Consider the following 144,179-nt stretch of genomic DNA (forward strand, 5'->3'; position numbering starts at 1 on the left):
TGTTCCCCACAATAGTGTCTCACCCCTCCACTTGGGCAAAGGTATTGTCTGCATAGTAGGTCCCATCAGGCACATTAGTGAAGGAGATGCTCCCGCCCCCTGGGCAAATGGAAGTTTTCAGTGCTGGGAAAGGGATATAAAAGGGTTTTAATCGATTGTGCAGTCAGACCTGCAGAAACAGGTTGTCACAAAGGGAATAGTTTTAAAGTGCATTTGGTATTCGGTAGTTTTACAGACAAACACAAACCAGGAAAATAGGAATAGCTTGGAGATGTCATGGTTATGGGGTAGGTTGTGCTTTAGACCCCTTTATTCCCTCTTGAGTGCACCTGCCAGGTGACAGCCTTAGCTTCCTCCATCTCTCTCAATGGATGGAACCCCTTGGTTCCACCTCTCCAGGATCTCTGGGTGGCAGCCCAACTGTTTCTCTATCCTTGTAACATAACTGGCCCATTTAGTACCTGTAAACTCTTTTCCCCCAGAGGCTTGTGATCAGCTGCTAATTAAGTGACTCAAGCAGCTTCTTCAAAACAAAGCATGCTTTATTCATCAAAGGTACACAGCAAGCACTAAGAAAGGATAAGATGAGAAAAGGCCTGGTTCTTACCTACTCTTAGGCTAGGTCTATACTGGCAATTGAACGACAAAACTTTTGTCTTTCAGAGGTGTTTAACCCCCCCCCCCCCCCCGAAAGACAAACGATTTGCCGCGACAAATGCCAGTGTGAACAGTGAACGGTGTGTTGTCGGCAGGAGAGTGCTCCCACTGACAACGCAAACGCTGCTCATTGGGGGTGGAAGTTTTTTGTCGGCAGGAGAGCTGACAAACACCGGCTACACTGCACAACTTTTAGCGGCACAGCCATGTTGCTAAAAGCTGTGTAGTGTAGACATAGTTTTACTGACACTTTATTCTTTCCTTCCTAGTGTTGGATAAGTTCCACTAAGCCAGAGCCTCCCTTCCAGCCCCGCCATACTGCTGGTTCTCAGCCAGTGGAATGCATACCGCTGGGGGTACACAGAGGTCTTCCAGGGGATACCTCAACTCATCTAGATATTTGCCTAGTTTTACAACAGGCTACATTAAAAAGCACTAGCAAAGTCAGTACAAACTAAAATTTCATAGACAGTGACTTGTTTATACTGCTCTATATACTGTACACTGAAATGTAAGTACAATATTTATATTCTAATTGATTTATTTTATAATTCTATGGTAAAATGAGAAAGGAAGCAATGTTTCAGTAATAGTGTGCTGTGACACTTTTTTGTATTTTTATGTCTGATTTTGTAAACAAGTAGTTTTTAAGTGAGGTGAAATTTGGGGTATGCAAGACAAATCAGACTCCTGAAAGGGGTACAGTAGTCTGGAAAGGGTGAAAGCCACTGCTCTGCAGCATCCTCTATGCCAGGCTCTGTCAGATTCTTCTCCAGCTGCTGCTGCCCACTTTGCACCCTTCCCCCTAGGCAGGGATCTTTAAGGTTTTAATATCACTTTTGATCCTAAGTTCAAGCCTGGGAAGAATAAATCTTGCTAGCTTAGTTGGAGCCAGGCAGGTGCGTAGTCTCTCAGTTAATAGCTTCCCAACTGTTTCCTCAAACACCATTAGTATCAGGGGTACTGGAACAGGGGGTGTCCATGGTCCCTCCATGGCTGCGTGAGGGGGTGGCACGGGGCCACGGTGGGCCCCCCCTTTTAGGGAGTTTCTGCCATTCCTGCTTTGTAGTCTCTGTGATATTCTTATCTTTGCCATTGTTCCATTTCCTTTCGGCTTCCCTCTGCCAACAGCCTCCTTTGATTTAACTCTATGCACACAGGCAGAATAATATCACAAGTGCCTCAGTGCTTGTCTACACTGGCACTTTACAGCGCTGCAACTTTCTCGCTCAGGGGTGTGAAAAAACACCCTGAGTGCAGCAAGTTTCAGCGCTGTAAAGCACCAGTGTAGACAAATGCACCAGTGCTGGGAGCTGCACCCCTCGTGAAGGTGGGTTTTTTTAGAGCACTGGGAGAGCGCTCTGCGGCGACTACACAAGCCATGTTAAAGCGCTGCCGCGGCAGCGCTTTAAAGTTGCCAGTGTAGACTAGCCCTCAGTTAACTTGGCTGATATCTATCAAAAATACTACAGATATTTTCCTTATCGCCACTCAAACATTGCTTTGTTAGATGTGTTCAGAGTGAAAGTGGATAGATAGACTCCATTTCTACTGAGACTTGGGGGTGGACTTTATTTTCATAAAATAAAACATGAAGACAAAGACAGCCTTACAATGAGACACGTAGCCTGAGAACATAACAGACACAGTAGATTTTTGCAAACTTATCCACAGGTACCAAACCAAGGCAAACATGTATTATTTAATGCCTTGTAAAAGAAGCAGAATGCTTTTAGCAACATTAAATGCTGCAGTAGTAATTGAGTCTCTGCCATGTGATTTAGTACAGGATGCCAAATTTCATTACATCTCTCCATGCTGCCATTAAACTCTGTAAATTAATCTCTCACTTGACAGTTAATTCCAGCTACTCCCAAATGCTCCCTTCAAAAGATCTCCAGAACCATTGAATAATTTTTGAATCTATAAGAAAAGGACATTCCATTAATATGAACATACAGCAACATTAAATTTAAAGAGATACCAGTCACTGCTCCATGTACTCCTACGTTAATAGTTATTAAAACACCTACACAGAAACACTAGGACCCAGATCCACAAAGGGACTTAGGCACCTTGACAATCACTGGAATCTTTAACCTTGGGTAAAGCACCTAGACTATAGGGATACAATGCATGGGGGGAGAGAGGTGATGGACAGTGGGATTCACAAAGGCTTATGGGAGATGCTGATGAAATGGGTTTTGCCTAAACCATGTCCCTCTTACAGAGTTGGGTCTCTATCTATGCTTGAAATCCACAGCCAGGAACCCTGAATTAGAGTCAGGGGCCTAAGCCAGTCTTGTTTGCCTAAAAGCAGCTGGGCGGGGATGGGGGGGGGGAGAACAGGATGAGGAGGAACCAGCTTCCCTTATAACCTCTGGCCTAGTAGTAGGGAACTCCCACGAGATATGGGAGACCCAGTTCAACTCCCCCTCATCTGCCTGATGAGCAGGGATTTGAACAGAGGTCTCCTGCCTCTCAGGGGAGAGCCCTAACTACGGGGCTAAAGAGTGTAAGGGAGCTTTTGCTGTCATTCTTGCTCCTGCAGTTGTGTGTGACATTAGGTATGTTCTGAGCATGCCTGCTGGATTGGGCCCAGAGGTGAGATATGCAGAACACCTGGTTTGAGGATCATGCTGGGGCACAGGTATGAGCTAGGCATCCAGGTGCCTGCCCAAGGCAGCAGTGTGCGTGCCCAGGGGCAGCAACTTAGGCACCTAGGGGATTTTTACAGCAAAAATATAGGTGCCAAGTAAGTTTAGGTGCCTATAAGCAGAGGCTCCAGGGACAGGAGAAGGGTCATTGCCCCTTCCTGCTTTAGAGAACCTGAACTTGGTGGGGGCGTAAACTGCGGGAGAGACAAGGAGCCCCTGACCAGAGTGAGGTGGTGTAAGGAACCCCTTCCCTGCTGGCATGACGGAGGGGTGGTGGGGCCAAATTTGTGTGATTGGCGTTGCAACTGGGTGCGTGGCCTCCCTCCATTTTGGAGTCCTTCTGTTGCCCCTGCCTGCAGGGTTAGGCAGCAGCGGAGTGGGGGGTGGTGGTGGTGTTGTGAATTGCAGTAGCACCTAAATCTGGGGTTTAGGTGCCTTAGTATCTCTTGTGGATCTGGGCCTAGGTGCCCTGATAATAAGGGCTTATCTTCATTATGGGAGAGATCGATGCTGCTGCAATCGAGGCAGTGGGTGCCGATTTAGCAGGTCTAGTGAAGACCCACTAAATGGATAGCAGAGCGCGCTCCGGTCAACCCCAGTACTCCACCTCTCCGAGAAGAGTAAGGGAAGTCGACCGGAGAGCGTCTCCTGTCGATACAGCGCAGTGAAGACACTGGGGTAAGTAGACCTAAACTATGTCGACTCCAGCTACGTTATTCACATAGCTGGAGTAGCGTAACTTAGGTCGACTTACCCCAGTAGTGAAGATATGCCCTCACTTACGCCCAGGTCCTTAAAGGTATTTAAGCACCTAACTTGCACTGAAATTAATGGGAGTTAGGTTCCTAAATACCATTGAGGATCTGGGTCTAAGCACCCACAAGCCTTTTTAACAAAATCTTATCTATATAACAAACTCAGCACACCAGCGTGAGAAAACAGATCCTTTCCATCCCTTACTGTATCAGGAACTTTCCTTCAACGGTCTCCAAAAATCTCTATCAAATAATGGCTTTTGAAACATGCTGAAAGTCATCAAATCTGGGCTATTTCAGTGCATGTTCCATAATCCCAGGACCCTTACAAAGAGCCTCCTCTTAAGGAGGGTTCAGCTCAAATGCTTCTAATTACCCCCGCTGTGGCAGTATGTCATGGGGAGGGCGGGGGGAAGAGGCGATCACTCAAATAGGTAGATTCCAAACTTCATTGGTCACATGCCCTCATGAAGGTGTTGGTTATTCCCCCAGCCTATGCATGTATACCCCTCGGATCACCTATCCCCAAGCACCTGTCATCTAAACCTGCTCTGCATGAATATGTGAACAAACCAAGGTTCCAGGAGATGCTGTATATACTCTGAACAGTGATTAGGTGGGCTCTTTAAAATTCACCCGTTCTTATCCCCCTTTTATGAAATCTCCAAATGAGATTCATTTCTCAAGCTCTTTTTATGCTATATCTTTTTCTTCCCATGCACATTATTCTTTCAGTTTGCACACAGCTCTTCCACCCATGTTTGAAATTTATTATTATTTTTGTCTTACCAACATAGTTCTGGGAAGAGGGTTTGCTAGTTGACTGTGGCACCAGAGCCAGGTGGTGGAGGCCAAAATTACTGTCTGTCTCTTGCTCTTACAAAGACAGAACTATTATTTAGTTCGTCTTTTTTAATTTTTTTCGCCAGAGTGGTGAATTTTAAAAGAATAACTGTAATATGGCTAATGAAAATTTCCCCTAAGTCATATGTGCACTGATGTGATATAGCAAATATTAGTTCTATGTATAACTGTGTAAGTGTTTATAGGGTATACATCAGTGGTGCCCATCTTTAGTGGTTTTTTTTAAAAAGTATTTCATGTTAAGAAGTCTGAATTTCAGTATATTTCATTTGGGAACAGCTGATATTTAAAAGAAAAATCAAATCTCTCAAATGACCGACCCACAGCCATCAAGTTATGCATATACCATAGTTAATTTCTGTAGTTACATATGAGTTATCCTATTTTTCCCCACTTCTTCCCTCCTGTTAGTTGTGGTTTCACATTTAATTGTAAACTCTTCAGAGCAAGGACTATGTCTTCCTGTGAGTTTGTCCAGAACTTAGCATGATGGGGTTTCAGTTCTGATTGGTGTGCTACCACAATCCTAATAATAAATATATTAATAGGACCATGCGTTGGGGTATTTGCGCTGTGTGCTAACTGGCCGTACCTTTGACATGCCCATTATCTCTCTCTCTTCTCCTGTGGAGACCAATCACACAAGTCACATTGATGGGGAGAACTGGGATGCACAGTTCCCTTGGTGGTCACTCAGATATTTGCTCATCAGCGTAGTAGGAACACACAGCATTAATGTAGGCTTTTGATACTAATCATGACTGGGCCTCTGCTGTATATTTAAAGTTATTGTAACATTTATACAAACAAAAATAGTACAATTGCAAGAGTCCCTGCCTTCTGTGTGTATGGATCTAAGCATAGTACTGCTACTTCTGCTTCTGTGGAACAGTGTTAAAATTCTGTCTATGGGATGATGCCACCTATTGGATAGTCTTAGAATTAATAAGATGAAGCAGTTCAAAGAAAAACAATTCTGATATGCATGAGGAGTTTTAATAAATCTGCCCATGTTTACATCTATTTTATATAAACCAGTTGCTAGAAGAAAGTTTCTGTTGGGACATTCTGAATTTCGGTGTACTGCTACAAAAATGAAAGGATGTTGCTAGAAAAAGCAGTTGGGAAAAGAGAGCTTGGATCCTCTGCCACACAACTGGAAAGGGAAAATGAAGAATAGGAAAAAAAAAAAAGAAAATGAGAACTACAGGCAGGGCTTAAAATAAGAAGTTTTCACTTTGCGGCACTTTAAACTAATCTCTTGAATTGCCCTTAGCAACCTAAACTGAAACTTTAAAAGGTTTCTGCTTTGGAAAATGTACTTTGAGATTCTCTGAGAGCACACTGTTAAAAATGAAATGCCCTTTCAATGGCTTTTCCAGCAGTGAAACACCTCCCACGTTTGATCTGATTTTGGTGAAACTTTAGAAGGAGCAATATAACTACTTGATCATATGGCAAAAACTAAAAATACCACTTTATTCTTTACTTTGATTAAATGTATTCTAGTAATATTTGCATACAAAAAACCAGCACAATAACAGTTATTAAATATTTGAGTCATGACACTATAAAGACTTACAAACTTTGGAATTCTGGCATAGAAACACTTCATCAGAATCATAAGTGTAGAGCTGGAACAGAATGGTGACAATTAAAAAAAAATCCACTAAGGTTTGGTCCTGCTCCCATTGAGAGTCAATGATAAAACTCCCATTGACTTTAATGGCACAGGATTAAGCCCTGAATCCTAGACACCTTCCTAACAAATAGTTCCCCTGGCCTGAACAGGACAGCTCATGTGAGTACGGTGAGCAGGATTTGGTCCTAGATCAGTTCAGAGTAACTGGGAGATCATACAGTATAGAAAAGCAGGCAGTATCTTTCCAGATTTTAATTTAAAAATATAAAATATTCAGCACTTCAAAAACTTACTAGTGGCTCTTCATTTGCAAAGGAAACTACTCATTACTTGGGGAATATTTACTAAACATATACAAAGAATGGTTCTCCCGCAGCTGCAGTAATTATCATTCTACTTTCTTGTCCCTGACTAAATGTCTACAACATCTGGCAACAGAAATCATTTTGTTTATTTTTAACAACCCACTTCCAGATTACTGGACTAAATTTGGACGTGAAGGAAGCAGGTGCAGCTCCAACATGTGTTGACTTGCACCAATTGGTCTGCTGAGATTAAAAGCTAACACTATAGGAGGGGAAAAAAAACAAAACATTATAACTACTAGTGAAGTTATACAATCATTTTACATTTGCGTTACCATAAATTAATATAACAATGACAAGTGAATGAGAAACTTTGAACTAGTTATATCTACAGTGATACAAAACTTGAGGATTAATCAAAACCTCAAACTGGAAGTCAATTTATCACATCTCTTGCGTTGAAAGAACAATCAACTATTTTAAACGTTGTGGAACAGATAGTGTAAAGCAGAGTAGCTTCATGGACTTCAAAGAAACTCACTTACTCAATTCCAGTGATGCTATCCTAAGTTTATCCCCACTGAAAATCCTGCCGTGTTCTAAATACCCCTTTGCTTTGCTAATACTCTCCCAGAAACTTGAAAAAGTAAAACTGGCCTGTCTGTTCATAGTTCAAGGTAGACTTTTTTGAATGTTTAACTTCTGTAGCATGCCAGCAATTACAAGACTTTTAGACCCTATTTGCTGACAGGACACTGATGAAAGTAATATTTAGTTTTATATGTACTGAAACTGTGAGAAGCAATTAACTTTAATGAGACTTTTTTCTTTTAATCTGCGACTGATTAACATTAGCATGATTACTATGAACCACATGCAGATGTGTTGCACTGTTCTTGCCATTATGTCAACAGTCCTTAAGATTGGGTCATATCTGATTTCAAACTCATTCTATCTCTTGGCATCTTCTGTATGAAATCTCCTTCATTTTAAATATGTGCTCCTTCCTCTGTGTCTGAAATATGTTATCAATCGTTGCCCTACTGGGCCACTCTTACATGTTTGATTTACATCCTCGACCTCAGCTTGCCGACAAGGGGTTTATTAACACAAAATTCTGCCCACCATGATGGTCTCTCCAGCACCTTGCTGCCTTGAAGGACTATTGTCCACAGATTTTTATACAGCTGCAAAAGAAGAAAAATGTAGATTAACATAAGCAGAAAATCATTTAAATTTCACAAAAGTTTAAACAATTCAAATAAAACCAACTGAAATGGAATTGCAACTGTATTTCTAGGAATACAGAACAAGCACAAGGAATAAGCACAAAATAAAGTGCATAATTACATGAAAGCAAGAACAAAACACATTTGAGATCAGATCTTCAGCTGGGGTAAACTGGACTAGCCCCGTTGACTTAGTTGAGTGAGGCTGATTTGTGCCACCTAAGGATCTGCCCTTTTAACTTTTTAACTGCTATAAAACAATCATGAAGCAAAAGAAAAACAGTGAAAACTCTAGAGTTCTTGATTTCTACTTAATTTTCCTGGTGATTTTTTTTTAAATTCCATCTTTATTTCAGTTATCTCAACAAGCACAGTTCATAGAGGAAAGATGAAATGAAGCTGTGTTTGTCGGAATGTCCATGCCTCTGGAAGTTATAGCTGAAAATACTCTGTTTTTACCCTTCTTTCTATATGTTTTTGGCAAGTTACAGAATTTTTCTCCCAGATGTGAACACTTCTGTTTGAGCATCAGAAATTCCTCTCCCATCAGCACATTGTTAATTCATCAGTCTTTCCCAACTTATTTTATACAGCCCAGCTAAAAGCATTAAATGGGAAATAAATTCTGCAAAAGGCCACTTTAATAGTGTAGATCTGTTGAGCACTAGTCAGGTTACACCTTTTGCTATTTGGAAATATTTCACAGTTAATTTAAACTTTTTAATACCATCCTAGAAAAATGGGAGGAGGTGAGGGAGACCAGATTCTCACCTGGTGTCAATCACAATAGCTTCAATGACTTCAGTGGTGCTACACAAATTTACACTAGCTGAGGCTTTGGTCCTACATGTATGAAAATCAGATCACTGATTTAGGTGCCCAAATAGGAATTTGAGTACCTAAAAGCAGACATGCAAGTGTGAAATTTTGACCACGCAATTGCTGACACTTTTTTTTAAACCAAATTGGTTTGAGGCTCAGTTAATTAATGTTTGTAAAATTCTTTGAGATCCTCCCAATAATGGTGTAAAGCACAGTGGTGGCGGTGTTTATCATTATTTCTGGTCTGTAAGTGTATCTGTTACTTTGCAAGCTAAGGGCTGTCTCAATCCATCACAAGACACTTCCGGACATCATGTTATATACTCTCATTGAATAAATGTGATTCTCTCATGACACACTTTCTGTTAATATCATTCTTGCGGGGTATTGAAAACTGTAGAAATTACAAGCTGTCGCCTTCAAATCCTAAGGGATTTCTTGGTCCTGTTTGCAGGCTAGGGAGCTCTGAGCATGGAGTCTGGATCCTCTGCTGTCAGTCTGCCAAGAGCCAGCCTAGAGAAAGGTGGGGTGAGTTGTGCATCTTTGGCATCTATACCACACACCAATTTCGGCAGCATGTAGTGTATGTGTAGCTACATGCTGCAGTTTAAAGCAGGCTGCGGCCACACTTCGGTATATAGCTACATGTGTCAGTGAAAGGCTCTGGCAGGAAGGAGGCAGCAGGGAAAGGATGAGTGTTTTCCCTGTTGCGTCCCCCACTGCCAGAGACTTTCCCTGCTGGAGTCTTTCCCTGTGGCAGGGAAGGGCTCCAGTGGCAGGGAGTTGCTGGGGCCTTTTCCTGCTGCTGGAGTCTTTGCCTACGGAGGGATGCAACAAGACTCCACGCTGACAGATGCATGGCATGAGTGAGCAGAGAGCATGTAGTGTATGTACTCTGGGTACATTCCTACACCCTTCCCGCATGCTTTTACTTGTTTACTCCATGTCTCACAGTCTATACTGCTATTTCTGTCTGTGCTAGGAGGGCTATGCATGTACGTACACTACACATTGCTGAAAGAATCCTGCAGTGTAGACGTACCCTTAGGGAGCAGCCCCACATTGTGTCTGTTTTTGGTTCTTGTGTGTTAAGGTTCTGGGTTTTAAGAAATAAAGTAGTGTTAGATCTTTCTGGAAGGTTGCAATGTAATTTCTCTGTTTTTAGGCCGTGACCATAACAATTCTTAATTGGAACAAGTTTTAATTTCACTTTGCTCTCATATTAGACATTTTCATTAAAAATCGGGAAAAAAGGGTAAATTACATTCACAGATAACACTAAAATGAGGGTGTTGTGAGCACCAGTGAGGTCAGAGTAATCATTCCTAGAAAGGTTAGAAATATGGGCAAGGAATAAAAACACAAGATTCAAACTGGTAAAGTGAAAGCTATTACATCTGCTGAGACAATAATTTGAAATAGCAACAGAACTAAACAGAAACAACAACCTAGGATGAAAATCTAGCTCCATTACAATCAATCGGAGTTTTGCTATTGACTTCAAAGGGGCCAGAATTTTACTCTTAGGGTGATAATGGATGGCAAATTAGACTATGCTGGGCAAAGTGATAGAGAAGTAAAAAAGACCAGTCCACTTTCGGGGTCTATGTGCATAGGTACAGCATCATGGAACAAGAAGACAGTAACAGAGAACCAGACTCAATGAGTTTGGGAATCAGAAGGGCTGGAAAAGTTAGAAGGATGTTGGAGGCCCTCCAAATATTAAAATATCTAGAAAAGAGATCTTATGGGATGTACAGTAGCTTCTTCAATCCAGGGTATGCACAGATTTCTACCAAAGCAATACATTCTGAACAGTAGCATGTGACTTCCCCATATACTGGAGCATATTCTCAGCTAGTCCAAATTGTCATAGCCCCATTGAAGTCAAAGAAGCTATGATAATTTATCCAGTTACATAAATGCCTTTTTAATTATTAGCTTTACAAACACAGGAAGGCTTCTCTTTACCTCTCCATCAGCTCTGCCAATGGGTGAGTTCAGAATGAAGTCAGGAGGTGCAATGACATCCACCAAGGCAACTGCATCATCTTTCAACTGTTTAAAAACAAAAAGCATAAATTTGGCAGCTCTTCTAGATTTCTATGGTTACCTACGAACAACAAAGCAGTGCTGGAAGCCACCAGCCAATCCACTATCAATACACTCTCTATTCACACTATTTTTGTCTTTCTTCCAGAGCAATTAAAAAAAAAAAAAAAAGACCCAACTCGGTATTTTAGAAGTTTTCCATGCTTTCCTTAAAAGCATTAAATTTTATTTTCATCTAGGCAGTACTGTGTATGTCTATACAAACTGATTAACACACAGCTCATTCATTAACATACAATTTCCAGATTCTTCTTCTTTACAATTCATATTTTGCCTGGTCAAAATGTGTGCTAGCTTGAAAAGCTACGGGTTGAGAAAAAAATAACACAGATAATATTTATGAGCAGAGATGATAATGAAATAAATAGAATGGCATTGCTGCTCTCAAGTGTTTTATTGGCCTCCCATATCATCCAATAAACACATTACTTCAGATGAAATCCAGAGCATCTTCTTCCAAGAATTTCCCCTCAAAATATGAAATATTACTTTCTTTGAGCTCTTGTAGAATACTCAGGATTTGATCCAATGCTACTAGCCTTCCCTTTTTTAAACAGGCTATTCAACTGCAAATAGGATAGCATCCTGGTAATCTCTTGAAGTGCAGAGTAAGTGGTATGTCTTTCTTCCGTTACTGGCATGTTGTGTTGCTGTCTATCCACACCAAAATGATGTTAGAGACTTACCTTGGAACAAAGCTCCAGAATAGCATGCTGTATGAATCTACCAGGCTGTTCACCTGAAACATATCCACCTGCAAATATAGTTACAATGAAATTAAATGGTGAAGTTAGGATTATGTTGATACACCTCTACCCCGATATAACGCTGTCCTCGGGAGCCAAAAAATCTTACCGCATTATAGGTGAAACCACATTATATCGAACTTGCTTTGATCCACCGGAGTGCGCAGCCCCGCCCCTCCCCCCGGAGCACTGCTTTACTGCATTATATCCGAATTCGTGTTATATTGGGGTAGAGGTGTATATTCCTTTTACCAATGGCATGGTTTTATAAATCTCTTCAGTATTTATGAAGGTGAAATATAGCCTCCTGTGAGAGTTGTGATGACTTTCTCACTCAAGAGGCAGACTTTAAAAACTCGCCACCAGGAGCCTTTTACATGTGTAAGTCACAAGGCTTGTCCACGGCCCCACGGTGTGTGAATCAGAGCATGCATTAGCATGCTGCGCTGTAACTGCCCCGGGTGGACACTGTGGGCATGAACTAAAAGGTTCCTAGTTCACATTAACATAGTCCTATTTGAAAGAGAACTATGTTAATGCAAACTAAGTACCTTTTAGTTTGCACCAGCAGTGTCCACATGGGACAGTTACAGCACAGCATGCTAGTGTAGACAAAGCCGCACTTGCAGTATGGCTAGATATCACCCCTCCCGCAGGGGCTGGATCTCACAGAGGTGTATAAGTTCACTACAGCCCTTGTGCTAACAGAGCTGAGGCTTTTAGGTTAGCTAACAGAGGCTGACTCTTCTAGATCCAGAGCTGAATCCCTGCTTCTGACAGCCTACCCAGTAATGTTGCATTACACAGGCAATAACTAAATGTTCTATCATATACTCCAGTCAAGATTCTCTCTCTCCCTGCCAAAGTGCAATGCACTGTATAGAAAAAATGAAGGTTACAATTAGGGCTTTTAAAAAAGTGATCCCCGCTGAAGATAGATTTGATCTCACCTTGGTAGAGCACGGCCATGTGTTTACTTAAAGACCACAGTCCATACAGAGCACTAAGATGCTTTAGCACAGGCTGGAGTGTAGATGGTGTGTCGGGATCATGAGTGTATTCGTGATACCTTTGTAAGACTGTTTCCTCGATGAAAGCGATGGCTAACGAACGACAGTAGTATACCTTAAGAAATAGAAAAGGATTAAATAACATGTTGACAAACAAAACACAAAAGGGCCAGATCCTCAGCTGCTATAAAATGGCATGGCAACATTGAAGTTAATGGAGTTATGCCGATTTACACCAGTTGACAATCCCCCTGAAGTTTTAACGAATAAACAAGACTCTCTGGGAAGTGTGCGCCTAGGCAAGTGCTTTCAAATTGTGCATTTCAAATGTCTGTTTGGCTAGGGACAATTTTAGGTTTTTCAGAAAGGCAATGGACATATCTACCGCAACTGGAAATAAGGTTCCTAATTCTCCACCACCTCCCAACTTGGACAGTCACTTCTACCTGTCCAAAGTCAGGGCAAAACTGATGTATAATATGCAACCGTTCTGATCTGGCAGCATTTCGCACCCACTTTGTACAGATGTAAATGACTACAGAAGGTGGAAGACAGTTGAGAATCAGGTCCAAGGTCTTGTTAATGCCCATTGAGCCCTAATAGAAAATGCTATAGAAATTAATATGAATGATACCAGTAGGGTTCTATAGAAATTATTCTAAAATCTATAGTACTGAATAGAGACTGCTCTTCTTTTTATACATATTTTTTAAACCATCTTATGGAATTCTATAGCAGGGATAGAATTTTCTACTAAATTATAGGAAAAGGAAGGGTCTGATCCTATAAACATTATCGGACCTAGTGCTTACTAGTCCCCATTGACTCTAATGTTGTTTGAAAGAATGAGACAACTAACCCTTTGCTCTTACCCTATTAGCAAGGTAAAAAAAAATCACTACCTCTTACAATATTTTTAATACACGGGATAAAAATATAGGGACTGAGTATTTCCACAGGAAGATTTGGTAGCCTTTACATATCCAATTGAACTGGAATACCATTTAAATTTGAAACAGGTTGTTATATGAATGAATATGTATTTGAGAGCTGAATAGGAAGCTGTTTGTGTTATAACAGTTTTACACTGCTCTCAATTGTTTCCTACAGGCATTAATTTTGTATTATTCAACTTGTTGGATTTGTTCTATGTTCAGTAAATCACAGTTGGTTGGGTTTCTTTTAAATCACTGCCATAGACAGGATATTTAAAAAAACAAAATCCTATTCCAAATAATTCCACTCTCTTTGTATAGTTCTTCAATAGCACCCTTGATCAGTGTCACAACCAGAGATAAGTTTGAACAACAAAATCCACATCTGAACACCCATAAAACTTTGGGAGGGGAGAGAGATTTTTTCACCCTCAATGGTTGGACCTGAATTTAAATCAGAATTTCGTGATTAGACCAATTCTCTAGTCACGATCAAATGTCTCTCAATATCCCTGTTGGAGCCCTGTGAATGAGTTCCCTCCTCCCCCCACTTCTTCCTACTTTATAAACCCAGTCTTGTAGTCCTGCATTTTTCCCATTAACCTTGTGGCTGAGAACAAATGGACAGGACTCCCTTCTGAGCCCGTTAATCCTGTTCAGCCAGCATGAGACATCACAGATGAGTGATACAAAGCATTCCCTCCCCTGTCTTCAGTGAACTCTCAACTCACAATAGCCCAGGGATAGGCGAGGAATCTGCCCCAGATCTCCTGCAGCATGACTGAACACTACATCATTTCTCTACCAAGAGGTTGACAGAAAGTGCTTCTTCACGCCCTAGTGTTTTTAAATCAAATCTACAAAGGTCTCCCAGCATGCTAATCATTTTCAGATGTATTTAAGGCACATTATTTACAAGAAAAATCCTCCCCTGTGCTGCACAAGCATTGTAGGGAGGGAAGAGAGCCTAATGAATACAAGGAAGAAGTAGGGCAGGGTACCTCTATATTGCTCAGCTTCATAACACACTTGGCTATGCACCACATTCCTAAAGGGGCGTAGTCATTGGGTAATGGGCCGTACCAGATGGAATCATAGTTGTATTTATGCTGCCGTCAGTAGTAAGTGCCAGACAGGGGACATGTTGTTCACAATCTGATACTGACCCAGCAAAGTAGACATTTCTTTCTTATTCTAAGCTGTTGCTCTGATGAAGGCTCTGATGGTGGTTACTTCTACCATAGCTTTTGCAAAGTCCCAACCAGCAGAGCTATCCTGGGTGGTGGAAGCCTGGGTGAAGCCAGGTCTTCTCTACTTGGATACAGAGTTGAGTGTTTCTTGTTGCAAGTTTTCAATGTAGTTTGCAGGTAAGGTCGGTAAGATTGGCTGCCTCCAGAGCAGCAGATCCCCCTCAGGAGTGACAAATGCCAAGAATTCTGTGCTTTGGGTTCCAGCCAGTTTTGCTCACTGAGGATAGAGATGGATGGGGAAGTGCTGCAAGCTGTGATTTGGAGCCATGCCCTCCTTGGCTGTTAAAATCTTGTTAGGGGACAGTGGATCCACTCGTAGTATGACTGTCAATGTTTCCTTTTCACTTTCCAATACTGTCAGTCTGGTATCTGTCATGAGGGTTCTGCATTTGAATTATAGACATTAGAGATGGAAAAGACCTATTAGGTCATCTAGTCCATCTACCTGCCAGAACAGGATTCTTTCCTACAGTATGTATTTGGCCACAAGCGCAGCATAATAAGCAGATGTAGATGTACTAATTAGGAGCGGTAGTGGATTTAATAGTAGTAGATATAATCTTCAAAAGAGTTAATAATTAAGATTAATTTGAATTTATTACACAACTATGTCTGCACGGTTCTGAAGGAAACTATGTTTTGAAAGATTTTACTGATCATAGTTGTCCTCCTTTAATACAACGCACATGGATGGGAATACATTTTTATTAGTTACTATGATTTGCTGCTTTATGAATGACAGAAGGATAAAGCAAACAAGATCTGGCAAACTTGGAGGAAAATAGACAGTAAATAAGATAGGACTCTGAATAAATTGTTACCTGACTGTTGTTTCTTGCTTCAAAATCACTACTCCCAGACTGTTTCTCGTGGCTCAATTTCAGGACACTTTCTCGGAGCAGGTAACAAACCAGCCATTTATATGCAGCTAATGGAACTGCAAGACAGAAGAAATTTTCCATATGGTAAAGAGAGGAAAACTGAAATATTGCATGTTGGTGCTCCCATTACTAGTAATCACAAACAGAACTGACTTTATTCTAAACTCATGTTATTTGGGATGGATACTGGATTCCTCTTAGAGACTTACATAAATCAATTAAAATCTCCTGCAGCCATTGCATCAAAAATATTCAACCAAACAGTGTTGGGCAGTGTTATTCCTTGGACAAGAACCTTTGAGGAACACCTAAGCACTGCAGGAAGTGATTCTATTCTCTCTGAGCCGACGCTTAACCAAGGGGAACCTGTGTTGCTGGAGATGTTGGAGTAGATTCTCCCTTGTGGCCAAATTCTGCTAATTGCAGGGCAGAGGGAAAGTTGTCAGGGAGCCAGTTGTGAACCTTTTCCTCTACAACCTGACCCTAGCATAAGGAGCTGCTCTAACTTATCCCACTGATGTAAGGTTCCTGAATGGACCTTATCCCTGAATGCCCTGCCAGTGGAGGGCAGGCATAGCAAAGCTCCACTCTGCCATGACCCTTCCCTGCTTTCAGCCTTCACCATCCTTCCTCCCACATCCTGGAGGTGGGTGTGGGCAGCTTTCACAGGAGGAGCTATGCCACCTCCACCAGCTTGTGACCACTGGAGAGTTGCCCTTTGCTAGGGGAATGCTCTGCTGGCAACCCACTGCCACAAAACAGCAACTTTGAAGTGCCTGACTGGGGCAAAGTTGCCAAGAGAATCCTGACCATAGTCTTTGAAATAAGAACAAACAAGGTCTTGGCCACATACATTCATTAAATGTCCCATGACACTTTTCACAAGAATGGGTTGTTTCCTGTAACAGAGTCAAATTCTCAGTTTATTATTTATATTCTGCCTCCCTACTGGTTCAATCATGTAAGGTATTTTCTCTTCCTCTTCTAAAGCTCAATCCTGAAAGGTACTGTGTATCTCCTTGCATTGAGGATAGCCAACACCTTGTGGATTGAGCCCTCAAAAGTTGTGGCGTGACGGTATATGCCATTAAACTGTTACCATGTTCCACCCATATGTGGCTGTATTTAAGTGGCAAGTGAAGTAACCACTGCAGATCAGCTTGTTAAATTTTTAAAGCACTCTGGGATTATTAGGGAAGCAGGTATTACAGAGTACATACGGGCATGTTTAGTGTTAAGAAAAAGAAGACTGAGGGGGCACTTTATAACCATCTTCAAATATATTACGGACTATTATAAAGAGGATGGTGATCAATTATTCTCCATGTCCAGTGAAGGTAGGACAAGAAGTAATGTGCTTAATCTGTAGCAAGGGAGATTTAGGTTAGGTATCAGGACACACTTTCTAACTATATAAGGATAGTTAAGTACTGGAATAAGTTACTAAGGGAGGTAGTGGAATCCCTGTCATTGGAGGCTTTTAAGAACAGGTTAGAAATACACCTGTTAGGAATGGTGTAGGTACACTTGGTCCTACCTCAGTATGGGGACGACTACTAGATAACCTCTCAAGGTCCCTTCCAGTTCTACATCTCTATGATTCTTGGGCCTAGTCTACACTAGGCGGGGGGATCGATCTAAAATACGCAACTTCAGCTACGAGAATAGCGTAGCTGAAGTTGACGTATCTTAGGTCGACTTACCTCGCGTCCTCACAGCGCGGGGTCGACTGCTGCCGCTCCCCCATCGACTCCGCTTCCACCTCTTGCCGCGGTGGAGTACAGGAGTCGACGGCAGAGCGATCGGGGATCGATTTATCGCATCTACACTAGACGTGATAAATCGATCCCCGATAGATGGATCACTACCCGCCGATCCAGCGGGTAGTGTAGACATACCCTTGGCTAAATCCTGGTGGCCTAAATCCTAGTCAGAGACTTAGTCCAGTGCTATTAAATTACTTCTAATAGAAAATTAATACAGATGAACAGATTTAGTTTTTTTTCCAACTGTGATTTGGCTGCTTTGGTAGGTATTAATTGAGGAGACAGAAATGTGCTTAGTTATTAGTTTGTGCTGTCCAGCATGTCAGAAGCTTGAGATTTACCACAAAGACAAAACAAACAATCATTTCAGCAAGTCTTTCTTCTAAGCCTTTGCATTTTGAAGCTAGTCAGATGTTAAGTTTTTGTCATAACTATTGAGGCATTATCTCACTTGGAGCTCTGCATCATTACCGAGACTTCAGTAATCCCAGCATTTCTTCATTCAATTAGCTGAGCACTGAAGCAGTTATTTTGGATTCCAGGAAACAAGCAGATTGCCTGTTAATGACATCTATAAATTATGGTTAAATTTCTGCCCACAATAAGTTCTCAGTTTCATAGACTCACTTTTGTCTTAAATCCTCATATAGATCGAATTCCCTCTAATTTCCCCCTAGGGGCCAATTCGGGTAAATAGCAGCAATAAGATCGTGGGAATGGCATGTACTGTCTTTCTTAATTTGATTATACCAGAGAAAACTCAGACAAATGCTGAAGCTCTTTTCTCGCTGTTTCTCCATTTTTTCCAACCAAACCAAAGACAATTACTACACAGTGACATACTTTGTCTGTGCATATTGTACTATTCAAAATGTTGCCCTGCTCTCCACTGTTCTAACTCACATGCACTTTCCCTATAAAGCTATTTCAAGGCCGTAATCTAATTACATCAAACGGAGATCTGGCCCATATAAGAGTCCCTGGCCTTGTCTACACTACACCGTTTTGTCAACAAAAGTCAGTTTCATAGACAAAACAGTGGAGGTGTACACACAACAATGTTCCTCCCACCAATTTAACTCTCCTGCTACACCAACAGAATAAAACCACCTCGACGAGCGACATAGAGCTTTTTGCGACAAAGTTACAGCAACACAGTGTCAGTGTAGACACTGCACTTGTTTGTTACCCTAAGTGGCTTCTGGGAGGTGTCCCACAATGCCCATCATGACCACTCTGGTAAGCAGTTTCTACTCTGCAAAGATACTCAGGCATGCGCTCCTCCCACTTTACTGAATTTTTGAAATTCCACTTCTTGTTTGCTCAGAGTGGACAGCTCACATCGCATCTTCCCAGTTGACCATGCTGGCTTTCCGCAGCAAATAGGCTCCCATGTGGAGTACAATGGAAGTTGCTGGATCTGTTGGGTCTGTTTGGAGAGGAGGATGTGTAGCCGTAGCTCCAATCCAGCCATAGGAACGTTGACACCTATGAGCAGATTGCTCGTGGCATGGATGAAAAGGGACACGTAGCAGTGCCATGCTAAGATAAGGGAGCTAAGGCAGGCATACCAGAAGGCACGGGAGGCCAACTGTTGCTCTGGTGTGGCACCAAAAACATGCTGCTTCTACAAGGAGCTGCACACCATCCTCAGCAGTGACCCCCACCTCCCCCGCCAAGAGCCCCATGGATACTTTGGGGGGACTGGAGGCAGCAGCCAGCGGAGTCAGCCCTGAGGAGGATGTGGGACAGGCGACAGGCTCATCCGATGGCGTGGCAAGCCAGGATCTCTTTGACTCCGGAGTGGTCTAGCCAGTCCCAGCAGTCCGGCTCTGGTGTGCCTGAAGCAGGAGATGGGAGCTCTGATGAGTACTCATTTTACTTTGATAGTGCATGGTTGCATAAGGTAGAGGTGTCTTTTATTTTGCTACATGGTGCATGTGGGAGAAGGGATTGAAATTAACAACCCTAGGTACTGTTTGCATCTGCTTCACATTTCCCTGTGCAGCTATGCAGGGGAGGTCTTGCAAAACAGTTTGTTAATGCACACTGGGATCTCCTGGGAATCCTCCATAGAGATAAAACGGTTACTCATCTTCTTGTAATTGTTGTTCTTCGAGATATGTTGTTCACGTCCATTCCAATCAGGTGTGTGCGCGCACCGTGTGCATGGTCGTCAGAAACTTTTTCCCTTAGCAGCTCCTGTCAGGTCGGCTGGGGAGCCCCCCTTCAGTTCTTTCTTACTGTTGGAACCGTCTCGCTTGCCTTGCAAAGTACTCCCTTAGCTTAGTATCTAGTTCTCTTTTTTCAGAATAGTGTTACTAGGCGCTTGTAGTGATCCCCTTCTGAAACCACCCAAATCCTTTGTCCCATCTTGCGCACACACCCTCGGGTCAAACTCACCATGATTAGCGCTCTGGCCGTGCTTGCCAAGGAAAAGTGAGAAAGAGGCGTATGTAACTTTTATGCTTTTCTGATTTAAGACTATGAGTGAAATCACAATACTGACTCTGTGTATTGTTTCTTTTGCTTCTGCAGATGTGCCCTTGAGGGCCAGCTCCTACACACCGGTGGAGCGCCTCTGTCAGATAAGGAGGTGAATGAGGAAAAGTAAGGGCAGCTCTCATTTTGTAGTCCTTGGGCTGTAGGGTGGGTATGAGCTCTGCACAGAGTTCAAGGAAGGTGGCTTTACACATATGAAAGTTCTGCAGCCACTGCACGTCATCCTATATCTGCATTACAATCTGATCCCACCACTCAGTGCTTGTTTCCTGAGCCCAGTAGCGACAATCCACCGTGTGCAGCTGCTCCGTGAATACCAACATCAATCTTGAATTGTTTCTTTCCATGGCACACAACAGCTCATGAAATACTGCAGGATCAGCAGTTTATAACACTTATCACTAGACTGGTGAGCAGTGCAGGATCCATGCTTTCAGGCAGAGATGGCAGGTGCAAAGTTTACAGGGGCAGTTGAAAAATGGCCTGAAATGCAGTTGGAAGACCTTGGAATTTTGGAATGGAGAAAACTCCCAGAACTCTTAGCAGGAGAAGGTGATGGTTTGCACAGTGGGATAGCTTTTCACAGTGCACTGCTCTCTCTGTCGGTGCAAGAAGCATTGTATGAACATGCACAGGCGATGTAATTACAGCAGTTTATGATAATCGATGTAACTTAAGTCTACTTAACTCTGTAGTGTAGACATGGCCTCTCTTAAAAACAATACAATAGCGGAGGACAACTACCAACAAATACAACTTTAGAGGAACAAAAATAACACTTTACTTGAAGAATACATGCAAGCCAATATTGCATGAAACCATTCTGTCTAGTAATTTTATGCTAGAATTCAGTTTGCACGTTTTGTGCCAATGAGACATATTAAGAAATGAAAATTTGGTCCCTTGTAAATTGCAATGTGCATCACCCAACATAAATAAATAGTAAAATGCAATTTGACGGAGAATATGTTATAAGAAGTGATGGTTGAACTGAAAAAAGCACTGGATCAGGTGAGAATTCAAATGTTCAGCGGTCAGCTTATCAGATCTAGAGCTGGATGAATAATACAGAAAACTTTGTACATTTTTGTATAGGATCTTTAAATTTTTGAAAAATACCAACTCTATAAGTTGGCTGAAAAACAGCAAATATTTTTGCCAAAAAAAAAAAATCATCAAAAATTTGAAAATTTTAAACCAGCTCTGTCTGATTCCCTTTGCTGTCTAGAAAGCAGGCTGAAAGGATGCAGCACTTCTCACGGCCACCCAGATCACAGGTAGCACAAGAACAGCACCTGTTTTTAGTGTGTTTGCTTTGGAATGAAACCAAAAGGTGAAGAGCTGTGCAAAAGTAGGAATAAAAACACCCAACCGATCAAGTTAATTCACATTTTAATCTGAATTAGTTTACCCTCCTAGTTCTCTTGCAGTCAAGGCTCTACACATATCATAATAAATACCAGAGGAAAAACATTGCTTATTAGGGATCATAGAATCATAGGGTTAGAAGAACATAAGAATGGCCATACTGGGTCAGACCAAAGGTCCATCCAGCCCAGTATCCTGACTACTGACAGTGGCCAATGCCAGGTGCCCCAGAGGGAGTGAACCTAACAGGTAATGATCAAGTGATCTTTCTCCTGCCATCCATCTCCACCCTCTGACAAACAGAGGCTAGGGACACCATTCCTTACCCATCCTGGCTAATAGCCATTAATGGACTTAACTTCCATGAATTTATCGAGTTCTCTTTTAAACCCTGTTTATAGTCCTAGCCTTCACAACCTCCTCAGGCAAGGAGTTCCACAGGTTGACTGTGCACTGTGTGAAGAAGAACTTCCTTTTATTTGTTTTAAACCTGTTGCCCATTAGTTTCATTTGGTGGCCCTTAGTTCTTATATTATGGGAACAAGTAAATAACTTTTCCTTATTCACTTTCTCCACACCACTCATGATTTTATATACTTCTATCATATCCCCCCTTAGTCTCCTCTTTTCCAAGCTGAAAAGTCCTAGCCTCTTTAATCTCTCCTCATATGGGACCCGTTCCAAACCCCTAATCATTTTAGTTGCCCTTCTCTGAACTTTTTCTAATGCCAATATATCTTTTTTGAGATGAAGAGACCACATCTGTATGCAGTATTCAAGATGTGGGCGTACCATGGATTTGTATAAGGGCAATAAGATATTCTCCGTCTTATTCTCTATCCCTTTTTTAATGATTCCTAACATCCTGTTTGCTTTTTTGACTGTCGCTGCACACTGCGTGGACCTCTTCAGAGAACTATCCATGATGACTCCAAGATCTCTTTCCTGATTAGTTGTAGCTAAATTAGCCCCCATCATATTGTATGTACAGTTGGGGTTATTTTTTCCAATGTGCATTACTTTACATTTATCCACGTTAAATTTCATTTGCCATTTTGTTGCCCAATCACTTAGTTTTGTGAGATCTTTTTGAAGTTCATCACAGTCTGCTTTGGTCTTAACTATCTTGAGCAGTTTAGTATCATCTGAAAACTTTGCCACCTCGCTGTTTACCCCTTTCTCCAGATCATTTATGAATAAGTTGAATAGGATTGGTCCTAGAACCGGCCCTTGGGGAACACCACTAGTTACCCCTCTCCATTCTGAAAATTTACCATGTATTCCTACCCTTTGTTCCCGGTCTTTTAACCAGTTCTCAATCCATGAAAGGATCTTCCCTCTTATCCCATGACAACTTAATTTACGTAACAGCCTTTGGTGAGGGACCTTGTCAAAGGCTTTCTGGAAATCTAAGTACACTATGTCCACTGGATCCCCCTTGTCCACATGTTTGTTGACCCCGTCAAAGAACTCTAATAGATTAGTAAGACACGATTTCCCTTTACAGAAACCATGTTGACTTTTGCCCAACAATTTATGTTCTTCTATGTGTCTGACAATTTTATTCTTTACTATTGTTTCAACTAATTTGCCCAGTACTGATGTTAAACTTACCGGTCTGTAATTGCCGGAATCACCTCTAGAGCCCTTTTTAAATATTGGCGTTACATTAGCTATCTTCCAGTCACTGGGTACAGAAGCTGATTTAAAGGACAGGTTACAAACCATAGTTAATAGTTCTGCAATTTCACATTTGAGTTATTTCAGAACTCTTGGGTGAATGTCATCTGGTCCCGGTGACTTGTTACTCTTAAGTTTATCAATTAATTCCAAAACCTCCTCTAGTGACACTTCCATCTGTGACAATTCCTCAGATTTGTCACCTACAAAAGACAGCTCAGGTTTGGGAATCTCCCTAACATCCTCAGCCGTGAAGACTGAAGCGAAGAATTTATTTAGTTTCTCCACAATGACTTTATCGTCTTTAAGTGCTCCGTTTGTATCTTGATCGTCCAGGGACCCCACTAGTTGTTTAGCAGGCTTCCTGCTTCTGATGTACTTAAAAACATTTTGCTAATACCTTTTGAGTTTTTGGCTAGCTGTTCTTCAAACTCCTTTTTGGCTTTTCTTATTACATTTTTACACTTAATTTGGCAGTGTTTATGCTCCTTTCTATTTACCTCACTAAGATTTGACTTCCACTTTTTAAAAGATGCCTTTTTATCTCTCACTGCTTCTTTTACATGGATGTTAAGCCAAGGTGGCTCTTTTTCAGTTCTTTTACTGTACATTTAAGTTGGGCCTCTATTATGGTGTCTTTGAAAAGCGTCCATGCAGCTTGCAGGGATTTCACTCTAGTCACTGTGCCTTTTAATTTCTATTTAACTAACCTCCTCATTTTTGCATAGTTTCCCTTTCTGAAATTAAATGCCACAGTGTTGGGCTGTTGAGGTGTTCTTCCCACCACAGGGATGTTAAATGTTATTATATTATGGTCACTATTTCCAAGCAGTCCTGTTATAGTTACCTCTTGGACCAGATCCTGCGCTCCAATCAGGACTAAATCGAGTGTTGCCTCTCCCCTTGTGGGTTCCTGTACCAGCTGCTCTAAGAAGCAGTCATTTAAAGTATCGAGAAATTTTGTCTCTGCATTTCATCCTGAGGTGACATGTACCCAGTCAATATGGGGATAACTGAAATCCCCCATTATTATTGAGTTCTTAATTTTGATAGCCCCTCTAATCTCCCTTAGCATTTCATTGTCACTATCACTGTCCTGGTCAGGTGGTCGATAATAGATTCCTACTGTTATATTCTTATTAGAGCATGGAATTACTATCCCTAGAGATTCTATGGAAGATGTGGACCACAAGGGTCATCTAGTCTAACCCCCTGCCAAGATGCAGGACGTTGTGTCTAAAAGGATATGCCGTAGTTTGAGCTCCCTTGAATACTGTGAGTTTGGAAGCATCACTCAATCTCTAATGCTTATAGGTAAGCTGTCTGCTTACAAAAGATGGTGGAAAAACACAGAGCGGACAAAGAGAGAGAAGAAAAATCAGCTGCCTGGGGGGGAAGGGACAGAGTGAAAATAATTATTTGTATTGAGAAAACAGAAAATGGCTACCTGAGGAGTCCATGCAATCTTCAACACTAGAGGCTGTGAATTTCTGGCCAAGAATATGATTGCAGTCTTCCAAAAAGTTTACTGATCCAAGAGGGGATGCAATAGGAGCTTTATCTGGAATACCAATGATGAATTGATTTGTTACAAAGTCGATGTCAGAATATTTTGAGGTAAAACACTATCCTAGGGCTAGGTTTACTCTTTTTTGATAGGCCAGGTGCAGAAATGCCAAAATATTTAGCTTATTACTGCCTAGTGGGGATTCAGCCGAATGAGGAGAGGTGAATAAGTGCTGAGGAGCTGACCTGGCTGGTTGCAAGCTCCCAGTGGAGCGGAGATTGTAGATTCAATACCCATGAATGGGTTTTCCACACCTGGAAGATGTTGGCCAGAATCTGTGCCAGCAATTTGTCCAGTGATCTTTTATCCAGAAAACAACAAAATGCTATCATTATAATTATTCAGTTAGGCTAAACATTCTGCAACCTGTACTCTCAGTGCCTAGCACCATAGTTCATTTGGAATGACTGACACGGATTCAGATGCTATTTAACGCGTATAAGGGTGATAGGAGATAGACTGCCTTTATATTATTTTTCAAGGACCACACAGCCCCCTCCCCCCGGTGCAGAAAGCTTCCAATGACTTCCAGTGGATTTGGGAGTTTGAATCCCTAGCAGATAGAGCATCAAGCCCTACATTACTTTTTATCATGTTAATTTTTCAAAACTACCTACTTACAACATGGAAAACAACTAGTTACGATGAGGTCCAGATACTGTGGAGATTGATGCAACAGAAATATAGAGAGAGGGAGATCAAGACATTTGTTTATGAAGGTACCTAGCACATTATTTATGATCTACAAATAATGATTACATAAATAAATTCTGTCAGTATGAAATTATCTCCTAGTCTTGTTACCAAATCACCACTAAATCTAAAACAAGATATAGTACGGCATGCTAACCTTGGTGTTTAGCATTCACCCAGCTCAGTAAGTAGTTGCTGGTTTGCTGAAGCAGAACATTATTGTCTCCTTCATAGGTGCAGTTTGGGTCATTGTCATTTCGAATATCACCTAGACGATTCACTTTTAAAAGAAAAGTCACAAATTTTAATACATAATGTTACTCAATCATTATACAAATATAGGTCAAAAGAACTTGGAAACAATTATTCTGTGAGTAAAAAAAAAATAAAAAATCGGAATTGGTTTCCAATACAATATAATTATTCTTACCAACAGATGATGCTGAAAAGTTACCCTTTGTTTACAAAACTAAATACATAGGGGCACATTTTCAGAAGCATGACATCCATTTTATGAGGGCAATCTGCATGTGCAAAATCTGCATCTGTATTTCTCCTCCAAATGAACTGCAAGGGCAGTCTGGATAGTTGTAACTGCCTGATTGCCAGTGCAAATATTCCACTTTGCACCTGAAATTCATTTTGTGGGTGCAGATTTTGCATGTGCCAACTGGATCTGTGTGACACTCCGTACCTCAAAGTAGCATCCTGGAACCCCCATCTTCACCACTGTGAAATGATTATGATATGTTTTGTACAAAGAATGCCTTGTGAAGTATCATTTAAAAAGTTTTGCTCTGTTGAACATTAACATCCTGTTGAATTATATGTGCTATCATTGTATGTGAAGTTATGAAATACTGCTCTGTATGTGTTACTGAAATATGTTGTGAAGTGGGGAATGTCCACAGCTAGCCTTTCAGTAGCAACAAAGGAGCAACTATCATTGGCTAGACAGGCGTTGATATCCCATCAAGAAGAATCCACTCTTCCAGAGGCTTCTCAGAGAGGGCAGGTATGCAACGAGGGTTACCTAACCCCCACCTCACAGCAAGTATCTTTCTAGCAGTTGGAAGAAAGTATAAAAGGGGAACAGTGACATCATCACTTGGCCTCTCTCCTCCCCCATCTCAACACCTGGGAGAGCATCTGGAAGACAAAGAGTTTGAACCGGGGAGACTGGTCCCAGGCTGGGAAGGGAATCTAGCCTGTGTATTAAGGACTGTGAGCTGCCTGTAACATGTATTAGGGTGAGAAGAGCTATTTGATTCAGATCTTGCTTAGGCCATGTCTACACTTACAAACTTACAGTGACACCACGGTACTGATATAGCTGTGCGGCTGAAAGAGCATGCGTGTAGCTGCGTTATGCCAACAGGAGAGAGCTCTCCTGTCGACATAATAAAACCAGCTCAATGGACGGCGGTAGCTGTTGGTGGGAGAGGGTCTCCCGCTGACATAGCGCTGTGCACACGAGCGCTTATGCCAGCAAAACGTATGTCACTCAAGGGGATGTTTTTTCCCACACCTGATGGACAAAAGTTTTGCCAACGTAAGTGCTAATGAAGACATGGCCGTAGTCTGTTAAAGTTAGAATTTAGACTGTGTTTCTATTTTTATTTCTTATGTAACCAACTTTGATCTCTATGTCTGCTACTTATATCATTTAAAATCTATCATTCTGTAGTTAATAAATCTGTTTTATATTTTACCTAAAACTGTGTGGTTTTAGTTAAAATGCCTGGGAAATCTCAGCTCAGGTTTAAAAGGACTGTTGCACGTCCCTTTGCTGGAGTGACAAACTAATTAATGAACTTGCACTGTCCAAGGGAGGCTTGAGCAGTGAAAGATGGTATATTTCTGGGGTGACTGCTGAGTGTGAGTCTCCACATGCTGATGGCTGAGTGATGATAGCACCTGGAGGGGTTGGCTGTTTGTCACTGGCATAGCATTGTGAGAGACAGCCCAGGCTGGAGGATTAAGGGGGCACAGCGGTCCGACAGCTCCAGGTTGTACCCTGGGGACACCATCACAATCTGTAAAAAGGAAGATGGGGCCAAAGCCCTTTTGAAAACTTACTGCCACTGATGCATACATCTGTACACAACAAAAACTGTGATAGAAATGTGTGCAAACAATCTTAACTGACTGTATCTATTCAGGAGTTTGTAACTTACTGGCCAGGTAACCATGTCCTCCACAAGCTTCTCGACATTCCTGGGCTGCTTGCTGGGCAGTCCAGGAGGCCAGTGGTTTACCACCAGTAGACAAGGCATGAATCTCACGTCCAATTTCAGCCTTTGTAAAAAATAAGCTAATGGTAAATGTTTTTTTAAACAAAACAAGTTCAAGAGTACACACAAAAAGCTAAGGGTGAAATTCATCCATGTGACTGCCACAGTCTTGACCAAGACCAGGGATTGAACCAGGTATTAAAAGCCTGAATACCTCTTGAACGAAAAAGAGCCAGGCTCTCTAGCTGTGAGCTGTAAACAGACCCACATCCTCTATGGACTGGTCACAAAAGGAGACACATAATACACACCAACCGGGGTGCAAGACCTATACACCATTTAACTTGACCTGCACAAAACCCGAGGGTTTAAGTGAGACTGAAGTGATAAACAGTCACTGTGCAGACCTTGACACGGGGTGAATTCCACCTTAAGTTATTACAAAAATAATTCTATTTACAAAAAGACAATAAAAAAAACTATATAGTGCACTGATGCTGGTCAGAGTCAAGCCCTATACAGGTGCAGAGAGATAAAAATTATTTCCTTTACAGAGATTGCCAACAAATTCATTGTACTGCTCATTTAACCCACATTTCATAAATGTTAATATTTTACAGTTAAATTATTTTCAAATGTATTAACTTGAATTGCAAACTTGAGCCTGACTCTGAAAAGATATTGTTCTGGCTTATGACAGAAACTCTGTCATGTATCTCATGCAATGTCAATTTCAGTTGACCAAAACTGAATCTTCATTAAGACAATGCAGAGAGACAAGGTGGATGAGGTAATATCTTTTATTTGACCAACTTCTGTTGGTGAAAGAGACAAGCTTTTGATCTTACACAGAGCTCTTCTTCAGGTCTGGGAAAGGTATTCTATGTGTCACAACTAAATACAAGATGGAACAGATTGTTTAGTATAAGTAGTGCATATTGCAAGAGCCCATTGAAGGTGCAGTGACCAGTAATTACTTAGGCCCCTTTTCAAGAAGAAACATCTCTGTTTTGGAAAGAACTTGAATGTATGCTTAAATCCCATTGAAGTCATCAGAACATAAACCCATGACCAAAGTTAACTGCTTTCCTGGCCTTTAACACTAATGTTTCTCCCCCCTCTTCTCCTCATTTCTGAGACACTTGTGTATACAGGCCCTTGGTTTAACAATTGGAAGTTTACTGCATTGAAAACCCGAGTTGCAATTAAAAGGATATGTATAAACATCTCACCTGTCTTGGACTCTTATCCTTCATCAGAAGACCTATGTGAAATTCTATGAAGTTCATGAACAAAGACTTGGCGAAATGGTCTAAGGCATATGTAGCTGCCAGATAGGGAAGCAGGCGCCATTGCTGGAATGAAAATTAAATCTGTGTGAGGGAAGGTTGATATATACATATTATTAGGGGCTTTTCCAAGGATACTCAAAACCCCTATGGTATATTTTTTCAGTTTCTAGAAAACTACCATATTTCAACTTCAATCTTCTAATTATTAAGCATCTGCCCTCCCACCCCCAATACCCTATTCAAATACAGACTATATTGTTTGTGGTTATGTTCAATTAGTAATTAGAGCTGGATGGGAAACAATTTTCCTGTCCCACAAACATTTGAGATTTCAAAAAAAAATTCCCATCCCAAATCAGAACAAGTCAACTTTTCATAAACCAAAAATCCCCCCCATCTCTCCCCCCCCTCCCCCCCCGCAAAGAAGAAGAATTTGGATCAATTGAAACATTTCAATAATTTTGAAATGTTTTTATTTGGTTTTTGGCTTTTTCCTCCCACAATTAGTTTAAATGAAAAGTCATTTTGAACCAGAAGACTGGAGTTTTTCATTTCAAACATAATTTTTGACAATTTAAAAACTTCTTTGGATTGAGAAATTTGTTGAAATTAACCCTCTCCAGTGAACAGTTATGGTTTTGACAAATTGGCATTTTTCAATGAAAAATGTTTCATTGAAAAATTCCCAACTAGCTATTTTTGCAATGGCTCTTTAAATCAGTAAAGTAAATGAACCTTCTTCACAGGGATGCTCATGGTGAAACCATCCAAGTTCATGGTTCCTATTAATTTTTGATAAACATCAGATTAAACCAGCACATTGGTTCAATGAAATTCTTTGGGTGCAGAGACCATCTTTTTATCCTGTGTTTGTACAGCTTCTGACGTGGGGTACAGCAATACAAATAATTATTTCTATATTTTCAAAGGTTAATAAAGAAAAAAGGCTAAAGTAATGCACACAAACATGCTAACCAACTGTGCATTGATAAAACCAATGGTAAGGTGGAGGGTATTCTTCTTATTGTTTTCTTTAATACCCACAATGTTGTAGACAATGTTTACACGCAAACACCCTACCCCAATCTTTCAATTGAAGATGACAAGCCAAATCAAAAGGAGAGAAAGAGAAATATAATCAAAAGAGGTACAGTTGTTATATAAATTATGCACTTCTTGGTTTGTTAAATAATTTACACTTCAATGGTATTTGACTGCTCCTAACTTATCTATGATTAGTTTGCCTGTTTCTTGACAGCCTCAAGGAAGAAGTGGGTCTTGAGGATGATCTAGTACAGCCCTTATGGGTCAGTTGAAGGAAGGTGTTCCATGGATAGGGGACAACATGGAAGTAGGTGCAACATTGGTTGTGGGAGATGTGGAAAAGAGGGTAGTCAGGGACTATGGAAGAAATGAAATGTGAGACAAAAGCAAATAAATAGAGAGGGGCAGAGCTGTGAGGACCTTGAAGGTCAAGATAAGAATCTTGAATTTGATGCAGTGGAGTAGTAAAAGCCAGGAGAAGGATTCAGCAGATGGGGTGACATGTTCAGAACAACAGGTGAGGAAGATGATCTTAGCAGCTGCACTGGGAATAGACTGGAAGATGATGTCAATATAGGGCAGACCAACACAAAAGAAAGCATGATGAAAGTTGATATGGACCCAGAGTTTCTGAAAAGTAATAAACTTCCTCCCACCAATGTCAGAAAAGTGCTTCTAAGAACTCAACAATATATTGGGGTTTCAGTATTCCAGGGTCTGATTCTTATTTACATAAAGCCAATTTACACCTCTCTGGCAGTGAAAGGTGTGTGCTTTAAGGCCTCTTTACATTGCCAGAGTGATGTAAAGGGGCCTAAGGGCTTGTCTACAATTACAGTGCTGCAGCAGCTAGTGCTTAGTGAAGATTCAACCAATGCTGGGAGAGATTCTTCAGTTGGCCTAGGTACTCGATCTCCCTGAGAGACAGTAGCTATCGCGGTGGGAGAAGCCCTCCCAATGACATAGCTCTGTCTACAGTGGGGGGTTAGGTGAGTATAACTATGTGGTCAGGGGTGTGCCTATCCGTTGGTAGTGTAGACCACGTCTTACTGAGAATCAAGCCTTCAGAACTCTATAGGGCCAGACATTCAGCTGGTGTAAACTAGTATAACTTCATTGCTTTCAATGCAGCTATGCGGATTTGCATGTGCTGAGGATCTTGCTTTATATTTGAATACATTCCCTAGATTTGAATGAAATGCCACATTGTAGATTTAGTTAGTACCTGCATTTGGTATTCCAGGACTGGTATTTCTTCATCTGTTGGTCCAAACTGACGGCGTGTGGCTGAGAAGCGAATGGCTATTGATAAGGCAAGCTTTAAATTAACCACAGACATGCCTATGATCATAACTCTACCACTGGACAAAGCCCCAAGAGAAGCGCCAAAACGTTGCTTGAGATCCTGAGGGAATAAAAGACACACTAAATGGGCAGGTTCAGCCATGCCATAGCTTCATAATTGCACTACCTGCAACATCAGAATCCTGGTAGTTATGCCAAATGTTATACTTTCAAGGAGTTAGCACCCATTGACTTTAATGGCAAATGCATGGCTAAAACCCCATTCAGCTCTGAAAATATAAGGGAGCAGTTAATAGATTTGAAAAAAAAAATACAAACAATTCCTTCATAGTATATTTGATGACTGGATTCATTGCACATACAGTTCATTTCATACCTTAAATGAGCTAACGTATACTCCCTCAGCTGTGACATCTCCAGTTCTGTTCAATACGTTTTCTTTAGGTATCTTGACATTGTGAAACATAGCAAATCTGTTCAAGTAAATAAATATATTAACAATAAAATAGGAAAATTCATCACAACATAGCTTGGGTATATGCCCCAACAGACTGCCATAATGAATTAATGGCTGCATGAAGATTTCATGCACGTCAGTGAACTAAAAATAATATCACAACACAGGTATTTTTAGGGTCAGATTCTGCCACAGAGAGGACGATGCCTGTGAGAATACAGGTCTCCACATAAAAAGGTTCTATGAAACGCAACCTGGGTAAGTTTACTGTTACTCTTTTTTTTTTATGTTAAATTTGTTTTGGTTTTTGGAAATAAATATTATGCCTTCAGGAAAGACCCTCACTGACTGCACCTGTATTTTCTTTCTGCTGAGTCATTCGACCAGGTAACATTTAAAATATCATGACCTGTGATTATGTTTAAAAGAAAGAGATTTTGCAGATAGAAAAGCAATGAGAGGAAGGACTGTCTTATGGTTAAGACACTAGAGATGGACTTATGCAAGCGATTTCACTCTGTGCCTCAGTTTCCCATCTACGTACAAATGGGGACAATGAAACCTTTGTCTACCGTGTCTATTTTGAATCAGATTCTTACACTCATATTCAAGTCAAATCATGTGTTACTCCACAAATAATACCATTGAACTGAATGGCTCACTCATGACGTAAAATACTGCTCAATATAAATAAGGAAATCAGAATCTGGTTCTGAGTTTGTAAATTCTTTGGGGCAGGGACGGTCTATTACTATGTGTTTGTACAATCCCTAGCACAACAGGGCCCTGAATTTGATCAAATATCTAACATCAACAAGAACAATGTAGAATCAACACAGTGAAAGGGAACTGAAAAAGGCATTATTTGTACAGGAGCTCCAGCTATGATTTTTGCTCGCTGATGCGATGTAGCATCTTAAAAAGAAATGAGTAGGAGAATCTTTTCTTAAGTTCTGACACCCAACGTAATATTGATAGAAGCTGCATAAACAGGACACATATTTTTCAGAGAATCGTGTACTAGTCATTTTCAGCCAAATAGACAGTAAGGGCTGGCATGGTATCATAACACCAGCTCCATTTCTGAATATCTCAGCATCTAATATTGCTTGAAAATCTGTATTAATAATCAAAGCAAATTCCTCCTGCTTGCCAATACAGGCAAATATATTTAATAGCATGCGAGAGAGCCAGATCTTTCACATCAATAAATTATATAAGCTTTGCAATGCTACATGTACTTTAAAAATATGAGTAATTTCCAAGGAAACATATCTGCATATTGTATTAATTCTGCTTCAGAGATACAAGGCATTTTTTGACTGAGCAATATATACTCATACAAATGGTTGAAATGTGCAGTCTAACTGAGCATCAGATTCTTGAACCCTTACTCTGCATATAGACCCACTGATTTTGGTGGGACTACTCACAGAGTAAGGTACTACTCCATGAGAGTGAGGGTTGTATTTACAGAAATCCATCTTGGACAATGGTTTTGGATCCTCTACAAAAAAGGTGGGTTTTTTTTTTTTTTAAAGATAAAAGATCTTTTGGTTTATATGCAACTCTCTACTCTCTCCACCCCTGAAATAAAACCATCAAAGCTAAAAAAATTCCCCAGCAGCCTGTCCCTGCCTAATATTTGTTAGTGACAAAGTGTACAGGCTAGGTACAACTACAGCATGCCTGTGATACTAGGGCTTCCTCTTGTAAACACTTACTGGGGGCATGTAATGCTTATTACTACTGGGAGCTGTCGTATTGAAGTGAATGACAATACTCCCAGTAGTAATTTCAGTGGAGAAGACTGTAACCTACCTCACGCACCCACACAGGTTCTTAATACCCTTACTTCCCTATATGGGCTACCTGCATTCCTTGTGCAAGCACAAGAGGGAGGGCAGGTTCTAGAGGCCAACAGCTAGTTTCCACTCACAGAGGTGGGCAAGGAGTTGGCAAAGCATAAGTAAAACCATCTGAGATAGCTGAGCCAATGTCAGGGATGGACTCATCCAGTCCAGCTTCTCTCTCTCTAAAAAAAATGGGGGACAGGGTGAGCAAAAGACTTATCACAGTCTGTTCTCTATTTGTTGTTGATTCTAGAAGGAAGCTCCACCCCTGATTAAGATTTGCTTCCGACATCATTACCTGTGGAGAGGTAGGAGAAGGACTAGAGGCAGCAGTTGCTACCTGGAGAGAGATGCCTCAGGCAGCAAGTGATTTAAAAAGTGATGGTCAATAAACTATTATCTCAAACCATGCTTTGAAGCCAAGGATAATTCCATGTGCTTGCATCACTTCTCCATTCATAAATCTGATATACTCAGCTAAATCTCACTACTAGGGAACTTTCTATTAGTTCAATCTTAATTGGAAGCCTGATATGCATTCAGTCACACAACCCTTTTAAAATCCAGCCTCAATATTAAAAGTTTAGTAAACAGAGCCAATCTGATTTGTGTTAAATTAGCATATGGGTACAATTCTGCAAATACCTATGCATGCTAATAATTTTACTTATGTAAGTAGCTCCATTTATTTCAGTACGACTATACACTTGTATAAAGCTACTCATGTGAATATTCTGAACCTTTAATACACAATTTCAAGTCCAGCGAGTCTCTTCTATAACACCATACTGAAGATATATTCTCATTAAATAGCTATACAAGTTACCCAAATATTCTCACCTACTAATTCTAAGAAGGAAGAAAAGAATTAACAAAGTAAGTTGCTTGTTGTTGTAGTGAGCGCTCTTAACGGGCCAGCTATAAAAACAAAATGCCAGACATACAGAGTATTGTTTGATCATCTCTATACTGCATAAAAGATTATCCAGAATGACCTTGATGGAAAAAAAAAACCATACTATCACATTTCTTATAACTAGTGAACCAGAAAATTAAATTACACTCGCTTAACAGTAACTGATCTTCTTGGTATTACACTTTATGGGTTACATATTTGCTGCTTTTTCCTCAGCTAATGTCTAAATAAATCCATACAGCAAATGGCAAAACCTTTAAAAAGCTTGAATAACTGGGCAGAAAGATAAGTTACAAATCCACTGACAACTACCATGAGTGAAGAAGTGAGATTTACTGTTTATGAACACTAATGATGAAAATAAAAGCAGACGCATGTAGGACCCTGGATTTGGATGGGCTTATGAAACTACAGCCAGTTCTCCAAGAGCTTTTATGCTTTTAAAATCTTTTTTTTTTTATAGTTAACCATACACACCAATTGGAAGGTGATGTTGGAACATACTAAAAATAAATAAGATTTCATAAAGTTATAGATCACATTTTGAATGTCTATTCACTCAGAAAACATAGTACATAGACACAGACCAGATCTGTCAACAAGTTTAGGGGAAAATCCATTTAAATGAATGGAAGAGCTACTTGTGTAACTGTACAGACATTCATGGGAATGTCAAGCACATAAGAGCTTATGCAATGGGCAAGGTACATGTATGTACTGGTGACATTGGAATCCACCTTTCCTATGGCCTCCATTGTAGAGCAGTTAGTGTCATCAGGGTTTGACTCATTTTGTGTTCTGACAGACGGCTCTTATCTGTAAATATACATTGTTGGGATAATTCCATCGGGGTCTGCCTCCAGTTGTGTGTTCTTGGCCATGGATAAGTTGACAAGTTCATAGATTTTAAGACCAGAAGGGACCACTAGATTGAGTCTGACCTCCTGTATAACACAACAGGCCATCGAATATTACCCCATTTAACTGCCGTAGTGAGCCCAACTTGTGCTTGGCTAATGCAGATCTTCCATAAAGGCATCCCATCTTGATTTAGACTTCCGCCATTTCCCCTGGTAGTTTGTTCCAGTGGTTAATCACCGGCACTGTTAAAAAACTGTGCCTTACTTCTTGCTGTGTTAAACATTGGACTGCATCGCAACAAAGTAATGAATGTACTGCTCTCCAAACTTATTTCACCCATCACCATTCAGCAGCCATTATCATTGCATTCTTGCATGCACAATCCTACTTGAGAAGGGCAGTCACATCCCCATAGTAGTCTCTATGTCAGGGATCTAGGGTTAACAGTGTCCCAGTGCTGCTGCCCTGCTAATCAGTGTCCCACATACAATATTTTACAAATAATATACACAGAAAATGTTTTAAATCTAGTACTCTGAGGTTTTCCACCATCCACCTCCATTCATCACTGATGCATAACTGGGCTACGCGTATTCCTGCCTGGAACAGTTAGGCAGGGTGAAGTCACAATCCCACAGCAGTCTCTCTGTCAGGTCTTTCGCCAGTGGTGCAGAGAACATTTCAAGCAAAGTTAATCTCTTTTCCCTTAAATCATGCTACAATCATTAATCTGGAGCGCAGTAACACGGATAAAAGTGAGCAGCTGGAAAAGCAGCATATTCCCTTTGCCAGTACTAAAGTAATAAGCTGTTACCTGCAGTGCAGATGGCAAGACTGTGCTTTTGGGGAATTTCAAACCCACTCAGATCTCTTTTGATGGCCAACTTCTGTTTTTGACTATCTTGAGAATGTTGAAGTGACAATCCCTTTAATCTTCCTACCCAGATGTAGCCAGCAGGGGGATGGGATTGGAAGCTTGGGGATCAAGTGATGGTTACAGGGCACAATGATCAAATAATGTTAGAGGCAGAGTAGACCAAGGGCAGAATGGGGGCATAGAGGGATGGTGAAAAGCCTGCAGAAGACAGAAAGACCAGTCACACATTTCAGAATCTGGAAGCTCACAAAGGGATGAGGTTGAAGAGAAGGAAGGGTGCCGGGAAGCTGGGGAAAAGTTTTTAAAGCAGCATTTTAGGCCATATTGCCACAGTCAAAAGTAGAACCTTGCATCGCTAACAGTAACAGACAGTAGCTATGTTAATACACCCACCTCATTTTATAGCAGCTATAACTGTGCCGGCACTTCATGGAAGAGACAGAAAGACAGAGACCTCCGCCTCACTATGCTTACAGTAAGGCCCAATCCTGCAATGAGCTCTGTGTGGGTGGACCCTTGCATCTGCAGAGAGCCACAATGGTTCCGGTGAGACTGTGCAGAAAGAGGCTGTGGGGAGCTCACTGCAGGGCTGGGGCCTTAATTTTAGATGTGCCAAAACGAGCGGGAGTGACAAATTGCAGAGAGGGAATGGGGCGGGGAAGGATGAGGACTATGATCACAGCTTAGGCTGTGCATTCCAGGAGGTTCTGTTTAAGATTTTTGTTATTTTTTAAATATAAAATAAGAATTTAGAGAGAAGATGGAGAACATTAATAATTCACATTGCACAGCAACTAGTTAGACTTAAATGGAGACTTTAAAATATACAGGACACGCACTGTGTGTGAGTCAGGGTTATTAGGAGAACGGCAGCTTTGGCACTGCCTGACTTGGGCGTGCTCAAATTTGTAAAACTTCACATAGACTGTTTTTAATTTGTTTAACATGTTAATATATTTCAGTCTGTTTGCTTTATGACTGTAATTACTGTGAGCAGCCAGTCAGAGTCAGTGCAAACTCATGTTGTTTCACAAGACATCATAGATTTAGATTCTAAGCTTTTTGGGGTGGGGCCTGTCTTTTTGGTCTGTGTTTGTGAGGTGCCGAGGTCCATGACTGGGGCTCCCAGGGGCTACCGCAATACAACTAATAAATAAATAATAATGTATTTAAAAGGGGCCTACGAAGGATGTGAGGTTGTGTGACAGCTGCCATCTTGGCCGACACACGGAGTTGAATGGGCGACCTCCAAAACTAAAAGCATGAGCTGCTACAACTTAAATGGAAGAGCAAAGTCTTCCTAGTGTAACAGATTCACAGAGGGGAGCTATAACACACAATCACCAGGCAAAAAGCAAGAAATGGTGATCCGACGTGCCAAACCCGCGAAAAAACACAGAGATTAGGCTTTTTTTTGGCTTAATTGGCTTGTGAGTTGCTTGTTGGCTAGTTTTTGGCTTGTAGCTTGTTTGCAGCTTGTTGCTTCTTTTTTTTTTTGATTGGCTCCTGGCAAGGGGGAGCAAGTAGGGCAAGCGGGGGAGAGAGTTGGGGGTGCCCAGCGGGCCCACCACAGTCCCAGACTGCACGCTGGGGGATCTAGTCACATAGAATGTCGGGGTTGTTAGGGATTGGTTTGTTTTGGCCTTGTTTTGAAATGGGATTAGCTTGATTTTTGGCTTACTGTGAAAGTCGGGGTGCTTATTTACCACATGAAAGTTGGCAACTGTGATGGTGACCCACCCTCCTGGGATTGTTTTTTTTTTTTTTAATTGGTAGTATCAGGAACATTGAGTCTGCCCTGCCATGATTTTTCTAGAGAACCTCCTGAATATCTCAGAGCATGTTGTATATGGTGAGAGCTCACACCTCAGTGAAGTGGATATTGGCTTAGTGGATGTTGACTCATTAACATACTGTATTTTTCCAAAGTTTTAGTCTGTTATTGAAATGAAATAGGTGGTAATAACCCCCGCCTCCCCTCCCAAAATCCAACCAAACCTATACGTTTCTGAAAGGGTACTAAACACAGTTTGCCCTTGGTCACAGCTGAACTTGTACTGGGTTCAGTCGCAATCATTTGCTGATGTACATTTTCAGGAATCAGCAATTTTGCTACTGTAGAAAAAGCCATAGAGCCTTCCAGGCAGACAAAATCTGAATTTCTAAGGTGAAAAAACAGCAGAGAAAAAAGAAATACACGCTGCCCTACGACCCCCCACCCCCAAATTCTCTCCTCCCAAACCCCTCCTTTTACACCTTTTTATATATATTACAGAGAAGCAAAAAAAGGTCACAAGCTGTGACGATTTGGGAATCCGTCTGTACAATTTATGAATTCTGTGTGACATTATGAACTCTATGTATCTTGACCTAGCTGCAAACTCCATTTTGAAGCTGCAGCCTTTTGCCTTCTCTATGGTCTGTTTGCCTCCCAGTTGGGTTGAAATTCTAAAGGCTGGCAACAAAAGGTAACTGACTTTAAATGTTCGCCCACTGAAATGTAATAGCTTTGAACAATAGATAGGCTCCCAACTGCAGAGAGTATGAAGAGTCACCATTGTGCCCACAGGCTAGGCAGCTGGACAGCAGGTTCCAGTTCTCAGAAGGGAATGCCAGACAGAAAGTCTGCAGCCTGACAGTGTACCCAGGGCCCCCAGGATGGTGGCAATTTCTGAACTCTGTTCAGGCCCTGGCAGCTTAAAGCATTCAGGGACCCAGAAGTTTGGATTCTCCCCATAGCAATCTGGTGGGTGACCAGAAAGGAGGCACCTGACTGGATCTATATCACAAGCCCAGTTATTTTTTAAACTATCTCCATTTACAGAATGCAGCAAAGCCTCACACCCCTCCTGCTAGTAACAGGCAGATACTTTTACACTACTTCAAACAGTAAGGCATGACTGAGGCTCTGGCGCAGTTACACCCTCTGGTGGCTGCATTATGTTACTGAATGAGAAAGATGAATAACTTGAGAGGAAAGAATGTAAAGCCTGCAATGCGCAGAATGGTTTTTTTTTAAATACTACACTGTAATTTGTATGCACTAAATGTTGTGTAAATGGTAGACAAGAAAAGAGATTAAAAAAATAGGCCTGGATTTTTTTTTTAATGGGTGCCTAAAGTTAGGCTCCTAGGGAGAGGTTTTCAAAAGCCATGTGCCCCTAGATCGTGAGGTGTTCATATACTAAAGGGATGGGGGTCTATATGAGTTTGTTAGACAGACAGACAGATAGAGTAGTCCATTCAATGACTTTCAATGGGACTTGTGCTCCTAGAGCCCTTAGGTGCTTTTGAAAACCCAACCCCTGATAAAAATATTAGGGTCTACATTACCAGGAAACCAAACTTCAGCCAAGCAACCCAATCGAGTCGTAGTTTTCAAAACCAGAAGGGACCATTATGTATCTAGTCTGACCTCCTTAACACAGGCCATAGAATTTCACCCCGTAATTTTTGCAATTTCTCCCCCCACACCAGTCCTTAATAGGTGCCTAAATATGTACAAGTATTTAGGAGCCTAAATGTAGGCACTCGTTTTTGAAAATCCTGGCATTAGCCCCTTCTATTTTAGTAGCAAAACTCAAGAACAGAATGTAAAATTGCAACATCACTTTCCTTATGGGCCTGCTTCTGATCTTGCTTCCAACAGTCTTACATCAGTGTAACTCCACTGAATTCCATGGGGGATTTACGGAAATGAGATCAGAATCAGGCCTTTTGCGTGTGCAGTCTTATAGCTGGCAACATCTATTAAACATACTAAAGTTTTAAGTAATTGCGTATTGGGGTGAAACGTGCCCCATTCTCATCTCCACACACAATGGAAACTACAGCATACAAGAACTTCCCTTAAGTAGTCTTTTGCTTTCTAAGGATCATATTGTGGCATATAACTATTGCTCTGAGTAGGAGGTGATGTACCACCCTAAGGGGAGTCAGGGAGGACTCTCTCCTTATGAAGCCTGGTATACCGGGACTGCACAGCATGCACCCGCATCACTGAGAATACTACAGCCTGCCTACTCTGCAAGCTGGTATAGGAAGGCCAGGTCACATCCTCCGCACTCCCTTTGGGGCTTCATGTGCTTCTGGGAAGCAGTTCATCCAGTCCCCTGACTACCCGGGCTGCATTTGTGAGAGACCTTTGTGCTAGCTCTGCAAGATGTGTGGGCAGGCAGTGGGATAGTGGGGAGGTTCGGTTCTTGTGAACCCTCATCTCCCATCCCCACACATCCGAATAAAGGCAGCCATTACTGATGTGACATGATGTATTCAATTTACAACATTTGGGAGCGTTAGGAATACATTTACCCTTGTTGGTACCTGGGATGCACACTACAACCCCCTGCAGCAGTGGGGCAGCTTAATCTCCTGGAGATGGTCAGCATTCACCCTCCTTTGTGGTTTCCACATCTGGAAAGCAGTTTAATTTATGGTTGAGGCACCAAAGGAACCCATATACCGGAGGCTGCTAAGCAGATGCCCTGAATCTGCTACCCTGGCCATACCTATTCCCTCAGCTGGATTCTGTGTAGAGACAGCAGCTTCCAAGCTCTCTAGCAGAGTTTGATATGCTGGTGCCTTACTCTACCATGACCTTCATCCCAACAGCTTTTCTGTCACTGTGGGTTCATGCTGTCAGATGAATGAATGCAGGGCTGAGTATATCATCCTATTGTTTCCTTGTGCTCCTGGTCACAGGGTGGCTGGACATTTTAGTAGGAGATGGGCCCAGCACCACCTTTGACATAGCCTGCTCTCCTACCTAGGTGGGGAGAATGAGGCGGGTCCGGTGACCACCAACCCTGGGATAGATAAGGCAGATGCTTGGAAAGAGACTTCAGGGAACTCTGAAACACTGGGAAGCTGCTGCTTTGAGAGCAGAAAGACCTACCCTCAAGGAGGAGGAGCTGTGCCCAGCTGCAGACTAGGTGAGGTTTTAAATTTTGAGTTATTTTGTGTTTGAAGGATGTTGCTGCCTATCCAGAAAGAAATGAATTAGGGGAATATAAAGGAACCAGCTGGAAGAAGCCAGCCTGAATCTAATCACAGCCCCTGGGGAGAGGGCTGTGGGATCCCCTGACCAGAGGAAAGGGTTTGGGCCTGAAGGGCCAACAGAAATGGTATAAAAACTTCATAAATCAGACGCTCCGGGAGGGGAATTGTATTTTATACCTCTGGACTGTGTGGGGTTTTTGAGGAGCCCTGAAAGAAGGGGAAACCAAGGCAGGGTGCCTCAGAGCCACAAGGAGAAACTCGGGAGGCAGACAACCCCATTATACTCTCCCATTTGTCTGCCTGTATCTACCTGTTGTCTCGTTTTATACGTAAGCTCTTTGGGGCCGGGATTGTCTCTTTGTTCTGTGTTTGTACAGCACCTAGCACAATGGAGTCCTAGGCCATCACTCTGGCTCCTAGAAACTGCCATTATACAAATGATACCTAATAAAAAATAACTTATACCCATTAGCCTGAGAGACGGGAAAGCAAACTGAAAGAGTGGTTAGAATACCCACAATTATTTTAAATTAGCAGATGTCCTAACCAACGTGGGGACTTTCCCCTGACATCTACACCGCATGTTGTGTGCTATTTCTTTTCTACAATGTACTGCATGGACTTCCAATCTAAATGTACTATGTGCATTTTATCTCAAAGTACTGGTTACTGCCCATACACTTAAACTGTGTAATGAAAAAATGTCTTCTAAAGTCCTGTGCCCCATAGACAAATATCTATAAAAGAATCTATTGTTTCAGCAGTGATGCGCACACACACACACACACACACACACACACACACACACCCCTGCCAGATCAAATCCTTTCTGTATTTGTGGATCTGTACTTAAAAACTTGTGGCACCTTACAGACTAACACATTTATTAGAGCATAAGCTTTCGTGGGCTACAGCCCACTTCTTCGGATGCATATAGAATGGAACATATATTGAGGAGATATATATACACACATACAGAGAGCATGAACAGGTGGGAGTTGTCTTACCAACTCTGAGAGGCCAATTAAGTAAGAGAAAAAAAAACTTTTGAAGTGATAATCAAGATAGCCCAGTACAGACAGTTTGAAAGAAGTGTGAGAATACTTACAAGGGCAGATAGACTCCATTCAGTTTATTTAGACCCATGCAACAATGCCACCTCCTGGATGGTAGCTTGTGGTGCATACACAATAATACATTTCAAAAATCAAGTGGAATCATTAGAAAAAAGTCTTGTGCAAAGAAAAAAGGAAAACAAAAAAGGGTTCAAAATAACTGTCTGACTTAATGCTGGTTGTTGCTATTAGGGGGAAATCTACCTGAATTTCCCATTGTATTTCTTCTCCCTGCATCCACTCAAATGGTCAGCCTTATGGGACTTTCCTTGAGGGCAATGATGCCTGGACAGAGGTCTATTACTGAAACTGTGAGTACTGGCAAACAGGCTGGGAGAAAATGAAATCATTCATCCATAGCTGCTTAAAATTTCAGATTTTTTTGTCTGACAAGTTAGCTTGGTTGTCCCAATTTTGAGGTTGTGGCCTCATTCTCTCACGTAACTTAAAATGAAATTATTATTGGTGGTGGGATATTTGCCTGCTTCGTTTTGGACTGTTGTGCTGGTATTTCTCATCTTTATTCTCTTGTTTTTAATGAGTCTGACTCTCACTTCATTTTATATGGTTAGTATTGTCCTTGCTTCAGGGCAAGATTAACTCTCCTGTGGGCCCGGAGCTATTAGATTTTGTGCTGCCCCCCCTCCCCCCCCCAAAGACCTGTATACAAGTCTTTTTCCTAATTTAAAACAAAATTATCACAATTATGGCATCGAGGATATTAACGCTGTACTAAACTTGCCTTTTAATTAACATAAAGCCGTTCTGTGGTTACATTTCAGTCTTCAAACATGTAGAATATAGTTAAGTTAATTCAAAACAGCCTACTTCTTACCTTAGAACAGCAGTTATATTCGTTTCTTTCTGGGAGGGAGTTTGGGTGCAGGAGGGGGCTCCAGACTGGGGCAGAGTGTTGGGGTGCAGGAGAGGGTGAAGGGTGCGGGCTCTGGGAGGGAGTTTGGTGCAGGCGGGGACTATGATCTGGGGCAGGGGATTGGGGTGTAGGAGGGGGTGCGAGGTGCAGGCTTCGGCCGGGAGGCGCTTACCACAGGCGGCTCCCGGCCGGCAGCGCAGCAGGGCTCAGGCAGGCTGCCTGCCTGTCATAACTCCATGCTGCTCCCAGAAGCGGCCGGCACGTCTCTGAGGTGTCTCCGTGTGCTGCCCACGGCCACAAGCACTGTCCCTGCAGCTCCCGTTGGCTGGTTCCTGCCTGCCGCCCCCATCCCCAGGGGCCGCAGAGATGTGCCAGTAGCCGGCCGCTTCTCGGAGCGGCATGGGGCCACGGTATGCAGGCAGCCTGCCAGAGCCCTGCTGCGCCGCTGGACTTTTAGCGGCCCGGAGATCACGATCGACTGGCAGAGGCTCCAGGATCGCGATCGACGGGTTGGTGACCACTGAATTGTATATAATTATGGATTTATTTTTGTGAGGCTGCAGCCGCTAAAGCCCCTGCATTAATCCAGCCATGCCTTGCTTTGTTCTGAGTTAAAATGCCACTGCCACTAGTGGTCTGAGACTATGTAGTCACTTATTTCACACTGAAATAAACATTTTCATCTCTAAATGTTGTTATGATAGTCTCTATAAGGGCTGAAATCTAGATTTCAGCATTACTCTAGTCCTCCTCCACCAAAGCTGCCTGCTGTTGTTCTGAGTGCTCAGTCAGTGTGACTGTGTCCACCAATGTGTGTGTTCCTAGTTCTCCCTCCTCAACAGCCTGATGGGCTGAAAAGCGTCTACCACTAGGCCACTAACTCATATCTGCTTCAAGCCCAGGAGTGTTCCTTACTGAATAGATATGCTTTGGCTCATTTTGATTACGTTTGCTGTGAAAAACCCACATTCTACTTCTGTAGAGCAAGCAGATAATGTCAGAAGAGCAAAGCAAAGTATCCAGAAAGGTATCCAGTCGCAGGCTGGAAGATTCTGTTGTGGGTGGGTCAGCTTTTGTGGCCTGCATCATGCGGGAGGTCAGACTAGATGACCATATTGGTCCCTTCTGACCTTAAAGTCTATGAGTCTATGAGGTGAGCGAGTGGCTAAAAGCTGTGTTAAAGTGTATATGCAACACTAGCTGTGGATTTTTTGGTATTTAAATGTAATTGTAGGGGTTAATCATGCCTTTCCCTATTAATTCAATACCTATGTAAAGTGACATAGCAGGTTGCCATAATGGGCCAATTGTTTTCTTTAATCACTAGGCCACTAAAGGAAGGAAAAGCACTAAAACAATGTGAATGGTGTTGTGCTGTAGCCTGGTGAATCTGGCATCCATCCATCTGCTCAATGGAAGCTTCAGCATGTAGATCTGATTTTTCTCATCTTCTGTCCCTAATGATCTAGAAATGTTCATCCCTTCAGATTTGCCATCCCTAAGGATACGTTTTCTGATATATGGGCCACGATGGTCTTTCATTACTGCAAGTCTCTTTCTAGCTGTTATAAATAATGATTAAGTCCTTCACGAAATACAAGAAGCCCACAAATTTTCTGGTTGCCATCTGCACTTAACTCAGATTACATCAGCCCTGGCTCAGTTTCTGCAATATGTTCTTTTTGTGTGACGTTGTGTGAGAGGGTGTACTGACTCTCCGGACTACATGGAAGGAAATCTATTTGGCCAACAGTCCTCTGTGTCAAGCTGATGTTTGGAAGAAAACCTTACCACCTTACCTGCTAATCAAGGGGAGTTTATCCAGGAATCACAGAGGCTAAACAAGATGGTGAATTTGATTGGGGGGCTTGGTTAACCCTATATATTGGCTAACTATAGGCTTGCTCACCTTGCTTAGGTGTGCCCTGGGGGCTCAGAAACTAGCAAGACAGTTAACAAGTAAGGATTCCTCCTCAGAGAGCTGGGGAAGATAATTTGCCATTACATGTGGCTATTTGTTTTGTTCATTAGAATTGCTGCTGTGTAAGTACAGAGTATATGATTTATTAGAACACCTGGATGTTCACAGAATATGAACGGTGCTATGTACAAAACAGAAGCTAGAGAATGAAAAATAAATCGGTATTAAAATAGAGAATACTAATATTGAAGGGTCTTCAGTTTATATTTTGTAAATAACAAAATATCTTTACAGTAAGTACTTGCCTCAACAGAAACATGGAACAGACTTAGCACTTTTGCACCATTTCTTTATAAGTAGCAATATAAGTACAGTGATTTTCTTTATTCAAATGTTATTCACTTACCCATTATCCAAACCATTCTGCCCAAGTTTCTTTCCTATGTCACCTACCATCACCCCTGGCATAGGAAGCAGTGTTTTTGTATCTCGAATCTATGTGGAAATTAAATGAAACAACATTTTAGTCATGAGAAAACTAAAGCTCTTGGTGGACTCCTTTCAAACAGTGAAAAGTACTCCCAAACTATTTTGTTATTAGCATTTTAAAAAAAACAAACTCACTATTTTTCCAAATACAGGTAAATAGAATCCAATCTTGGATATAGTTTCTGCTTGACGCACTCTTCCGTCCATGATACTATAAATTCAATAATGAAAGCGACTTGGAAATCTTTCACTTTCTTTGATAACATGCTACTAATTACACTATCATGCTCCAAATGTGCATCTATATAGAAGAATCTTCTTATCACAATTAGCATGAAAACCTTCTTTTGGTCTATGTGGACAGAAACAGGAATCAACAAAACTGATTAACTTTATGTACTAATTGTATCCTGCCTTTCTCAGGGATATATGACATGTTCCATCTGGTCAGCAACCCAGTTCATTTAAATATGTGTAGCTTTGCCACTGCTTCTGCAAGTTTTCTACTGAATATGGCTCCAATCCTGCAAGCTGATCTCTATGGTTGAAACCCTGCTTCCATGCAGATTGGCTTGTGGGTTTAGGACAAATACTGGTACCTGAAAGAGAGGGCTTGAAAAGTTGGCTCACCCATTTCAAGGAGGAAGCTTTCCCAGGAGACCGTGATCAATTTTTGCAGAGTCCATGCTTTCATTTAAAAATAAAATTTGGTAGCCCTTAAGACTACACAAGTAACTCTCCAAATGTGCCCAGTGTGTGAGCTAATGCAGTGCCCATAGGTTTAGGCCATTCATTTGTAATCATTTTGTTTTTCCAAACAACCTTCTTTATACATTAAAAAACCCAGTAAACATATAAAAATCCTAATTTTTCATGTTTAATGCCCAGAAGTTCCTTTACATTGACTTTTTTATGACTAACCCCCAGAAGGTCCACCTCCACCCCCAAGTATCATCTTTTCCTGGTTTAGGCTTGCCCTTTTCTCTTCCCTCTGTTGTGGTCACACAAGGACCAAAAGGCACTACCAGGTACAGCAGGCTTGCGCTACAAGATGACATCCATGGCCAGCCAGTAGGGAACATCCCACGATGGATGTTAGAATCATAGAACTGGAAGGGACCTAGAGAGGTCATCCAGTCCAGTCCCCTGCACTCAAGGCAGGACTAAGTATTATCTAGACCATCCCTGATAGGTGTTTGTCCAACCTGCTCTTAAAAATCCCCAATAATGGAGATTCCAAATCTCCCTAGGTAATTTATTCTGGTGCTTAACCACTCTGACAGTTAGGAAGTTTTTCCTAATGTCCAACCTAAGCCGCCCTTGCTGCAATTTAAGCCCATTGCTTCTTGTCCTATCCTCAGAGGTTAAGAAGAACAATTTTTCTCCCTCCTCTTTGTAACAACCTTTTATGTACTTGAAAAGTGTTTTCATGTCCCCTCTCGGTCTTCTCTTCGCCAGACTAAACAAACCCAATTTTTTCAATCTTCCCTCATAGGTCACGTTTTCTAGACCTTTAATCATTTTTGTTGCTCTTCTCTGGACTTTCTCCAATTTGTCCACATCTTTCCTGAAATGTGGTGCCCAGAACTGGACACAATACTCCAGTTGAGGCCTAATCAGCGCAGAGTACAGCGGAAGAATTACTTCTCGTGTCTTGCTTACAATGCTCCTGCTAATACATCCCAGAATGATGTTTGCTTTTTTTGCAACAGCGTTGCACTGTTGACTTATATTTAGCTTGTGATCCACTATGACCCCCACATCCCTTTCTGCAGTACTCCTTTCTAGGCAGTCATTTCCCATTTTGTATGCGTGCAACTGATTGTTCCTTCCTAAGTGGAGTACTTTGCTTTTGTCCTTATTGAATTTCATCCTATTTACTTCAGACCATTTCTCCAGTTTGTCCAGATCATTTTGAATTTTAATCCTATCCTCCAAAGCACTTGCAACCCCTCCCAGCTTAGTATCATCCACAAACTTTATACGTTTATAAGACCCAGAACCGATCCCTGCGGGACCCCACTCATTATGCCCTTCCAGCATGACTGTGAACCAATGATTACTACTCTCTGGGAAAGATTTTCCAACCAGTTTTGCACCCACCTTATTGTAGCTCCATCTATTGTTGCAAGACAATGTTTTCCAAAATATCATGTTTCACAAATAGGTGAAAGGACACATGACCTTTCTGTTTTCGATCAGGCCATGTTTACTGTCATCTAGGGCTTACATTCCAAATGCAAGGGTAACCCACTGGTCAGTGTGTGCTAGGCAACCCTTTCTGTGCCCAAATCACAGATAATGTGAGTCTGATACAGCCCCCAGTTACGGAGCCTGATTCTTTAGCGCAAGCTGTAGAAAACTCGCTCTCTGAGCTTTGTAGGTCCCTGATTCAATCCCATTGTCGTCCAAGATGACGTAAGCAGCTGGGATTTGAGCAGTTTGTGGCATTCTGCATACACATTTCAGTTGGCATTATATGCTCAGGTTCTACCTTGCCATAATCTAGCAGTGGCCTGGCACAGTCTAATAGTATGTCACAGTTGGAAAGCCAGTGTTTGCCTTTCGTTTCACTTGCAATACATGTTGCCACTTGAAATGTCACAACTCTATCCATAAATTCCATTTTTTGCTTCATACATGTAATGTTCAAAAAACAATTCAAAAAATCTAAACCCAGTTCATTCATCCCAGAAATCTGACATTTCAAAAAATGATGCTAGAATTAATTACCATGTTTTTAGCCCCTTTGCAAGATCCACAGAAGTCAATGCAGATGAAGTGTGCAAGCAATGAGGATCCTCATTAGAAAATGGGACCTGATCTAATGTTCACTGAAAACAATGGGAGTGTTTCCACTGTTTGGCTTTGGACATGCATTACATCCAACATATACTCTCAATTATTCTCATTGTATTTATTATTATATATTCGTCCAGTTTGTGTTAGGCACTTTCCAAACACTTAGGGACATTTTCTGCTCTGAGGAGCTCCTGATCTAAAGTATTTCACACTTTGTAGTCTATTTCAAACTGCACATGTGATGCAATAATATGGAGGTTCATCTGTATTTTCTAGTTATAGCAATTTGCTACTATTAATTCGACTGTATTCTTGCCTCAAAAGCACAGTGATCAAATAAATACTGAAGTTTGGTAGAAAATGTTAAAGACATTTTTACAGAAATGGTTTAGCAGACATAATATGTCATAACAGTGACATAAAAAAACCAAAGTAGTACTCTTTTCCCACCTGCACAACAAAGGAATGTAATCCGTGGCACTGCCCATCAGGAGTGTACAGCTGGGCGTAGACGACAGCATGAGTGGCATTTTTCCCCATGTTGCCAACCCAAAACTTGGCAGCTTCAAAATCAGGAGTGTTGATGATAAATTTCTACAGTCAAAAAGGGGGAAGTCTTAAATCATATGAATCAATGTACATTCATCACTTCTTTTTGTTTGCTGCCACTGTAACATTTTGAAAATTGCCAGCATTCCATACTGTACTTCAATCCAACATGCTCACAACAATGAAAGCGGATTTGACAGGAATCTATAGGGCTAAGCTTTATTCTAGAACATGTGTCTAGGGAAAAGTCAGGGCAGAACAACAGCATGATTGTCAACCTGAGGCCTAAAATTCAGCCTCTCAGCTTTCTTATAACATGATGAGGGGAGGGAGTACCATGGAGACACACAATGGTCTCCGGGTTTTTATTGTGAATGCAAAATGCTCCTGATTTTATCTGAGACTGAATAACTTGCTGGACAGCTTCTGAGCAGCCTCCCTGGAGGCTGCCACGGAGCCAGCTGCTTCAGGCGCTGGACGCAGAAATTAAAAAACAAAACAAAACTGGTTTGGGTTCTTCCAACAGAGAATTTTTTTGAAAACATCCCTCCCAGGGAAAATTTCACATATCCGACTTTTTGTTCCAATTCAGAATGAATTTTTTTTAAAAGCAAATTTTGTTTGGTGGGATGGAAATTCCAGTTCCCACACAGCTTTATTACTACTAACAAGTGCTAGATTCAAGAGAAGTATTAATTATTGTTAATCATAGAATCATTTTGGCCCGATATCTTTATAACAGAATGTAAACAAAAAAGTACCAAATGTCACTTCTGTAGGTTACAGACTGACCTGTGTGCTGGGGTCGTATCTGGCAGTTGTCCGTATGCCCTTGGTATTGCTGCCATGGCTGACTTCAGTCAGAGCAAAACATCCAAAAATCTAAACCGTGAATCAGCAGGTGCAAATCAACTCAGTGTTAACATGGTAACTCAAACATTTTCAAGTCAAGAATGTTACTCAATATTGTATTGCTGCAAAAATGAGAGTTAATAAAAATCCAGCTGCTTAGTAGGAGGTTGCATTAGGTCCATTTCATCCCTTGTGTAAGCCGGCAGAACTCCTGCAATAGGGTGTCAGTGTTTTTCCACTGAGCCATCTTCCTGGCAGGTGTCATAACCCTGCAGGGAGCTGCTGACTCATAACGGCAGGTGCAAATTATTAATTACACCCATCATATAGGAAAAGCGGGACTGGTTCTTTGAGTAGAAGGAACTGTTGCCTACAAGAGAGAGGAATGGTGGGTTGGTCTCTCTGTAGGGAAGCCATAGGAACAGAGAGTGCTTAATTTATGCCAGGACTGAGCACTGGCACCTTTAGGCTTGGCAGTTCATAGCCCTGGCACTTCTGAACTTTCTGCTTGAACCTCGGCACCTTATTGCTTGAGCCCCGGTATCTCTTTCATTATAAATTAAGCACTGGGAACAGCCTACTTTGGAAAAAGATTAGGCTGTCTATGTTTTATTGAAAAATTGCCAATAATGCAAACACTTGGATGGGGTAAACTCAGATTAAATCCAGAGTGCGTAAATTCTTTTCTTAGCAGGGTGCGAAGTCCACCTGCTCGCAGTTCTATTGCAGTCAATGAATTGCATTCCCTTACACTAGGGCTAAATTTGGCCTGTTATCTTTACTCTTGTACATCCTAAAAAGGCAGGCTAGTACGATTGGACTGGGGTGCGACTGGGAAGCAAGCCCACACCGCACTCACTCCACAGCAGCGGCTCCACTACTGTCCCATGAAGCTGGGCCCAGCTTCCCGCTCCAAGCATTCTGACCTGGTGTGTGGAGTCACAGAACCACTCAGGTTTGACCCAGCTGCCCCTCTATCATGATGGAGGGGCCACTGGGCCAAATTTCAGTGAGTGACACTGCAACCCTGTGTGCCAGGTCACAACGCCACTCAGTTTGGGAGTCCTCTCAAAAAGGTGAAAAGATTAAACTGAAACCTAAGGTAAAACTATTGCAACAGATACAGAATGCTAAGCTCTTCTTGATGCTAAGGATCTTTAATTGTGTCACTAACTGGATTCATATTGATTTTACGGTGAGCTCATCTACATAATCAACTACTTGCTACATAACATGAGCTGATCAATAAATAAGCATTTTTTTAAAAGGAATGAAAGAAAAAGATCACACAGTAGTTCAAGTTAGCGGCAGTATAATTTTGCGAGTATCGCTTTCATTATGTTAGTTATCCTAAGGGAAAAAATAAAATAAAATAAAATGCCGCTGACAAATGGGGGGGGTGCTCTTTCACAATCATTAATACAGTATCTAGATCTGTCACTGGTGTGATGTTTCTGGACTATGGAATGGAATGGATAATTCACCCTAGGGCTCTGACTGGGTGGCAGAGCCTGCCCATGTAGAGAAAGGTGAATATTAGAGAACGCCTCCTCTCTCTAACAGCTTACACTTAAGTCTCCTTAAGGTACAATGCCAGAGCAAGTAGCGTTAATGGCTCCAGCCCCTCCTTGAGGAGCACCCAAGCCAGTACACCACAGCATGAACAGGATGGGTCAGACAGATTAACAGAACCAGACACTAAGGCGGATCTGGGCTGTCTAGGACACAGAATGTGAGTTGGTTCACTTCAGTTCCTGAAACTTAAGAGGAAAGTTTAACTTATAGTGAAGTGTAAGAATAGATGAGAGTAAATATACATGTTGGCTGTCTTAAAATAACCTTTTTCTCTAATGCTTTGTTCTAATGCAGGGGTCTCAAACTCCTGGCCTGCGGGCCATCTGCGGCCCGAGAACCTCCCCGCTGCGGCCCGTGGAGGAGAGACGCAGGCAGATAGTTGCCGGCAATGTCCGCTGTAGGCGCCGCCCCGCGTAGCTCCCATTGGCTGGGGGAGAGGGACAGAGATATCATCATTAGTTGCCAGGCAGAGTCAGCCATAGAGGCAGCATCACTTTTTTCCACAATGAATATAAACAAGTCAAAATATTGAACACAGCTATTTGATGCACACCTTGCTGCAATCCTGAAGGTTTCAACTGCTCAGTCACGGAGGCCAAACATCAACAAACTGACAGAACTGAAGCGTTGCCAGGTGTCTGGCAAACACTAAAAACTCTCTGGCAGGCGAAGAATTGTATAAAGTTGTATGACAGCTTTATTATTTCTAAGAAATTCAAAATAAAAAACACAATATAAACGTTTTCTTTTCTGAACACCATCTTCAGTGACATTATTGGCCCGCTGGGAGGATTTGAGGACTGGCACTGGCCCTAAGGCAAATTGAGTTTGAGACCCCTGTTCTAATGGCTAAATAAAAATACTTTGCTTTAAGAAGGCTGTTGGTCAATATCATGAGTCACAGGTTCTGGCAGGGTAGAAATGCAGGTGCCTGAGATCCAGTCAGACCTGCAGGATAATAGGAGGTTTGTATACACAGAATGGTGTATCCGGGCCCCAGTTTAATGGTATGTCTAGACTCCAATCACGGCGTATGATTGCAGCTCAAGCCAATATATCTGACCTACTTTTAACCTCACTAGCTCAAGGCTAGCACCATGAGTAAATTACCCAGAGTTCTGGGCGGGATTGTGTCACACTACCGTAGTTTCACTGCTCTGGCACTCAAGCTAGGTGTCTACTCGAGCTGCAATCATACCCTGTTATTGCAGACTAGACAGACCCAACCGTGGAAGAACTGCAAAATTCCACCCTGAGTCAGGTAATGGTGAAGGGCTGAACACCTGCACTCAGAGATCGGAAAGGGCCCAGAGGTGCAGCTAGCCCCTTAACCATGACAATACCCAACCCTGAAGTTACCCCAAAATTACCTCCATGTTACTGGTTTGCTTCACGAATTCCTGATGCCTTTCAGAGCCAGTATTCTCAATTGCACCACCGAACACCTGAAAACACAAAATGAGAGAGATGACTGTGAAATCCCTGTCAAAATGCCGAATAAATGTGCTTGAATAAACACAACAATCACTAAGCACAACATTCATCCTTACTAGGGGGCCAACAGAACTGTCCAACACTTACATCTCACTTAAACGCTATTTTGAGGGCTTAAAGTGGTGATCTGTCTTTGTGCTAGCTCCTCTACACTGGACTGAATGTTATACAAAGTCAGAACACACTTTGCATTATAGAGAAGAGAGGTCAAGGATGGAATGGGTCATGGAGACGTTGCTCCTCATGACAAGCCCAGCTTTTGGCAGCTGTCACGGAACACTCAGTGGGTTCACTTTCCACTTGTGCCTGTAGTTACAGGTGCAAAAGCCCAGTTTAGGGATGCAAAACCTTTGAAAACATACTAGCTCATTGCACGTAGTTCCGTTTTAAATTACTTGTGGTTTGAATCTGAAGTTGGCCAGCAAATCCATCCCAAATCAGCAGTAATTGAAAGCTTTTACCATCTCATGCTGTTCTAATTACAAAACAGTTGGTGGTCTCAGTTCAGTTCCTGCTGGACAACTATCTACGTCACAAAATCACAACCACAGCTGGTACTAAGTAGTGGAGCTGGCTATATAGCAGAAGAAATCATTAATAAAATAAATCATTTAATGGAAATAGAAATAGTCACTAAATAATGCATTCAGCCAATGTGATTCAACCATCTCTATTGACTATCCTTATTGGAAGATTCAACTGAAGGACAAAGGATTGAGGGACAGATCCAAGGCCCATTGAAATCAATGGGAATCTTTCCACTAGCTGCAGTGATTTTGGGAGCATGCCCTGAATGAACAAGGCCAATTTCTCCTCTGACACAAAAAAGGGGTGGCCCCTCCAAGATGAAGGTGAGGCTCATGTGGGGAAGTCTGCAGTACTAACACCTCTGATGCACCTGTTCTATTATCCAAGAGTGAAGTCCTGGCACCACTAAAGTCAATGGCAAAGGCGGGTCCCATCGATTTCAATGGAATCAGAAATTCACACCAAGCCTATCCAATCCGGCACTTTTAAACAGTTTAACTCACTTTTCTTATTTAAAAAGAGAAAAGTAGTTGTGTCAAGATACTGCTTTTAGAAAATGTTCCTCAAAGAGAAAAAAAAAAAAATCTATGAAAATGCAGTGCAATAGGGTAACAAGACTTTTCTCTGAGTTGTACTTACCTGAGCATTTAACAAATATTTGGTACCCAGAGACCAATCATACATCCCTAGGCAGTTTATAAGAACCATAATTTTTAATGGCTTCTCCATGATATCTTCCAGTTTTAGAAACTCATATTCAAAGAGCCTTTTACAGCGCAGGAATGTCAGCTCACGATACTTCTCGAGGGTCACATCTTCTCCGGGATAACGAGCAAAGACAGGATCATTTTCAAAAGCAGAGAAGATTCTATTCTTGAGGGGAGAAGTTGGCAATAGAAATTTAATACCAAAAAGTTGGAAGAAGTTAAGTATTAAAGAATCAAGTTAATTTTCCTCCCTGGCTGAATCAGGCTTTCTAGCAAAGCAGCTGTTTGTTCAGCCAAAATAAAGAAAGAAATATCCAAATAAAATTAAAAAACACAAAAGGCTGAATTAAAACATCTGATGTATGCAAGACAAAAATATATTAAAATGTGATTTTACAGATAATGTGAGTGCCAGATGTATCTTTCAAAGTGGGGCAGCCACACACTTAGCCCTGCTTGAGTCAGAAGCTCCTGTAAATTGCCATTTCTTAAAATTAAATCTCCACAGTACTGGATGAGTCAACATATCCCAGGAACAGTGTTAGGCCATTGTTGCCTCACATGGTTGCATTTTAGCTGCATTATTATTTGATTATTGGCAGGAGTCTAATATTGTTTTAGTGCTAGTCCCCCTTTGAGCATCAGTGTAGAGCTCTGAGGGTCATATTCAGACTCTTTGTTAAGTAGCAGTGGCTGTGTAATGCCATTTCAGCCATTATGTGGCCACCTACGATTGCTCTCCTCCCAGAAGGGAGCAGTTGCCTAGTCCATCTAGTCCAATTGCCAACTATCACCATCAGGGCTGAGGCCTAGGAGACAGGCTATGCAACTTCTAATGGTCTAACTTGGAGCAGTTCCCTCCCTGGCTGACTGACTGAATGTTAATCTGCCCAGGACAATTTTTTTGTATCTGTGAAGATGTCTGTGTCTTCTTAGGCAAACAGCTTCATTCATATACACCTCTACCCCGATATAACGCGACCCGATATAACACAAATTCAGATACAACGCGGTAAAGCAGTGCTCCGGGGGTGCGGGGCTGCGCACTCCGGTGGATCAAAGCAAGTTCGATATAACGCTGTTTCACCTGTAAAGTGGTAAGATTTTTTGGCTCCCGAGGAAAGCGTTATATCGAGGTAGAGGTGTAATCTAAGGAGAAACACACAGAGCTTTGGGCTGAAAATGTGTCTTTCCTTGCTCTTCAGAAGAAGGTGACGGGGGGGGGGGGGGAGGGATGTGCAGAGAGAGGGAATCAGAGAGCACTCGCTCTCCCCCATGAAGACTGTTGTATTAATTTTGATGAAATAAATGGGCCCAAAGAGTTAAAGGTGTTAACATGACCCTGAAACTGTCCAACATTAAGCTGTTTAAACAAGGTTTGGGGTTCGGTATACAGAGAGCTTTTAATGTCAAAGATCTCTGTATACCGAACCCCAAACCTTGTTTAAACAACATAAAAGAGTGGACAGGAATGGACTTCGCAGAGACTCAAGCACTGACACATAATCGTCAGGGGTGGAAACAATTGGTTGATTGCTCATCAGTGATGGTGCCCCAAAGACCAATGGGGTTATGGGAATGATGATGACGATACAGAGATCTCAGCCTGCTTAGTCCCATGACAAACACACCATGAAGTAGCCTTTTCACCTTTTATCATAACCCAGCTCATAACAATGTGTGTTCTTGGCTGGCTAAGCCAGACTCTTATTAGACGGAAGGAGAAAGGAGAGGAATAGGAAAGAGAAGAAATGAAGCAGGGAAGGAAAAGGACTGAGCAAGAGAAAGAGACAGTGTGTGAATCTGTCCATCAAACTGTCACGTCCCAAATGGGTGTTTGGAATTCAGCCAGAGCTAGTGGAGGTGATGATGTCATCTTAGTCCCTCTCTTGGCCCGGTCTGGTCAGGACATCTCTCAGTAAATGGCAAAGGTGCAATGGTATTATGAGGCATCCAAGGAGATAGTGGGGGTGGCAGCCATGATGGTAAAGCTTGCTGCAGCAGTTGCTGGCAGACAGCTGCTTCTTGTGCTTAATTTTCCCACCCCCTAGTGTGTTTTTTTTCTTTTAAGACCCCAAAAGGGAGTGATGGGCGCCCATCCCCTCATTATTTTGTTTACTAATTAGGCCAAATTTTTGACACATCAGTTTTGGTCAGGGTGGATAAAAATCAATACTTTAAAATAAAATAAAAAAACTGGATTTTTTCATTTAAATTAAATACAGGTTTTTTTTAAAAAAATAAACCTAGTTAAAATTAAATTTGAAACTGACAATCTATGTTAAAGCCTATACTTAATATCTATTAAAATAATTTAAATTAAATACAAAAATAATATAAATTACTATGAAAAGCAACAGAGGGTCCTGTGGCACCTTTAAGACTAACAGAAGTATTGGGAGCATAAGCTTTCGTAGACTACAGCCCACTTCATCGGATGCATAGAATGGAACTATGCATAGACTAACATGGCTACCCCTCTGATACATAAATTACTATGTATTTTTGCCTAGTTTTAATGAAGGTCAAACCATTGAACTGGTGGAAGTCACTTACTAAGCACCTGGAACCAGCTTTTGACGACAGTAGTCTTTTCTGTAGGTGCTGAACAAATATTTTCTTCATTACAGTTTATTCAACTAGTTCAGTTCAATTACTAGATCATTCAAATTTAAGAAACCAAAGGGAAGTTGAAAAGGCAGAAAACACTTGTTTTCCTCTTCCAATCTATGAATAAAAACTAGGTGTGAGAGGATGAGATCTACTAGTTCTAAAATATCAAAAGACATGGTGACCGGAAACAATCAGTTCAATTCACTAACTACAGATAATGCTTCCTCTGTTTCATAAATCAGCTAGTTTTAAATACAAACTATGTTTTGATTAACTTTTTATGTATTCAGCATATTAAAGCTAGCTTTATTTAATAAAAAAATTAAAGTACTATTGTGCATTTTTAATTGAATATTCCATCCAAATAGTTTCACAAATCACAGGTTTAAAAAAAAAACTTCTAGTAAATAAGAAATGCATCATTTACCATTTTCTAATAAATTATGTAAACACTAACAATCTGAATAAAGGTTAAGTTAAGCTTCATAATTGCTTAAATGTACATAGATATTGTGTATCCTCCCGATTAGTGAAAAGAAGCACCGAATTTAGTGTAAAGACTATATTTAGTTGCAAATCAGCATGTTTTAATGGTTAACAGCCAATGAGAATAAATCTCTCTTTAGGAAAATAACTAAAGTACAAATGCAAAACATGATTAAAATCAATGATTTAAATCAAGCTTTCCTGCATGCTGATTATAATCATGATTAAAACCAGTCATTTAAGTCACTGATTTAAAATCAGTCCACCCTGATTTTGGTCCACTGATTTCTAGTTTCATTTTTTTGTTTACCAGGCATGATCTTAACAGTTCTTTAATTATGGTAGTAGGCCTTTTTGTTTAGACTAATTTTGTTTTGTTTTGTTTTCCCTTTGCAGTTGTCTCATTTATTGGGACATTTGATAAACTTTTAATTAGTTTTTATAGTTGAGCTTACAATTTGGGTAAATTTGTTATTACAACAGCGTTATCTGCCTGTGCAGTTCTGCTACTCCCTGGTACAAAAGGGTATTTTTATCCTTTAGCTTTTCAGTAGGTCAGCCAGATGCAAGCCAGGTATTTACGATCTCTCTGTTCTTTTAAGGTTCGTGTGTCTGAGGTCCAAAGATACTTTTGTGTAATGCTAGCAGACCAGGTGCCAGCTCAAGCCAAAGTCCCCACATCTCAAGTGAACACTGGCAAATACGTAGCTAGTATCAGTCTAGCTTGCCTGTGTGTTAGTATTGTTAAAATAGGTTCTAAGAAAGTGTTTAGACTTCATTGAATGCTTGTGATTTGATTTGCTGCATGTATTAATCTCACTTATAACATCTGTTCCCATATTGTATGGTAATGTTTGAGTGGTTGTATTGTGAGCCTCTGTGACGGTGTAACTCACCAAACAGGAGAGAGACATTAACTAGGGTGAAGTGCTGATCTTCAACAGAAGATGTTAAGTCCTGTCCAACAGGAAAGGTCTATCAGTACCAGATGGACTATTGTGGGACATTAAAGAGAACAAAAGCCGTTTGTTGTTCTGCTCCTCCATGTGAAGATGAGTCATGCAAGTGGAGTCCTCCCATCAGGGCAGCTTGCAGCTCAGGGCACACAGCAAGAGGGGATAAAAACTCCTAACAACCCCTGCTTGGACTCTGCGGATGCGGGGGAGGCAAGGGTTTTCTAGGCATAAGCAAGAGACCTCCAGATGTTTAGTCTGGGTTAGCCCTACAGGACATATACAACTTTTTTATTATAGCAGCTTCTATTATCTTTTGAAACTTAAAATTGTAAATCTTTTGTGTATATATGTTTACCTGTTTTAACCTTATAAATGGTCTTTTGTTTCCTTTTCCTATTTAATAAATATTTATTAGAGTTTACTAGAGGATTGGCTACAAGCGCTGTCTTTGGTGTGAGATCTAAAGTGCAACTGACTTGGGGTAAGTGACATGGGCGTAACCTTAATATTGCTGTGATTCTTGGTGTAAGGGATAATCTATCTCAAAAATATGATCACCGGGGGGGGGGGGGGGGGGAGGTGAGATAGATCAGAGTACCCAAAGGGACTGTCTGATTCTATGTTAAGGCTCTTTATACTGTCCTAGGAGTATCCACTTGATAACAGGTTGGTGAAATCTAAGGGCAGGTCTACAGTTAAAATGCTGCATCAGCACAGCTGCACCAATGCAACTGCACCGCTGTAGCGCTTAAGTAAAGATGCTCTTATGCCGATGGGAGAAGTTCTCCTGTCGGCGTAGTTAATCCACCTCCCTGAGATGTGATAGCTATGGTGACAGAAGAAGCTCTCCCGTTGATGCAGTACTGTCTACACGGCACGTTAGGTCAGTATAACTATGTCAGTCAGGGGTGTGTATAGTGTAGACCTGGCCAAATTATAGAACTCACAATTTAGGATTTGTGCCCTGTCTCCTAACAGTCTGCCCTGAGGTTGGTACTCCTGCTCTTGAGTCACTGCAAGCAACATTACAACTTTGATCTCGATAGGGTCTTATGGAAATATAGTAGGTCACTGCTTTGTTAATTGGAAATGGAGATGTTAATTTAGTGTCTGCTGTAATTTAGTATTGCTTCCCAATATTCATCATTAGTAGTGAAATAAAAACGTTATATTTGATCAGTGCAGTGAAAGAAGTATTGTTTAGAAGTCAGTTCTGCTCTAAAAGAGTGACTACATAAAAATGGTAAACCACTTGAGTGCTGATAGTCCTCCAGTGCCTCCCTCCCCAACATTGGCCCATCATTTATTACTTCAGCTTATGCCCTCCCCTTTAAAAATACCCTCAGTTTCCCCAGACAACATAGCAATCATTGGGGAAAAAAAAAACTTACCTTGAATTGGATGAGATCTTCTTCATCTATAAACACTGCCATCTCCTTCCAGCTGAAGGAAGCCCTCTTACGGTACTCACAAAGTGGCCCCTCAGGGAAATCTGGTAGCAAGATGTCCCAAGAACTTTGGTTGCAAGTGGCTTCTTTCAGATCACTAGTCGATGCCATCTTGAAGTTAAACACTTCTGCATCCAACAAGAACATATGTCCAATGAGCTAAAGCACTGAAAATGTCTAATTTTTTTCCACAAGTACTTTTATCAGGGGATAAAAATGGGAATTGAAGAGTGTGGCACGGTGTACCTCATCCTTTGAGGCCCCAGGGCCCAACTACACCCTGCCACAAAAGAAGAGCAGCAAAGGTAGGTCCTCAGGTCTTCTTAGAGAGGCCTCATCCGAAGCAGCCAATCAGACCCCAGTAGGCTCAGTTAAAAGGAGCTGCAGGGGCTTAGCAGCTCAATTCCTGGCTGGGGCCAGAGGGGCACGGAAGGGTGCTCTGCTCTGGTCAAAGGGAGCTTGATAGGCTGCATTAGCTAAACCTGGGAGCGAAAGGATCTGAGAGCTCTAGCCCTAAAGTAATAGGCAGAGGTAAAAAGACTTGGTGCAGGAGCAACCAAGTAAAGGAAGCAGCACATGGCTTTTATTTATAGGGTCTCTGGGTTGGGACCCGGTGTAGCGGGTAAGCCCAAGTAACCCCCATCAGCTGCAGAGGAAGTGGCATAAGCCCTGAGAAGGGGATAAGGCTCATTTAGAAGCCCAAACAAAGGGCTGGAATTTAAGGGCTCAGGGACAGGGCTGAAAGACTGTCTGTTTGGTGGACTCTTGGTTACTGCCTCTTTCCCCCCCGCCCCCCCCAAAAAACAAACAACAAAAACAAACAGCCAAACAAAAAACCTTGAGATGAGCTGGGACAGAGATAACTGGTGAGGACAAAGAGGCTCCAGGGAGAAAGCCCTGCTCTCTAACAGGGCAGGGAAGGACTTACAGTTAGCCCAGAAGGGGCTGAGAACTGAGCCTAGAAAGGGGGCTGAAGACACTAACAAGGGTGCAGCAATAGTTCTCGTTGGACCTTGTTACCCTGGAAGGGGTTCATTCATGCCTATTGACTGTGTGTGACTTGCCTGGAGAGCTGAGCCACTGAATATCTGCCTAGCGAGGTTGGCTGCCCACAAGGGGCGCCTGGAGAAAAAGAAGCTGGCAGCACCACACCCACCTCACAGAAGTCACTCATGAGAGGTGAGTGCACCCCATCACAAACAGTTCTTCAATCAATCCATACATAATCATTCAAAAGGGACAGGGACTGCAGACTCAACTGTTAAGACTGGCCTTCTCTTTTTCTAACTTAACTGATTTAGTACAAGTTAAATAACTGTCTCTGATCAGATATAAATGGCTTATACACTTTTATTAAAATGTGAACTTAGCAATGTGAAAAAGAAATATATAATTTATGCATACTAATAAAACTAGATAAAAGGAAGATTTAGATAAAAGGACCAGAAGAAGAAAGTGCTGTGATTTAAACATCAGTAAAAAGATTAGTTTTGCTCCCAAATGAAACACTGTGTAATAAAATATCAAAGCATCCACACATGCAGAAAAAACAAAGCATAAAATGCAGGAGATGAAAGCATTTCTTTTCTTCCCTGTCTTGCCAGTTAATGTTCAAACGAACTATTCCAAATGGCATTTGTCGGTCAGTACACATTAAAAACAAACGTTTTATTCTTTTTGTATCACCAAAGTGACCAATGAGTGCCAGGAAGCCAAGGATCACGCTGAAGCCGAACTAGACAGAAGTGATGTTGGCAGGAAGACAGAACTTTGAGGAACTGGCAGGAGCTCTGACCTCCTCTTCCATTGAGGTCATCTGCCCTTGTGTAGTCCCATACACCTATGCAAAGTGCATGTAAAAATGACTGTAAAATGCTACCAAATCAGCATGGTATCACTCTATACCTGCAGTACACAGGTATAAATGGGAAGGGAAGAATCACTGAGGTAGTAGAGAATCCGGCCCCTTGCATCCACAGGATATTTAGGGTATGTCTTCATTGCAGAGTTAACTCATGCTCTTATTTGGGTGTTGCTCCTATGGCCCCTTGCATCCACACACAAAACCCTCTCACGCAATCCAGACTAGCTGAGTAAAACTTTCACTCGGGGTAGTCACCACCCACTTTGCAGTGAGACCACAAGCTAAACCACTTGAGTGCTGATAGTCGCCCAATGCCTTCCTCCCACAATGCAATGGGAAAGTCATAGAGCGTCTCCTCTTATTGCATCACAAAGAACCATGGGATATGCCCCTAGAAATCCTACCAACACATGCTGGGGGGCGCAGTACCAGTGAGGACACAGTAACTTGGATAGGGCTTTGTGGTGTGGATGTTCACATTGAAGGCAGGCTAACCTGGGTGCCGATCACCCAAGCTAACTCTGCAGTGAAGACATACCCTCTGTAAAAAAAACAACCAACAAACCATCTGCGACCATTGTATCAAGACACAGTTGCTTCGAGAATAGACTAGATTAAGCCCTCCGTGGAAAGGATAGCCTCGTGACAGCAGGGATGGCCACTGCATTCTAAACTTGTATTTTCAGCTACTTAAAACTTTCCCCAAAATACTGACTTTTTAGGTGGCAATGACTAAAAAGGGGCGGGGCTGCGCACTTCGGCGAATCAAAGCAAGTTCAATATAACGCGGTTTCACCTATAGCGCGGTAAGATATTTTGGCTCCTGAGGACAGCGTTATATCGGGGTAGAGGTGTCTCTCTCGCCATGATTTTCAGGTCTTTACTGACTTCTGTTCCCCAGCTAGGAATTTCACAAATATATCACTTCAAAGATGTTCATATTTATTATCATTTTGTAAGCAAACATGGAATTCACCCTCCCTCTGATCTTAAGCTATGCTCATAGTCCAGATATAAATTACTCACTGGAGACATTTATTGACAAAATAGAATTCAAACTCAGCTTTTGTTTAAAAGTACATTGTCTGGTCAATGTGATTGAAAGAGTTTGTTTTAAAAGGAATAATATTTATACTGCGGCATTTGGAACCCCACCCAAATATTGCAGAATCCTGCTAATACAGGCCTTCATCCTACAGCTGGATCTGTACAGGCAGAGATCTGTGCCTGTGCTGAGTACCACTGAATTTAACAGGATGCCATGGGGTGTCAATATTTAATTGCAGGATCAGGGCCATATAGCTCAATTATGCCCAACAGATATACCATGGGGTGCACTGTAGAATCTCTGGAAGATTGCACAGGGAGTGTATCTATTGTTGCATCTTTTCACAGGGTGCAGCAGGACACTCTCTCCCTGCAACCCACCAGCTGCATCTTATTCTCCACCCACTAGACCTATACAGTCCTGCTGCTGCAATTGTACCCAGTGGGGGGAACAAGGGAGCAAAGGAAGGAAGTGTCATGGTCCAGATCCACTCAGATATTTAGGCACTACTGCGATCCACAAAAAGTTAATTCTGCTCAGCTTCCACCTAAACTACAAGTGCCTAAGGGACCTATAGTGTAGACAAAGCCTTATACAGCAAAAAACAATGCCCTAAGTTTCTGCCCCAGGGAGGCAGCTGGACGTCTCTCATGCCTAAGCCCCAGCACGATTCTCAAACCAAGTGAAGAAAGCTGTTGCCTGGCCTACCTTGCCTGCAGGGCCTTATCCAATAGGCATGCCTACCTGCACACACAATGGCTGAGGGGACGAAAAGGGGCCACCTTCCTTATAAATTTTAGTCCAGTTGTTAGGGTAGTCCCCTGGGATGGTGGGGGAGATCCCAGTTCAGTTCCTCCTCTCCCTAATGAGAAGGAATTTGAACAGGGTTCCCCACCTCTCAGATAAGTGCCCTTGCAGGGTCTGGATCCATTGCTTGGCGATGCAACACCTAAATCTCTGCTGATTTCGGCCCAAGTGCTCTTTCATCCCACTGTACATCCACACAGTGAGGGGGCAGATCCTCAGCTGGTGTAGACTGTCATAGCTCCATTGAAGGGAATAGAGCTAATTATCACCAGCTGAGGATCTGCTTCAGGGACTCGACATAATCAGGTTTATACGAATTTGAATCCTTTTGGTTTGTGAGATAACTCTACCCTGATCTAAACAAACTCAGAGACCCATGGCCAACTTGTTTATTAACTTGATCTTGGGTTAATTCCTTTTGGGTTAACATAAACCAATCTTGAATTACTGTTACAATGAAAGTTTGAGTTAATCAAACTGCTGTTAGGTAAACTGTTTAAAAACAAAGGTTACCCCCCCCCACACACACACACCAATTTTGGTCTTTGTTCCCCATCTTATGGTCTCACCTTTTCTCCTCATCCACCAGCCTACAGGCTGCTGAGGATCTTGTTCTTGCAATCAGCTCTTTTATATTGTGTTTCAAATCTGAACAGGAAGGGGGGACTCTCCCAATGTAATCCCAGATATGAGTCGAAGGAGGGGGGAATTCGAGCCATGCTGACTGTGGGGAAGAGATCGATGGGAAAGGCATAAAGACCAGCTTGCAGTGGCCCATACAAATGCCAGAAATTAATCTGCATGCAAAAATGGGCAGAACCTATTGGGTGAAAATCTGAAAAGCCTGATTTCCACTAAAATCAGGCCCGTGGAGTGCCCAGTTGGTGGTGTAGACATAGGAAGTTCTCTGCTACCTCCTACTGCCACCTACTCAGGACACAGGCAGCAGCTTACCAGAGGGTTGCACACTTGTTCATCTGGGCTGACATCTTGTGTTATCATGCAACTGGAGGCCTGGAGGTGGTGGGGACTGGTTGGAGTGGAGTGTGGGACCCAGCTGAGAGGGAAGGAGGCAAGGGGCCCGGCTGGGTGTATAGCCTGGCCTACATAAACAATGAAGGAGCATGTGAACCTTTGGTTTACCAATACTGGTCTCACTCTTCTCCTTTCCCACTTCTCTCTCTGCTCCATTTTTAACCCCTTAGCATCTCTTTCCCCACAACTTGATCCTCTTAGATCTAGAATGAGGCCACAGCTTTGCAATTGTGGGTAATGAGAATGTTTTGAAAGAGGAGTGGGCGGTGGAATTTCTGGGTGCCATCCTTCAGACACACAGGAGAGTTAGCAGCCCTGCATTGGTGCAGTGACGGTGCTGAGTAGCTGGCTTTAGAAGAGAAACAGAAAGTAACAGACAATGGAAAAGAGCTTGAGCTGAAGCAGAAAAATAAACAAACAACTTTTCTGACAGTCAGGCAATAAAATAATGACAAGTCAGTGAGCTGGTAAACTGGGCAGAAAGTCAGAGCCTCAAACCAAAGCATACAGGTTAGACTGATCTGAAGCCAGGAGGAAAACAAGATTAAAATCCCGCAATGAATGATGCAAGTGTGTAACTTCATTACACGGTAGCTCCATGGAGCTCAATGGGACTATGCATTTGACTAAATTTATGCTTATATGTAAGCATTTGGAGAACTTGGGCCTTTTGTGTTTTTAAAAAATTCATGACTTTACATCTTGGGATTTGTGTGTGGATGTGACTGTAAACAGCTGGACCTGTTTCACTGACAGCTGCCAACTTAAAAACTGGGTACATGGGGGAACTCTTGTTAGCAGTGAAAATTCATAATTGCATAATAATAGCGGCTGATAAATCAACATTTGCAATGTACTGCTGAGAAATAACAATGCACAAATTCTGCAGCCCAGACACTCATGAGCGATCAGAGTTCAGGGAATGGCATAAAGTAAAAGAACTGTCACTTATCAATACCACTACAGCAGCTCAACACTCTCCTTGGGAAATTCCACTGCAGTATAATGCACAACCATCAGAGTGAAATAATTAAAAACGGGGTACAAAAATGACCCTCAGACCAGTCTACTGTCTGACCAGGCAGAAATGCAACAACAAAGAGGGAAGAGTAAACTACACATTTAACAACCTGTCAAGGTTTTATTAGAGAACCCTTTATACATATGGATTACAACCCACGAGGGATCCTTTCAAGAGGGAATGACCATCACACTTCACAGCCTCAAGGCCACTATCTGGCCTATCTCCCTCCCCAGCTGTGGGTGAGGAGAAGGGTACCATGAATGGGACACTGGCACCAGAAGGCTGGTACAGCGGGGAGGGGAGAGGTCGCTATGGCTCTGTATGGGGATCAGTTGCTTCTGCTGTTGCCTTTGGCTTCTCCCCTTCGCTGCCAGGCTGGCTCTGGTCTGGTGTGAACCCCCAGGACGCAGCCACCGGGAAGGGGGCAGCCAGCGGGACTCCCACCGGGGCGGAGAGTCACTCACTTACCTACAGCTGCTGCCGCTGCTGCCCCAGCCTGCTTCGCTGCAGGAACTGACGGTACAAGCCTGCGCCTCGCCCGCCTCCTCCTCTCCGCCGGAGACACGCTCACTCCGCGACTCCGGCCGGGCTCGGGCTGGGGCTGCGGTCGGCGGCGGGGCACATGGGGCTGGCGGGGGCGATCGCGCTGCGGGACAGTGCCTCGCTGCTGCCCAGGGGCTTCTGGGCCGCCGTCAGCGTCTGGCTGGAGAAACCCCAGGTGGTGAACAAGAGACTGAGCGGCTCCCGCATCGAGGCGGAGAGGAGAGTGCCTGCCCCGGCGGTGGCTGGGCACAGGGCCCGGCCGGGCAGGGGGGTAGGGGCAGTGGAGGGGAGGACTGGGCATGGGGGGAAGGGGACAGGGGCAGAGGAGGAGAGGAGAGGGAATGGGGAGAGGGGGACAGGGGCAGAGGAGGGGAGGGGGATGACTGGGGATGGGGGGAAGGGGACAGGGGCAGAGGAGGGGAGGAGAGGGAATGGGGAGAGGGGGACAGGGGCAGAGGAGGGGAGGGGGATGACTGGGGATGGGGGGAAGGGGACAGGGGCAGAGGAGGGGAGGAGAGGGGATGGGAATGGAGAGAGGGGGACAGGGGCAGAGGAGGGGAGGGGGATGACTGGGGATGGGGGGAAGGGGACAGGGGCAGAGGAGGGGAGGAGAGGGAATGGGGAGAGGGGGACAGGGGCAGAGGAGGGGAGGGGGATGACTGGGGATGGGGGGAAGGGGACAGGGGCAGAGGAGGGGAGGAGAGGGGATGGGAATGGAGAGAGGGGGACAGGGGCAGAGGAGGGGAGGGGGATGACTGGGGAGAGGACAGCGGCAGAGGAGGGGAGGGGGATGACTGGGGATGGGGGGAAGGGGACAAGGGCAGAAGAGGGGAGGGGAATAGCTGGGGACTGGGGGCAGGGCAGGGAGGAGGAGAGGCAAGTGACTGCTGGGGATGGAGCTATCCCTCACCCCACAATGCTGGAAGCTCTCTGGAGTGATTTCTCTGGCATGATTGCTCAGGAGGATTGTGAAATGCCAGCCTTCATTAAAGAACTTGGGAAAGAAAACCAGCCTGAGACAGATGCTCTCGGCCTCGATGCGGTCCTCAGAACTCTGTTCCCTAAAAGTCACCCTCACCATTGCTCCACTGCACCGAGAAAAGAAATGGTCATAAAAGGTAACTTAACAAAGGGGATGAATGACAACACAGAGTCAGAGTTGTGGAAACTAGCTGGGCTTTCATATGTGCAAATGTCAGCTGCCTCCTGGACCCATAGCAAGAGGGGATGTTAGCAAAGGAATTAAGTCACCCTGGAAATTCCTGTGATGGTACCAAGGTCAGCAGTAGCCGGTACTTTGTAGTGAAAGTTATTTCCCACAGGTGCTAGCGGAGTGTGTCTGACTGTTTTGTCTTTAAACATATAAGTAAAATACTTCAGACACTTACCTTTTTGGGGGGAGGGCAGTAGGAGAATTTGACTTTGAAATGTGAACATCAACCTTTTAGATAAGTGGGCTGAGGGGTTGCCTAGTTTCATTGCAATGACACTGTTTTTCCTTTCCAGTGCGCCTTCCCAATGTTAATTATCTTTCCTCATAATCTCACAATTCTTATGGGAGTGGATAAGGTAGCACCTACAATAAGAATACCTCCGATATCTTCCATTGAAATACTACTTTCAAAATATTGACCAGCAATAGGCCTTTGTGAATCAAACGAATACATCCTTCAACCTACAGAAGTATAGTAAAGCACTATGTAAGTGCTAAGGATGGGATTTTCAAAAACACTTAACAGAGGCAGGCACCCAATTCACATGGAAGTCAATAGGAGATTTTGAAAATTCCACCCTAAATATTTATTATTCAGTTTGGTATGTTTATTACCATGATATTGGATCCAAGTGCTTTTTTAAAGGACACCAACAGCCGCAAACTAGAATCCACCCTTATAAAATACCATATTTTTTCAGCTGCTCTTCTAATCTTGAAAAACCTGTTATCACCCAAAATGAAGCACTGAGAAAATTCCAGCTTCTACTAGATTTCTTCACAGCCTCATGCTTTATACTATTGCTAAATTTAGCTTGTCTGTTCCATTCTTGTGAACAAGGAAGATATTGAAATAATGCTTATCTATTTTAAGAAGACAGTAGAAGTATGGTGGGGGGGACTAATTGGAGCTCCTACAGAAATAGGCCAAACAAAAACACAGCTGGCAGTGTAGGTGTAATTGTAGATTTACAAAGCTTGACAATACCCTTTGAAAGTACAGAACTTAAAAAGGACATCTGCAGCAGTAGAATCTGACGTGGCTTGTAAGATTTTCAAAGCAACTTGGGTCTCTCTGTCTCTTTCAAACTATCCGTGTTGTTTAATAATCGTGGCATTTAGGGTTGCCAATCCTCCAGGATTGTCCAGGAGTCTCCAGGAATTAAAGATTAATCTTTAAAGATTGTCATATGATGAAACCTCCAGAAATACGTCCAACCAAAATTGGCAACCCTACCTGGCATGGAATTTTAAGCTTTCCTGAACAGATGCGTATAGTAATATGTTCTATTCACAGACAATCTTACTTTTTATGACTCTAATCCTGCAATGGATCCATTCAGAGTGGATCTTTACACCTGTGTGAATCCCATTGAAAAAATATACAGGGTGTGGATTGAATTCTATTACTGGTCCTTGGGAAGGAACCTAAATCCAAAAGCGAGTAAAGTAACTGATCTAAGGCACCAACACTGATAGCTACCTTGAAATACTCAAATGTCTTGGAATTCTGACTCAATACCTTTTCTGAAACCATTTACAGTGTGTATTGTACTTCTGAATAATTTTTTGAGAATGGAAAGAAAAATCACTTATCTCGTGTATTTATTAGTTAACAGCCCTGTGTCTGTTGTTTTAAAACTCCCCCCAGGGGATTCCACCCATATGGAATAGCTTGGTAGACATGTTACAAAAAAATAAAATGATTTTGGAACATTCAGGTTAGAATGGGCTTATATAGCCTCACATCAGACAGGGAACTGGGTAAAGATGGATTAAGTTTATTAAGGTCATGCTTACCAAATCCAGTGCTGTACAAAAGTGCAGTGCTATCTAAATGTGTCCACACTAGTCACACCCTTTTCCTGATCCTCATTCCTTGCTCGCACAGAACTGCTGTTGAAATCAGTGGGAATTTTGATTGCCTAAGGAATGTAAGCGTAGGCCCTGACTGCCTATTTGGTGCCCTGTGACTGTGTTGTTGTGTTGGAATGCATGCTTTGATGAAAATAAATAGAAAAGGACAAACAAACATTGACTTATTTTGTATTTCTGCCATCTGAAGGGTATTGGAGAAATTAAACTGCAAAATGTTTGCTACCGGATACTCTTGTGGTTACCTTTTATAAATTAATAATGCCAATGTAGACCAATAACAGCAGTTATAATTCTTTTATAGCAATGCCATATGGAGCATATTAAGCAATTTAGGGTTATTTTATAGGAGGCCATATGGATCTATTGAAGATGTGGGAGGTAAAATCAATAGCATGTGAGGACTAGTTTATATCATGCTATTTATGGTCTGCTTCCCTCCTCTTTGTTTTTCCTTGATAGGAAGTTTAAATGAAATACTGTTTTAAGTTCTGTAGGAGTTAACCATGGTATGCACATGATTCATTTTAGAAAATGAGACTTGATAGCTAGATGGTGCAGGCATTTCAGGGCCCGATCCGTAGCTGGTGTAAGTCAGCATAGCTCCATTGACTCTGTTTTGGGACCGTATTCTAACTGACATCAAGATTATAAATGTCATTGGACCAGTAAGATGGTGGTTGGATTTTATTCAGTTTCCTTTTGATTTAGAAAATAACACTAAGGAACTTGCTTTCTGCTAGCCGAAGTCATCCAGAAGTGTCGTCTGGCTATTTGTGTGCTGTCTGCTTGTACTCAGAAGGTTGTGTTAAGCACAAGGAATGAGGTTTAAGAACACTAGGACATGCCATTTGACTACAAAAAAGGGAAATTAATTAAAGCTAGCCTTGTACAGTATATGTTAACAAGATTTCAATCAACGGCCAGATTATTTGGCATCTCCCATTCTTGCATTAACAAGGAAAAATGGTGTGTGAAAGTTTTGTCCAGCGTCGCCCACAAAAAGTACAGTTTGGGAGCTGTGCGGTTATGCTTCCTCAGTGCTGTGTGTGTAATTAAGTGTCCAAGTGCTGCATTGTGCCTTTCAGAGCTTTTTTTGGACACTGAGCTGAGTACTTATCTATCCCAAGTACAGCTGCTGCCGCTGATTCATTTTACTGGTGAGGTTTTGACTACCTACCTTGCAAAGAATCCCAAAGATCGCTGCTTGCAGTTAAACACAAGGAGGCAGTTGTGATTGCTACAGATGCAGAATACAGCAGCCCATCATACTGCACTTTGTCAGAAGGAAGTTATCTTTTGAGTGAAAGAAGAAATGCTAACTTACCAAAAACCAAACAAGGCTCCTGCACCTGAAATGTATGACTGGTGCTGTTGGGGATGGTATTCGAGGGGAAGATGGGAATAGCTGGCTTTTACATTAATGTTTTATGATCACAAAAAACAAACAACAAGTTATATATAAAATTATATGTGATATCTATCCTTCCGACCCCATTTAATGCCTTCAGACACTTGGCACATACATAAGTTTTTGCTCATGTGGGTACTCAATAAGAATATTGGAGCCAATAGAACTGGTCAGATGTCAGTATTTGTAAGATCAGGGCATTAGGTCAGAGGCTAAAAGGTAGATTGAAATGAGAGGGGAGAGCTCTCACTGCTCTAACCGAGGGGAGCGGGAGTGTGGGGGAGCATTGCTCACTGAAGTTGGGGAGAAGAGAGAGTACTCCTCTCTGATTTTGGTCCTTCCCTCTTACTTTAACCCTTGCCTTGCTCCACAGTCCTGCAAACACAACTTCAGCTGACACCCTGCACAAGGTCAGCTCGGAGATCGAACGGGTTCCCTTTGGGGCAGGGCCTTGTCTTTATGTGTTTGTATAGCGCCTAGCCCAATTGGGGGATCTGGATATTACTACAGTTGAAATATAATAGTAGTATTTTTTCTAGTTTTGAACAGGTTAGTTCACAAAATTGTTGATAGGTATCTTCCTGCTCTTTTGCATTACAACAGCTATGTACCACCCTGGGTAGTTGTATCTCCGTTAATTTGGAATTTACTTTCCAGGCTTCCAATTTTAAAGAGACAGTGAGTAGCAATGTTATGGTGGTACATGACTTTCAGTAATAGATATCTGGCCACATATTTATTACACCACATGGTCCCTTAGAAATCAACGAACATGTTTTAGAGTTAAGCACACATGTAAGTCTCTGCAGGGTCAGGGCCTTAGAAATGCTGTAAAACATCTTGCAATAATATGCACAGTATTGCAAACTGTATAAAGAATCAGCAGTTTTAGATGGCAGAGCTGTTTCTTACACTACACCTCTCCTGAGCATTAGGGAGCATTAGGTTCCTATCTCTGCATTTAAATACAGCTTGCTTCTCTAAGTTGTGCTATGGTATAAGCAGCAAAATACTGGCTTCTTATTTTGCGTGGCTTAGAATTACCCAAGTTTCTAAACAACATAATAGTTTGAGCCAATAATATTCCACAGTTTACAAATCTTTTCAGATACCTTTAATGGGACTGTGACCTTTCTGCCATTGGAGGAAAATGATGAAGGAAAATATCAGATTAAGAAGTGCAACATTTATCAAATTCGACTTACACACACTAAAGATGATGAATGGTGAGTGCTGGGGAGAGAGAGGGGAAGCAAACCTCTGCACTAGCCTAAGATGACACCATCCTCTTCTATAATGTGTCTGGATGGTTTGATTTGTGTTATATAGGGCCTGATTTATGTTCTAAAGAGTCCCCTGCTCCTTATTTAAGATATGATCGTCCTATGGCAGTATGTGCAACCTGAATCCATTCACTTGATCTAAAATTGTTAGCTCACTGTTCTCAGAGACCTGAACTGAGTGCATTCTTCTTAGTTAGGGCTTGATCCTGCTCCTTTGAAGGCAATGGGAATTTCACATTGACTTTAATGGGGGAAGGATCAATCCCTCAGATCCTTATTGAGTGAATCTTACTGTGGATCACGGTCTCATCCTGCCGTAATAGAAAAGTAACCTTTTCATTTAATCAATTCTGCCTTCTTTTTATAATTGCTAGATATTAAATGTTTCTCAGTTAATTGAAAAATCCCAAATTTGTATCTGTACAACTAAGCCTGTTCCAGTTTTGCATGGATAGGATTATGAATCGTGCCATCTGACTTCCTTAAAAATGTTTATAATCTGGTCACAGAGTCACTTCTGAAGTCTACTCAGCATAAAGTTAAGCACTTGTGTTTATGCAGTATCAGGGTCAAATTTGGAGATTTCTCCAAGTTGGGACATGGTATTCTAAAATCATGAAAATTAAACTTGGAGAATGCCTGATTGATCACCCAAGGCACAGTCCTGCAAGGTGCTGAGCACTCTAGTCCTGATGCCACAAAGCCACTTTGCATTTAAATGTGTGAGTAGTCCCGTTGACTACTCACATGCTTAAAGTTAAGCATGTGTTTAAGTGCTTTGCTGGATCAGGGCCAGAGAGCTGAGCCGTCTTGCAGTGTCATGTCCCTAGTCTACCCCTCGGCCAATGCTGCAGTGTTACATACAGTACACCCATGTGTAATGTCTGGTTTAGCTTTAAATGCCTTAAACCAGTAGTTCCCAAACTTTTCAGCATCACGCCCCCTTTTTAATTTTCGAGAAACCCTCACGCCCCCCACCTCTCCTTTACCATCATCCAACCCTCCCTGCTCCTTGTCCCCTGACTGCCCCCTCCCGGGACCCCCTGGAGCCCCACCCCCTATCCAACCCCCCTGCTCCTTGTTCCCTGACCGCCCCCTCCCGGGACCCCCCGTTCCCCCCAGAACCCCACCCCCTATCCAACCTCCCCTGCACCCTGTCTCCTGACTGCCCCAACCCCTATCCACACCCCTACCCCCTGACAGGACTCCCATGGCTATCCAACCCCCCCCCCCCCGCTCCCTGTCTCCTGACCGCCCCCCCAGAACCACTGCCCCATCCAACCACTCCCTGTCTCCTGACTGCCCCCCGGGACCTCCTGCCCCTTATCCAACCTCCCCGCTCCCCGCCTCCTTACCAGGCTACTCAGAGCGGCAGGACAGGCTTATTGGAAAGCCTGGGAGGTGGGCAGGCGCAAGCTGCGTGGCTGTGAGGGAGGGGGGACAGGAGGGGAGGGGCCAGGGGCTAGCTTCCGCGGCCAGGAGCTCAAGGGCCGGGCAGCCTCGCGCCCCCCTTGGAATTTCTTCACTCCCTCCCAGGTGGGCACGCCCCCCAGTTTGGGAACCAATGCCTTAAACAATGGGAATTCTATCACATCTTCTGGGAGATTCTTCTACTGCTGAACAGAATTCATTGCTAAGATGTTTTCTCTTTTACTCATTCTGTTTTCTGTTGTTTTCATGTATTACCTAGCTGTTTCTTGTTCTATCCCTTGGACCTCCCTGAATATCTCATTTTCCTCTTGGATCTTTATACCCTTCACATAATTTTGTAATGCTATCAAATCTCCTGCATAGGCCCCAACCCACAAACAGTTATGTGATTAACATGATGCACATGAATAGTCCTGTTGAAGCCAATGGGGCAACTGAAGTGAGCAAAGTTATGTGTGTACTTAAGTGTTTTCAGGATTGGTGTCCTAGTCTCCAGATAGCCAAGCCATAAATATCAATTCTTCTGAACTTTCCTGGTATGTCAATTCCTTTCTTCAATACACAGAGTGGGATTTTCAAAAGCACTCCGCATTGGGAGCCACTAACTACAATGGGAGCAGTTAGGCCAATGCTGAATGCTTTTGAAAATCCTGCCTTATGATGTATGCAAAAGATCAATGTAATAAAGCTTGTGTTTAAAGTGGCTTCTGCTGTTTTTTTCTCTTGAACGAGCCTTTAGTTTAATCATTGACATACACTGTATTTATTCATATTTCTTATATTTTTAAAGGTCTGTGTCTATTTTAACTTCATCTCCAGAAAACTGGGTTGCAGATGGAATAGTATACCCCAAAAGAACGTGGCTTGGAAATGAACTATTGTCCAAACTGGCTAAATGGTCCACTGAGGAAAAGCAGAGTGAGTTTAAAAGTACACTCTCACTCATTTCTGTGGCTAAATACAGCAGGGTTTATCAAGAGCTAAAAAAAAAATACAAAGAAATGGTAAAGGTAAGTGTGGCGATAAAATCTAGACTCCCATTCTCTCATAGTGTTTTCTGCTTCCTAGTGAGACTGTGGTCTTAGTTAAAAGAGGAGAAATCTATTTGAAAATCATTAAATTAAAATGTGTTCTTGATTTTAAAGTTCCCTGTGTATGTGAAGAGAGTTCAATGTTATTTCATAGTGTTGGTGGTGGTTAGGAGTCAAATTGAAATCTGCACTTGTAATTCGTAACTAGGAGAAAATGACGAGCACGATAGTATCTGAGGTGCAGAGCCTTGATGTGCTTCCGATGCCATTTTCAAAAGCAAGGCTGACTGACTTAGGAGCCTACGTCCAGTTTTTCAAAAGTGAATTACGCACGTAGGAGTCTAAATCTCACTGAAAGTCATTGTTGCCTTAGGTGCTTAAATACCTCTGACAGCCTGGCTCTAAGTGACTTGGGAAAATGGGACTTAGGATCTTAAGTTACTTTGGCACTTTTGAAAGTTTTACCCTCTGTGCCTTGCTTTAGGCCTCTGCTGCTGATGTTTTACCATCAGGTTTCCTAAAAATTTCCACCCTAGCCTGTGATAAATCCTGTGTGCATTCATATGTGTGGGAGTGTTTGCTTTCCAAGCATTTGCTCTTCAAGAATTATTTTTTGAGCTCCAGGGACCTTTCATCTGTATTGAGGGTGAATTCCACCAGAGTAAGGGAAACCACCTCAACTGTCCCTTCAATCTGGGGGTGGCATTTTAACAAGACTTTCCTTTCTGCTGTGGTGGGTGCATAGTATATATGTAGCTGCCCACTTCATGCTCCTTCCAAGGGAGCTTCATCCAATCCAACCGTGCTAGATAGGTTGTCAAGAAGGCTTGACATTGTGTACTGCCATCTCAGTATCCTAGATCACCAGTTCCTCACTGGTTCCCTTGAAGTCAACGTGGTGAGAATTAACAGGGGCTTGAAGGACACTGCCCCTGGCCGACAGCTCTGAAACGGACCTGTGACTGGGACCTGTTGGATCAGAGAGAGCCTCCTATGGCAACCCATTTCCCATCTCATTCTCTCGAATGATATGTTTTGTTCTATGCCAAATCCTTTGCTTCCAGAGCCTTTCTCTTCCTTCACATGGTTCTGCACAGGTGTTAGTGCAGCCCTAGCAATCAGGATACAGGTACAGTAGGGCTGTGATTCACCTTACTTCCTGGCTCCCCAAGTAGCTCTCCTTTGGTGATCGACAGGGCAGACCTAGTTCCCCCTTCTCACTTAGGGCCTGATCCAAAGCCCATTGAAGTCAATGGGAGTCTTTCCATTGACTTCAGTAGACTTTTAATCAGGCTTTAGGCACCGGAGTCTGATTCTGTGAGGTGCGGAGTGCCAGGATTGGTCACTACACTGCCAAAGATTAAACAAATCCTTTTATGAAAAAGTAGTGTAAAAATGTTACCGGGATATTATCTTCCCCATGGAAGAAATATCAGTATAAATAAGAGGGGGGCTGGTCTTGTGGCCAAGGCCTCTGACTCATGAGATCTGGGTTTAGTTCACAGCTTTGCAATAAGCAAATCACTTAGTCTTTCTGTGCCTCAGTTTCCCATCAGTAAAGTGGGCATAATACTTATTTTCTCCTCCCCTTTGTCTATCTTTTTTATTTAGATTGTAAGCTCTTCAAGATACCATTATGCTAGGTTCATTCCCTGCTGTGACCTATAGACACCTAAGATCCCTCTAAGCCTACTGTAAGGCCGTGCAGCTATCAAGGGCCGTGCAGGTAGGGAGAGGCATCTCTCCCCTGGCCCCAGGCTGCTGCAGCAAGAGAGGGCTGGGGGGAGTCCTCTCCCCCCGCCACAGCCCCAGGGCAGCCTGCACCCCAAACCCCTCATCCTGGCCCCACCCCAGAGCCCACACCTCCAGCCGGAGCCCTCACCCTCCCACACCCCAACGCTCTGCCCCAGCCCTGAGCCCTCTCCTGCACCCTGAATCCCTCATCCCCAGCCCCACCCTAGAGCCCTCATCCCCAGCTGGAGCCCCCAACCCTCTAACCCAGCCCGGAGCCCCCTCCTGTACCCCAAATCCCTCATACCCGGCCCCACCCCAGAGCCTGCACCCCCAGCCAGAGTTCTCACCCCACCCCTCTGCCCTAGCCCTGAGCCCCCCTTCTGCACCCCAGACCCTTCATCCCCGGCCCCACAGCCAGAGCCCACACTTCCCCATACCCCAACCCTGAGCCCCCTCCCACACTCTGAACCCCTCAGCCCTGCCACCAATCATCTCTATATTGATGCACCTAACAAAATTAATTCTGCACCTGGATGTAAAAAATTAGAGGGAACATTGATAGGCACTGCTGTAATACAAATAATAATCTTTCCAATGTGAGACATAGCCATACCAATGGATGTGAATTTCCCTGAGACATAGTAAGCAGACCGGTGCACCTGCAATGTATTAGAGAACATGTGGTGGGCGTTGTTCAGTGTGATTTGCACATATGGAACCATAACTGGTCCCAAAACTTACCTTGACTGAATGACTGCAGATGTTCTCTGTCCTAGTGTGCGTACACCAGTTAGTTTATTGTGTGACTCACAAAAATGTATGCAGTCTCATATTCCTTATCATGGAGTAAGATTTTTTTTTTTTCTTCAATTAATGGGAAGGTTAGAATTCCATAATGTTCAGAGATTGGCTTTGATAGTCACCCCATCTTTAACCTATCTAGTTGAGCATGTTCTTTAAAGAGATGCGGTTAAAATGACAAAGCAATTGGTAATTTTACCTCTGTTTATCTGAAGGTGTGGCCTGAAGTAACAGATCCTGAAAAATTTGTATATGAAGATGTTGCCATTGCTACTTATCTGCTGGTAAGTGACTGCTCAGCCTAAGGCCATTGCAGAGAAACTAAATGAATTCTTTGCATCGGTTTTCATGGCTGAGGATGTGAGGAAAATTCCCAAACCTGAGCCATTCTTTTTAGGTGACAAATCTGAGGAACTGTCGCAGATTGAGGTGTCATTAGAGGAAGTTTAGGAACAAATTGATAAACTAAATAGTAGTAATAAGTCACCAGGACCAGATGAGACTTCTGAAGGAACTCAAATGTGAAATTGCAGAACTACTATCATTTAAATCAGCTTCTGTACCTGGAAGATAGCTAATGTGATGCCAGTTTTTAAAAATGGCTCCAGAGGTGATCCCGGCAATTACAAGCTGGTAAGTCTGATGTCAGTACCGAGCAAACTGGTTGAAACTATAGTAAAGAACAAAATTGTCAGACACCTACTTGAACATAATTTGTTGGGGAAGAGTCAAGATGGTTTTGTAAAGGGGAATCATGCTTCGCCAATCTACTAGATTTTTTTGAGGGGGTCAACAAGCATGTGGACAAGGGGGATCCAGTGGATATAGTGTACTGAGATTTTCAGAAAGCTTTTAACAAGGTCCCTCACCAAAATCTCTTAAGCAAAGTAAGCTGTCATGGGATAAGAGGGAAGGTCCTCTCCTGGATTGGTAACTGGTTAAAAGATAGGAATCAAACGGTAGGAATAAATGGTCAGTTTTCAGAATGGAGAGGTAAATAGTCATGTCCCCCAGGGGTCTGTACTGGGACCATCCTATTCAACATATTCATAAATGATCTGGAAAAGGAGGTAAACAGTGAGGTGGCAGAATTTGCAGATGATATGATACAAAACTACTCAAGATAGTTAAGTCCCAGGCAGACTGCGAAGAGCTATAAAAGGATCTCTCAAAACTGGGCAACTGGGCAACAAAATGCCAGATGAAATTCAACGTTGATAAATGCAAAGTAATGCACATTGGAAAACATAATCCTACCTATACATATAAAATGATGGTCTAAATTAGCTGTTACCACTCAAAAAGAGATCTTGGAGTCATTGTGGATAGTTCTCTGAAAATATCCACTCAATGTGCAGTGGCAGTCAAAAAAGCAAACAGAATGTTGGGAATCGTTAAGAAAGGAATAGATAATAAGACAGAAAATATCATATTGCCTCTATATAAATCCATGGTATGCCCACATCTTGAATCCTGCATGCAGATGTGGTCGCCCCATCTCAAAAAATATATATATTGGAATTGGAAAAGGTTCAGAAAAAGGCAACAAAAATTATTAGGGGTATGAAACGGCTAAAGAGTTCCACAGGTTGTGTGAAGAAATACTTCCATTTGTTTTAAACCTGCTGCCTATTCATTTCATATGGTGACCCCTAGTTCTTGTGTTATGACAAGGAAAAAACAACACTTCCAAATTTACTTTCTCCACACCAGTAATGATTTTATATACCTCTATCATATCCCCCCTTAGTCTCCTCTTTTCCAAGCTGAAAAGTCCCAGCCTCTTTAATCTCTCCTCATATGGGACCCGTTCCAAACCCCTAATCATTTTAGTTGCCCTTCTCTGAACCTTTTCTAGTGCCAGTATAAGAAAAAGAAATTCAGGGCCACATTTTCAAAGGTATTTAGGCATCTAAAAATGCAAATTGGTGCCTACGTGGATTTATCTGGATCTTTAAGCGCCTAAATACCTTTGAAAATCTGTCCTTAATTATTTAGGCTCCTAAGACACTGAGGCATTTTTAACATTTTCTGAGGAAGTCTAAATGCCCTACACTGCTCTGAAAATCTCAATCATAACCTCTGTGATTCAACTTCTTCATCTGTAAAATAAAATATTAGTGAAGATACTCCCATATGGACAGTGCTTTATAATGCAATACTATTGCTTACAATTTTATTTTCATAGATAACATTTGTAGATGGATACCAATATTAGGGGAATACAGTCACATTCTTTAGGGGTAAGATCATCACATCTTGCGGAATATTGTCTAAGAATTTGTTGTTTTTGTTTTTAAATGTACTTTGTGACAATGGCTGTAAGTTTAACCTATTGTGTTCCTTGAAATAATGTATGTCCTATGAAGTGGCAGTAATTCTTTTAATAACAATTGTTAAAATGATTCAGTTATTGGTTACAAAAGCTACTGTGACATTACCCAGGGTACAATTTGGACTGTCGAACAGTTGTGTCCCCTCAATTCTCCAACCTGGGGTGCCTTTTACACTGGTTTGCTGTGAGAGCAACCACTCCTGGTCTGCTCACAGACAGCTTCCAGCATGTAAATTATTCCCAGCTGTATAGTGGCTATAGCCAGCCACTCCTGAATTATACTGCAGAGCAACACCAGCGAATTCCTAGTCCCAAACTTGTCCCCAGAAATGTGCATGTTATACTGCCCAGATCTTTCCTTCTGGACAATATAAGCTCATAGAAAGTCCATCATTTTATTAATAGAAAATGATATTCACAAATCTTGTTATCTCAAATGGAGTCTCCCAAACATTTCAGTTCAAATACACTGGTATGGATAAAACAATGAAACAAGTTTATTAACTACAGAAAGAAAGATTTTAAATGATTACAGGTAATGGGGCATAAAAGTCAGAATTGGTTACAAAGAAATAAGGTGAAATGCAATAATACCTAACTTAACAAGCTAAGTGAATACAAAGCAAAAGGTCTCTCTCAGCACATACTTTAGCAGTCTTGCTGGCTGGAATCCTTTCACCCAGGACCCCTTCCCCAGTTCAGAGATGTTTCTTTTCTTCAGGTATTGTGACTGCTGTGGATAGAGAGAGAGGGAGGAATAATTTTGGGGCATCTATTCCCCTTTCTTACAGTTCTCTTTTCCCTTTGAAAATCACTTCCAGCTGAGGGTCAGGACACAAAATCTAGGATGGAACCTTCAGCTGTTCCTTTGCAACATGTAAATTTCTCACTCATGCCCTTTTTCCTGCCAAAGAATGCCCACATAACCAGATGATTGATAGTCCATTTTGTTGACACCTGGGTGAGTTGTCGGTTTCCCTTTTGTTTCCGAGGAACTGGTTTGTGCCTGCTTTTCTAAACTTGGAACATATCTCAGTAATGTCATACAGTAGAATCTTATAACTTTACAGACAGTGTTGCCACAAATATTTTACTGGGACAATAATGATCAGCAAATTATGAGTTTTCAAATGATACCTCGCAAAGCATACTTTGTACAAAATTTATCATAGTCTTGTAAAAGGGGTGAACAAAAGGATACAGAATGTCACCGCTACTCATTAACTTATTATTAAGCAATATTTCTATCCATCCTTGCAGAATTTTAAAATATTAGAATTATGGTGTACACTACTGAGCCATTTGTAAATAGGTTAAAGAGATGTTTTTAAAAGGATATTGTCAACCTTTATCTCTTCTCATGGACTTTGTCTTCCACTGGCAACCAAACTGAAGGGAAACCCATAGAACTTCTTTTTGCTCTGGGGTCACATTGAGTTGACATGCTCTCTATGCACATTTGGTATGTGTTATGAAATGGATTGATGCACATGGGAGGGGCTAGATCTGTGTAGGAGATGATTGGCACCTCACAGGAACTGTGCTGCAGTGCCAACATGCTTAATATCGTGATCTGTAAAGTGGAAAATGTAAACACAAGCTGGTATTTTGATGGAATGCACCAAAATCACAACTTGTGGGAGGGAATGAAGTGAATATCCATGAAACTAACAATTTAGCAACAATCAAAGGCACAGACATCAATTCTATGTTCAAAGGGTTCCTGATATTTTTGTTTCTTCTAAGCATAAACAATCCTACTCAGTTGATTGTGCCTGTTGTAACATCTGATTATGAGAGACAGTCTATCTGGTACTTAGTCATAGAATAGGCGCCTATAACAAAATCCATGTCCGGCAGGCAACAAACAATTATCAGAAGAATTGCCGGTGCAGCTGGGACTAGAATCATGATCCTTTGACTCAATCAACTCAGGCCTCTTTCACTTGAGCTAAAAGAGTTATCCCGTAGCTGTCACTAGTAGTAGGTCGCATTCTGTTGTCCATCAAGTAAAGAGCGGCATCACATGCAGATGCACAAAGCCAATGTATTATGCAGAGTCTAGGATCGTAGTTTCCAGCTCTGCCACTGATTCTCTGTGTGCTCACCTGTAAAACGGGTATTAATACTTACCTATTGCTACTCTCCTGCTTTAACCACTCAGCTCCTACTTAAGCTTGCAAAGTATAGGCATATCTCATGTTAATGGTTCCTTGAGGTCCAATCCTGGGTGGTGCTGAGAACTCTCAACTTCTGTTGGCTTAGATGTGAATATGAAGGGTGCTCAGAACTTCATAGGAAGTACTAGGTGCTTTGCAGGATCATGACCTTTCTCTCTTTCTCCCACGAGAATCTTTATGCCTTTGTTCTGCTATTTCCCCCCCCCCCCCCCCCCCCCCGACTGGAAGAGCCTCCCTAACCCTTGTTTGCCACATGACCTTGCTCTCCTCCTTCACCACTTGCTTCACTCTCCTGATCTGTCACTCTTGTAATCCTTGTCCTCCTTGAGCCACTTTTGTCATCCCTAGCCCTGTTATATCTCATTTAGGTAGTTAAGCTAATCAGGGCAGGACGTGTCATTACTACATTGGCCCAAAAAGAAACCTTTATCCTTAAGGCATTAGACAATAAGTCATTTATGTTTATAAATTAATTGCTCTGAGATCATCCAATGAAAAGTGCTTTCTAAGCAAGATCCCGTGTGCTATATGGCGAATAAAGACCTATGTTATGTGACAAGGCCAGCTCTGATTTATGTGGCTGAGCTGCACTGAGTGCTGCAGCAAACTCAGTATCCTGCAGCAACGCTAGTAAACTAGGAACTCGTTTGACATCTTTCATTTAGCGTTATTAAATAATTCTAGCAGTGTCCCCACTGTATGAAAATAATATACAATCAGTGCATATGATTTATTTGCATTGTGGCAGAAGGATTCCACTTCTGTGAGGCTTAGGAGCTGCCCAGCAGACTGCACGGTTGGCAGAGGTGTGCGGTTGCATGAGGGGACAGAACAAGTCAAAGTGTGGTTTATGTTAAGGAAAGTAGGTAGAGGAGAAGAGGTTTCTCATTCTCTCTCCTAAGCTGTGCAGGAGCTTCACTCCATTAGCATAGGGCTTGTAAGTGCCTCATGGTAGCCACTCTCTTCAACTACACAACATAGAAGATGCACAGAATTCCCCTGTCAAGGCAGTCCTCCATTGAAGGCAGCATGGCCCAGTGGGTAAGGCACCATTTGGGAATCATTGGATTCTACCCCCAGCACTGCCACTGGACTGCTGTGTGACTGTGACCAAGTTACTTTGCCTGCTTGTACCTCAGTCTCCACACTCATGAAAGGTAGCATCTTAGAAATCTATGGGTAAAAGCAATAAAGTAAGGTCTAAGTAGTAATACAGTACTATCATTCAGACTTTTTTGCCCCCCATCTGTGAGGAAAATTGATCAGTAGGGCAGATTGCTTCTGACTCACAAATGATCTACTTTCACTACTTCCCATTGCGTGCTTTAAAGGGCATCAGGAAAGACACAAAAAATACCCTTGTGGAAAAGGGAGGCAAAATGGTAGATGCACTAGCTGAGGGGTTGGAAGATGGCCATTTTTGTTGATTTATGTGGCACAAATCAAGATTTTTGATCACCTGTTGTGTGATCCCACAATTGTGTTATTTCTGTCTAAAGTATTTACATGGGCCCCCTTGCCATAGTATCTCAGTGCCTCATGCTCTTTAATGTATTTATGCTCACAACAGCCCTGTGAGGTAGCCACGTTTTACAGATGGGGAACTGAAGCACTAAGTGACTTGTCCAGCGTTACACAGGAAGTCAGTGGAAGAGCAGGGCATTAAACCCAGATCTCCTAGCGCTAGTGCCTTAATCACTTAAAACCATTCTTCCTCTCCATCAGTGCACCTGGGCATTAACTTTTATTGTTAGCTTATGCAACCTCTCATTTAAACTTTTTTCTTGAAAATGTATTATGCGCTCCCACTTGCAAACCCTTATTCATGTGAGTAGTCCTTACTCACAGGAGAAGATCCATTGAAGTCCATATCTCTACTCATGTGAATAAGAGTTGCAGGAATGGGCCACAAATACTTTAGTCATTGAGAAAATGCTCTGAGAGATTAAAACTTGTTTTAATTTTTGTCTTTGCTTAGATCCTTTGGGAAGAAGAGAGAGCAGAAAAAGGGTTGTCTAAGAAACAGTCTTTTGTCGACCTAGGATGCGGAAATGGTCTGCTGGTTCATATTCTGAGCAATGAAGGGGTAAAAATAATCATTTTTTCAAACAAAAGTGGAGGTGTTTATTATTCTGATTCTCTTTTCCTTTATCTGGCATGTTTGATTGCTGGAATGCACTTCATTAATGTCACTAAAGCAAGGTTTTGAATCTCTGAAATTATCAGGGGGGAAAAAAAGAACTGATTAGAAGCTTTTTGTTAGTATAAGTGGTTCTCCGTTAATTGAACTTGTTTCCTGCTCAAGTCTAATGTAGAGGAAAAGAAAAAAAAAAAATGTAATTATGCAGCCTAACCCTGCTATGGGTATAGAAAGATGGGAAATAACTTAAAATCAACAAAAACGTCAGGGTCCTGAAATGAAATCTTTTTTGTAATCTGTTAATCATCAAAGCCACAGTTGGCCGGGGCTTTAAAATGGAGTTCGTTTGACTGCATCAAAAAAGGAAACTAGGTAATATAGTGTGTACTAAATGTATCGGAGACTGTACTTTATATGGCACAGTTTGTGGGTTTAGTTGTTGCCTGTACTGCCTTTTTGGATTCATGGGGAACACTTCTGGAGTGACAGCTCTCCACACCAACTTGATCCTTGGAAAGAAAACTAACTAGCCCTGGTTCACTGCAGGATTTATCCCTTAACAGTAGTGATTAAGCTGATTTCCTTGGCAGCTGGCCTTGTTACTCTGCCATTTAACCCAGAAGGAAGTACATAACAGCTGACATTTACTGGTAGTCAGAAGATTAAATGAGCCAGAGAACCTATGCTCTGGATTTAATTTTGCTACCGTAATTTGTATCTCAGAGGAAGGGAAGTTAGTATTGAAGCCAAAGTCCTCCAATTCCGCAAAGCTACAAGATATTTTTCCGTATCACGACAAATGGTCATGTAATTGTGAAAAAGACTGCCAGTACATGGTGCTTGTGTGCATGGAGCATAACAAAGTGTAGGTCCTCGAGGCTGATTTTTATCAGAAATGTTTGATGCAAACAAAAATTTTAAAGAAGAGTTCTATGTGATACAACAAAATCCCATGAATTTCAGTGTCTGGCTGTTTCATCTCAGCACATTTTCTTCATCGTTTTTAAGAAATATTTGAAAAGGAAGTTAATGGTTATTAAAAAAAAATATTTATAGGACGTTAGGCATTTCATGAAAAATGTTTTTAAATGTCATGGAAATGTTTATTTCATTGATCAGGTGTAACATGGGACTCTCAAACTGAAAGTCAAGTTGGTAATTTATTCCTTGTTTCTTAGCTTAGCATGCAGCCATAGCACCTCATGGTGAGATCCTGTCAGATACATGCTAAACAAGTTTGGTCAGAGTCAGTACTTGGATGGCAAAGGAACAGTTTTGTGCTGTAGGAAGTGGTGTTTGGGAATGATTCAATGGATGAGTCAGAGATGAGATGGCTATCCAAGATTCTGACTATTTATGCTCAGACAGAGAACCAGGGCATTTCCCAAACAGGCATCAACCATCATGTCCAGGTCCAGTTCCAAATTGGGTAATTATATTCAGACTACCTACGTTTCCCCTGCTCTTTCCATTTGACATGATATTCCGGTTCTAACCCCATCTGTTGCGCAGTGCTGCTGTGTTTCACAGAGGTGGCTGCATGTCAGTGTGGATCAAGTTATCCCTGTATTTAGTTTGTATCTTGATTTGGCAAGGGTGTATGAAGTTTTGGGATAAAAGACTTATAAATACAAGATATTATGTTTTATTTTTTAACCAATTATTAATCCAAATATTTCAGTACCCAGGTAGGGGAATTGATGTCAGAAGAAGAAAAATATGGGACATGTATGGACCACAAACACATTTAGAGGTATTGTAAAAATCCGACCTACAGTAACTTTATTTTTATTTATTCATCATTCATTGCTTCAAATTATTTAATTTAGCATGAATATACGAGTACTGTTCTGTCAGCTGCAGTGTGATGGTTCAACATAGTCAGGTTTGTAGGTTGTTGGCAAGGAAGTTTGGGGTTAGGATGGCTGTTTCATATTGTATCCATGCATATGCTCAATTTCCCCGCACTGGTCAGTTATAAGAACCAGCATAGGTAACTTCCCCACCACACACACAAAATAAATACAATCTTTGATCTTGAAAGATCAGAGCTTATATAGTGGTGGCGCAGCAACACCACATAGTGCTATCCTCAAGGAAATCGAAGTTCAAAAGCTTTTGGCTTATTCTTGAGACGTTCATAATAGAATCACTCTGGAAATGATTCCAGCCACAATCCTCTTGCAGTGCTGTGTGCCATTTTGGAGCAGCATTATTGTTCAGTCTTAAAAGGAACAATCATCTGCTATGCTTATTTTGTAATAAGCCATCACAATAATAGCCTGCAGCAAACTGGACAGGAAAATGGGTCTGAAAGATGGATTATCTTTCAAATTCCACATTAGCATTTTTATGAGAACAGAAACAACTAGAACACAGGAACATTCACTTTCAATCCAACTGTGCATAGTCCTCTGTGTATCAAATCTTCACATTGATTGATAGTTGCCTTGTTCCTAAGTTTCCTTGTTTTCTTTTCACTAAACTCCTGAAATTGACTTTCCCTGTTTCCACTCTCTCAAAAGATCTCTAAGGCCTTGGCTACACTTGGGGATTAACAGCGATGCCGCGGCAGCGCTGTGAAGCGCAAGTGTAGTCGCGCCGCCAGCGCTGCAAGTACTCCACCTCTCCGAGGGGAATAGCTTGCAGCGCTGCGAGGGAGCGTGCAGCGCTGCGAGGGAGCGTGCAGCGCTGCAAGCGCTGATTACACTGGCGCTTTACAGCGCTGCACTCGCTGCGCTCAGGGGGGTGCGTTTTCACACCCCTGAGCGCAGCAAGTTGCAGCGCTGTACAGCGCCAGTGTAGCCAAGGCCTAAGGTTTCCCCAGATTCAGCTGCTTAAAAAAAAAAACAACCAAAAACCTCCCTATATAGTCGTGTTCTAGTTGAGGCTGTTAATTAACATATGTCAATAGTTCAGTATAACTTTTCCCCACACAGTTTAAAAAAACAGGAATTTCAATGCCAAGGGTTGATATTGGCTTCAATCAGGCCAGCAGAGTTTATACAAGTCATTGAAGATCAAAGTGCTAATTCACTTCAGTGCTGGCATGCATCATCCCTGCTTTTCCAGTCCCCATCCTCGAGTACAGAGACCGCCAGTTGTATCGAACTGTTTAGTGGCTCTCAAGTGTGGACAAATAGAGACTGAATGTGACTATCAGACCATGCAGTCCAGAGCCAGAATTTAAGCCAAGGGTTTGGGAAGTAAAAGTCTAGAGCACAAGACAATGTACTATTTCAACTCCCATATACTACATCTAGTCACTTCTGAACTAATTAGTCATGTTCTATTCTCTCCTGTTACATATTAATTCATTTAGGCCCTGCCCCATGGAAGTCATTGGAAGTTTTTCCCATTCACTTTTTTGGGCTCAGGATCAAGCCACAAGGGCACCATCTTGTGCAGTGCTGAGCACCCTGAACTCTCATGAGCGTTTTTAGGAGCTGAGAGCACTCAACACAGTGCTTTGCAGCATTGGACCCTTAATTGTATAGTGAAGGGACAAGAAGGAAAAGTATCTTTTCCTTTTGCCCTTTAATTTTGATTAGCCTTGTAGGTTTTTTTTTTAAATGTGCAAGTAATTATGTTACAGTCTTGGTTAAATGAACATAAAACGGTTACAAATATGAACATCAGCTATGGGAATTATATATAAACATTTGAAATAAATGCCTTATAAAAGCTGTTTGGTGGTGGAGAAGATTGCGAAACCTTATTTCATCACATGCATTTGTGGCTAAGGGAATTTTAAATTACAGGGTTTGTAAAAGAAGAAACCACCTGTTCATAGCACCTTTGTGTTACCCTCAGAGGTTATTTAATTTAGCTTGATTTTTTTGAAAGCACAACTTGTAGTATGAGTATTGCAATCTGTGGCATGCAGTGCCAATACTAAAATTATTCATGCATGTGACAGGTGGAGTATCGCAGCACCAATCTGCTGTCAGACGTGATGAATACAAATCTGATTATGGATAATTATTTAAATGCAGAATACAGCACTGCTAATCCAGACCGTTTCAAAAATGAACAATCAAAATTAAAATAGAGTGTGGGTGGTAATTTGTTTATCAGAACATAAAGGCATTTACCAAACATTTTGGTTTAGTATATTTGGATGAGCTTACATGGCGCATTTTCAGGAACGTGTGTGTGTATGCAGCATGTGTGTCTGTACTGTGTGTAAATACATGCATGCACGCTGTATGTAAAATGAAGGCATTGATAGTGACTCCAGAGTTAAGGTTGTATAGAGATTTTCATTTAAAGACGTATTAAAATCCTGTGTTCAGTTTCCATCTCTGGCCCAGTAACTCTTCAGAGGACTGTTAATTTTTCCATGGAAATTTTGAGAAAAAATCTACTAACTTTTATGAAGAAACATTTTTAAAAATGCCTCCTTTTTAAAATGTAGCTCTCTTCCTCCCTGGTCTTTGGATTCCTCTCGTGAAATAGCCACAAACTCCAATTTTCTCTCTCACACATGTGCTGACAGCATCTTGGGTATTGGCCACTCTTGAATTTTTAAATTAAACCAATAGCAGTTCCTGCTCTTGTTCAGGATACCTTATGGAGTGTCTCCAACATTAGTTATTGCACATTCTCAATGGCAGTAGCATGGAAGAAAGGTGTCAGGTGCTGATGCCTCAGTGCAGACATGCTGAGTGCCCACACAGCCCAACTCTCCCTAATTAAAGCTCTCCTCTCCCCCTCCTCAAAATCCTTGTCCCCAGCTCCCACGCACATCCTGGCAACCCCTGACTTAGTGTGTGCCAGGGGGCAGCTCCGTGATAAGTTGAAGGGGAAAAGAATAGTGGTTGTGTAGAGGTGTGAGAGGGTGTACACAGATGACATCAGGGTGAGTAGCCATGGGGGAAGAGAGGAGCAGAAGGGGTGTAGAGGGGAAAAATGGGATTTCATTTGAGGTGGACCTGGGGAGAGGAAGCAGACTAGAGAAGCTGAATTCTGATGAATCACACACATGCTGATCTAAGGCCTGGATCCTGCAAATTGAAGTCACTGGGGCTCTCTGTGGACACAGGAGTCTGCCCAAGCAGATTGCAAGATTGTGGTCTAAGAGGACAAGTGGCACAAGAAGAGTGGTGGGAGAGGGATACAATCAAATGTATATAATTTTATATTTCTGTTTATGCATGTTTTTGTTGTTGTTATAGTCTCCTCTCTGTCTAGCTTTACGTCTGACTTGTTTTATGTGTTTCTACTATTGCCTTATTTATGCTTTGCACCAATAAGACATCATTGCATGGCAAAAGTATTTGCTTTTGGTTCAGATCAGAAAAACGTTGGCAGTTCACATTCGCTGTTGCTGTTCCCCTCAAATCTATTTTAGGGTTTATACTGCTGCTCTCACTGTGTCAATGTGTCAAATACAATAATTCTAAAAAATTTGGGAACGAAATGTATTTTATTTTTTTAAGGAATGTGCAATCAGACCAGATGACAGTTATCTCTTTCCAAATGTTGACTGGCTAATAGGAAACCATTCAGATGAGCTAACGCCATGGATACCTGTAATTGCAGCTAGGTATGGAAAAAAGTTTCTGCTAATCTCTATTATATGCATGCACTGGGAGAACTGTATACTTTTGCTTCCAGTCTTCATAAAACGATGTGGTGGTCTGTGATCTCATTGCAGGACTGGGTGGGATTGGTGTTTAACAGAGCGATTGCTACTCACAAAACACTTATCTCTGTAGATAACCCATTAGGAAGCCTGAGAATAGGGTTTCAGTGTCATTTCTCCATCACAGAAAGCTGCAATAACATAGCATCTCTCCAGTTTTTGTGGCACAAGAAATCTAACTAGATTTTATTCTTAGATTTAAGTCCTAATCCTGCAAGCACTTACTATCAAGTCTAGTGCTTACTTTCCTTGAACTGTCCCACTCACTACATCCAGCAGCAAGAGTTTGCAAGCCCTGGTCCTGCCTTGGTCCTTTGGTATTAAATTAAACTGGGATGATAAATCTCTAGAGCAAACACTCAAAATAACCAGTGACTATTTCACTCAGAGGAGCACTGAAGGAAGAACATATTTATACCGCTTGACCTAGAAGCTCTGTCACTCCATTAAAATGATGTTTATTGCTTGTATCTGAAGCGGTATTGACTGTTTCATACAGCCACTTAATAAAATTAGCTTTCTATAACTATTATTCAGTAAACAATAATCCTTCTTGCAGGTCTTCCTATTCTTGTTGCTACTTTGTACTGCCTTGTTGCTTCTTTGATTTCCATGGAAAATATAACCGAAGGCAAAGCCAGAAGACACAGTACAGAGAATATCTTGATTTTGTTACAGAAGTAGGATTGGAATGTGGCTTCAGTGTGGAAGAAGATTGCCTTAGAATTCCCTCAACAAAAAGGGTAATTTCTAATGACATTTTAAAATGCTGCCAGCTATTTATAACACATGTATGTTTGTTCATTATGCTTGTATTGGAGAGGCAGGCCACAACAGATTAGTACATAATTGCAGACAATATTTTCCATACAAAGGCTAAAATCATTCATCTGTCTCCTGCATGGTCTGTCACGTCCCACTTAGCGTCACAAAAAGGGGCCTAAAGGAAGCAAAAGGGGCTGTATCATTTTATAGTGCTACATAATCATACTCATATTCGTGGAATGAAAATCTTATTGTATATCTGCTTTTCCCATATAGTCTCCTACTGCCTTTGTTTGTCCCATAGCATTTAGGTTGTTTGTCCCTTGCTGCATCCCATAAAATTCACATTGTAAGAGCCTTAAAGTAGGGACCCATTTTTAGTCCTGATCCTGCAAATAGTCTTTTGGGTAGGGACTGTAAAGATGCTGTAAAGCATCATGAACACCTTTGGTGCAGAATAAATAGTAATTTTATTTATTTTTGCTAATATAGGTATGCCTCATTGGGAAGTCCAGAACATATCCACCTCTGCAAGAGGATCGAATCGATAAACAGAGAACACAGTATATTAACAACCGTCAGTCCTGCACTGGGGTCACATCAGACAAAACAGTTGGATCTAATCAGTGTGACAGCCACCGTGTTGTAAACTGTGTCGTTGACCAAGCAGTAGAGTTGGAGTGTGCTGCAAATGAGACAAAGACAGATGGTGACAGGGTCTGGTGGTCTGGATTTCAACCCAGAGAAAAAGTAGAACAAGTCAGGAACTGTGCTGCTCTCCCTCGGGATTTTGTAGATGTTGTGGTTTTGACCGTGGCAAGTTTACTGTTAAATGCAACCCAAGAGAAACCATGGGAACATACACTTGACGTACATTTGAACACCTGGAATAAAGGACGTAAGATTGTTCTTAACATGTAATGTACATTTCATACAATAATGCTTGCTATTAAAATTTATAGTTTTGCCACTGCCAGTACATACCATGAAAAGTACTGTAATGCTATTTCCTATGGCAAATATACAGAATATTCTTAGGAAACTCTTTACTGCCATAATCCCTGTAATTGGTACACTAATCTTAATTAGTTGCAAAGTCATTTGCAAAAATTTCTCTGCTAACCTCCTTAGATGCCATACCATTTCGATTTTTATAATATCTATTCATACTCTATTCTTTTATCATTTGCTAGATTCTTTTTTTCACATTTAAATACTGGGTGATAGTCTATATTTTTACTTTTAAAAAATTAACTCAATTTACATTTCATTGTTGACAATTTTCAGGCTACTTTTTGAAAGCCTGTCTGCAAATGCTTATATCTATTTCTTGATTTTAGTAAGTTTTTTTTTTTTAAACAGTTCCGCATGACATTCTCATACACAAACTAGGGAAATGTGGTTGAGATTAAATTACTATAAAGTGGGTGCAAAAGTGGTTGAAAGACTCTACTCAAAGACTAATTATCAATGGTTCACTGTCAAACTGGGGGAAATGTATCTAGTGGGGTCCCGCAGGGTTTGTCCTGGGTCTGGTACTATTCAATATTTTCATTAATGACTTGAATACTGGGGAGAGTGCTTATAAAATTTGTGGATGAAACCAAGGTGGGAGGGGTTAGCCCTTGGGATGACAGGATTAGAATTCAAAACCACCTTGACACATTGGAGAATTGGTCTGAAATCAACAAGATGCAATTCAATACAGTACTACACTTAAGAAGGAAAAATCAAATGCACAATTACAAAAGGGGGACTTAACTGGCTGGCTAGGTGGTATACTGCTGAAAAGACCCTGGTGGTTATAATGGATCAACCAGCAAAACATTTCTGCTACTCTGGAGAGAAACCATACAAAAGAACTCCAAAAATATCCTGTAGCTTCCTCTAACTGCAATGCTGAGATACCATGCTTCAGTATGTAGATTCTGCTTGCAATTATGCTGGTCTGGTGAGCTGACATTCCTTTTTTAATGTCTATATTATTGTTCGCTGCAGAAAGTCTTTCCTTGAGGGAAGTAGCAGAACATTTAGACAAAGAGACTTTAAAGAGATTAAAGAATGAATATGGAGGCCTCCAGACATTGCTCCGGAACAATCATCAGGTGTTTGAAGGTAAAGAATAGAGAGATTTTCATTGATCATCTCTTGTTTATATTTTTCTGACTTGACTTACATCTAATTGAAAGATTACTGGATTAGATCTTCAAAATACTGAGTACACTTCCTTGATGAGCAGAATTTTCCTTATATTTACTCCTATTGTATTTCCTAAAACGTCATTTGTAGATCTTTCCTTTGACGGGTAGGGCAGAATGAGATTGATGCCTTGCTAATCAGTCAGCTGGTAGTGGATGAGCTGTGCATCTGGCATGCTTCCCTATACAGACCTTTTCCCCCTTATTCACCTGTTACTGTAGCAGGAATTGTCAGCAGGATGCCACACTTGGACTAGATTGGAGAAAACTCCCTTCCCCGCCATCCCCCCCACACACAGTGGTGACAGTGTTGAAGGAAGTCAAGTGAAGATTAAGAAAGTCTTCTGGAGCATCTCATTAAGACTTAGTCTGGACTTAACAAGCACTACAGAGAAAAATGCCAACACAAAAGACAACTGGTCTAGACTTGAGCCTCTAATTATGTGAGGCTTGACAGATTTATACAGGCTGCAATAGCCTGGCAGAATAGGAAGCTAACAACAAAATAATTTTTTTTTACTGTTCTGTTGATTTTCTTCGGTTTTATTTTTGCTGCTGTCATTGTAGGATTTTTGTGGCATTGATGCCTAGCTGCTGAATAATACTCAAAACCAGCACTTTCAAACGTTGGTGCATAGGTTTGTATAAAGTTAGTTTCTAAAGAGTTTTCAGTTCTTAGATCCAATAGTCCCATGTAAGCAGAAATATGGGAGTCAACTGACCCATGACAATTATCCAGAGCAGGGGTCGGCAACCTTTCAGAAGTGGTGTGCCGAGTCTTCATTTATTCACTCTAATTTAAGGTTTCGCTTGCCAGTAATACATTTTAGCATTTTTAGAAGGTCTCTTTCTCTAAGTCTATAATATATAACTAAACTATTGTTGTATGTAAAGTAAATAAGGTTTTTTAAATGTTTAAGAAGCTTCATTTAAAATTAAATTAAAATGCAGAGCCCCCCCCAGACTGGTGGCCAGGACCTGGGCAGTGTGAGTGCCACTGAAAATCAGCTCGCGTGCTGCCTTCGGCACACGTGCCATAGGTTGCCTACCCCGGTCCAGAGTGTCACCAGGTACCAGTGGATTAACTGGTAGGTTGCCAGAAAATGTGTATTCTTCTTGTTTTATTGAGAGGAAGTAGGTAGAAGCTGGTAGTTCCAGACTATAGCAGTCCGGAGGAATAATATGAGGAATAATATGAAAGCCCAGACAATGTTACATCTACACGAGGACTTTCTATGGTATTAGTCTTAGCCCTGGAAAGGGTTAGATGCCACAGAGGTTATAAACATGTGTGCCCTCTGTTGCTACCACCGGTGGAACTTTGTACCATCATTGGGAAAGGTGCTGGTGTTGACAAGGTCGGAGATGGGTCAGAGTTAACACCCACTGAGAAGAGGCAGTTCACACTTGTCCTGCGGGTTAATTCTGCCCTTTCTGTGGATGATCATCTTGTGGTGAAACTAGTGAAGTTCCACTACAAAGCAAGGTGGGACAGGATTTGGTACTCCCAGCAGGAGGTGAGTTCTCCTGTTTGCCTTATGCCAAGCTCCTTGGGGGCTGTCTGCATGCTACTTGAGGAGAGGAGATTTGGATATGGGGCCAGTGGAATAAGTGGGACTGGGAGCATGCTGCATCGCACCATGGGAAGGGGATGTGGGTGCTCTCTCCTTTTATACCGGTGTGTTCTGGGACGAAGTGTCCTTTATGCCGCTCCCAACACCAGTGCACAATCAAGGCCATTAGCAACATTGCTTGAAACAGCATTCACAGAGTTTGTGACGCAAGACTGAGTGACAGTTAGGGACATCTGGTGGCTCAATTTCTTTTTCTGACAAAGAAGATCCGAAATGGCAGAGATGCAAAAAGAATAAGTAGCCAGGAGCTTAAAATTACAAATCTGTGCTGGCATTTTATAGTCACATATTTGGTCCAGTTTAGGACTAACATCTTGGAATAATTGAACCTGATCTTGCATACTAACATCCCTCTGTTCAATTCTCTTTGAGTTTTGAGAGAGATGGTAACGTTAAACTGATTTCACTTTATCGAGAACTGGGATAAAATGCATTCATATATATTAGCTTATCACAAGGCCAAAAAGGTACAGGAGCAGTCCCTAATTACATGGGCTAAATGGCATAAAGACAATAGCTCCTGGAAATTTGCCAATGATTGTTTATCTCCTCTTCCTTCTACCCTGTATTCTTCTTCCTTTCTTGTTTATCTCCTCTTCCTTCCTACTTCCTTCCTTCCTCTCTTTTCTTCTTCCTCTCTTGTGTATTACCTTGCTTTCTATACTTTTTTCCCCCTTATACATATACATATAAAATTCAGTATATAGTCACAGATGTGTATGTACAGTTTCTGGCCCTGATCCTGCTAGTGCAGCGGTTCTCAAATGTGGGTTCTGAAGCTGAAGCCCGAATCCCACCACCCAAGGGCTTCAGCTGTGGGCATCGGGGTTCAGGTTACAGGTCCCCTGCCTTGGGCTGAAGCCCTGGGCTTTGGCTTTGCCCCTGCCCTCTCCCCTCCCTCCCCCCGAGGGCTGTGGGGCTCAGGCTTTGGTCCCCCCTCCTGGGGTCATGTAGTCATTTTTGTTGTCAGAAGGGGGTCACGGTGCAATGAAGTTTGAGAACCCCTGTGCTAGTGGATATGGCCAAGGCCCTTTGTGCCTGATGCAAAACTCCATTAATTTCAGTAGAGCTCCATGCTGACACAAAGATATACTCAGATGATCAAATTGGAGGATCAGGCTCTAAATCTCTTCACTGTAGCATGCTTTGGTGCACCATTCTCATTGCTGAAGATTCTCATTTACAGATCTGAGAAAGAACACCCTGCTTTTTATAGCTAATTAATTTTTAAAATGTGGAATAATGCAGTATGAAAAGAAAGAGAGAACATGTGCAGGATTACAATCTATAGTGTTTAGCTCCTGGCAAAAAGAAGGTTTAAGCTGCAGAAAAATGTTTAGGGTAAGGCATTAGTAAGGAGGATTACTTGCAAATACCAGGTTTCGCTATATTACTTTTACTCGCTGTATGTGCTATAGCACCTTTTTACTTGGGGATCTCAAAACACGGTACAAACCCTTCTTGTGATACCCTGGTGAGGTGGATACGTGACATATACTTTGCAGGTAGATGGTTGAACTGGGGCACAGAAATTTAAATGATGCTTAGCCCATAAAGCAATAGATTAGTATATTTGTAGAGCCCTGCAAATCTGCGGATGTCCGCAGATATCTGCAGACCATGTTTGTGGATCGCGGATCAGATGCAGATACAAATTTTGTACCCGCACAGGGCTCTATATATTTGCATTCCCTTGTTCTGAGGTTGATAGTATTGTATTTATTGAAATGTCACACACCTGCAACATGCTTTTGTATGATTTATTTATAAAAATCAAAATTAAATGTAAAAAGATGTTAAATGACTTCCCTGAAATTACATGGTATTAAGGGAGGGTGGTGGAAGAATTAACTCCTCATTTCTAGTTTTCTCCTTTATTCAACGGACACTTCCTTCTCTACAGCGGCCTTGATCCAAAACTCAGTGAAGTCAATTGGAGTCTTTCCACTGATGACAGTGGACTTTGAATCAGCCCCCAAAAGGTTAACCTATTTGTTTGAAAATTGCCCTATGAATAAACAAAATTGTTTTCCTTTTATAAATAGGTGCCTAGTGTTTAAAGCCAAGACTTTTCATTACAGGGCTAACTCCACCTCTTGTTTGAGTTGGGCTTTCCCAACATTTATGTATCATTTATGCCATTTAAAGAGAGGGATGTTACTTTCCAGTATCTGCATCTCTTCGAGGGGTACCTCTGTATTTCTACACACAGAGTTTTATTATTTATATAAATATTTATTTGCTATACCCTGTAGGATAGTTTAGATCCTAATCCTAACCACTGTCTACAAACGAGTCAGCTCAGCACAGACTGCATAAGGTGCCCTAAAACTGTCCTATATAACAATGACAGGTTTCAGAGTGGTAGCCGTGTTAGTCTGTATCAGCAAAAAGAACAAGGAGTCCTTGTGGCACCTTAGAGACTAACAAATTTATTTGGGCATAAGCTTTCGTGGGCTAAAACCCACTTCATCAGATGTAGGTTTCATTATTTATTCATTCATTAGCCCACAAAAGCTTATGCCCAAATAAATTTGTTAGTCTCTAAGGTGCCACAAGGACTCCTTGTTGTTTTTGCTGTGTAATAATGACATCCCCTATAAGTGGGAATATATAGTCTCCAAAGAAGATTTAATATACACTCTCAATCTGTTATGCATTTATTTCTACTCCTATGCAAGTACCTATACCAGGGGTAGGCAACCTATGGCATGTGTGCCGAAGGCGGCACGCGAGCTGATTTTCATTGGCACTCACACTGCCTGGGTCCTGGCCACTGGTCTGGGGGGGCTCTGCATTTTAATTTAATTTTAAATTAAGCTTCTTAAACACTTAAAAAACCTTATTTACTTTACATACAACAATAGTTTAGTTATATATTATAGACTTATAGAAAGAGATTTTCTAAAAACGTTAAAATGTATTACTGGCACACGAAACCTTAAATCAGAGTGAATAAATGAAGACTCCGCACACCACTTCTGAAAGGTTGCCAACCCCTGACCTATACAGTGCACTTTGATTTTGCATGGATAGCCCATTTATAGTACATATTTGTATTCACAGATGACCAGTGTAATCTTTTTTCTTTTCTTTTTTTTTAAACCCTCAGTTCTAAATGGAAGAGTTCATATTCGTGACTGGAGAGAAGAGAAACCCTCAAAGCGAACCAAGCCAGAAGTAAAACGAAGATTTTCTGCTGAAGCTTTTAAAACACGTCTCTGCTGGTTTTTCATCCACCATCCTGACGGCTGTTCGCTGACTTCTGAATCTTGTCCATATGCCCATGGGACTGAGGAGCTGAGGCCGTCTCAGATTATGAAAAAGAAAAAGCACCCATAGTAATAAAGTACTGTTGGTTACTCTTAAACAGTACAAATAAGTGGATTTCTGATTAATTTAATGGACTGCTGAATGCATGAAGAATGCATAAGATTAAGTCTCTCTTTATTTATGTGTTCATTGTATTTATCCAGTTTCTAAGAAGTCCTTTTCTAATTTTAAGTGATTTTTTTTTCTTTTTTAGAGATTTTTATGGACAACTTTGAAAATGTTGAAATCCAGACGAAAATGTCCATGATTTATTTTTTTTATTTTATTCTTGGTAACATCCTTAAAGTATAGGATTTTACATTTTAAAAACAGTTGTGGTCTGACTGCTCAATGGATATTATGTTTTGTTCAAACAGAAAAGTAAAACCAACTTTTAAAATCTCAGCACAGTCTTCAAGATCTTTGGCTGATTGTCTGTACAATGATGTATCCGCCTCCCCAGCAAGTCAGCCATTTTGTCATACAATGCTTGAGGCTGTCTTTCTGATAGGATGCCTGAGTGTCTTTCGGCTCATAAATAGCACACGGGTAAAAATAAAAGGGCATCAGGGAGTGAGGAACACTGGCTTTTCCTCTAAAAAAGCTAAGGGAGAGTGCCCCCGCCTCTTTGATTTGGGGGAGCACCCCCTTTTCTGCTTGCTGGTGCAGGGAGAGTCCACCTCCCCCATTTCAATCGATGATAACCATTGTGGGTTTTGCTTTTAAAGCAGGGGTGGGCAAACTTTTTGGCCCGAGGGTTGCAAAACTATGGAGGGCCAGGTAGGTAAGGCTGTGCCTCCCCAAACAGCCTGGCCCCCACCCCCTATCCGCCCACTCCCACTTCCCACCCTGACTGCCCCCCTCAGAACCTCCGACCCATCTAACCTCCCCTGCTCCTTCTCCCCTGACTGCCCCCTAACCGCCCCTCCCCCGGCACCCCAGCCCCATCCTACCCCCCCCTTCTCCCTGTCCCAACTGCCCCGACCCCTATCCATACCCCCACCCCCTGACAGGCCCCCCGGGTCCCCCACACCTATCCAACCCCCCCCCCTCCAGAACCCCCACCCCATCCAACCACCCCCCTGCTCCCTGTCCCTGGGACCCCCCGCCCCTTATCCAATGCCCAGAGCAGCATGTCTGGGAGCCGCGCCGCCTGGAAGGAGCTAGACATGCTGCCGCTCTGTTCGGCAGGAGTGCGCTGCTTGGCGTGACTGCCGGGGAGTGGGGACAGCGGGGAGGGGCCGGGGGCTAGCCTCCCTGGCCGGGAGCTCAAGTGCCGGGCAGGACGGTAGTTTGTTCACCTCTGTTTTAAAGTGTAAAAGGAGAGCTCTTTGGGCCGTGTGGGGGAACCAATATGGAGGACTCCAAAGCAGAGACCCAAAATATGGAATTCATGCATAGGGGCTTGTGTAGGGTCAGAGAGGAAGGTTAGAATGCCAATTTTCTGCTCTTTTATTTCCTCTCTAGCAAAATAGATAGGGCATGCTGAGACCCCATTGGCTGGTCTAGTCATGTATATATTTATATCCTTGACCAATCTGAGCTATTTTTAAACATACCCTTTTCTCCATCTATTGTGGAGTTTTCTTATAATTGGTGTGCCGCACAGAATGACTTCCTCTATAGAACTCTATTTTTTGCATTCCCCCACATACCATTCCAGCAACCTGTGTCATCAAGAATGCATGATTGCTTTCCCCCTCCCCACCTGCCATCACTGCAGGCAACAAATGGGTCAACAACGCTCATCCAATTAAAGAAACTTCCCTGTTGACTTGAAAAGGATTGGAAGAAATATCCTCCCTTCTCATGCTCTTTCATCAAAATGTTAGCCTCATAAATAATTTCTAGATGTAGATGTGGGATTAGATATGGAGGAGGGTTACTGTATCTACCCTGTCACTTTGTCTATGGTCCACTATCTCAGAATGGCATTTATACAATACAACTTCAACAAGTGAAGAGGCTGCTCAGGGAGAAGTAATCCCACTTCTAAAGATTAAAGGCAACTGAAAAAAATGAAGGGATACAAAGCCCCATAAACTGATGGGGTATTTTTCCATTGTACTTCTTGGTTTTTCGAGCATCACCGCTTGCTTTGATAACGTGACCTTATTTGACTTTTATCATTACAGATGAAAGAACATTTAAAAATAGAGTTGCACACACCCCTCCCCCGAACAGCGCATGATGATGGATGTCTTGACAGATTTCTAGCAATAGAAAAGTGCTGGATGATTGCTCCTGTTCCCAGGCATGCTATGGGTTGAAGTTGCCTGATAAATAGTTTCCTTTTTGTCAAGTTTTACAAATATGCATATAAAGTTGGTATTGTAGGTACAAATGATTTGCTAAAGGGGTCCCAGTGATTTCTCTTTTAGGACTCAATTCTGACTGCATTGGGGTTGATCTCAGCTTTGGATCAGGCCCATAAACCAGAGAAGAGCAATAAAAGGCTGTTTATAGGTATCCTGTGAGTAGCCTACTTAATGAAACATGTTCCAAATCAATGAAAGCTGTGTCATTTTGAAGACCTATGTTTATGATATCACTTTCAGCTGATCATTTACTGAATGATGTGACACATTATTAGGTAAACCAGATTTAGAGGCTGTGGAATGATTACAGCCAATTTGGCAGCAACCACTGGCTTCAAGGTAGGTTGAATAATGAAAAAAATGCCACTCTGATAGACTGTGTTTTGGATCAAACCTCACCTCCTTTCTCCCCCAGCCAAAAACCCTAACTGGGTTTAAGTCCAGATCATTAGTGATCTTTGAACCATGATTTTGTGGGCTGAATATCATTAAAATGCAACATGGTGGATGATTAACAATTCCAACAAGGGCATTATAAAAGGAAGTATTTCACAATCAACAGAAATTCAGGATAAAAAGACATTTGTCAAAGCAGTATATGTATCAGATATTTGTGTCCTACTAAGTAAAGGGTTATCAGCACATATGACCCTGGTCTAGCCAAAGTTGGATATCTGCCGCCGATAGCAGGCAATGATTCCGGATAGGTGGTTGTTAGTAATTTACTGTAAGCATAATTTAAAAGGTACTTTCATACAAAAATTGCGGTTGTTTGTGAATGCCTCAAACAATTCTGTCAGGTCATTAAAAGCTGCACATTTCATGATCATCTCTCTATGCTATTCTAGTGTACAGGAACTGGGTAGTGCTCTTTAAATAATTTGTGAACCCACTAGTGGTGCTCACTGTGCTCTGTTTTAGAGACCAGCCAGAGCAGCAGTGTGTGTATATATGTAACTAGACCTTGTATACCGTGAACAGTTTTAGTGAACAGTGTTATTTGGACACCCCCATGCGTGTGTGGTTGCTTTATATTATGCTTATTGTATTAAGAGCAAAATATACTATGGCTATAGTGTTCAGTTACCATCTTCCCAGAACCATCCCTTTGAGTTATTTCTAACTGACTTATATAAATACACTACAGGATGAAACATGGTAGATAATGGCAGTCTAGATCCACTCCCCTAACCCCCGAGCTTTATTGTAACTGGTTTCAACAACTTTAAATAGATGAGGCCTAGTTTCAGGTTTTTTTGAGGTGTGTAGCAATATTCTAAAGACTTCTTGAATGGATGGACATGATGCATGGTGCCAGTTGTTCAGGAATTAATGGATGCAGGTTATCTACATTGTAGTTACTTAATGTTCCATACTATGGATTGGGACAGAACAGCATAATGGCTCCAAGAACCAGTCATCTCAATGCGTGCTGTAGGGCTGAGTTGTGGTCAGCTGTATCTGGCTACAGCCTGACACACTTTTTAAGCAAACCCTCATCCAGATCCTGTTGAATATGGCTGCCTAACAACTAGCTAGATACTCGCTATAAAAAAAAGGGGGGGGGGGAGGGAGGCAGATAACCAGAATTTTGAGGACTCAGAATGGATTTCTGTTTGAACTGGAAACCTTTCTAATTGCTAACTTGTATCTCCTGAAGCATGTGCAGAAAGACCCCACTCTAACCCCAAGAACCACTGTGAGGTGACAGCCTGACTGCACCCACACTGTATGCGTCAACATTTTGTTGCTCAGTGAGCAAACACGAATCTGGGTGGGGACATTTGCTTGCTCTTTTTCCAGGGGCCAAACAACAATTCACAAGGTTTTAAAGTTGTCTATTAACACACAAATATGCCTCTATTCTTTTGAACTTGTGACCCTCCCTATCACAGTGTGTTTATCTCACTGAAACTAGGAGAGAGAGACTGACACCAACAGCAGCAGTCTGAGAAATCCCCTTATTTCTAACAGTGTGATTGAAACGCTTATGCCTTAATAGCCTGGGCATGAACATTTTGGTTCTCAGCTGTAAGTATAGTTTAGAATGTTGGCTCTTGCCAGGACCTCAGATGGTTAAATAAATACTTTGTTTTGAACATCCTAAATCTTAAAATGAACATACAATTCTTAGCATAATTTTATTAGATGGTTTCCCACTCTCCACCCCAAAATTCCCACAACATATTGTATTTACATTTTAAAAAGTAAGATTATTTTCAGCAAGATGGCTTTTCTATTTTCTGAAATACTTTATGCATCAAAAATGTGCATCCTTGCTCTCAATGTTCTTTTGTCTAGATCTGTTGGGACCGATTCTGATCTCATTCACACTGGTGAAAATCTGGAGTAACTCGACTAAAGTAAATAAAATTACAGTTGTGTGAGAGAAGAAACATTTATCCCTTTCTCCAAAGAGGCATTTTCATGTTGATACTGTGCTGTTCTCCAGCATGACCAGCAGGTGGTGCAAACTAAGAAGATACTGTAATGGGCCTCCCTCATTAGCTGAGCTGTAGGTGGATATGGTTTGAGGGGTCGGGAGGGGAGGCAGTTGTTGGGGTTTAGGGGAGGCAGGAACAGATATGATAGTTCTGGTTATGTTACAGTTTGTTGGATTTTAGGTAATGTGGTCTCTCTTCATTCTTTTGGATACCCCTGATTGTACAATATTTTGAATCTATAAAATCTACTCTAGCACTTTGTTTTCTAACCTCCCCTTCCTTCCTACACCACCCCCAACTCTTCTTAAAAAAAAACCAAAAAACTTCAGTGTGTTGCTGCTAAGTAGTATTTCTGGTAACTGGTGTAATTAGCTGCTTTTAGTGTTTTCTGTGCACTGGTGATCAGATCTGGGTGAAATGTAAACGCAGCATGCAGCTTGGCATGTGAAATGATACAATGCACAAACCATGTCCCCCCAGGTGTCACTTTTTTCTCTGAAATGTTATGTAGACTCATAATAGGATACACGCCGACGGCCATACAGCCCACGGTGAACATCACATTGACTTAGATTAGTGTCTCCTATGAAAGTCTTTATGTGAAGGGGAGAGCATGTCTCAGTGGCAGAGGTGGATTAAGGACTCCTGGGGCCCTGGGCCAGAGCAAGTCGGGGGAGGGTGGTGGCCCCGTCCCTTCTGCCTGCAGCCTCACCCACAGCCCCACCCTGTTCTGCCCCTTCCCCCAAAGCCCTGCCCCTACCCCCACTGCAGTCCCATCTGCTGTTCGCTCCTTACTGCAGCCCAAGACCGGAGAAGCTCTGTCCCCCCACCATAGCTCCTGGGCCACAGCGGGGGAGTGAGTTCTGGGGTCACAGCCAGAGTCCGGATGCTGGGGCTTCACCTGCCTGCCAGGCACTTCTGCTGGGCTGGGGTTGGGGGGCTGGGGCTTTGCCCACCCCACCTGCCTGGTGCTTCTGCCGGGGATGGGGCGCTGGGGCTTTGCCCACCTCGCTTGCCCCACGCCTCTACCAGGGACGGGGCGCAGGGGCTTCGCCCACAACACCCGCCCGGTGCTTCTGTCGGGGACTGGGGTCAGGTCTTTGGGCTTCTGCCACCCTGCAGTGGATTTCTGCTGGGGGACCCATTTTTCTGGGAGCCCCCAATTGGCCAGAGCCCCTGGGCACAGACTCCATGGGCCCATTGGATAATCCGCCACTGATTAGTGGAATAATAGAAGCTCCCTTACCTACTCCTTACTACTCCTCCATCTCTTCCTCCTTCCATGCAACATCGGAGGGTAAAATGGTTGTTTGGGTGGGATTGAGGAAAATTGGCTCAGATAAAGTAAAACCCAACTTAAACCACAGCAAAACTTTAATGGAGATTTTTGAGAATTGTTCTTTTTTAAAAAACAATTTTTTGTATGATTTTAGTGCTTTTGGAAAGTGCTGAATTGAATGCCCTGGCACCTGAAATCCTTTATTTTAAACCAAACAGGAACAGTTTGGGTAGCTTCCCTATGCTGCCCCCTCCAATATGCCCCCTCCCTGACCTGGAGGGACCACTTACAGGGCTGAGAACCTCCGTGGCCTCAGGGGTAATTAGACTAACTGCAAAGCAAACTAAAGGGCTACTGCTGGTGGAAAACACAATATTCCAGTGAGCAACTCCATTTGAACAGCATATTGTTCAATGATGAAAACAAGCCAAATTTCTATATTTTTGACCAGAACTGTTCTCCCTTCTATGTCCAACTCTCTCTCTCTCTTTTCACCTTCTTCCTCTGTACATCTCTCCCCATGTCTTCTCCTCTGTTTTCTTTCTACTCTCATGCTCTAGTCTTTCCTCTTTTGCCTTTACCAAGGCCATTCTAAGGCATTCTAGGCCTGATCCAGCTCCCACTGAGTCAATGGGAATCTTTCCACTGATTGAGGTGGGAGTTGGAATGGGTCCCACCCTTATCTTTCCCCCATTTTGAAGGCAGCCAGAAGAAAAAGACTGGATAAGACTGCAGTTTCATCTAGACTATTTGAGAGCAAGTATGGGGTAGGAGCATGGCACTAGTCAGTCCCATATTCAGCTTCTTCTCTTTCAGTAAAAGCACCAAAAGGGACAGTGTCCCTGGCATGAAATTACCAATTTCTAAACATAAGGGATAGGAGAGTTTCTTTCTTGCATTTTCCCAAAGGATATTTAACAGTGTTCTGCACCTGATATCACTTGCAAAGCTGTTTTGCATGGTGACTCAGTCATTGAAACATCCCTCTCTGTTTAAACACTGCAGCTTATTTACAGTAAATATGTATTCTTTCGATTTATATTAAAAATGCTTACTCTGTTTCTGTATCTAAAGATTGATGAGTGTAGGCTGATCCATGTTACGTTGCTGTCAAAGTTTTATAGCCCTACGAAAGATGATAAATTAGAAATCACCATTATGCTGAGAGAGAGGGAGAGAATTGGCTATAGAAATGAAAAAGATGGACTTCAAACTGGCTACAGTTGGAGAGGCTAACAAGGTGGTAATTCTTGATCTCAGGAAAAGAGTCTAGAACATTTGGTGGTAGATGGGCAGGGACAGCACAGCAGTTTAGACTGGAGCACTACAGATAGGGAGATTTGTATGTATAACAAGGTCAGCCCCTCCTGGAGAGGGAGAATTTTGCTTTAATGGATGGTGTTTCCTTCACTCAATATAGGTGGCATTGAAGGACTTTAAAGAGTCCCACTCCGTCTGCCTCATGCAGAATGGCCGGGGCATGTAGATTTGGCAGGTGGTGACAATAGGGCCTAAGAGCCAGATGATAATCTCTTACATCACTGTAAAATGAGATTTACATCTATAGAGTTACACTGGATTCACATGGGTGTAACCAAGATCAGAATCTGACCTTCAGGCTTTACTCTGGCTGCTAAGGAACCCTCTCATTAAGGACATGATTCTTCACCATTGAAGTCAATAGGAGCTTTACTTGTTCAATGGATGCATGATCGAGCCCCAGTGTAGGATTGGGTTCCTTGTAGCCCCTTTCCTCCAGTACTCATACATACGCAGCCCTCCACATACTCACTTTGTAAAATAATGCCCCTTATCTACTAAAGCAGGCAATCAAGTTTGTTTGGAAAGGTTTGTCCTTCATAAACGTGCTGCAGGTGGGAAAACACTTTCCATGCTGTCGCTCATGACCATGAGGGCAGACACCCTGAGGGCAGACACCCAAAACTGGTTATAGTAAGATGTCACCAACCCAGTAACAAGTGTGAACCCCTATAGTATGATAGCAGTCTTACCATGGAGTCACAGGCAGTCCCCTTGGGCAGTCCAGTCTATCCTGCCACCCAGGCAAGCTAGACTTAGTGCTAGTTGGTTGCTATACATCAAAGATCACAAAATATTCAGGTTGCTCCCAATCCCAAGAAACCAGTCACTTACCCAGGTCAAATATGTACCTTAGATCTCACACCAAAGACCATGCTTATAGCTACTCCTATAGTAAACTGTCTAAAGATTTGTTAATTAAGAAAAGAAATGAGAGTTATTACAAGGTTAAAGCAGGCAAGCATATATATATATATATATTCACAAATGAGTTAGTCTGTGGTTTCAAAAGGTGAAAGATGTTGTAATTGGTCAGCTCTGAATGTCTTTTTAGGGCTAACCCAGGTTGACCCTGGGGACCTCTTCTTTTGTTTTGTACCTCCGGCCCTGTGAGAGTCCAAACAGCAAAAGATGAAAAATTTTCTTGTCTGCTATTTTTATTTCCCTCTTCCAGAATATAAGCTGATGGGACGGGCCTGTGTGGGTGGCACCCAGGATGCTACCTGGAACTGGTGATTACTTAGCCCTCTGAATCACCAGCCTGGGCTCTCTCTCAGCACTGTGCTGCTGTGACAAGCTATAGACCGCTCCCCCGTCCTACACTCCTACCACATTCACACAGGCAGGGACACACCCAGCTGCAGTTACATGCAGGCTGACCAGCCACTGCATAAACCAACAATAGATAGGCTACAGCCAAAATAACCCCCAGGCCTCCAGCCTGGGACCCCAGAGCTGTACCATCCTGCCCTGATCGAAACCCTGATCAGTATGAATTTATTACCCAGTTTGCCTCTGCCTCATTGTGGCGAGGAATATGTACAATATGCTTGTGTTAAACCAAGCTGATATTTTCCCCAGACACTTCAGTCAAAGGCACACTGCTTTAGATTCAAACATAAAACAAGTTTCTTAACTACAAAAAGATAGATTTTAAGTGATAGTAAACAGATCAAAGCAGATTACCTAGTAAATAAACAAAACCACAAACTAAGCCTAAAATACTAGAAAGATTAGATCTGAATTAGCAATTTCTCATCCTGACTGATGATACAAGCGGGCTTGCAGATTCTCAAGGCACAAGTTACTCTTGCTTTGCAGCTTCGGATCTCCACCCCAATTCCAAGTCCTTTTCTTTCAGAACTTTTCTCAGGTGTTGAGTTGTGGGTGAGTGGAGAACAGATGATATCACTCCCTGCATTATATAGCTTTAGCATATGGCAGGAACCCTTTGTTCCAAACAGTTCCCAGCCCAGTTTGTGGAAAAATACAGATACCCAAAATGGAATCCAGAGTCATGTGGTCTGGTCACATGTCCTTGCAGAGTCATAGCAATCATTACTTACATACTGGCTGGAGCATTCTCAGGAAGGCTCACCAGTGGGGGATAAGCTTCTCCTAGGGCCCATTACCCTGAATAGGCCCTTCACAACCAGCTGTCTAGTCTGGAAGCATTTTGACTACTGCGTGTCACCCACATGTAACCACATTTGAAACAGATACATAGTCAATATTCATAACTTAGATACAAAAATGATACATGCATACAAATAGGATAATCATATCAGCAAATCATAACTTTTCCAATGACACCTTCCATGACCCATCTTGTACAAAATGCATCACAATTATGCCATAATCATTTCATAATAACATTATTAGGATGAATATGGGGGTGTAGTGTCACAGTGCCACTTTGCTCGTAGCTTCCTCATGGGCATAAGGGAGCAATAACAAAGTCTTTGTATAGTGATGGCCCACAGTGGCCCATTTAGTTTTGATAGGCCTTCTTGATGACCAGGACATGATCCCTCCCACCTCAGAGTTTCAGAGCAAACATTTGTTTACAATTACAAAGCGAAACTTAAATATTACCTTACAGCAAGGGATAAAGATGTTATAAGTGAGATTAATGTATGCAGCAATTTATAAGTATTGCATAAAGTTGAAACACATTGCTATACCTCCAAAACCCATCTTAACCATACTAACACACAGGGGAACAGACTGATTTCCCGTAATGAATGCCTAAAGCCTTGGCAAGACCTGGTACCTGGTCTGCCAGTGTCACATTTCCACCACACTAATACTGATTGTCTACATTTAATAAGTTCAACTGGACTTGAGGCTTCACACCATTTGGATGAAGGGGGATGGATGCCTTTAACGGAAGGGGAATACTGTGTCACAACTAGTTCTTTGAAGCACTTTCCCCTGATGACCAGCACCACTGAGGTCTTAATTAGCCGCTCTTCGCCCAGGAGCTGATTTCTTGTAGATGTTGTGACATGTTTGTGATGGCAATGGTTCCATCTGTGGAGAATGAGATATGTAGTCAGGAGGCATTGGCATATTGTTGACAACAGAGTCCATGGGATGTCACTACCTCTCCAAATGATCTCATGTAGATGTTGAAGAGGAAGGGAGATCGGAAGGATATGAGTCAGAGAGTTGTAATGAGGTCTTTTAGGGATAAGGGAAGTGGTTACCCATTAACACTGCCTGGGTCTTATTGGAAGGAAATGACTAGAGGCCTCTCCCCCCAAAAAAGTAGCACTAACAATCCTATTCCAGCTTTCATTCTGGCTTGGGATGGCTAGAAAACCCACTTTTTTCCCTCCATTGAAAATTTCACCTAAAACTCATAGCACTTTATAAAGACAATGAAGTTGAAACTCTGTCATGCTAAAAAAACACCTTTGTGCAAATAAAAGCTTTTGTAGATAAGAACCTGGAGTGACTGCAGACTTCTTTGTGTTCATGGACAGCGCAGACATCTACAGCGTGGGATTACTGTACCTACACCCACTTGCAAAGGGTCTTACACCTTGGCTTAGGGAAATTACTTCCTGCAGCTGGCAATATGGAAATCTTTCCCTACTAAAGTCTAGCAGTGAGGTGAGAAATAGAATAATGTTCCTTTAAACTGCCCTTGGGGGAAAAAACAGAAAAGAAGGGAAAATCACAATGATTGATTTTTATTTTTATTTTTATTTTTTCCTAGGGGTATAAATTTAGTTTTATGAGTCATAACCTGACATTTTCAAAAATGGTCCTGACCCATAAAATGCTAACTCTTGTTAATATCTGTAATGAAGGTTAACAGTTGCATTTTTAGAACCATTCACCAGTAATTGTGCAATTTAGGCAGTAAAGTGTATCCATAGGAATAATCCTGATTGCAGGCAGAACACAGAAAAATGAAATGCTGTACTCTTCATTACTGAATATATCAACGACATCTCCATTTTTTCCTTGACAGAAGTAAGGTGTGCTGGCACACATGAATGCCATGTGTGCTTGCATGCTTCTTTGCAAGATTTTTTTTGAGCATAAGGTCAGCATTTGTCTTGGACAATTCCTTTCTATTCATTGAAATACCTAAAGCAAATATTGATTGGAGATATAAAGCTGAGGTTATTTTATTTAAATAAATAAATAGTGTTGCAATACAGGCTTTCCCCATTTCACACATACATCCATTTTTACACACAAGTAGGCACGGAACTGGTTATTGCTGCTCTATGCACTCTTCTTGTAGCCATGTTGGTCCCAGGACATTAGAGACAAGGTGGGTGATAATATCTTTTATTGGACCAACTTCCATTGGTGAGAGACAGAAGCTTTCAAGGTTACACAGAGCTCTTCAGGTCTGGGACATTTCAGCTATGTCTACACTACTAATTTGGTATAATTTGCATCACTCAGGGGTGTAAATAATCCACATCCCTGAGTGGCATAAATTATACTGTCCTAAATGCCTGTGTGGACAGCACTATGTCAGCACGGAGAGCTTCTCCCGCCTTCATAGCTACCGCCTCTCATGAAGGCAGGAGGTATTAAAATGATGGGAGAGCAGCTGTGGGGTTATAGTGGGTTATAGAGTGTTGTAATAAACCATCAATCCAGGGTCTCTCTCCAGTCCATGATTTGTAGTGTCTAGCAAAGTGATGAATTTAAGCTGTCAGGCTCATCTTTTGAAAGTGTTGCACAAGTTTCCTTTGGGGATGAGGACTGAGAGGTCAGTGTGATGGGGTGTCCACCTCACATGAGGCCTGAAGGCATAAATTAGGCCAATTAACATGTAGGCTGCACCTGGAGGAAAACCAGAGCCTGCTAAGGCCTAATTACTAATGAAGTCCAGCTGGGACAGGAACAGGCAAGGCTTCTATAAAGTCTAGGAGTTGAGGCTGAAGGGTGCTGTGGTGAGTAAACCTATAGTTTTTGATACAAGAAGATGTAGAAGATACAGGAAAGGGAAGGTGTGGTAAAGTCTGAAAGGGAGGATCCTGAACTGAGGGTCCCTGGATTGGACTGTGGTGTAGTGGGTGGGTCTGAGTTTCCCCTGCCAGCTGCTGAGGGAGTGGTACAGTCAGCACGGAAGTGGAGATGGAGACTGCCTGAGATCCTAGAAGGGGAAGACAACTGTGACTTGGCTAAAGGACTAAGCACTGAAGGAGAGGCACTGCAGTTCCTGACCAGTGAGAGAGGGACTACAGGGCAGGTGACTGAGGCAATGGACTGAGTGACAAGGTGTGGACAGCAATGAGATAATTCCCCAGATGTGCCCTAAGGAGGTGCTGCTGAGCAGTGAGTAGGTAGACCCTGTGACAGCTAAGGATCTGTTTCAAAGTATTTAGTCTTTCAATTTTGAATCTAACCTTAACCATGGTAACTTGTGTTCACTTTCAATGTCAACAAATTTGCCCTGAGGGGTATAGGATCAAAAATATTAGAATATCCTAATTTAACTCTCTTCAAGTTAAACTCAAATATCTCTCAAATTATTAATTCTCTTGCTTTATATTTTAAGATTCATTTTAAAGTGAATAACTTGAGACCTGATAAAATTACACAAGGAATAATTAACCTGTGAAACCCATTGTCACAAGATATGATTTAAGCCAAAAAGCTTAATAGAGGGTAAGATGTTTATATGGATAACGAGCACATCCACAGTTATATCCGAGAGGATGAAAATATACAATGGCTATAAACCCTTACGCTCCAGGGCATAAACTAACCACTGAGCCTGGGCATAGGAAGACAATTCCCTTAAGGACATGTCCTATAATTGTTCTTAATAGACTTTCTTGATTCTTCCTTTGAAGCATCTGGCTCTGGCCAGTGTCAGATCGAAGATGCTGGATCAGGGCCGGCTCTAGGTTTTTTGCCGCCCCAAGCAAAAAAAAAAAAAACCCTCCAAGAGCGGCGCAACTGTTGAAGCATGCCCCCCTCCCGTCCCAAAAAAACCCTGGAATTCCACTCCAGGAATTCTGCCGCCTCAAGCACGTGCTTGGTATGCTGGTGCCTAGAGCCGGCCCTGTACTGGATTATATGGACCACTGATCTGACCCAATATGACAGTGTCTTTGCTCCTACCTTAAATCCTGTGGAAAATCCTGTTACTGCTGCTCACCTCTTTGTGATCCATAAAGATGATTTCAAATGGTTATTTTACAAAAATGTCTAAGTATTTCTATTCTGCCCATCACCATGTTTGTGAGTGCCTAATTTTTACATTAGAAAGATCAGGTTTGAAATTATGGGGTGGTGTCATAGAATGTAGACCGCTTTTCTGCCACCACCCTCTCCTCTACATGCACACTGCAGTGTCCAGAAGCATTGGGGGGCAGATCCTAAGCTGCAATAAATTGTCAGCTTCTGTGATGTCAATGGGGCTATGAGAGTTGACACCACTGAGAGTCTGCCCCACGGAGTTTAAGTTGAATAAGTGCTAACCTTTGGCTACCCTAGCCAGGCCTATTTCCCAACCACCAACACTCACTTTTGGAGGAGGGCTGCCCTTCCCCTGTGCTCATGGGCACTGTCTGCCACCAGGGACTCTACACTGGGGGCTGCACAAATTTCCACTGGTGCAGACACCGGACAGGATGGTGTTAATACTGTAATGTTCCATTTCTTGTGCTTACATATTGCTCTTTGTATCTGTCAATGAGTCACCTCCAATAGCCAAATGCTGCTGGAGCTATGGTGTCCTGGGAAACCTGGGGGAAGAGAGGCATGAGCCTAATTTATTTTTCTTAGAAACTGTTCAGTCTAGCCCATGCTTTCTCTTGAAAGAGATCAGATTTTCACCCAAGCTGGCTCTTCATAACAATCCTAAAGCTTAGCAAAGCCAACATAATTAACATAATGGTTGGTCAGCACAAGCTGAAATGCAGGGAAATAATTATGCTTTCCTGCTGCTGCTGTGACTCCTCACAGGAGTAAGATGTGTCCCCAGCATGAAGGGGGTGTTTATTTAGTGAGTTGGAATGTTTCATAGAATTAATTTGGTAAGCTTTTAAAAACCTTTCTTTAAAATTGCTTGCCAGAGAAGCTTCTCTTTCTGAACAGTGGCAGGCAAGGCTTTTCAGCAGCTTACAACTCTTTGATTAAAGGACTCTATTCATGCTTCTGGGGGTTGACATGAAAATTTTGTCCCATAATCCTGATTTTTGGGCAGGGCACTGTGCATCTTTTTCAGTGAACTGCAGTGCTCCAAATTTTCCATTTAAATCCATGAACCTACAGTAATTCTCACCAGCTGAGGACCTGGCCCAATACATCTTTCTAGCACTCCAAAGACAATGTTCTGTCTCTGTTATGGTGCATAAACCCCATACTGGTTAACCATGGGTTAACAGGCTGCTGGGTGGCACCTGGAGGTGTGTTAGGTAGAACTGGTGATCAAACCCAGCTGGTTCTTCATAAGGGAAGGAGCACGGGGCGGGGGGGGGGAAGGCCAGGGAGGAGACCCAGGTGAGAGATGAGGAATTTTCTCCTTTGGGCTAAAGGCTGAGAGAAACTTGGGAGACTTGACCGTGAGCCAGGAGGAAGCCTAGGAGCCATGATCTGAAATAAGAGCAAGAAAGAACTTTGCAGGTATTGGACTGGCCTCCAGCAAGAAGCCCTACAGAAGGAGGGCAGGGGACCTAGAAAGGAAGCCTGGGAAGCTGAGGGTGTCAGGGAATGTCTCTAGAGGCAGCACACGCCATAGGTACAGACAGTGAAAAGGTGATGGCTACAGGAGCCAGGAGCACCCCCAGAAGTTCTTCACATACTATACACACACCTCCCTCCTGCTGCCCTTCTCCTGGCTGGCTCCCCTCTGTGGGCACTCACCACAGCTCTCCTCCCTGTACTTGCAGCAGGTCTTGAGGCTGTTGCTGAGTGAGTCCTGTGGGCAGGGCAGAGTAGAGGGACATGGGCTGTTGGAAGTGGGGTGAGGCAGAGCAGGCCCCCCAGGGAAGCCGTGGTACAGGAGCTGCCCCAATGGCTGTGTACAGGAGAAGCATTGCTGGTCACTCCACTGCCCACTCAGGTGTGGCCTCCTGGCCCTCTGTCATGAGGAGGAGGGGTGGCAGGGCCAAAACTGAGTGTCATTGTGATCTGGAACTTGGGGATCACAGAACTGCTCAGTTTGGCCCCTTTGGCATGATGGGGTGATCACGAGGCCAAACCTCAGTGGCCAGTGATGCTCTCCTTGCTGCTGGTAGTACATTGCTGAACCAAATGAGCTGGAGCCCCACAAACTGGGCCCTGGGTGAATGACTTGGCATTCCTGCCAATGGTATGCACTGTCCATAAGGCTGCAGGTGCCACTGACAGGAGCTGCTGATTCTCACTGCAGCAGGCCTGAAACAGGGTTCAATAGGAAGCTGAGACCAAGTTAAGATAGTGGAAGACAAGGGGTTCTAACTGTGGTGAGCCTGAGACAAGATAAGATACTGGGAGCTGAGTGGAGCTAGAAGTACCCGAGTCAAGATTTCTCTGAGTGGCCTATGTTGAAGATCCCGGGTGAAGACTGTGATGCTGGTAGACCAGGTGCCAGCTCATGCCAGAGCCCCAAGCCAATTCACTTGTGTGTTAGTATGGATCAAAGTGATAAATGTGTGAATTTATTTGGTGTTTAAACTTCATGAAAACTAGTGGGATGTTTCTTGCATTGTTTTCACTATCTACATCCTGTTATAATGCAGTAGCAAACATTTACATTGTGTAACTAAACTAATTAAATGACAAAGAAGCCCTTGCGGAATGCAAATGAACTATAACAGAAGTGCTAACTTCAAAGCAAGTAGTCCTTGTGCGTGTGATGATCGGTGGTCAAAGACTCAATGCATTCCTCAGTCTCCATTATTAAAGGAAAAGCCCACATGGGTAGTGATGCTGTCAGCTTCTTTTCTGTGAGAAGAAGCAATAAGTATGGATTCAAGGACAGATCTTGGATCTCTGGACTATTTGGACTCTTATGGGGAAGGGTACCAGATGCAAACCAAAGATCCCCAGGAAACAATCTGGGGATCCTGACAAGACTTTCGGGGAACTGGCATTTTATTAAATTACTGCCACTATTTGGAATTACAAACTGGGACTCACATGCATATATTTTACCTGCTATAAACTCAATAGTTCTCACTTCCTTTTCTTTGCTAATAAACCTTTAGTTCACTTACTATAGAATTGGCTACCAGCCTTGTCTTTGGTGTAAGACCTCAGATCAACTGGTACTCTAGATAAGTGATTGGCCTCTTGGAACTAGGAGCAAACTGCTGTGGTGTGATATATAACTTGTTTTGTTTATCACCGAATCTAGTTTGTCTTGGTGGCACAATAGTCCCCTTAAATTCTCCAGGTTGTGCCTACCTTGAAAAAGGCTCTTTTGAATTATCTTTCTAAAGGTTCTGGAATTTTGTAAACCAGTCTCATTCTCCCCTAGTCCTTCCTACCAAGAGAAAATCCCCAGATTGCCATCAAACCACATGTGTGGAAGATCTTCAGAAGAGGTTCCCCACCTCCTTTGATGTTTCCTAATACACAGGTATCTCTTAGGAGCTAGAATTCCTTCTTTTCCTCTCTTTTTTTCAATTGTACCTCTGCCTTTCTAAAACAGCCGAGATGTGATTCGGTATGAGAGAGGTGCTGAGGCACAGGAATCGGGGCTCATAGGACCTCTACTCCATTTTTATATCTGGCAAGAAGGGTTAATGACAATGTACCAGAATGTCTGCTGAACTGTGTAGGTACAGATAGATACTGGACTTCACAACATCTGAAAATGCAGTGGTTTAGCTATACATGTAGGTAATAGGAAAGAATGGAGAAAGGTGTATTCTCAATATTACTTCAGGTTCACAACAGACAACCCAGTTAAGAGCAACAGGGCATAAAGTGGATCAGGAGGATATGTCCCCCCCCCCCCTTTTTTTTTCTCCCCCTCTGTATCTTCACTGAGGCCTTGATTCAACATCCACTGAAGTCAGTGGGAGCCTTTCCATTGACTGCAGTGGCTTTGGATCCAGCCTTACATTAATCTGTTTGATTAGCAATTTCAGTGAGTTTAGCACCCAAGATCTCTGAGTCATTAAAGCTACACAAACAGTATTTTATCCTATTCATTACTCTACATAACTTGATTGCATACAGCACCCCTGTTTCAGCACTGATATGTATATGCATCTTCAAAGTAAGGCATCTATGGCAACTCAGCAAAGTTGCTAGGACAACATCAGGAATCTTATGAGTTCTTCATCCTAAGAAAGAGTGCCTCTTGTGGTGTTGCATTAATTATATTACTCTATATTTATCACAGGTAGAGAGAAAAGTGACAGTTAAGCTATGACACTTCTCCAGATAACTGGCATTTAACTTACAAACAGAGCTAGAGCACCAAGGGAGAAGGGGGCACAGATAGAAACCCTGCCCTCTTTGATACCTAGAACATAAAATGGAGGTTATAGAAAAATCTCTATCAATTAACATAGCCATTTTTTTGCTAACAGAAGAAACCAGTTTTGACAGCATGACATGTCATAGCTGCTGTCTCAGCTGACACAGAGGTTGAATCAGGGATCTCAGTAGGTAAAAAGCATAAGCAGACTTGCATCCTCTGCAGATCAGGCACAGAGAGGGACTTGTAATAACCCACTGCTGACTGTATGTCGTTAGAGCATCTGGGTAGGGAGCAAATCACGGGCCAGCAAAGCTGAGCGATTGTGTGGAGTACCTTAATTTACTTCTGGTTTAAGCTAGCACACGACTACTCTTCCCTGGGATCTGGGAGAAGCGGCAAGGGCGTTCTGCCACAGATGGTGTCTCCGAAGCTCAGTGCCTTCCATGGCTACTGGGGTAGCTTATGTGCTCAGGGCTGTGCCTAGGGGTGCAAGCTAGCCCTTCATTTGCAAGCGGTACAGCAAATCACTGCTAAATACTGCCAGGGATATTTCTGAATTTAAGCCATCCGTTCAATGAAAGTGAGTTCAGTCCCATTTGATAGCCTGTAATAGGAACAACTGTAAAAGTAACGAAGTGAAATTGCTGATCTCTCAGCCTCAGACCATGTACCCCTCAACGGGCAAAGCCATCCAGGAAAGGGGAGGGGCAACAAGGTCTGGGACAAAATGAGATATCTTGTATCCTAATCTAGTCCTATCCATTTCAGACCAGAGAACATCCCAGATATCCCACATGGTATTCATGTGCACAAGTTCTACTATAATGAGTGGCTTGATCCTAAATCTTACAAGAATACAATTTCAATTGCATTATGAATTCCCAGACACTGGACTGACCGTGTGGAAACACCAGTAACTGAGGAATATTCCTCAGTTACGTTCCGTTGAGAGTAAAGTATGAATAAACTGTCTCTGAATTGCTGTGGGAGATGAGGTTTTTCTTTCTTATTTCACTTCCTGTCTCTTCAGGCTGTGCTAATTAAACCAAACTGTAAAGCAGAATATTTGAGGCCTGGTCTACACCAAACAGTTAGGTTGACCCAGCTACGTTGCTCAGAGGTGGGAAAAATCCATACCTATGAGCACTATAGTTAAGCTGACCTGACCGCTGATGTAGACAGCACTAGACTGATGGAAGAAGTCTTCTGTTGACCTAGCTACCACCTTTGAGAGGTGGATTACCTTTGCCAATGGGAGAACTCCTCCTGTTGGTGTAGGTAGTGTTTACACTGAAGCGCTACAGTTCTGCAGCTGTCGCATTTCAGGTGTGGACAAGCTGAAAGAACAGCAAAGTCTGATAATCTGCAAACTAAAATGCATCTGCTAATTTGGTCTCAGCTGCTTTAGGTTTCCTAAAGGCAGTGGTTGTGTTTTGTTCTCAGTTTCAGGCTGACAATATGCAATGCAAACCAAAAGGCTTCTAAAGCATGTCTCAAAACAAATGTGACCTCTGCATATTTTGGTGTCTGGAAATTATAAACTTTGAAAGAGAACATAACTACAAGAAATGAGACTGGATCCACTAAATAAATATGCTTTCAATATTTACAAAATGTTGGCCCCAAACTCTTTGAACATATGTGCTGATAAATTAATATGCTGCTGTTTAGAAGCTTTGAATATCCTTATTTTGTGAAATAATTTCAACAGATGGTTAATATGACCCAAAAACTTGAGTGTCAACCAAAGCTTTGATGTACTAGGCTAAACTGATCCTTGGTGTCATTTCAGCTTTAGTGGAATTTTACCAGGGAAGATTGTGGACTATACAAGCTATGTGATTTTATTGCTCTTCTGTTCACATCTACAACTTATGTGCACTTAGTTTTTCTATACAATATTCTAAAAAAAGTAATCTGACATTCATTGCAAATGTATTCTGTACACTTTGAAATAAAAGATGTTCTATGCATGTATTTGTAACAAATATAAAAACAATAGTATTGGGGAAGCAAGTAAGGAGAGAAATAATTCAATGGGGAACTAGAGAGGTTCAAAATATGTACAGAAAATGAGAGGAGATTTGATGTGGACAAATAGATACAGTTGTGGAAAAGTAAATAATCCAAAGTATAGATAATTCAGTGGCAGGGAGAAACATAAGGAATAGTGCAAAAACAGATTTATTTTATTCATAGGCTTTTCTACAGTGCCTCTTGCATTAGTATCTGTGCACCTCAGAGGCGTTAGTGAATTTATCCTTGTAACACATCCTGCTAAAGCAGGATAATGGCATTATTGCACCCATTTTACAGATGGGGGAAACTGAGGCACTTTTTTTTTTTTTTTTTTTTTTTTTTTAAGGCTTCAATCTTGCAAAGAGCTGAGCATTCTCAAGAGGAGTAATTTGCTGGTCTAAACCTCCTGAGCATTCCTGAGGTATTATGACATCTTACAATGTGGCACACTCCTGCTAGGTGCTGAAGGTTCTCCTTAGCACAGGAACAAGAATATAAAGACACTGGAGAGAAAAGCCAGGAAAAGAACCCAGGTTGCCTGCCTCTCAGTCTAGGGCCTTAACCATAAAACCATCCTTCTTTTCTAGGAAAGAGTAGACAACAAATTATGATCCCTATTCTTCAACCCTTCAAGTCTCTTCAACGGGTTGATTCTCAGGTGTAAGGATCACTTATGTGAATGAGGGTTGCAGGATTGGACTCCATGTGCAGAGCAGTAAGGCAGCATAAAGTCTAATACGATTTGGAGCTGATTACATGGAGCCATTAAAACACAGATCATGGAGATATTCCTTTCATTGCGGCAAGGATGCTGCAGTCAGTTCTGGGTGCCTTAATATCACAGAAAGGTAGATAATTTTACTGTAATCTGAGAAAAGTAACAATACTGTGGGAGCTAATTAGGAGAAATGAACTATATGGCCAAGTTTCCCAAATAAAGGTGCCTAAACTCAGGCTCTTAAATGAACAGTTAGGCACCTCAGGAAATTACCTGACTTTTCAAAAGCGCTTGAGCACCCAGTAGCTTCCGATGATGTTAAAGTATTGAGGGATTGAGTTGCCCTATTCACATCTCTCTAGGGACTACTAGTAATAGTGCTCACCATTGCTATGCTTGAGTTGAGGAGCAGAGTTGCGCCCTGGATGGTGATGCAGCCATGATTTCACCCAGGGTGGTAAGCCCTGAGAAGGCAGCACATTGCATCACCCTACGATAACCCTTCTGGTAAATTACAAAGCAGCCATGAAACCCTTGCCCTGCCAGCCACAATAATGGGGGAAATCAGAGGGCTGTTAATTCTTCAGACATAAGAGGGGATGAAGCGCAACTAACAATGAAAGGAAGCTTCTACTGGTGTTCTTTCCAACATGCCCTAACACTGACTTGCTCTACTTTAGAGCTATTTACATGGAAGCCCTCCAAAAAGGAGAGGCTAGTCCATACATTGCTCTCCCCCTCCCCCTTCTCTGGAGATCATTTACCAGCTGGGGCTTGCCAGAGTGGACCAGCCACACCTGGTGCCCTGCCTTGCCTTCTAGGTTTTCTTGGTCCTGCCTCAGGGCAGGGGCCTGGACTTGAACTCTCCAAGTACCTTCCTGCCCTAGGTTTCTATGATTCCCTGTGCCCAACAGGCCCCTCTCCCCTATGCTGGAATCTCTACTGGTTCTGTTTCTCGTGGGGCCTCCTCCACCAGGTAGTATCCCCATCAGGGTGGTTAGGGACAATAGTCCCTCCATATGTGCTATCTGAGCAGTGCAAAGTGGCCAATTCATGCATGTTTGCCTTTTGACTCTGGATTTCTGTATCGTTTGTTACTTAAAGAAAAGCAAACTGATGGGATAAAAATTCTGCCCAGATGGGAGCTTCACAGATGAGAAGATGCTGCATCATCTTACACTCCATTCTGTTAAAAGCTTCCTACTCATCTGCTGCTTCAGCTTCATCTCATTGGCATTTCCTGATGAGCCTGGTTTCCCCCACATGTGAATATTCTTTTTCTGGACCATGATAACACCTACAGGAAACAAAACATCTTCCCCCACGTCCTCAGAGGGAAAGGGCTTTGGTTTTGATTATTTATTTTCAGTTGTGATTAGTAACGCTGGCTTTATTAGGCATGCTCCTATGTGGAATTCCTCAGGAGGGTCCCAAACTAGCATAAAGCCATCACACTGGTTCCACTCCTTGTCATTATAATTAAGTGATGGTGGGTTACTGATCCAGGATCCCTTCCTTGCACCCAGAACACACGGTGCGTCTAGCTTACCTGCTACAGGATTTTTATACCTTCCATTCTCTTGCCCATCAAAGCCGTAGCCAGGAGAACCAGTTTTTTCTCAGGTTCCTGAGACACAAATGTCACCACGTTTTGTGCACAAATATGGATGAGGGGCTTAGATCACTCCAGAGACCATGAATATACAATCCCAATAATAAACACTAAATCAAGTCATAAAATCTGCAATACCAAAATCATTAGTAAAAACTCCAAATAAAACCACATAAAATCCCTTTATTGAGACTAGTCTAAAGGGCTAGGGGCTAGCGTCACAAATAGATTTGGGCATCTAAATCTAGGGTGTAGGTGCCTAAATCTCATATTTTTAGGCACTGCTGTGATTCACAAAACCCCTGCGGGGCTGCCGTCTAATCCTGCAGATGCCTAAATTCTCTTGGCACCTGTTTTGCTGTAAAAATTCCCTAGGTGCATATGTTTCTGCCTCTGAGCATGTGCAATGCTGCCCCACTCTAGGTGCCTGGATGCCTATATCCTGCCTAAGCACCAGAGCAATTCACAAACCAGGTGAAGACAGGTGCTTCTTTACCTAACTTTTGTGTGTGGGGCCTGATCCAGGAGGAAGAAGAGTTTCCCCGATTACCCTTACCACTGGGCCAGAGCTGGTGCTAGGCATAAGCAGACTAAGCAATTGCTTAGGGCCTCAAGCGGCTCAAGGGAGCCCCTATTAATTATCAGTGTGTGTATGGGGGTGGGGCAAAATATTCTTGTTTAGGCCCCCAATGGGCTAGCCCTGGCACTGCACTGGGCTAAAAACTCTCAGCTGGGATGTGGGAGACCCTTGGTTCAAGTCCTCCTTCCACCTCATGAGAAGAGAGAATTTAAACAGGGATTGGGAGAGTGCATTAACTGCTGAGCAGATGGGGGATAGTCTGACTGGGGGAGGGAGTTCCTTCAGGCTCTGCAATTGAAATAATAATTGGGCCAGAAACAGTGAGAATGACTTTACAGCCCAGGGGCTAGAGCACTCTCCTTAGATGTGGCACATCCCAGTTCAACTCTCTTCTTTTAATCAAGCAGGGATGGGACTTGAACCAGGGCTCTTCCACATCTTCAGTGAGTACCCTAGTCACTGGGCTAAAGGTTATCAGGGTCAGCGTAACAGCAAGGAATTAGGTGACCTCTGAGCATTGGATCAGGCCCCCACATGTAAGTTACACAGAAGAGTGCCTCTTGTCCCCTGGTTCGTAAATTGTTAGCAGAGATAGGTGCCTCCCTGCAGCCTGGACTTCGGTGTCTATCTCCAACAGAGGGGTGAGGGTTAACATACCTCCCTCTTTTCAGCATCTCCCATTGGCTAGCCTGCCTCCCATGCTGGCTATGTGAATTGTATTCTGAGGTGCCTGCCTCCTGCCATTCATTGTATTGGGAGCCTAGGCACCCAACTCAGGCTTTGTGGATTGTGATATTCTAGGTGCCTAAAAGTTTGGGTGTTGTCACAACACCCAAGTGCCTCTGTGAATCCAGACCTAGGGGCTTATGGGATTGGAACTTGTAACTGCAACTCCAACAGATGACTTGATAGAGAAGGAGATAAGGAAGGAAGAGTTTACTAAGATAGTATGGGGCATTAAGGATGACCCATAAACATTGCACATAACCATTCTGAAGGGGACCTGTAAAGTGCAGTGTAGTCAAGTGGGCATGATAGGGTTGGCTGGGTTACTCAGAGTATTATAGGTTGCAGCCATGTTCCACCCCTCTCTTACTTCCCGTTCAGTCATTGGGAATTTATCCTCACCCTATTGTGATAATAAATAAAACAGCAAGTTCCTACCTTTCACTCCTGTGAGTAGACATAGTTTTGTTGCACTGAGCGGTCCCTTTCCAAAATGCAGGCTACTGGAATTTCCCATGTTAAAGTGACACTGTATTTTCCTCTTAAACTGTTGGGCTCCAACTGAGATCAGGGCCCCTTTGTGCTAAGTGCTGTATAAACACATAGTAAGAGACAGTCTCTCTCCTGCAGAGTCTACGGTCTCGACAAGACAAGGGAGACAGGAAGGATTGTCTTCCCCAGTTTACTGATGGTGAACTAAGAAAACTAAAGGCCCAAATCCTCAGAGGTATTTAGGCACCTAACTCTTTTTTATGTGCCTAAATACCTTTCAGCATCTGGGCCTAAGCAGCTGATTCTAGGTCAATGAGGACATCTGCGGTAGACCCCCCAAATGACCCTAGGTCTCCCGAAGCCCTGTCCAGTATCTTAACCACAAGATGCTCCTTCCTTATTTCACATTATTTGTGTGTGTTCTTCCTTCTATATTGTGGAATGGTGGGGAGCATTTGACCTTGTGACGTCCCCTATGAGTAAAAAGAGACTGGACTGTGGGGATTTTTTTAATGAGGCTGCTGGACTCACACAGACATCAGCTCTCTCTAGCTTACGGCTTGGAGAACAGAGTGTCACCTCACAGAATCTATCTAAATCCTGGTGCAGCTCAAACCAACATGCAATGGATTGCTAGCTCCATTTCAGATCTTTACACATTAAGGAATAAGAAAAATAGTTCTTCAAAGGGTCTATCTTTGATGTCATTTGAACAACACTTATGGATGTTTAGCATAGCGATCATTTCTGACCAAGGGGGGTACTTCCCCCTTCTACTAGGGATTCTACTGAACATGAGGAGATATTCTATGTAATGTATTCATTTATCGTAAATGTAAATTAATATTGTAGTCTCTTGGGTAGGTTAGATGCATAGTAAGGCCTAGGAATACAATACTCAATAGTAGTACTGGAAATGTTCAGATTTTCTCTGGATATGAATTTTATGGTGAGGGACTGAGGGTGAAGGGGAGGGTTATATATCAAACAATTATATTCTCTTTCCTTTAGCCAGTTTCATCTGTCTAGCTTTCAACATCAAGGGCCAAATTCAGGCCTAGTGCAGCTCCATTGACTGCAACTGAGCTGAGCCCTCTTCCACCAGGGCTGAAAGTGGCTCCTGTTGTTTGAAGAGGAAATATAAAGAACACCAAACTGTACTTTGCTTGGGTAAAGCACTTTCTACACTTATACCAGTGCTACAAAAATAGTATAGGATAATGAGATTTTATATAAAGGATCTTAAACATGAAGCAAGCATACAACCGTGAAAATTTATGGGCTATGTGTTTAACTGCTGTCCTGACATTCTGGCCAGATCACACTTGAAACTAGGGAGACCAGGAACTTGAATTTATTTTATTTAGAGCACAAAATAAATCAATAAAAGAAATAGGACATCTTTTACAGCTGCAGGCAGAAGGACCTCTGGCTATTGGAAGCTCTGCTGCTTGGTTTCTAAGGAGCCAGGAGGCCACAGAAGGCCTATTGATTTCAGTAGGAGCTGCCTGTGCAAGTAACCACTATGATTTCTTCTCTCTGCCTAAACTACTTGAACTCTTGTCATTAATCATATTCATTCAGACTAACAGGGGAGCTGAAAATATGCCTCTCCCATGTGCATATACATGGAAGTTAGGCCACAAACAGGACCCAGCTCCTTAAGTCCTTAGGCAGTTAAAATGTCATTAGGGATCCACCCACAGTTCAGCACTAAATGGGTTTCACTTTCTCACTGAGAAAAGCTCAGCAGTTCCTGGCTGATCACCTGCATGGGGCAGGTCTCAATGCTGGGCATATGGAAGCCTTAGAATAGCAGGTCTGACTAGTGTGTGGAGCCCAGTGCAACTTCCCTACCCCCAGAACTCTGAAATGCTTCTCTTGCACCCTATCCCACATTCACTGAGACATACCTCCTCTCCTAATACACTGCAGCTTCCTCTCCTATCCCTCTGCTGCCATCAGTCTCCATCCAAAGGGAAGGCATAGCATTTCCTTCTCATTCCCTCACCGTCCCAGGACACTACAGGTTTCCTCATCAGGCACTCAGGTGAAGAAAGACACAAAGAGAGTGGGTTTAGTTTATTTATTCTCTCTCCCTCATTAGTTGCTTTTCCTGTTATAATCACTCCCTGAGCAAGGTAACCTCTTAATATGGCCCATAATGGACTCCCAAGGTGGTAGAGATCCAGTAACCATAAACATGGATGAAACATTGTCACGATGCAGCACTCTTCTGAAATTATAAGAAGGGTGTCCCTCAGCAGCCAATGCCATAGATTAATGCTTTCTTCTGAGCCAACGTAAAATGTGTCTCTTTTCACCTCCATGTCCAAGTGCCAAGCAGTGGTGTAGAGAGTAGATAACGCAAGAGGAAATCCTCACCTCAGATGTGAGATGGTCTTATGCCGTAAACATCACTGATGTAATGTTGCTGTCCCAGAGGGACTTATCTAAGATGATGGAGCACTTGGAACATCAAACAGGCTGGCACCTGACTACTGTTGAATCTGGCATGCAGCTATTGTGCCAGCCAGCCAGATGGGCTTCAATGCATGCAGCCATAAAATAATGCATGAGCATCAAAACTGCTTCATGACAGCAATAAATCTCTGCTATGAAAGGCAAAATTGCAGTCTGTGCGGAAGCTACACATTTGAAGTTGAGGGAATATGCTACTGCTGTTCTAGTTCTTTGCTTTGCTCTACTCATGGCCGGCTCCAGGCACCAGCCCACCAAGCTTGTGCTTGGGGCGGCACCTGGAGGGGGGCGGCGCGGCGCTCCGGCCGCCGGGGAGAACGGGGCCACGGCCGGGCTCGCCGCCCTCCCCCCGGCGCTCTGGCCGACCTCCCCCCCCCCCCCCCGGCCGGGGCTCGCCGCCCTCTCGCTGCCCTGCCCCCTGCGCTCTGGGGCTCGCCGCCCTCCTCCCGGGGCTCCGGCCGCCCTCCCCCCCGGCACCCTCCCCCCGGCCGCCGCGGGGGGGGGGGGGGGAGGGAGAGGCGGCCGGAGGCTTTTTTGCCTGGGGCAGCAAAAAAGCCAGAGCCGGCCCTGGCTCTACTTCAGTAAAGTAAAAAATAGCTTCATAGCCCAATAGAATGAAATTTTAGAATGCATGAATAAGGAGAGAAATGAGTGGAGAGAAAAATATTGTAACTTGTCTACTACAGCTGCCAAACCCTTCCAAATTTTGTAGCGCATCAGAGCCGGTTCACAGGCCTACATGTTTGAAAGGGTTCAAGTTAAGACAAGCCTCATTTTCAAAACTTGTTTCAACCCCCATATCAAGGTTTGTGCACCTTGCATGGACTCACACTAGGTTGGTTGGAAGAGGTGATCCGGTAACTGTGACCTTCTCCAGCAAACATGATTCAGATTTGAAATAGACCCATCGACATCAGCCTCAAAATTGTAAATAGCTGTCAGAATATCACAGACTTTCAGCAGGAGGTATTTATTAAAGAAAACTATACACACAAACAAGGAGGCTTTCACACAATCTGAGTCCAGTTGTTTTCTTCCTTATTTACCAGTGACCACATCCTGTCTGAAACTCGCCACAACAACCAGTGACATCTAGTAGCTGAATGAAATGCTGCAAGGACACAGATAATCTCTCTAGTTTACAGATCATGATAGAATTGGGACTGATTTGGGGTACAGTCAGTGTTCAACACTAATGTTAATCCAAACGAGCTAAACAACAATTGCAGAGGATATTGCTGAACAGCTAGGAGTGGCCTACCTCTGTGTATGTGCTTGAGAAAAGCCTCGTGTCCTATTTCTGCTGGATTCATCCTTAGGGGCTAATGCAATGAAAATACCACTAATGTTATGTAGTCATCAGGATATAACAGGTTTCAGAGTGGCAGCCGTGTTAGTCTTTATCCGCAAAAAGAACAGGAGTACTTGTGGCATCTTAGAGACTAACAAATTTATTAGAGCATAAGCTTTCGTGGGCTACAGCCCACTTCTTCGGATGCATAGAGTGAAACATATATTGAGGAGATATATATACACACATACAGAGAGCATGAACAGGTGGGAGTTGTCTTACCAACTCTGAGAGGCCAATTAAGTAAGAGGAAAAAAAACTTTTGAAGTGATAATCAAGATAATCAGGATATAACAGTAGTCCTCAAAATATGGTCTGTGGAGCACTTACTGGTGGTCAATGGAGAGCAAATGGGTCATATGGCACCGGCTCCTTCTCCTTGTTTCCAGCTGCTAAATAGCATTGAAAGGCAGCTAAATGTATACAAAGTGCTTTGCTAATTTAATGTAAGCAGCCACTGCAGGCTGTGGTTTTCAAAGGAAGCTAACAGAGAGAGGTGTTCAGCTCCTATTGAATGAAATGACATTTGTGTGCCCAACTCCCTTAGTCTCCTTTGAAAATCTCAGCCATTTTGTAAGGCTTTTATAATGCTCCCATCACTGTGATATCTGGGTGCCTCATGCTCTTTGATGTTTTTATCTTCAGAATACATAAGAACATAAGAACGGCCATACTGGGTCAGGCCAAAGTATCCTTCCAACAGTGGTCAATGCCAGGTGCCCCAGAGGAAATGAACAGAACAGGAAATCATCAAGTGATCCATCCCCTGTCGCCCATTCCCAGCTTCTGGCAAACAGAGGCCAGGGACACCATCCCTGCCCATCCTGGCTAATAGCCATTTATGGATCTATCCTCCATGAACGTATCTAGTTCTTTTTTGAATCCTGTTATAGTCTTGGCCTTCACAACATCCTCTGGCAAGGAGTTTCACACGTTGACTGTGTTGTATGAAAAAAATACTTCCTTTGGTTTGTTTTAAACCTGCTGCCTATTAATTTAATTTGGTGACCCCTAATTCTTGTGTTATGAGAAGGAGTAAATAACACTTCCTTATTTACTTTCTCTACACCAGTCATGATTTTATAGACATCTGTGAGGTAGAGAAGTACAGCTATTCCCATTTTACAGATGAGGAACTGAGGCCATGTCTATAATACCACTTATGTTGGCAAAACTTATGTTGTTCGGGGGTAAAAAAAAAACAAACAACAACCCTGAATGATGTATGTTTTTCCGGCGTAAGCGCTTGTGTGCACAGTGCTATGTCAGCATGAGACACCCTCCCGCTGACTTAGCTACTGCCTCTCATTTAGGTGGTTTTATTATGTTGATGGGAGAGCTTTCTCCTGTTGGCATGGAGCGGCTACATGAATGATCTTACAGCAGCGCAGCTGCATCGGTACAGCTGTGCCATTGTAAGCTCGCTAGCGTAGCCATGGCCTACCTGATTTGCCCAGTGCCACAGAGGAATTCCATAGCGAAGTAGGGAATCAATTCCAGCTCTCCCAAGTCCCAGCGGAGCACCCCAACCACTGGACCATTCTTTCTCTTTAGCAGCTTTTGCTACAGAGATGCTATCTGACCATGGGTGGGAGGGGAAGCTGTCTGCATGACTGGGAAGGGTTGGGAAGGTGGGTACAAAGACTATATATTATGTTGAGTTAGGTTTTCACATTGTGGAAATACTTGACGAGCCTTGGTATAGAGCAGTGATACTCAGACCTCAGTGGTTCAGGAGCCAAACTAGTGATCAACATTACCCAAAAGAGCCACAGTAGTGTGAATTCATTGTTTCATTTACTGTAGTACTATCTATTCCTGTTTAACCAGTATGTCAGGGGAAATAATTTGTTTCTATATATATATATTATTCTCACAGCAAAATGACTGACCAAGTATTAATTTACCAGCTACAATTGGTTAATAACATAGTAGAAGCATCCTGATTGGTTAATAAATTAGATGGTTACTAATTAAAGAGCCGCTTGGGAGCCACAGTCGAAGTGTCACTGGTGTAGAATGTATAGCAGAGGTTAAGTGAAATCTAGGTAACTGATTAAAATGTTTAGTTTTATCTACATTTGCATCTATTCAAGTAAGTCATGTGTCAATTGACTGGTGTCATAATATGCATGTCTTGTTTCCTGGTGTGAACACTATAGCATTAATCCCAACAGTTCTGTTTTCATTTAAATATGATTTTAAATCCTCTATCATATAATTTACCTCTACATGTGGTAAACGTTATATCTCAGGTTATTATAGGATAAGGACCTGTGAGTTGCTCCGACAAGTAATCATCCATATCCACTGTAAAATAAGCTATGAATAGACTGGCATGCATTCTGAACTCAGAATATATATGGTTAGGAAGTCATACTTGGATGTGTGTTCAGGCTTCTTCAAATAAATATTTTCCATCTTGATGGGATCATTAGTAACAACTATATTTTTATTTTTTTCTACACAATGCCAAACAAAACTTGATGAATTTCCACTTACTCTTATCAACCACAGAGCATATTAAACAAATATGCAGCTTTGAAAACTTTTTTCAGTTTTCTTCTGAGTTGCACAAATATTTGTGTGGTGTTTGCTGCACTGCTTATTGTAAACCAACATCTATCAACAAACATTAGCTACACAATAATGGAAATCTCGTCTCACAGAGAAAAAATCTTTAGGAAATGCAATACAAACAGTATGTTCTTTACAATAAGTATCTCCTACACAAAATTTTTCTAACCCAATCTGAACACTGGCGACACTTAATTTGTGACAAACCAAACACTTGGACTAAGTTTATGCACATTTTCCTTTTTACTGTGTAAATATTTGTATAGCACCATCAAGCCAGGCTTGTGTGTTTGTTTTTACAAATGTTCTGGAATTAATCTTCAGCATCCCACAAAAAGATGAGTGTTATTAACCCTATTTTACAGATGGAGAAAGTGAGGTACAGAGAGAGTAACTGATTTGTTTAAGATTACACAGTAAATTAGTGTCAGAGGCAGCAAGAAGACCCAGATTTCTTGCTGCTCAGACTTCTGCTTTAGCCTCACGGGAGGCCACTTTACCCTTTTAGCCACCTGGGCTATTTGCAAGCAATCACAGGATAATTCATAGGATAATTCAATGGTTGAATTAGGTTTTTTTGGTCCTGTGAATAAAAGATTAGACAAATGTACCTGATTTTTCTGTTTGTGACTTGTGCAAAGTCTGGACAACTATTTTTCATCCTAGGAAATGTATACAAGCCACTTGACCTATTTGTTATTCACTGCTTGTTATTCATGCTGTGCAAATGGTTACCTAAGACACATGGCCCTGTTTCTGCTCCCTGATTGGATCTTTTTAAAAAGGAGAAAAAAGAATGATCGATAGTAGATAACAGATACTCTTGTTTGCATATGAAAACCCATTTATGAGCAGCAGCAATTTATTAACTGAAGGCTTGTCTACACTTGAAACACTACAGCCAGGGCCGGCTCTAGCTTTTTTGCCGCCCCAGGCAAAAAAGCCTCCGGCCGGCCCCCCCCCCCCACGGGTGGGGGGAGGGCGGCCGGAGCCCCGGGGGGGGGGCGGCGAGCCCCTCCCCCCGGCGGCCGGGGGGAGGGCGCCGGGGGGGAGGGCGACCGGAGCCCTGGGAGGAGGGCGGCGAGCCCCGGCGGGGGCTCCGCTCTCCCCCCAGCGGCCGGGGGGAGGGCGACCGGAGCCCTGGGAGGAGGGCGGCGAGCCCCGGCGGGGGCTCCGCTCTCCCCCCAGCGGCCGGGGGGAGGGCGCCGGGGGGGGGGAGGGTGGCGAGCCCCGGCCGGGGCTCGGCTCTCCCCCCGGCGGCCAGAGCGCCGGGGGCAGGGCGGCGAGAGGGCGGCGAGCCCCGGCTGGGGCTCGGCTCTCCCCCCGGCGGCCAGAGCGCCGCGCCGCCCCCCTCCAGGTGCCGCCCCAAGCACCAGCTTGGTTGCCTGGTGCCTGGAGCCGGCCCTGACTACAGCAGCACACCTATGCCACGTAGCACTTCAGTGTAGACAATACACCAACAGGAGAAATCCATCTCCCCGAAAGGTGGATGCCAGGTTGATGGCAGAATTCGTCTGTCGACTTAGCACTGTCTACACCAGGGATTAGATTGGTTTATCTGCATTGCTCAGTGGTAGGGTGACCAGACAGGAAATGTGAACAATCGGGACAGGGAGTGGGGGGTAATAGGAGCCTATATAAGAAAAAGATCCAAAAATCGGGACTGTCCCTATAAAATCGGGACATCTGGTCACCCTACTCAGGGGTATGGATTCTTCACATCCCTGAGTGTCATAGCTGGGTCGACCTAACTTTTTAGTGTAGACCAGGCCTCAGACTCATCAGTTTCACTGCTTCACTCATTCATATTCACACATTAGATATGTGACTATGGGAGAAACATCTAAACCATGGAACATCTGGTGAGCCACTGCCCTCTAAGATCCTTCACCGGAGGGACAACCTTGATTCATTCCATGTCTCCAGAAGCCATAGCGTGGAATGGAACCTTAGATGTCAATGCTGCTTTTCAAGTTGCCATACAAAAGAAGGAAACTGTTGCATCAGAAGTGAAAGTAACCTGAGACTTAAAAGTTTCCCTCAGCTACCACTCCAGAACAGTGGAATTTTTACTGCAGATGATAGTGATTTTAAGTTAAGAGTATGCTAGCCTTATACTACAGGAGTCCATCAGAGAGTTTTCTGGTAAGGTACAGACAGAACAGTGAATGCAGTTGTTTCAACTGAAAAGTGTGCGTGTTGACGTGTACTGGGGAGAGGGGGCAAAAAACCCTCCAAGTTGGAAGAAAACATAAAACAGACGGAGGAGCTGATTGCCCTGTGCCCTGCACTTATATCTGTGCAAAGTAGCTGTAAAATGCTACCATTCTGATGTGGAAGTATTTTGTGCTGGTGTAAATGACATGATGTGCAAGGCAGGAAACACACAGTCTCTGAAAGGTAACCTCAGGTTGCATGAGCCACTTCAACAGCCTCATGCTGCAGAAAGTTACCATCCCTCCTATAGGTATGGACAGAAATTGAAAATGTAACATACATTTTGTCAAAGTGGTTTTGACTCTGAAGAAAACCTGGAAAACGTAGGTGCTGGAACTAGGGGTGCTGCCACCAGCCCCCCCCCTCCACCCCCGGCTAGAAGTGGTCTCCATTATATACAGGGTTTACAGTTTGGTTCAATGGCTCTCAGCACCCCCACTATACAAATTGTTCCAGCACCTCTGCTGGAAAATATAATCTTTTATCAGCTTTAGGCAGATTTTGGGGACTGAAACAGCAGCAGTCGTGACTGGCAGTCTTGTCTCGTCAAGGAGCTGACAGCTGGAAGCTCTGGGAGTTGCTATGTTCCCCGCAGTATGGGTAGAAAGTAACTCCAGTTGGTGTAAGTGGGTAGCTACCCTCTGCATTTGCAACCCTTGGGTGTTCGTTCCAGTCACATACCAGGCCTGTGGGCCCAAAGAGTGGGTTCTATCACAGCTGTAGAGAAAATGAAATTTTGCAAATATATGGAGAGAACTCCATTCAGCAGCATTTAAAAAAAAAAAAAAAAAAAAAAAGCACTCTAGTAGTGTGATGCTGCCACTGCTGTGATTGAGTGAGTCTTGACATGCCTTTTAATTTTCATCTCTGCAATCCTACAACACTGAGAAATCCAAGCTGACATCACAATATAAAGAGTTCTCTGAGACACAGGCTAGCCTAATGTGTTAGTGTCAAATGAAACAAAACCCCAAATAAGCTTTTTAAGGGATTTGTCTGCTACAGAAAAGAACTGAGAGGCTTTTATAGATGTAGCTTTATTGAACAAGGGTTTGGGGGCAGAGATGGGAAGGTGAGATTAAAATATTGGTGGAAGCACTGAATGGATTAAAGGATATTAAAAAATAAATTCATTTCTTACTTATATAATTAGTGACAGCTGAAGTAAAAACTAAAGTCTGACGTGAGGCAACTGCTTGAGAGAGGTGTGTGCGCCGGGGCATTTACTCAGTAAGCGGTCAGTGGTGAATCATTGACTTCAGAGGTCTGGTGTGCCACGACACAACAAGCAACCTTGTGATGAACAGCTGGTTTTACAGAACCATGTGTGCTTTGGCATTAGCCAAGGAAGCCACCCTATAGTGAAGCCATGATTGCACCAAATCTTTTGCTACTTGACTTCAGCGCATGAAGCTAATTTGTATTGATGTCTTCTTCACACATCAACAAACAAGCCTGTGTTCATGGCAGGTGGGATTTTCATAGGAGATGTAGGAGTGCAAATCCAATTTAGGTACTTCTAAAACGCCCATCTGTTCCACAGAGGCCTGTGTGCATGACAACAGCCCATCAAACAGGCCTGTGACGAGGCAATGAAGGCACATGGGTGTGTGTGCCTTGATGTCTGCCCTGCATCCTGGGATGTGATGAGTACATGACTTCAGAGGCTTGAATTCAGCCTTGACAACTAGCCGGTTCTGAGCAAAGTTTGGCACAGAGACCCACCTATCCAACAAACAAACAGGTGAGTGGTGAAGCCTTGGTGTCAGCACAGGAGGGTAGCCTGTAGTGAGATGGTGACTTTGCCAAGGCTTCTGTGTCTTGTCAAAAGATCAGCAAGTTAGCTTGTGATGAAGGTGTGATACACAGAGGCCTTGCTGTTCTGACCAGGGCCGGCTCCAGCATTTCTGCCGCCCCAAGCACGATCGGCGGCGGCAATTGGGGAAAAAAAAAAAAAAGCCGCGATTGGCGGCGGCAGTTCAGCGGCAGGTCCTTCGCTCCTAGAGGGAGTGAGGGACCTGCCGCCCCCGAATTGCCGCAGATGCCGCCCCCTCCCTTGGCCACCCCAAGCACCTGCTTGTTAAGCTGGGTCCTGACATGAACTCAGGACACTAGTCTTTGGCTCTCCCAAAATAATTATATATCCAAATAAAGAACTGGTTCTTTTGTTGCATTGGTTTTCACAGATAAAGAAAGAGATGTTACCTACCTCATGCTTTTACTAGGGCCTTGTCTACACTACAAATGCTTTGCTGGTATAGCTATGCTGGCAGATCCACCGAGTGTAGATACAGTATATGCCAGCAGAAGGAGTTTTTCTGTCAAAATAGTAACACCTCCATCCCAAACGATGTTAGCTATGTGAACTTTGTAGTGTAGACCTGGCCTAAAGTTGGGGAAGATTTTCAGTTCATTTCAGAGAGTTGGTTGATTTTTCGTATTTCTGTGGTAGAACACTCAGGGACACTCAGTGTACAGCCTGTCATTCTGAGTATGTAGTTAAAATAAGATGACATTTAACAACTGTACAAAACCCTAAACTGGAATAATAGTAATGAATCAAGATAACTCTCCAGGCACTTCATTTTTATTTGAGATTTTTCTTCCTTTAACCTTCATTTATCCACTTACACATTAAAAAAACTGGAGTTCAGAGTTACACAGCTAGTTAACACTTGATTAAACATCACTCAACCACTAGTAATTAACAGCATATGTTTCCAAATCTAGTTTCTGTGTTACTGTATTCACTAGCAAACAATTTAAAGAGACAAGGTAGGTGAGGTAATATCTTTTATTTGACCAACTTCTGTTGGTGCAAGGGACAAGCTTTTGAGCTACACAGAGCTCTTCCTCAGGTCTGGAGAAGATAACCAGAGTGTCTGAGCTAAATACAAGGTGGGACAGATTGTTTAGCATAAGGGGTTCACACATGCTGTAAGAGACTACTTAAAATGAAGTGGGAAGTTAAGGGTTAGCAGGATGTATGGTGTGTTACAAATTGTTGTAATGAGCCATAAAAATCATTGTCTCTGTTAAATCCATGTTTTTTTGTACCCAGCAGAGTTATGAATTTAAGTTCCCAGGCTTGTCTTTTCAAGATGTTATACAGATTTCCTTTGAAGACAAGGACTGAGAGGTCAGATATGAAGTGATTGCTTTGTGAAAAAAGTGTTCGCCCACAGGCGATATGGTGTTTTTCTCTTATTTTTCTGCATGTGTTCAATCGAGAACATAGAGATTGTCTGTCTGTTTTCATCCATGTTGTTGTTGGAACATTTGACGCACTGGATGAGGTACACCGCATGTAGTAATAGGCATGTGTAGGACCCATTGATCTTGAAAGGTGTGTTGTTGGGGGTATTGATCATCATAGCAGTGGAGATATATCTGAATGTTTTGCATATGTTGTTCTGGCAGGGTCTGGTGCTGCTTTGAGTTGGTGTGTCCTTGTCTTTGGGGAGCTTGCTTCTGATAATGAGGGTGGAGTGGTTGGGAGGTTGGTTGAAGGCCAGAAGAGGGGGTTCAGAAAAAGATTTATTTCAAGATGTGGTCTGCATCAAGTCTGGGTTGTAACTATTTGATGATACCCTGTATGGGTGTCAATGTGGGATGGTAGGTGTCAACTAGGGGAGTATGGTCAGTGGTTTTTTTTTTCTGTATTGAAGCGGGTTCTGCTGGGGTATTTGGGTGGCCCTTTGCATGATGCGATCTACTTCTCTGGTGGTGTGCCTTATTTAATGAAGGTTGTTTTAAGTGTGTACCCGAGACTTTCTCTTCAGAGCATATTCTGTGATGTCTGAGGGCCTGGCTGTAGATAACAGATTTCTTGGTGTGTCTGGGGTTGTGGCTGGATCCGTGAAGGTAGATGTGGTGATCCTTGAGGTTTCTTGAATATAGTCATTTGTAGAGTTCCATTGTTGAAGGTGATAATGGTGTCCATGAAGTTGATGTTAGTATGGGAGTGTTCTAGAGAGAGTTTGATGGATGGGTAGTGGTTGTTAAAGTTGTGGTGGAAATCTATGAGCAAGTTTAGGTTGTCTGTCCAGAGGATTAAAATATACTTGATGTATAACACTGGTTTCATTGTGCATTTTCCCAGAAATTCTTCCTCGAGGTGGCTCACGAAGAGGTGGCCACAATGGCATTTTAGGGAGCCATCCTAGTACTCATGGCTGTCCCCATGGTTTGGAAAAAGTGTTTGTTGTTGAATGCAAAACTTTTGCGGGATGAAATGGATGAATTTGGTGATGTGGTTGGGGTGGATTTCTGAATGTTGCATATTATCTTGTCGGTATTTGAGACAGGCAGCAATGCTATCATGGTGAGGGATATTGATGTATAGGGAGGTGACATCCATGGTGGCAAGGATAGTGTTCTGAGGGAGGTTGTTAATGTGGTGGAGTTTCTGGAGGAAGTTGGTTGTGTCCTGGAGGAAACTGGCCCTTTGTGTGCTCTGTGGTTTGAGGATGGTTATTATGATATTCTTGGTACTTATTCAGTAAGAGTGCCATGGCCAGATATGATGGGTCTCCCTGGGTTCCCTGGTTTATGTATCCTGGGAAGCATGTAGAAGGTCCGTGGGATGAGGTTGTAGAGCTTTTCTTAGAGTTGTTTGGGGAACGATTTGGTGATGTCTTTAAAATCCTGTGTGGATTGTTGGGTGGGGTCTTCTTCTAGTTCTCTAGTCTAGGTGGTGTCAGAGAGTTGGCCTTGTTGATGTAGTCATCATAATTAAGGACTATAATGGTGCCCCCTTGGTCTGATGGTTTGATCACTATCTGGTGGTTGGATTTCAGGGACTGTATAGCTATCCTTTTGGTAGTGGAAAGATTGTGGTGGAGGTAATATTTGTTGAGGATTTCACAGTTGTTTTCTGTAGCAATTGATGTAAAATGATCCAGTGTGTGGTTTTTTTCTGATGCATTCAGTCAGATGATTCTTTCTTATGACTGTCAGTGGGGATGTTGTCATTGTGGATGATGGCATCTTTGCGTTATGTTAGTGAAAGACTTCTTTTAGTTCTTCACATGTTAGTATGGTATCAGATTCTGTGGTTGGGCAGAAGTTCAGTCCTTTGGAGAGTACAAATACTTCAGTCCCAGTTAGGGGTAGTCTTGATAGATTGGTGACATTGGAGTGTCCATGTGGAGGGTCCTGGTGTTGTGGTTTCTCTTGGAGGTGGTGTTTTGTTGTAGTTGGGTCCCCTTTTTTGTGTGTGTGTTGGGTGGCTGTCAACAGGTTTTTTGATAGTTGTTTTGGGTTTCCTGCATGATATAAAATATATTACTTCACCTAGTGTCAGGAATGAGGGCCCGCAGTTGCACCTGCCCAGTCATCGGGCAACCAATCAGCGCAGCTGGGCCACAGCAGAACCACCTGATAGGCTAAGGCAGTCAGGTGGCTTGCTCTTAAGCACAAGAGCTGTAGAGGATCAGTTGCTGCTTGATGCCTTCGCCCATGGATTCTCTGTCTCCCTGTGCTCACCTCACTTCAAGCTCTGCTCCAGCCTAGACTCTGCCTTGCACCCAGCCTTCTTCCAGTCCTGTCCTAGCCTTGCTCCTGCCTTGGCACCAGTGCTGCTCCTATCTTCCCTGACTCCAGATAATCCCGTTCTGACACTCAGCTCTGATTCCTGGCTTTGGACTCTGTCACTAGGCCTAACTTCTGCTCTGACCACAACCCAGTCTCTTGACACCTACCTTGCCCCTCTCATATCCGGGGACTGCTATGGCTACAACAACATTGTAAAAAACATTTAAAATTATTTTAAAATACCCTGTAGTTTTGAGGATAAACACATGAGAGCAAAGTTAAGGTTGAATTATCAATCTCAAATCTGCATTGAATGACTTCTGAGACTTAACATTGCATTCATGCTATTTTTGTATGGACACACTAATTTGTGTTGGTAACTCCCTGTATTCAACAATTTGCAACAATTTGCAAATGGAGGTCAATTCAAATGGAGAATCCCTGAACTCCACCCATGGAAAACTCAACTCAGATCCTGGTTTGAACTTCCCGGTTCAGGCTTATGTTTTGTAGAATCATAGAATATTGGGGTTGGAAGGGACCTCAGGAGGTCATCTAGTCCAACCCCCTGCTCAAAGCAGGACCAATCCCCAGACAGATTTTTACCCCAGTTCCCTAAATGGCCCCCTGGGTTTAGTAGGCCAATGCTCAAACCACTGAGCTATCCCTTGAACTCTGGGTCTTCACTCCAATGAATCTTGAGAGAGTTGGTCCGAAGTCAGAATTTCACAGCTTCTGTACTGTCAACACCTAAACTATCAATTGCTTCTTTTATTACAGAGGAAACTCCATCTGTTGCCAAAAGGTAACGCTGTTTTTTAAAAAAGAACAGTCTCTAAGGTGCCACAAGTACTCCTGTTCTTTTTGCGGATACAGACTAACACGGCTGTTACTCTGAAAGCTGTTTTTTTAAAATCCTCAAATAAAACACTGGTATTCAGAAAGTCAACCAGATACTGATGTGTTTTTATTACTGTAAGTTCCAAGTGGTAGTTTATTGTGCTATATTTCCACTTCAAAACTTTCAGATATTGTGTTTGAAAAGGCACTCTGCATGTTCATATTTTAACAGTCACAGTCATCATACCATAGCTAAATGATATTGTACTTCAAGGTCTCTTTTTGTTTGATTCCGCATAGGTCACACAGTAGTTGTAAAATGACTGGACACTTGGTATTTACAGAGCTTTTCAGTCAATAAAGGAGGTGCTTTCAAGCCTCTTTCAGTGAGCAATTTTTTGAAAGGCAATAGATAAGTACGCAAAATATGGCTTTTAGTACTAGACATCAAAGTATTCTAACAACGCGATGGCATGCAAGAGCTAATCTCAGTTGGTTCATGATGTTACCAGAAAGTGAAATCTATAGGACAGCCTTTTGCAAATAATAAAGACTATTTTTTCCTTGGATTATGTGGATTCAGAGGGCCCAATTCCCCTCTCACTTTGGTGTAAATCAGTTGTGCCTCGAATGAAGTTGATGGAGTTGCACCAGTGTGAGAGGAAGAGAATGAGGCCCTAAAACTCTACTGTATTTATATTACAGGGAAAATAATTCAAACCAGAGAAGATGCTCTGCCTATCTACCCTGAACTCACTGCTGTTAGTAGAAGACCATTTCCATTATTCAATCAATTTTTTACATTCCCTTTAGTAGTCTTTTGGTCTCTCAAGACAGGTGTCACTATTGATCCACAGCATACCATGCTTATGGTTAGTTTGAACTATCTAGATATTCCTTGGGTACAAAATATGAATATGCATCAAAAAGGTTCTTACATTATGTAGGGTCTGACCCTGAGAATGGTGGATGTGCAAGAGAAAGTCACTGGCAACCCAAGAAGTGTAAGAGGTGACTGGACTAGAAGACCTCTCGAGGTCCCTTCCAGGCCTACAATTCTATGATATGGAATCATTCAAGGCCTGTAGAGGGGGAAAAAATGGGTCAAAATTGGTCAAAGCAGAATGAGTCAATATTGCCCAAATGAGCTACGGGGAATAATAGGAGCTCATGCAAATATAAAAGGGCGAAGAGACATCCTAGAAAGACAGACAGAAAGCTCATTAGTAATGAGTAGATGGGTGTTTATAAAACATTCAGAAAATCATGGTTAATTTTGTGAGTATGTTTTTAAACATTGGACCCAGACACTCATTTTTATTTTTTTTCTTGAGAGGCCATTTCCACTTTGGGCTCAGCAAATGAGGAATTGTATAGCTAGCTGGTGTGCCAATCTCGCTAAGCACCGAATACAAGAGTTATAAGGTGTCATTGTTATCAAGGTAAGCCTGTTGTTCTCTGCCCAATCTCTGGGGGAAGGTTTATTCCTTCGCCTAGAGATATAACTTGCCAGTCAGCTTAATGCTACTTCTGTTGAAAGAATGCCTTTTCATTGTGCTCTAAAGGAGGATAGATATGAACTCATTCTATTTTTTTTGCAGGGCATCCTAAATTATAATTGATGAGAAACTCCACACATAGGAAATGTTAAATCAAAACACATTAGGCCAAATTTTCAAAGATATTTAGGCACATCAAGCTGCAAATAGATGTCGATGTCCTTTTGAAAATCCCACATTTAGGCATCTTGATGTGCCTAAATACCTTTTGAAAACATAGCCCCAGGGGCCTAATTTTGAGTTACTCCATTGCTGAGCTTGAGGCAAATGGGGGCGGGGCGGTCCAAGAAGGTGACTTTAAACCACCATTGCACTCCTAGTATTCTGGGGCCATTCAGGTGCTTGCCTTGCCATCTAATGTAAAGTAGAGCAGCATTAGAGCTGCGCTAATTTATGCTTTGCTTTCCATGGCCCTCACTGAGCTCTGGAATCAGAAAATAGCTAAAGTATAGTGCTTTTCAACTATGCTACCTCCTCATTAGCTTCATCGTACCTTACAGTAGTTAGCCAGTGAAGGACTGTCAAGATGAGGATGAGGAGCTTAAATTGGATTTGGTATTGAACAGGGGATACAGGGAAGTGAACTGAACACCAGAGTGATATGCTTAGATCTCCCTGTTCCACTCAAGAGACATGCCACTGTGACTGGGACCAGCTGCAGTTTTTATGTCTGCCTGAGCCAGCCACAAGCAAAGCACAATTACCTACTCAGTGTACTGGATTGTGGGTTTAATCTGCAATAACAAAACCTTTCCTTTTCCCTTCCTCCATCTTCTCAGAGATCGATGGAGCCTCCCATAAGAGCCTGGCCCTCTTGGAACTTGAGAGTTCCAGTCTCACAGTGTGAGAAGCACAAAGAACTTTTTCGATCTTCAGAGCATAATGAAATAGATCATTATGGGTTCTTGTTTTTCACTTAATAAAGAGTTAGCTATTTGAAGCAAAGGACATTCTGTGGCGATTCACTTTGCAGCAAAGCTATGAAGGAGGAATAATGCAACAGACAATCATTGTCTCACAGTCTATGCAGAAGGCTATGATTAAACCCTATGCTATGATTGACTGAATTTTGAGAAAAAAAGGGCAAGGGAACGAGAGATGAAGCACAGACAGTAAGAAACTGCAACTGCACTATTCCCTTGGATAGCAGACTCCCTCGTCTCTCAGATATGCATTCTTGACAATCATCAAAGAGAATTTCAAGTAATTTCCAGTTTCTTTAATAGAATGGCTTGGCATTTAAAGAGGCTAGGCTGCCCGTGACTCATGCCCTGTTTACTTCACCATGGATCCTGACAGTCAGAATGCTGCATTGAGTAACTAAGGGTGTCTGTACAGAGCAACAGTATTAGTTTTTCTTTAAAAATCTATTGTATGTTAACTACCAGCAGTATGTTTAGTTCCACTCTAGACACAGAGCCTGATTCTCCTCTGACTTACCCCTGTGAGATCAGAAGTAATTCCAGTGAGGTCAGTGGAGTCAATTGGTGTAAAGTGAGGGGAGAGTCAAGCCCCCATAGTGTATGCTTTTTCTTATAATAGTAATGGCCAAATTCTGATACCCATGAGCAGAACCTTACTCCACAAGGCATCACCGTTAAAGTCAATGGGTCAGCTTGTGGAGCAAGGTGCTACTCAACCTACATTTTAATTTATGATAAAACTGGGCATATTTTTTCTTCAGAAAAGAAGACTGGGGAAGGGGGGAATATGATAACATTTTTCAAATATATTAAGGCCTGTTATGAAGAGGACTGTGCTCAATTGTTCTCCAGGTCCACTCTAGGTAGGACAAGAAATCATCAGTTTAAATTGCAGCACGGGAGATTTAGATTAGATATGAGGAAAATCTGTCTAACTATAAGGATAGGGGATGGATCACTTGAGGATTACCTGTTCTCTTCATTCCCTCTGAAGGATTGGCCACTATTGGAAGACAGGATACCGCGCTAGATGGACCATTGGTCTGACCAGTATAGCCGTTCTTATGTTCTTCTGATAGTTAAGTACTGGAATAGGCTTCCAAGGGAGGCTGTGGAATCCCCATCATTTGAGGTTTTTAGCACAGGTTAGACCAGTGGTCATGAACCCATCCATTTTGATCGACGGTTGATCCTGGGGACTCTCCCAGTCGATCGTGATCTCCGGCAGTGCAGTGGGGCTGCTGCTAAGACAGTCTCCCTGCCTGCTGTGGCCTCACACCACTCCCGGAAACGGCCAGCACGCCCCCCGCCACCTGGCCCCGGGGATCGGGGGCAGGGGTCTCTGTGAGCTGCTCCTGCCTGCAAGCACCACCACCTCAGCTTCCATTGACCGGAAACGGGGAACTGTGGCCAATGGGAGCTTTGGGGGTGGTGCCTGCAGGGAGGGGCAGCGCACAGAGGCATGTGCCCCCCGGCCCTCTTCCCAAGGGACTCAGAGGCACATTGGCCCCTTCCGGGAGTGGTGTGGGGCTAGGGCAGGCAGGGAGTCTGCCTTAGCCTTGCTGTGCCACCGACTGGGAGCGGCCCACAGTAAGTGCCACCTCCCAGAGCCAGCACCCCATGCCCCCTCCTGCATCCTGAACCCCCTCCTCCACCCCGAGCCCCAGCTTTGACCCCCTCTCCCAGAGCCAGCACCCCATACCCCCTCCTGCACCCAACCCCCCTGCCCCAGCTCTGACCCCCCCCCGAGCCAGCAACCCACAGCTCCTCCTGCACCCCAACACTCTGCCCAAGCCTGGATCCTGCTCCTGCACCCCAGTCCCCGGCTCAGCCCAGAGCCTCCTCCCACACTGTAAACCCCTTGGCCCCAGCCCAGAGTCCACACCCCCTCCTGAACCCCAACCTCCTGCCCCAGCCCGGTGAAAGTGAGTGAGGGTGTGGGAGAATGAGCGAAGGAGAGATGTGGAGGATGGACTGGGTGGGGCAGGGCTTTGGGGAAGGGGCAGGGTAGATCCTGGTTTGCCTTTAAATTCAAAAACTGATCTTGGGCGTAAAAAGGTTGGAGACCACTGGGTTAGACAAACACCTGTAAGGGATGGTCTAGAAAGGTATAGTTGGTTCTGCTTTATTGTAATGGGCTGGACTAGATGACCTCTCCAGGTCCCTCCCAGCCCTACATTTCTATGATGATAAAAGATTGTGGTATATGTTGGCTTGCAGAACAATTTTTTTTTTAGCCAGTTTTGTGGTTTGAAAAGGCTGCTAGAATTTTTGGTGTCACTTTGACTTTTTCAGTTACTTATCAGGATGCGTGGCAAAGTCAGACCTGACAGCTATAAGAGAGTGGTGGAAGACAGGTATATCTGCTCTAGAATGGTGAAAGCCTTTTTTCCTGTGAACTGAAAAGAAGTTACCTCAGGTTAATTCGAGACATATAAGTCCAATTAAGGGTTGCAGGTGACCTTTAAAAACCTCTCTTCTGGTGAGAGAATGGGAGGAGGAATGAGAAACAAGCTGTAACAGGGAAAAAAGGCTTCTCCTAGGTAGCGGGCTGTTCTCCTTCCTATAGGGGAAACATTGAGTTTACTTCTGTTTAGGGAAGAGCTGCTAACCAGAAGCCAGCATAATAAGCAATGCTCTGGTGGGGAAAGGAAATATATATCTTTTGTGTTGTGAGTTTAGGAGAACTACTTGGACCTATCCTGAGGCCCACATTGTAAGTAAACCAAAAGTTCAGATTTAAAAACCTCCAGAATAGGACTGACTTACTTCAGGGCTCACCCACTGACTCTATGGAAGAAAATCTCAAGGATGCCTGTGGACCACTCATGTAAGGAAAAACAAACAAACAGAAGGAACAGCCAGGGAATTTGTAGGCCTTCATTTTACAATGGGATCCAAGTGGGCATATCTTGCACCCAGGTGTATCTGACTGCAGGACTGAGGTCTTACTTAGTGTTCAATGTAAGTGTTTGATTTAGTTTTTCCACAAGTCAATCAGTCCGAGAGTGATAAGAGCTTAGATTTGGAATGGTCAGAAATTAATTTTCCATCAAACCTATTTTTCAATAGAAAATTCACTTAATGACTTTTAGTGAGTGGGGAAAAAAAAAGTCTGACTTCCACAATGTTCAGTTTGGTTGAAATTTTTTAGTTTTTTGCCAAAAGGTGAAATTGTGTGTGTAAACTCCTCTTTCCTGCCCCTCCCAATCCTCTGATCAGCTCTAGCTTGGATTCCTAGTAGATGATAGAACATTTTTAACCCTTAGAAGGAAAAGTTAGGGCTCTCATTGATGAAGCTCTCCAAGGCAATACCAATAATATAGTAGTAATTCTTCTGCCGCCCTGCATGTGGTCACATTTCTCATGGCTCGAGCTTCTGGAGATCTTGAAGCATAAATACTTATCAGTAACCCTCACCAGCAACTCTCAGAAGTTTGTGAATGCAGACAGGCTCCCACTTCCCTCACATTCCATCCTCACAAAATAATTTGGAGAAAACACAGGGCCTTCCCAAATTCTTTCCTGGCAGTGGGGATTTCCCTTCTGTCCACTCTTGGGAACTCTCTTCTCAGGGACCCTTTGGCCTTAAAACAAACAGAGCAGAGTTTTAGCTCCCAGCCTCTAACTGAGCTCCTTGAAAATTTATCTCTTCCTTCCTCCCTGTAGGAAAGTCACCTCCCTGTACTCCAGACGTGATGAGGCAATCACTCTATCTCAGCGGCTCTCAATCTTTCCAGACTACTGTACCCCTTTTAAAAGTCTGATTTGTCTTGTGTACCCCCAAATTTCACCTCACTTAAACTTACAAAATCAGACATAAAAATACAGGAGTGTCACAGCACACTATTACTGAAAAATTGCTGACTTTCTCATTTTTTACCATATAATTATAGAATAAATCAATTGGAATGTAAATATTGTACTTACATTTCAGTGTACACTATACGGAGCAGTATAAACAAATCCTTGTCTATGAAATTTTAGTTGGTACTGACTTTGCTAGTGCTTTTTATGTACACTGTTGTAAAACTAGGCAAATATCTAGATGAGTCGATGAACCCGGTGGAAGACCACTACATACCCCCAGGGGTACACATGCCCCTGGTTGAGAAACTGCTCTATCTCATGTAGAATATTGTTACAAAATGTCCCCTACATTATGTATCAATTTCAAGTTAGGTCAATTTTGGATGTAAACTCCTCAGAGATAGTCTTAAATTATAACAGCACATTAGTTTCTTAAGGCTTGTTTACACGCACAAGTTTTGCTGCTTTAACAATATTGGTACGATCCCCCTAGTATGGATGCAGTTATAAGGGTGCTTTGTGTGGGTAGAGTTATTCCTGGATAGGAAGGGGAATAATCTATATCAGAGTAAGGCACCTATATTCTGGTATAGCTGCATCCACGCTAGGGGGTGTACTGATAGCTATTCCAGTAAAAAATAATACCGCTAACCAAAATAGCTATACTGGTACAAAAACTGTGTAGCTCAAGCTTCAGAAACTCCTCTTTTTTCCCCTATTCGAACAAGAACTTTAGGGTTTTTCTTTTTCCTAAACGCAATCCGACCTGCCTGCTAAGCCCTGGCAGCATAACTTGTTTTTACCTCTGCTGTATCATACTTTCAACAGAAGGAAGAAGTGATACATAAGTTAGCAGTAACAAATAGGTCAACGGTTGTGTGACAAGTATGAAAGCAATTCCCATTTGGCTATCAAGCATAGAACGTGGATTGCAAAGCTAAGCATTTATAAGTCTTTTTTAAAGCTGTTTTGCAGTATGGTACATAGAATCATATGTTTGCCTGTTAAAACTCAAAGCTTAATTGGAAAAGCATGCCCCTTTGGTATTCATAGTTTAAAATATGGAAGGAGTCAGCAGGGAAGCTAGAGCAAGGTTCACAAGTCTGATCCTGCTCTGGCTTATTGAGGAAAACTGCCCATTCCAGATCTCCTGTTTGCAGATAATGAAGTGGAGGCACTGTTGGAAATTTAAGGTGCCAAGAGATTGAGTGATGAAACAGTTGTGGAACAAGAAGTCACTGGAACTGGATAAAAACAACAAGGAGTCCGGTAGCACCTTAAAGACTAACAGATTAATTTGGGCATAAGCTTTCATGGGGAAAAACATCACTTCTTCAGATGCAACTGAAGAAGTGAGGTTTTTTTACCCATGAAAGCTTATGCCCAAATAAATCTGTTAGTCTTTAAGGTGCCACCAGACTCCTTGTTGTTTTTGTGGATACAGAATAACACGGCTACCCCCTGATACTTGGAACTGGGTAGTATTTGTAATATTAGTGTTGGTAGGCTATTGCTGGGACATTGGCTTGCTCTTAGAGATAATCCCAGTTTTTCTTAAAGAAATTTATCAGACCTGGCTGAAAAGCCTCTACAAAATTAGGAGACTTTTTAAAATTGAAAATCATAGAACCATAAGGTTAGAAGGGACCGCACGGGTCATCTAGTCTAACCCCCGCCAAGGTGCAGGATTTGTTGTATCTAAAAAGACAGGTGGCTATCCAGCCTCTTTTTGAAAACCTGTAGTGAAGGAGCTTCCACGACTTCCCTAGGCAGTTTGTTCCATTGTCCTACAATTCTTGCAGTTAGGAAGTTTTCCTGAGATTTAATCTAAAGCTGTTATGCTGTAGTTTGAACCCATTGCCTCTGGCAAGAGAATGATTTTTCTAAATCTTTTTTTTATGTATTTGAAGACCGCTATCATGTTTCCCCCACCCCAACCTCCTCTCTTCCAAACTAAACATATCCAGTCCCTTCAGCCTTT

At 42.6% G+C, this 144,179-nt stretch overlaps 2 protein-coding genes across 2 annotated transcripts; one reads left to right on the forward strand and one right to left on the reverse strand.

Moving 5' to 3' along the window:
• Nucleotides 1–7,947: 7,947 nt before the first annotated feature.
• ACOX3 (acyl-CoA oxidase 3, pristanoyl) lies at nucleotides 7,948–66,215 on the reverse strand. Its single transcript, XM_065405067.1, is given in 19 exon segments — nucleotides 7,948–8,067; nucleotides 10,903–10,989; nucleotides 11,730–11,797; nucleotides 12,740–12,914; nucleotides 15,806–15,921; nucleotides 24,629–24,742; nucleotides 25,599–25,721; nucleotides 27,619–27,739; nucleotides 28,908–29,030; nucleotides 31,237–31,416; nucleotides 31,693–31,789; nucleotides 45,595–45,683; nucleotides 48,930–49,073; nucleotides 49,821–49,910; nucleotides 52,826–52,900; nucleotides 54,117–54,350; nucleotides 59,631–59,815; nucleotides 65,934–66,074; nucleotides 66,077–66,215. Coding segments are annotated over 19 exon segments (2,421 nt in total).
• Nucleotides 66,216–66,798: 583 nt separating this feature from the next.
• Nucleotides 66,799–97,211, forward strand: TRMT44 (tRNA methyltransferase 44 homolog). The gene is made up of 11 exons (XM_065405068.1): nucleotides 66,799–67,126; nucleotides 71,616–71,733; nucleotides 74,012–74,231; nucleotides 77,003–77,071; nucleotides 83,281–83,388; nucleotides 85,124–85,195; nucleotides 88,884–88,990; nucleotides 89,649–89,832; nucleotides 90,347–90,752; nucleotides 91,853–91,969; nucleotides 96,799–97,211. The coding sequence occupies exons 1-11, from the start codon at nucleotides 66,799–66,801 to the stop codon at nucleotides 97,026–97,028; spliced, it is 1,959 nt and encodes a 652-aa protein (XP_065261140.1). The 3' UTR covers nucleotides 97,029–97,211.
• Nucleotides 97,212–144,179: the final 46,968 nt, after the last annotated feature.

The sequence above is a fragment of the Emys orbicularis genome, chromosome 5 (assembly GCF_028017835.1).
Source record: "Emys orbicularis isolate rEmyOrb1 chromosome 5, rEmyOrb1.hap1, whole genome shotgun sequence".
Lineage (NCBI taxonomy): Eukaryota > Metazoa > Chordata > Testudines > Emydidae > Emys > Emys orbicularis.

Coding starts and splice junctions, on each gene's coding strand:
- TRMT44 (XM_065405068.1), top strand. CDS start 66,799: ATGACTGGGGATGGGGGGAAGGGGACAAGGGCAGAAGAGGGGAGGGGA. Junction 71,734..74,011: donor CACACTAAAGATGATGAATG/GTGAGTGCTGGG, acceptor ATATTTTTAAAG/GTCTGTGTCTATTTTAACTT. Junction 85,196..88,883: donor GACCACAAACACATTTAGAG/GTATTGTAAAAA, acceptor TATTTTTTTAAG/GAATGTGCAATCAGACCAGA.